Consider the following 144,179-nt stretch of genomic DNA (forward strand, 5'->3'; position numbering starts at 1 on the left):
TGCGAATTAAGGAGCGGATTTCAGTTATCCATTTACACCCTTAAATAGGAGCCCTATCGCAGGATCTCTTCATCTTCTCTCTTCATTCTTCTTCTCTATTCATAACTGATCAAATCACAAGTATCGATTTCTAACCCTAACAATTGTGCGGCTGGTGGCAGTTGCATGATCGCGAAGAATCTCTCTTTCTCACTCATAAATTAATAGGGTGTACAGAAGATATGTAATGAGAAGATTTTGAACAACTTTATTTTGTTAACAGTTCGCACAGAGTGTTTTCTTATACTAGCAACACCAGTCAGTTTTAATACATTTATCCAGCTCTTAGTTGTTTATTCAAGATATGGTGGGGAAAGATGCTGCCATGGCAAGTCCACAGACACCTTCTGGAGTAACATCTCTTTGTAGTTTCATGTACCCATCCTCACCCCAATCAGTTCCCCAAGAATTCTTTGCCAACCAGTACTTGGTTCCATCTGCATTCTCACCATAACCAACCAGAGTAAGTGCGTGATCCAGATGGGTTCCACAGCTATCCGCAGTGAATAACCCACCCTTGTAGAACCGAAAAGCATATCCACTTCCTTCCACGGCAATAGAGACAGGTTGATTTGCCACTGCCTTGAGTAGTTCCTTCTCATTGTTAGCAGGGACATCCTGGTATCCTGTGATTTGTACTGCATGGTTAGGAAGCTTCGTCTGTTGGCAAGTACCATCGATTTCCTCATATGGATAATCAGATTCAGTGCTGATGCCTTGGTTCTCTACAACGAATTTGAAGGCAGAAACCATGAAACCACCGTGGCAGCCAAAGTTGTTGTCTTTTCTGTCTCAATCTACTAGTTCTTGCTCGGATAAAGAGATTAGATTGTCAGTCTTTAGTTTGTTGATCCCTTCCATGGCTGCAACTGCTGAGAATGCCCAACAACAACCTAGTTTTGATAGATAACATGAAATTTATATTATTAGAGAGAAACCAAAACAGTAATACATTATACGCAAGGCCAGCCCAAATAAATATAAAAATGAGTTGTAAATTGACGAATTTAATACTCACTGCAGTCGCCTTGGTTTTTGATAGGGGTCACAACTCCTTGGCTTCTCCAATCCATACTAGTAGGTACAGCTTCCAGATCACGATACTTAAAACCTGTCGTTGAAGATGAATTTTCTCCAGTAGATTTCATCATGAAACCAGTCCTACCTGCCTTGAACTCTTCATCGGTTAAATCTGCAAAAAGATTGACACTTAGATTGAATGGCTTGTTCCCAGCTTCGTTGAAAGATTGTATACGTTTCAAGTTGTTCTTGAAAACCAAGAACCGTTTCTCCTTCTCATTGGCATACTTATAAACACGCCCGTGTTCAGCCATCCATTGGTCATGCAGTTGCACCATGGCCATTTCATCAAGAGCCCTAGCTTCTACTTGAGAAACCCAAACGCCTAAAGCAAGGCATATGGCTACACAGAAGCAGCTAAAGCAGCCCTGAAGTTTCAAAGCCATTGTTGATTTCTCAAAGAATTTTTTTCTAAGATCCAAAAAATTTTGGGCAAAAAGAAAAAATTAAGGACTTAAAGTCTTAATTCATTTGAGTGATTTTGTCTACTTTATATAGAACTTGCTTCCTCAACAGAAAAACTGAGAAGTAACGAGGTTCTCTTTTTTTGGAATCTTACGGTTTAGAAAGTTGCTCTTATCATTTTTTTTTCTCATTTAGATCTTTTCCGTCTCAGCATTGACTTTCATATTGACCATTGGATAAGTGATGTTTGGAATGCTTTAATTGCAGTCATTGGATGCAAAAGAATCATGCCTTTTGTAAACTGATTGATTCCATTTCAGCCATTCCATCTGATAGTTGTAATTAAATCAGTTCACATGTCGCCCATCTAACATTCGGAATAACAAAAAGAAGGCAGTGTGAGATGGAAAGGATACAAATTTATTTTTCTTTTGAGACATTGTGTTGTAGCTAGTAAATATAGTCAAATTGTTGCCTCAAGAATGAACAAAGGCATTTCTACCGTGATCCTCGTTAGCTGCTGCCTCTCTTCCCTATTGCACATTTTCTGGTAAAATCTGTTTACTCCTAGCCCCAATATTCTACCCAATTTAATGTGCCTAAATCCTCTACCCTTATAAAGGAAATTTTCAATTCACATAATTGGATATTAAGATTGAATACTTAACACAATATCTAATAAACACAAAATCTTCTTTTGTAAGAAAGGAGAGAGAAATTTGAATTTCTGCAATCTATATTTATCACCTGAAAGTTTTAAACCAATTTTGTAATTGGTTTTCAATGGGTGGATCAAAAGTTGAGTAAAAGGAGGTAAAAGCCACTTCATTTGGATGGGCTACTTAAGATTGGTGGGAAACCCACTTAAGGTGCTAAGAAAATGGTCAGAAATGCCCAATGGGCTTATGGACCAAAGGAGTCGATTAGCCCGGCCCACCTTGGTGTTTTCAGTCCTCACTTCTTGGCGAATGAGGAGCTAATGGATCCATCTTTGAGAGGTCGATTTTTCCTCCACTAGCGAAATTAATTTCACCAGAAAAAAGAAAGAAAGAGATAGTGAATTTAGTTTCCAATTAAATAGGTTTAAATATGTTTTACTGATGTTTTACTAATTCAAGAATTGTAATTTTCATTCATAAATGTAGTTGTACGGTTATATATATTTAAATCCTACCAATAAATTAATTTATTGAATTAAATCTAAATCCCTTATGATGGATGATCTAGATTTAGTCTACCAAATTGAATGTAAAGATTTGTGTTTAGTCAAGCAACTTACATGGCGGTTGACCCACCAATTTCCTAAAAATAATCATTATTAATGAATAACATTAATTGAATGTAATAATTAATTTTCATCTGGACCCCTGAGGTTTAGTGTATGTCATTTTTAGTCTAAAAAAACTGAAACTTTGCATCTGCCTCCCCGTTGGTATGGAAAAAGTCAATTTAAGGACAAATTATCGCTTCTTGGACGAATTTGCCCTTTTTTTTTTTCTTTCTTTCTTAATTTAATTTTTTTATTTTTACATTTTACGGGATTAAAAGTTATTAATTTACAAAATCAGATCTTTCTCTATTACCCGATTCCCAAATCTCTGTTATCAGAAATGGTTAAAGGTTCAGTCGTTACAGAGGTCAATCGGCGATTGCATCTGAAACAGGCCGATGGAGATTTGCCGTTTTCATCATCAATAAATTTTGATTAATTTCATTTCCTTTCTCTTTCTTTCTCTTTCTTTGTTTCGTTTCGCTCTTGAGAAATGATTAATAAGGTTTTTTTCTCGTCTGTGAAACAAAGCTAAATCAGTTCATCAGTAATGGATCATTCTTCTCTGTTATCAGAAATGGTTAAAGGTTCAGTCTATTACAGAGGTCAACCGGCGATTAGATCTAAAACAGGCCGATGGAGATCTTTCGTTTTCATCATTGGTAAATGTTGATTAATTTCATTTCCTTTCATTTCTTTTCTCTTTCTTTCTCTTTCTTTGTTTTGCTTCGATCAATTGAGAAATGATTAGGAATCTTCAATTAATGAGAATTTCTTTTCTGGATTTCTTAGGATTTGAGATCGCATAGAGGTTATCTTGTAATGGAATTAGTTCCAACCTGATTACTTACCTCACGGGACCACTTTAGCAGTCGAGGTGATGGCAGCGGTGAACGTTAATACCTGGACAGGTTTGTCTCACTTCCTCTGTTTGGAGCTTTTGTTGCAGATGCTTTTCTCGGTCGATTTCAAACTATCCTTTTGGTTACACTCTTCTATGTTCTGGCTACTCTCTCTCGCTCTCGACTCGACTAGTTGGAGATTACGTTCCACCCATTAATTTTCATTTCCTAATCTTCAACTAGGGTTTGAAAAATAAAGATTTAGAATCGGTAGAACCAGGGATTTTGGAATTTGGGAATTAGGTAATGAAGGAGGGTTTGATTTTGTAAATTAATAAACTTTAAATCCTTAAAATGTAATAAAAAAATAAAAAATAAAAAGGGCAAATTCGTCCAAGAAGCGATAATTTGTCCTTAAATTGACTTTTTCCATACTATAGGGGAGGCAGATGCAAAGTTTCAGTTTTTTTGGACTAAAAATGACATACACTAAACCTCAGGGGGTCCAGATGAAAATTACCCTAATTATTATTAAGTGATCATATTACCTAAAATCCCTAATTATCATCATTAGTTAAAATGCAATAATTACCACTAACTGATCATATTATTTTATTAAGAAGGTATTGTTCCTTCAACAACTCCTATGCACTAATATCTAAGGCATGTCCATTTATGGAAGGAGGTTCAACAGTAACTAGGTCTAGAGGGAAGTTGTGAGCGTTATGTTCATGCATAACTTTCATACCAAGGTTAGCATGGTTGATGATATCAGCCCAATTGTTAATTACATGACCTTGGCTGTTTACTATGGATTGGTTGAAATTGAAACCATTTAAGTTGAAAGCCATGGAGATGTAAGAAAAATTACCAACTTGACCCTTAGCCCCAGTGTTATTTACTAAAATCTCCCTTTGGGGGAGAAGGATGGATTGTTAGTGTGGATGACTTAGAAGATATAATAGGAGGACAAGTATGGTTCGATCCCATTTTTATACTTGGTGGCATTTGGCATATCCAAATCAAATCCTTTGCGTGGGCTCGCAAAAGGGTTACTTGTCTTATAGTTTAGTTGCTTTATTTGTCTTTGATTTCATTGCTTGTTGCTTTGTCTGGTTTAATAATACCGCTTATCTTGGTGACTTTTACGACCCACCGGGCCAGAAGCTTCTCAAGCTCAAGCATTTACTTTTCTAGTTAAAAACCAACGTCTTGGGGCTAATGTGGCATTTGCTCAAGGACCTACCGGTTTAGGTAAATATCTAATGCGTTCCTTGACCGAAAAGGTCATTTTTGGAGGAGAAACTATGCACTTTTGGGATCTCTGTGCTCCCTAGAGAGTAGACGGGATTTTCGTCTGGCCAGATGGAAATCCATTTGAAGCACAGAGTGCACAGTTAGTGCAAATAGGGACTTGATTGGGTTTTGGTATTTCTAGCCGAACCTAAGCCTCATCATTCTCCTAATATGTTCTAGGTCAGTCTAGTGACATGATATGTGTATAATTTAATGTGATTACATATGAGTGCATGTGGAGGTGTTCTAAGTCCCGAATTTATAAAAGCCTTGATCTTGACTTGATTTTTGCATCTTCTGGTGCTTTGAACTTGATGTACATCTTGACTTTGGTTCATTGTCCAAGTTTGCTTGATTTTGACTTGGGCTTGAGCATCCAATGAGTTGGATTTGATCCACTTGGTTTCGTAATGACCTAGACAATCACAACTTAATATGAGCATTAGTAACTCGTGTTTATTATCATCAAAATTAATGGAGGCTGATGTGGCAATGTTGACATGGCATTTCCAACATATACCATATCATAGTGTAAATGAAGAGTAAATTGTATGATTACCCAATATGAGAAAAAAAAAAAAAATAATATATATATATATATATATATATATATATATATATATATATATATATATATATATATATATATATATATATATATATATGAAGTTTGAGTCAATAGATAACCTTTTAGTAAGTTTGAACTATTATTCTTTGGATCTGAAGGAGCTAGGATGCAGTTGAAATTTATGATCCATCCAAAAGAATTGATTATGTTGCTAAGATGTTGTTTGGCCATGCTACCATTGCTAAATTTAACGAACCTATTTAGCTCTCAATTCAATTCTTCATGCGGGTTGGAGCTTGAATCCATGGATAAGAGACTGGATGGATGATGATTCTCCATGGATAGTGTCGTGAGAAGCGCGTCCCCCATTTCCCTTCATCTTCTTAAGGGTTAGGGGTTTGGGAAGGAGTTTGGCAAATGGCTTCTTTTTGTAAATTTAGAAACTTAAAATCCTTAAATATAAAAAAATAAAAATTATATTTACCAACACCCCTTTATACTTCTTATTTAAACCGTCAGATGCAAGTTAATACACGTGTTACGATCACAAGTTAACATCCATTATGGGCAAAATGATCATTTCAATTTCAAATTAACAGAAAAGTTAACAGTGGGTAACTTGTAATCTTTGAAAAAGCTTAATGTGGGCAAATCTATAATATTTTCCACTTATGTGGTAGTCAAGAATTTTAGCCCAGGATAAGTGAGTGTCATGAAAAAAACTCAAAGATTTTTTTTTTTGGTAATAATATATTGGACAACTTGGTGCAATGAAAGATCGAAAACAAGCTAATTGCATAGTTTTATTTCCATCTGGCTAGATAGAAATTTGTCTGGGTACAGCAAGCTAGATGGATGTCCGTTGTGTTGACTTAAGCCCAACGGCTATTTTTTATATGGCTATTTTTTAGACGGATCTCCGTCTGATCCAGATGGATGTCTGTCTGGAGTAAATGTGAAAATTTTATCCGTTGGGAGATTGGGCTAAGCAATTCTAATACCATTTTTATAAGCCCAACCACTCCCATTTGAGAGGCTCTATCTTGCATATTGAGCATTTACTATCTCACAACTCTCAAAGCTCTCAAATTGGTAAACAATCATTGATCATTTGCCTTTCAACTTCACTCAACTTTGAAGGACATTCAAAGTTGTCAAGCAAATTCATTAGAGTAAAACTTGGAGTGATTGAAGGTTATTGGTACTCCATTAGTGGTGTATCTCTTCCATTGAGCATTCATTCATTATTGCATCACAATCACACAAAGAGAAAAGTGTCACACCCCTGTTGGGAAATATATTCCAATCCTTTAAATTGTATTGTTGTTCAATTCTAGTCTAGGTTGATTAGAATTGGTAGATGGTGCTCTTGCCTTACTTAGAACAAAGATTGTAACGGGTGCACTTGCCCTACTTAGAATAAAAATTGTAAAGGGTGTTCTTGCCCTATTGAATATAGATTGTAAAGGGTTCTCTACCCATTATATTAATTGAAAGAGAATCACTAGTGGAATACTCTCCTTTTCAGTCCCACTTTGGAATTACTCTATTTCGTTTCTTTGAAGAGATCCTTCACTAGCATGTGTGCCTCACCTTCCCTTATTCTTGTATAACTGTTGATTCGCGATGTGGAGAAGATCTCAAGAGCACTAAGGCAATGAAGGTTTTTGAAACAGAACTTGCCCTCTTAGGTACTTCATCCAAGCATAAATGAGGCACACAAGAGCCACTATCACATCGATGCCAGCCTGGGAAGTGATCCGCCAAGTCAGGTTTTTCCAGTGGCCTAAGGAGTAAGCAAACCCCTTCCTGTCAAGTTTGCCAGGACTTTAACCGGAATAAGTACCTCTGACCTACCATGGCTATACTAACGACATGGCTCTGTTTTGATTGTAGAATGCTCATAGCTGAGATGCTTCCCTATGATATGATGCTGCTGCTGTTGACTAAAATGTGATTGAAGCTTCTACAAATGACTCATTGGAGTGTTAAAAGAACCATACTCACCTCAAGTACGTCGTCCTTGCATTAAGAGCTCTATGTCAGCCTCGAGCGAAGAGTATCTTTTCATCGTGCGAAGATATCTTTTCAACCTGACTAGCTATCTCTTCAGCTTGTGTAGATGTTGTGATTGCCTCTAATTTGTGTATCTTAGCCTGCAATTGTGCATTCTCTTTAGCATATGACTTATTGAGCTCTTTCATTGTCCCATTGTGTTGGTGTTGTTCCAACTCCACACAATCATAGTCGACCATGGACATCCTCACTTACACAATCTCTAAAAACTTCGTCTTGCACGATAGGGTCCCCTCGCATTTCTTCAGGCAGTTCGTTGAGTTTTTTTTTTTTTTTTTCCCCTCCTTCTTCAATGTTGGCATACATTTGAAATAGAAAAATTAGTTAAAAGATATATTAATTGAGGCTATAAAATGGTAGTACCTCATTTATGATTTTATAACTTACAATGATCACATTAGTATTCTCATCTATAGGGTCACATGTAATCTTGAACATTTCCATACGAGTGTGAGGTTCTTTATTTGGGTGCTCCTGACGCTAAACAATTAAGAAACAATAAAATATTAGAATATGTGAACTTCCATAAACAACATTTATATTTTCAAATAACATCATATATCTTCTCCTCTTGAATTACAGCAAAAGAAGTATTCCTGTGTTATGTAATGATTTTATTTTTTTTTTCCTATTATCAATACTGCATGCCAACATAGCCTAAAATATTTTCAAACACATATAGTTATATTAGAAATATTATTGCTAACGTAATTTAATGTTTTGTGACAAAATAAGCTAAATTCTAGACATCATACTTGACTAGCCTCTTGGCTCCATGTCTTAAGGAGTACATTCCATTGTTCTAATGGAACACACTTATCTAAATGGGCTAACATCTTCTTTTGTGTTCCGTACTTGTTGAACATATTTACTTTTAGCTCATGCTTAAAATCCTTCCATCACTCATTCAGTTTAATTTACACCCATCTCCCACAATCTTCAGGGAGACTAAAATTTTCCTACAAACATAATATGATAACAATTAGTCTAACTCTAGGCAATATATGAATACAACAATTTTATATGTAAGAAATATGATATAATAAATATATATTATATATATTTTTTATTCACTACGTCATCTTTCAGAGGTTGTGGGATTTTCCTCCAATCAGAATAAGAAACAAGAAGTAGATACAAAGACTTCGGTAATGCGTTTGGCTCAAGAAATGCCTCTTTCGACAAGTCAAGCAACATTGACAATGCTTTGTCGGTCAACTTATAGAAGCATTTAATATGATAAAGCTGAAAGAATGAAAGATATTTTGTGAACTTTTTATTTCCCAGATACAATGATATACTTGCATCTTTCATCAGTCGTTTATATTTATCTATTTCTATACTTGACCTATCTGCATTCAATTTTCTATTGTCGTCCTCAATATCTTCGTCTACATTTGCTCCCAACATTTCATTTACCATTATGTGTATCAGAGATATTGGTTACCTCAAATTCCATTGGAATTTCAGGTAGGGGTGTGTGTGAAGATAATGCTTCTCCATATTGTTGCCAAATTTTATAATTCCTTAAAAATCCATCACAGACCAGATGTTTAGTCACTTTAGTCCTACTCCACAAAGTTGATTTATGCACTTTATACATGGGCATATGATTTGATCCCCACAAGCTGCATTAGAAAATGCATTATCTAAAAATTTCTCAACTTCTTGCCTGTGTAATGCAAACAATTGAAAGAATGGATCCTTTGGTCTTTGAATCCAACTCCTATGCATAGTTTTCACACGTATCTGGTCAAATAAAAGAGTGTTAATAAACTTGAGGAAAAAAAAATGTTAAAACTATCTCATCATCTTTAAGCAATTAATCTATGCATGTATCATTTTTAAATGCAGTTTTAACTCTGAAATTCACCAAGGAATCTTTCTGTAGTATTAGTTTATTCAACCTCCAATTTTCAGTTCAAAACTGGTATCAAAAAAGGGTTTCTTTGATGGACACCAAAAAAATAAGCAAGATTACTGACAACTTTTAAGTTGGCCTGCAGGTTTTCCCAATCATCCAGCTTCCTTGGTCAAATGAAATGAAAATTGATCATATCCCAATTGTAGCTAATATTTTTCATTTGATGGTCTCAGAATCATTTACAGCAGGACTAAATGATGAATACATGTCTAAACAACTTCACATTAAATTAGAAAGTGTAAAGACTTCAAAAAATTATTGGATGACTATTCAGGGTTTCACTATTAATTAGTGTTCAATATCGAACAAATTTCTCCTACTATTCCAGTAGGGTTTTGACATCTAGTTATTGATTGATGTTAATTTGCTTATCCATGAGAGATGCATGAGACAGCCCTTAGGCTTTTCTGGTTCTAATGTTTGCCGAGCTGAAACCCTTCAATTATTGATAAACTGAAAATGAAATCAATAAAAATCATCAAAACGTAAATAAATAAAACTGATATATGATGAATCTACAATTGATAAACACCAATAGTAAAGAGAGAAGTGTAGAAATAAGCATTCCTTGAACATAAATTAACTAATTAACCTTCAATCTGGTCATCAACGAAGAGTGAATTACAAGAAACATGAAAATAAACTCAATTGAAAAAGTACGTTAACATCTATTATCCCTGTTAAAATGAGGTCGATGACACAATGTTTGAAATCCTTATGCCACATAGAGATACTATTTATAATTAACCATGAAAGGAAAGTGAAGTATAATTTTACATAATTTGGACTTGGTAAAGTATTTTTTTAGCGAATATGAATAAGGGAAAACCTTATTATAACTTATATGAAACTAACCATCATTCAAGGTGATGCGTCCAAAATCTGTTCAACCCTTAGATCACTGATGAATGATCTTCAAAACAATCGTTAGATATGGCCCGACCGTGGAGGTCGGGAGGCCACCTCCGAAGGCTAACTCAGTTAATGAACTGATCACAAAGGCTTTGGCTAACTGCAAACCAAAAGTATGAATACGATTGCTGGGAATACGATTTGGTTACCTTCTTTGTATGTAGATTATGACTTATATAGTGTTTATCTTCTAATCATGTCCGTTGCACTCGTTCGAGCCTTTTTTGGTAACCGTCGGATCTTTACGGTTAGACCTAATCGTGGGGTGATGGACAACTTCCCTTAATCACACAATCCTTTGTTGCGGGTGAGGGAGTTACTCCAGTTTGCTCGATCGTCTGCTACCGTGAGCGCTAATAACCGCCTCTTGGTGGGTTATCCATCTTGAAATTCATGGGCATGTGCTCTCCTACTAAACGTGCAAGGTTTCTTCCTTAGCACGCTACCTTCAAACCCGGTTCATTCGAACCTGAAACGGTTAGATCGTTCCCGACCGGGATCAATGGTTGAACGGAGAGTAAACCCGGTTTCTTCATATTTTTCCCGTATCACAAGGTGACGAAGATGACAGTTCAGAGAAAAATCAAAAGAAACAAAGTCGAGGTCTAAATCAAGAATGGACGACTAGACTAGTTTGGTTGTGTGAATCCCAAGATTCGTGAAATTTAGAGATTCACATTTTTACACTAAAAATGTGAATCTATAGATTTATGGGTATGAAGTGAAATCCAAAGATTTCATCTTTACTATAAAAGCATTAAACATTTGAACCATGACTCCATAAATGTTTTTCTAGAATGAATCTACAAATTTCATTACAAAGATTTAGGCTAACCAAACAGTTAATTTTATGAACCATGACTCCATAGATTTGAAATCTCTAGATTTTGGAAATCTTCAAACTCAAGTAACCAAACGGGCCCTTAATTAGCTGCATGTCTCAGTACTCCACCGTTCTACTTAGGATTTGAGTCACGGACTACTAGTCAATAGACTCAATACTTGGATTGCATGAGCTGAGCAAGTAATGAGATGCAATAACAGGAAATTGAAAGAGAGAATATCTTAATGCATCGTGATTTTATTTGAACCGTAAACTTATCACCAACACTTGCCCATTATTAATCCTCATCTTCAGATGACAATGAAGATCCGGGATTGATCATTCCACTAGTGTAGTATAAGACAAATACACAGCACACATGCATCACAAACCTTCTCAACAATCACCTTCTCAGCAATCAAGCATATAGCTTATAGAAGGAAGGGAGATTGAGAAATGAACAGAGGATCAACTTGTAAACTCTGTCAATTTCACAAAAGAATATATTCACATAGAAGAGGAAAAGAATGAAACATCAAAATCAATCAAGTTATGGATTTCGAGAATCAATGTAGAATGTCATTCAACGAGGAAGAGAATTTGATCGACTTCAGCATATCTTCTCTTTCATCAACAAAGTTTTGCCAGTAACAGACTTGGTAGAATTTCTTTGCTTCATTGCATGATGTCGGTTCTGGCATTTAGTTCCCGTTGTTATCAAGAAAATGAGCAATCAACTCCTCCTTGAACCTGAATTCTTATGGTTGATGCTTTTATTCTCTGGTTCTTCATTGTCATCTCCAATGGAAGGCAAAAGAGAAAAAATCAAATTAGAATTGCAAGAAGTTGATTGAGCCATATGAGAAGGTGGATTTAGGTTCACTTGAAGGGATCGTCATGGCTGCTTGTCTCCAACCAATTCATGTTATAAAATGATATTGGATAGAATCTAGGGATGCAATGTTCATAAGAGATAAGCTTCCTAAAGATCAAGGCCTGACCTTTAGAGGACTCAAGAAATGGTTATAGAGTCAATTGTGGAATCTTAACCAGTCATTTATGATACTAATCCCAATATGATTTTGGAATCAAAACTTAGGCAAACTTCCAAAAGAGATAGGGTACCCAAGAACTTCGGTGAGGACTATGTGATCTACCATTTAGAAAATGATTCATCTACCTATAAGAAAATGATAAGATCTAGAGGCTCTTGCCAATTGATAGAGGCAACTACTGTTGAAATGTACTCTCTTACTACAAAAGTAATACACGGATCCAATCACTTTACCTAAAGGGGCTTAGAGTACATGTTATAAATAAGTTTAATTTGAAGACAAAACTAAATCTTGATGGATTTGTAGCCCAGTATAAAGCATAATTTAATAGCAAAGAACTATACTCAAGTTAGTGGGGTTAAATATTTTGACATCTATTCACCGGTCCATTATAATTTTTCTTGCTTTGGCATCTATTGAGCATCATGTTGTGCACCAAAGGATGTAAAATGGCTTTTCCTTAATGAAGATTTAACTAATGAAATTTACATGAACAGATATGAAGAGTTTATCATGAAAGGTTATGAACATAAATACTATAAATTAAGCTAGTCTTCTATGATCTTAAACAAGCACCTAAATATGGCAGCAAAATTTGACAAAAATAGTAAAGAGTTTTGACTTTTCTAACCAATAACTTAGATAAGTGCTTTTACATAAATATGTACTGAATAAGGTTGTAGTTATCAATTTGTATATAAATGATATGTTGATTCTTGGTTTTGATCATCCATTAGTGAGTGATGTTAAAGAAAAAATCATAAAAGAATTTGACATGAAGGATCTTGGTATTGTAAACACAATTCCTGGTATGAAAGTAAGTTTCATTAGGTAAAGGATTACCTTAACTAATCTAGTTATAATGAGAAACTACTTTCTAAATAAGGATACAGTGAATATATATTGGTTGAGACACCATATGATTATAGAAATGCTCATACCAAAAATATTTGAAGCTTTGACTCAATTTGATCATTCTAAACTAATTGGAAATCTCTTATATGTAATAAGTTGTATTAAGCCAGACATAGCCTATACAATAGGTATACTGAGTTGATTAACTGGTAATCCTGATAATGAGCATTGGGCTAGCTTCACAAGGTTAATGAGATAACTTAAGGGTACTTCAAACTATACTCTTCTCTAAATTGAACAACCTTCAATTCTAGAAGGATAATTGTGATGCATCTTGTTGCTCAGATATGGGAACAACAAAGCCTATTAGTGATTATATTTTACGCTACATTAAGTGGTTGTTGAATGGAAATCTAAGAGATAGTCTTGTATTGCTTTGAGCTCTATCCTCAATGGAATCAGAATTATACGCTCTAGCTTCAGTAGGAGATAAGGCAAAGAATGGATAAAAATCTGATCCTAAATATTTCTTTCTTTCTTTTTTTATTTATTTATTTTGGTAAATAAATATTTCTTTTTTTAATAATCTTTTTAAGTTTGTTCAGTGATAATCAAGCAACAACAATTATGGTCAATAACTCATTCTTTAATAATAAAAGGAAACAAATTATGCTAAGACAAGTTATGTTAAATTATCTTATAGAATAAGGAATAATCACTTTGATCATTATGACATTAAAGGAGAACATCGCAGGTGCCCTTGCAAAGGGATTGAATGTAGAGCGAACATTCAAAATTGTGAGAGAGATGACGTTAGAGACAGCATAGATTGGTCTTAATCCAGTTCTATGTTAAACTAAATTGTTCGACTTTCTTCTAGTTAAATGTTGATTACTTTATTATTCAAAACAAGGAATAAAATTATTGATATGTTTCAATGATATTACTCTAATCATTTCACATCAACTCTATGTCTCTATGTCTTCCACGGAAGGGTGTATCGTCCCAAATTTGATAATACAATCAATAATTGTGTTAGACATGATAACCATAACATCCAAACGGAAACATTGAATGATTCTTTACAAAAGAAACCATTTAGATCTTATTCAATATAAAAATGCAAATGACTTTCAATCATCATGTGGATTGTACTAAGTTTTTTTGGTTAAATTAAATATTTGTGCAAATTATTGAATTCATATGTTGTGAAACTCATATTTAGTGAATTTGCAATGGAGGGTGAAAATGGAAGAGGGAATCCAAACCTAAAGCTTGGTGGATCTCGATGATGATTTACTTGATGAGTAAAATCGTTTAAGGCTGCATGAGATTGTCGTGTTTGTTCTTTATGATAATAAGTAATTCACTTCCAAAAAAAACTAATTAGATTGGGTTTAGATTTGTTATGAAACTCATGTTTTGGTTAGAAGTATTTATTTGGACTTAATTGGATATTATTCTCTTTGGAAAATTATCAATGATTCTACCAAGTTTAAACATTACATTTCCAAGACGAGTGTTGAAGCCATATGTAGAACATAAGAGGATGGATGCTGACTGCAACCACAGCAATTCTCAAAACTCTTGCTAAAGAACAAGAAGGGAAAGAAGAAAAGAAAAAACATCTGAAAACTCCACTACAATGAGGATTGGTAGGGTTAGCTGTACAAAGAAACAAGGACGCCCAGCCCAACTCTGCTAAGAACAAGAAGGGAAAGAAGAAAAGAAAAAACATCTGAAAACTCCACTACAATGAGGATTGGTAGGGTTAGCTGTACAAAAGTAAAACAACGATAACATTGACAACGTATCTGCAATACTCTCAATTCTCACACAGCAAAACAAAGTCCAGGTCTGTTGAAGAAGAATCAAAGAAAGAAAAACAAAATCTGTAATTACAAATTACAAACAAAAAAATAAAATTACAAGACTTAATTACCATACCAACCCGACATTACGTCAACAAAGGATTCAATGCGCCAACGTTCATTGCGGTTGCGGAACGCGACTGATAAGAGTCTCACCACCAGTCGCCTGAAACTCCGTCCCAGATTGAATCCCTCCGGCAGCAGCAGCAGGAGAATAAGAATGGATCATCCCGTGATTCCTCGTTGCGTAGTATGCCTGCGGCTGATGCAACATTTCAGGTGGAACTATTCCAGTTGGTGAATATTGATCAACTCCACCGGCGAACACCTGCCCCATACCATGAACTGGTTGTGCAAATCCCATCGGGATTCTCTGGACGTAAGTTGCCGGCATCGGAACTCCTGCAGCGTGGACTTTACCTGGTGGAACCGGACCCGGACCCGGCACGTAATAGACCTGCATCGGCTGGACTGCCGGACCAGGAAAGTGACCTGCCGGCAAGTACTGCCATGTAGTGTTATCTATGTAACCAGTTTGTCGCGGAACCGGTTGATCGCCTGTACCTGTACCTATTTGGCTTTCCTTGGGTTCCTTCATATAGTTAGGTTCTTCTAACTTGGTTTTGACGGGTGGAAGATCTGGGATTGAATGAAGGTAGGGCTGCGATGAGGTTGATCCATAGAGAGACGCAGCCGCCGGGGCCGGCGAACCGGGGTCGGATAAAGATACGTTATCTGTCAAAGTGGGTCTGGTTTTGGGTTTGGTCTCATCTGAGTTATCGAAGCCGAATAGATAATCGGGGACTTCGGAGACGATGGAGGAAACTTCGGAGCGACCACGCTCTAAGGAAGGCGTGGCGGAGACAGCTTCGCCGCCGTTGAGGGCGTCGAAGAACCACTGCTCTCGTACGCGCTTAGATTGACCGTCGATGATGGAACTGATGCTGCTGGAGCTGGAGCAACTGAGGGGAAAGAGGAATAGCCGAAGACGAGCGGTCTTAGAGTTAGATCCCTGGGTGAGGCGATCGAACTCTTCCATCATGTTCTCTACATCTTCGTCGGTGGAGACGGTGATCAAGGCATCAAGTTCTTCGTTGGGGAGTTGATATTTGATGGTGAAATCAGCGGAGCCGGAGAGCTTCGAAAGTTTCGCGAGTAAGGCTGAGAATTTGGTGTTACGCTGAACTGCGACGATACGTGTGTCGCCTCCGACGTATCGGAGCTGGTTATCATGGGGGCGAGGTAGTATCCGACCGCCGAAACTACACATGAATCTGACACGTGGGTGTAGATCGTTGGAAGGCGGCAGCTGGTCGGACCGCGGAGACGAATTCACAGAATCTGCCGTGCCGGAATCAAGCTCGGCTGCTTGGTGGTGTGAAGACATTTCAGGCTGCCGCCGCCGCCGGTACCTGCCACGCACAGGCGAACGATGGTTAGCGCGAACAAAGGAGAGAAGGACGTGGAAAGATCAACAGATCAGTGGGTAACTCCCAAACTCCTTTTTGGTTGGTTAATGATAATGATGTGGTGATCCATGGAACAGACTTTGGCGGTCCATTCTTATTCACGACTACAATTTTTTTGGGTAAAATTCATGACTCTAAATTTTGACCGCTCGCGGCATTAGCCGTGAGTAATGGTCGAACGGGATAATTGTCTCCCTTCTCACCTATTCTGCCTGGGAAAACTCAGAAGTTTTTGGTGCTTAGATGCCGAGAAAAGAAAACATTTATGAGCCCATATGTAAGGGTGTAAATGGATAATCGAAATCTGCTTCGGCATCCGTTTAAAGGTATCTGGATTATTAATAGGATGCGGATATGGTATACTCATTTTTACCAAATATTATCCATCCGATAAAATTATCAGATTAAGTTACTTATTTAAATTTATTATTCTTATTTTTATAAATTTTATCTATGATATGTGACTATTTCTTTAAATTTTCTATTAAAATAACTACCAAAGTCGTTAAATTCTTAAATTTCAAACCTAGCCCTCACAAATAAAAATGTAAAGATGTAAATAGGCAGTCAAAAACATGTATTCAATCTATATTCATGTCCGTTTAGAATAATCTACTTAAGAAAATAACTATCCGATTATCATCGGACATAATCCATTTGAAAACCGATAGGATATTATCCGAATCCATCCGATCTTTTGTAATCTAAGGCTGGGTAGCTACTTTACTCAATTTAGTATTTGTATTAAAGAAAATTTTATTTAAGTTTTTACAATAAAAAAATATTTGAATTTAAATATTTAGATACATATAGTTTTTTCCGTTATAACTTTATTTGAATTGAGATCTAATCCATAATTAGACACTACAGATTTATTAAAAAAGAAAATTCTTTGTCAAGCATCTATACAAGCAATTTAGTAAGCGTAAGTAGTATTATCTTAACAAATTTTGCTCAAAAAATTAAAAAAATAAAAATTTAATATCAACCATCACTTTTCAACTGTTCCATTAACTCTCCGTTAGAATAAAAATTTCCTCCCATCATAGATCATTTCCCTTGTACTGGGTAAAACTACCGTGCAAAAGCAAACGTTGACCAAAGATTTTTTATACACACGGAGGAGGGAAATGATTTTACATTCAAACTTTGACAGCATCTATGCAACTGTCCTCTTAACTGTCAATGGTTTTCTTGTTCCCTACTTTGGTCTAAACAAATTCGGGATGTCCAGTTGTGTGCAACAGACAGCTTAAAAGTGCTACTCGCTCAAGAGCCAGAAGAGGCAAATTAGAATCTTCTTAGTTTATGAAGAGATTGCAGAGGCCAGGCTGTGAAAATCTGAAGACTAAAGTTTGCAGATACACTCAATAATTTCTATATTAAATTAAATTACTTAAACGTGACTAATCATTTTAGAGCTCCAGCCGGAGGAGTTGTATACAGACAGAGTAGCCCTGAAACCTGAGTCTAGAGATGAAACAAACAGGCGGAGCATATTAAAAAGGAAGAATTCGGATATTTCTCAAGGAAAAAGGATATACCTTTTGTTTGAAAATGAAAGGCTAAGGTCACACTCCAAGTATTGGAATTTTCAGCTTTTGCTCTACTTCTCAACCAGAGAAGAGAAGAGAAGAGCAGAAACAAATGAAAAACCAGTAATCAAAGCGTATTCAAATCCGAAATCTATTTTGAAAATCAAAGATGGAAGAAACTTAGGTTTTAATGGAGAATCAAAGAAGAAAAACAGAGAAAAAAGCAATTCAGTAAAATTTCCAGCATCGATCAGAACATCAGTTCTTATTAAAAAAAAAATCACAAGATCGGTAAAGATTGAGACTTACGATTTGCTGTAATCGCCTAATCCGCTCCTGCTTAATGCGAAGATTTGCTTTCGATCCTTTCTTCTTTTGTTTCTTGCTGAGGAAGAAGAGAAGAGCGGGTAGGAGAAAATTGATTTTGCAGAGAGACTCCGAAACGTTCTTATATCTTGGGGGTAAAGGATTGGGTAGTTGAAGAAATTGCGGAATGGCCGGCTGGGCTAGCGTGGGGCCCTACCGCCCTTGTCCCGTGGGCCCGGGGTAGTGGGGCCCAGTGATGATGATGCGGTGATGTCACTGCTCTGGATTGGGGTCAGGTTGATGGTCCCCACTCTGTCTTTTCGTCGTATACGGGGGCGAAATAGTCTTGCCAGTTGTATGTTGGACCCACATGTGCTTTTCGCCGGTATACTTTCCTTCACTGTGGTTTCCTTGTCATTCGGATCGTTACGGCGTTACTCGATTGCCGTGATTTCTGCAGTTCAGAATATTAGATATGGTGAGAGATTGAACCCTAGGAATTCGTTTGGTTGGAGGGAAATATCAAATATTTTCTTTTTGGTAGGAAAATATTAAATATTTTGACTAAAATAAAAATAAAAAATAGGTATTTAATTATTAGCATATTATTTTTTTCAGGTAAAATAATTTTTACATTCTAAACGAGGATGTAATTTTTATTTACTAGCTCTCTGAATTCTTTTTCTTCAGTAGATCAATTTATATTAAACATAAATTTTATATCCAACCAAATAACTTAGTAAAATTAGGTTTATTTTACTCTATTTACAAATTACAACCAAACGTCATTTAAAGGGAAAAAAATCCTTTTACATTGCTTGTCTTGAGAATACATGGTCAGAATAAGAGGGACAATGACAATTGTATAGTGGAAATTTCAGAGACCATCCGAAGGACGGTTTGGACTTACCACAGCATCAACATTTTAAAATGAACATTAGAGATTTGGAGCTGATGACTGAAATCTTGAGGAGTTTATAAAGATGGTCGGCTGCAAATGGCACAAATAAATAAGTTGATGAAGCTACTTTCATTTATTAAATTAACAAAATTATGATTTATATATATGATTGACTCAGTACAGATTAGAGCAGAACCATAGAAGGTGGATGGTAGTTAGTGAAGAAGAACTTTCATAAAGCTTTGTGTAATTAAAATAGTTTTTGTGATGATCAATGGATTAAAATGGCTGTTTGAAAATTAGAACTTGGATACATTATCATCAACATTCATATGAGTTATTGTAATATGTGACTCAAATTCTTCTACTTGACTTTGGAGATTGACATATTTTGGGGTTGAACTTCAGTGTTGCGCATTTAATACGCAGCACTATGATACCGACGGTCAAGATCAAATTTTGATCGAGATTTCGATCTCGACCGTCGGTAGCACATGTTGTGCATTAAATGCACAGCATTCAAGTTTGACATCATATTTTGATGAACAATCCAAATGATCAATTTTGTAATAAATATGATCGAAGGAGAGAGCTTGGGCCGCTCGGAACTCATCACTTATCTCTTTCTCGATGCCTTGATGGTGCAGTATGATCCAAGCCGATGTTGACCCATTTACCCAATTGAAACTTTAGATTCTCCTATAAGGTCATTATGAGATTTTGGGGATTTTCTCCTTAAAGTTTATGGATAAGAGTGTTGTAGTGTCATTCTAGCTATTGGCTGAGATATCTCTTTTCTAATGTTCTTCTTACATAGTGAAAGTTCTTCATATAGACATAGCACATCTATTTAGTATCTAAACCATATTAAATTTCTATGTTTTTTGGATTTGTTTACACTTCTATTCATGATTTATTGGTATTGATTTCAAGGTAAAATAATAGTAATTATCCACAGATAATTATCTAACCTTGGTTTAGCACACAAGTTGCCTTTGTTTTTTCCTTCTAAAAACAAACAAGCAAGTTGGAATTAGAAAACATTTTTGTGCTTCAATTATTTACACTAGAATATGTACAAAACCAGTGTTGGGCATGGACCAATATATTATGTGCCAAGTTCACAACTTTTGCATCTCTAGATGTGATTAAAGTGATAATGACACTTCAATCTATTAAATGGAAAAGCCATGTCTTTCCATGCAAATGGATATGTGGGTACAAATATTCGCTATCAATCTTGATTCTTGATGGTTCAAATCTGAATCGAAAAGGGCTTCTAGGGTTTCGATTGATTCTTATTTAAAAAGTTGGCTTGCAACCAATTGTGTTAAAAGGTTAATCTAGAGAAATAGACTAGTGTTTGTAGATAACTTGGTTCAAAGGAGTGATGCTATGGTGACTCAAAAGTAATTTCATGAAATTAAATTGATTCATGTGATTAATTACACTAACATGGAATAAGGATATTAATTAATATAGCATTATGGTTGTTGGGTCATTGGAATCTGCTGACTCTGAGAAAAATCCAAAAGCTTTGTAACCTGTTAGGTTTTCTAGAGCAGATTCTTGTGGAAATAATAGTAGAAAAACAAAAAGAAGAGAAACCAATTATGATTATGAGATTTGACAAATGCCTATGTCCCCGGAGCTCAAGTGAGAGATCGAGACCTTTGAAAATCATGACTGACACTCGAACATAGTCATGAAACCGCCAGAAGCCATTACCATGGAGAAAGAGAAGTGAGAAATGAAGACAAAGAAGAACCTTTCTCACAATCTTTTTCCTTCTCCAAAATTTTGACCCCTAACAACCTAAATTATGAACCAACCCAATACATATATAAACCCTTGGTCCAATCAATAACTATGGCTACCACAATTCAACGGATTGAACTAGGAACAAATAAATACGACCACAGTTCAATATTAAAAGGACCAATTATCGTACACTCTCTCAATTCTCTCCCTTAATTTCTAATTGAATCTTTACAAACCATAGTGCATCCAAGCTTTGCTACATCATCCCTCATGTACCTACAAAATGAAAAACAAAACAACAATGGCAAGAAACAAACAAACAAACCAACCGTGCATCTAAACATGTAATCCACAGTTCAATATTTTCTATCCTTGTTTGATATAGGTTTGTGCATTGTCCAAGTATACTCATTTCAAAAAGTAAATGTCAAATAAAGATATGCAATCAACATGTAATCCACATAAACCTAGTAGACACAAAAAAAAAATATAGAATAAGAAAAAATAAGATAGAGACAAATGTCAAACTCATACATGCAAGACACAATGCTAATACACATAAGTAAAGACCTATATTCCAAGGCCTAGGGAGTAAGTAAGAGACCAAAGGGATTTTACAATAAACAAGACATATCTCCCACCTTACTACTAAAATGCCTAAATGGATGCTAAAAAACCTTTCTTCCAAATTATTGTGAAAAAATGAAGACAAGAAACATCTAGTTGCCCAAGAAAATATTGGAGGGAGTAACCCAAGATAGCAACACCCTTATAAAATAATCAATTCCTTCTCTCAAAGCAAAACCCTAAGGCACTCACTTCTAACTCTATCACTGGATTACTAACCACTACTCAAATTGGGACCTCACCATCAGACCTGTAAACGGATCGGATTCGGCTTGGATACACCAATATCCGAATCCAAATCCGGAAAAAATTTAGAGTAGGCATCCGAATTCGAATCCGAAACTTTATCAGATATCCGATAAACTATCCGATTATTGATTGATAATTGTCACTTTTTAGTATTTTTTATTATAAATTTCTAATTTCCGATTACCGAATACTGGTTTCTGAATCTGATTATCATACATTTTTAAAGAAAAAATGTTAAATACTTTACTCTATCTAGATAAATTTTTATCCGAATATTATCCGATCCGATAAGCAATTATCTGAATCCGAATCCGGTTGCTTACCGGACGGATACGGATATTTCCCGATAAGAAAAATTTCGGATACGAATACCCTTAAAAGAATACTAATGCGAATTCGGAGGTAGATTTCGGCTATCCATTTACAGGTCTACTCACCATCCACATATCACAAGGAAGGTGCAAGTCAACCACTAGACATATCCAAATCATGCTAGAATAGACATTAGCCAGGGATAAAGAAAAGAGTAAACTCCATAAGACTCAACAACCACTGTTCCTCACTAAACCACGCTAATGAGACACTAGAAGGGTGGGACCCAACACCATATTCTACCTATGTTGTTTGCTTAGGATATAATGCACACACACTCTAAACCTTAACACTAACATGACCTAACCTAACATAATAACATTAGTGCAAGACTAACCCCCAGACAAACAACATGACTCAAAGATATCCTCTCATTATACACTCCCCTCTAAAACAAATAAACCTAACTAAACCATACCACTGAGAAACACATGTGACTCCTTACAGACAGTGAGCACACAATTGACAATCCTAGTGGCACACCCAGCACTATCTAGGCTACTAATGAATATCAAACTTCTCTTATGACTAGGGATATACCTAACATCATGCAGAGCAAAAATGGGACCATCATGTGTACGCAGTCTAATAATATCAATGTTAACAATATCACACATGTTATCACTATCCATCAATACTCTAGCTCCACCAATCTCAATTAGGAAAGTAAACAAATGCAAATGGGGGCACATATAAAAAGCACAGCTAGAGTCAATAATCCAATCAACATGCCAAATACTCTCATAAACAGTCAAAACTTCACTAAATTCTTCATAACCGTTGGCTTGACCATACAAGTAGAAGGCATGTCACTAGGTGATGTCTCTTTATTAGCAATTTTCTCTTGTATGCATAACAATTCCTCTTCAAGTGACCTTCATGTTTACAAAAATAACATCTCCTAGGGGTGTGATCAGACTTATTATTTTGTTGATTATCTTTGTCGTATTAATGTTACCCTTATTCTTGGATTTTTCTTATTTGTTAACACCTTTATCTTTTACAAACAAGTTTTCCCCATTCCCCTTGGTCTTCCCATAAGCCAATAATTCAGACTCTTTATTCCTTAGGGCCTCAATCAGCTGATTAAGGGCTATGTTTTGACAGACATATTTAATAGAACATTTAACAACAAAGTAATCATGATACAAGAAATTTAATAAAACGATGGTCATGTCCTAATCATCCAATTTTCCCCTCTATAGTGCTAGCCAAATTTTGAACCAAACTTTTAATTGAATAAAGATTGAGGTCTAGGCTAACAGAAAGACTCATCTTAAAACCATATAACTTTTCAAACCCATCTTAAAACCATATAACTTTTCTTTGAGTTTTTTGGTGGGTACCCACGTAAATGAGCTAAATTACACGGTGCCCACTTTGCACTGTTTGGAAAATTGCAAGTTACCCAAAGTTAACTTTTCTATTAGTTTGAAACTAAAATGACCATTGTTCCCATAATATGTTGGTAAATATAATTTTTGTCTTTTATGTTTAAGGATTTTAAGTTTTCAAAATTTACAAAAAGAAGCCCCTAACTCCTACTCGATTTCAAAGGTTGGAATTTCTCCCCCTTGTCGTTGCAGGAAATTGTTACCCTCGTTGTTGAAAATTGTTATGCCCACAACGTTTACAATGCAAGAGTGACCTATTCACTCTCCTCAATTAAATACCTCATAGAATTTCTCTATAACAAGCAAACCATAATCAATTGATGTAATGGATCCTTTCGAGGATGAGGTCAGCAAAATCTGAAACTGGAAGTTTGTTTTGTAACCTTTTATTCAACTCTAGTTTATTCAACTAACCATAAGTCAAAATATTTTTCACATTATCTTCTAGAAATCCCGATTTTCAATTTCCTCTTCCTTCATGTTTTTTCTCAATGGGCTTAAGTTCTATTTGTTCTGCAGGTGTCTGAGAGACTTGAGACAACTGAGATAGGTTGGGAAACTGAAAAATCTATTTCAGACTATGGTACTGTAACTGATACTAGTGTGTTGTCCGTTGAAGGCATGAAAGTTAAAAGGGTACCCAAAGGAAGATGAAAAAGACGAAGGAAAACCCAAAGAAGAGGTAAAAGCGTAAACAGAACTTATGGCTTGACATTTGAATTTATTTTGCACAGCTTTGTATTGTTTATTAATTGTTAATCTAGACCTCATCTATTCAACAGTTCACTATCTCTGCAGCAAAAAAATTAGAGAATATTGAAGCTATAGAAAAACATGTCAATGCTTTAAGAGTTACTTAAATCTTAATAAAAGAAATTCAGTGGAAAAAAACACAGTGAGCAGCTTGCAATGTATGAAGAACACAACAAAGAGGACATTGAAAAAACAGGCAAAAAAAATGGAGAGCTTGAAACTGAATACCCCATAACCTTGCAAGAATCCAAGCAAGATTGAAGACGACAGAAATCAAGAAATTGAGTAGGAGTCAGAGGCTTTTTTTTTTTTGTAAATTTAGAAACTTAAAATCCTTAAATATAAAAGACGAAAATTATATTTACCAATACATTATGGGCAAAATGATCATTTTAGTTTCCAACTAATAGAAAAGTTAACCGTGAGTAACTTCCAATTTAATTTACAAACAGTGCAAAATGGGCACCGTGCAATTTAATCCACTTAAGTCTAGGAATTATAAGCCCATTTAAGTGGGCACCTTACAAAAAACTCTTTTTCTTTTAGATAGATTTTATTGCCCAAATTCTTTTTTCTAGCAGATCTGCTTAAGTTTGATCTACACTTTCAAGGCTTTGTCATCATCTTCACTTAGACATTTAATCACCGTATGTAATATTCCAGATCATGCAACCAATAGCATTCTTTATAACTTCAATCCTTAAAGCAAGGTCTATGTTCTCAAAGAAAGCATCAAGTTCATCAATAACTCTCAACAATCTTTGTTGAGCCATAAGGGTTTTCACTTTTCTCTTTCAAATGGTGCAATCATCAGTCCCATCAAATTTATCAATCTCTACCTTAAAGCTCCCCATTGGAGCCCTCAAATTAGGATACTTAGGATCCATACCCTTTCCTACAGCCACACTAGAGCTAGGGGTAGTCACACTTGGAGAATATTCTCCTAACTCCTCAACTCCCTCTATAGTCTCCACTTTGATATTACTAAAAAATTTCAAAACACAAAATAATCACATATAAAATAAAATGAATTTAAAATACACAAAGTATAGTAACAATGGCTCATACAAGTATCAAAAATGTTTTCAAAAAACACCCCAAAAAAATAATTCCAAATATTATATCAATCATAATAGGCTATATTCTTGGCAAAAAGACAACAAACAATGACCCTTCTAGCTCCCCAACATTGGCTAAACCAGTGTCCACCAAAGCCTAAGCAGATTTACAATTTTAACAACATATATTAATAGATTAATTAAAAAAGATGTAAATATTTACCAATCTAACCAAACTATATTATACCACAGATATTCAAATAATTAACAGCAAGAGCAAGAATTGATATAGACAAATAAATCTATCGATTAAATGATAGAAGTATCAAACTAATTAACAGAAGAAAGAGAGACAATTTGTAATATCAAATCAAAAAATGAATTGAACAATGTGAAGAAGATAAGTGAAATACTATTAGAAGATGAATCTAAATGCCTCAATCAGTTATAAGAAAGGGGGCAATTAAATTTAGTAGAACCATATTCAACAACCAAATCAGACTCTTGAAGAAATTTGAACACTGTACCACAAGAAGTAATCTCAGAATTAATGATTTATTGCCAATGAATAATATGCCTACTTGCACTTGAATCACACTTGCAGTACCTTAAAATTGGACACAACCACCAAATGATATCATACCAGAATCAAACCTCATTAACAGCAAGAGCAAGAGTTGCTATAGATAAATAAATCTATCAATTAAATGCCAGAAGCCAAACTAATTAGCGGAAATAATAGAGAAAAACAATTGGGCAGAACCAGATCCACGAGGTGATATATCAGATCGAAAAAGCATACATCCTGAACAATGTGAGAAGCTTAGATTCACTATCAGGAGATGAATCTAAATGCCTCAATCAGTTAATAAGAAAGGGGACAATTAATCTAGTAGAACCATATTCAACAACCAAATCAGACTCTTTGAAGAAATTTGAACACTACCAAAGAAATCACAGAAAAGACCTACTACTTGCCTTGAATCACACTTGTAGTACCTTAAAATTGGAAAACCCCAAACTATACCATGAATAGAATTCTATGACACCAAACACGTGGGGCCCACATGTTGGTTTTCCAAAACCAATTCTTTTGAACAAATAAAAAAAAAAAAAAAAAACTTCAAATTGCCTACATCCCTAGAGCTCAAGTGAGAGTTTAGATTCACTATGATAGGTAAAAAGACGATTACATAGCTTGTTCAAGGTTCAATCACACCTCGACCTCAGTGCAAGAACTTCAACAACCATGACTGACACTAGAGCATTGCTGTGGAACCGCTGGAAGCCATCACCACCAAGAGAGAGAAGTGAGAACCTTTCTCACGATCTTTTTTTTCTTTTCCAAAATTTGACCCCTAAACAATGAAGTAACTCAATACATATATAAAACTCTGGTCCAATCAATAACTACGGACACCGGTTCAATGGACCATACAAGGAACAAATAAATACAACCACGATTCAATATTAAAAAGACCAATTATCAAATTACACTCACAAACTAACCAAATATAGTGACGAGGAGATGGAGATGGAGTGGGCCAAATTGCTATAGACGATGAAATATTTCTTTGGCTTGGCTGATAAATACAAAATTGATTAATTAATAGAAAACATCCCATCTTTATTTAATTACCACCATGAACCCACTTGTTGGAAGTGGACAATCCCCCTCTATCTTCCTATCATTCTGGAGAAGAAAACAATAAATTTTTACATGTACCTCCTTGAAAATCATATTAAATACGAGGAACCCCTTCAACAAAATCGATTCTTGTGAGGCCATCCAGGACTGAAAATCAACTGGTCATGAGAAACATGGGCTTAAAAGAATTGCATCGGCCCAGATGCTGGGCTTTACTTGAAATCTTAAATGAAAAATCAAGAATAACTTCGAGTCTTTGATTTGGTTTTTGAATAATGATTTCTTAATGCAAACTACGATTCATGAATGAATAGGCTACAGGGCTAGGGTTTTGGTGACTGGACCTGACCATAAGATCTAAAAGTACCCCAACGAGTCCAACTCTTGGCTCGCCAAGATGGGCTTTTAACAGCCCACGCCTGATTTATTTATATCAAAGAAAGTAAAGATGATTTACAAGTTACCTGCAATTGGATTCCACCACAAGAAACCAAATTCCCTATTTGTGAGCTTGAAGAAGCCTAGAATAACATCAGTAAATACATCTTTTTGTGAATCAGCCCTCTATGCTTCATCAGAGTTCAGCTTAAGAAAACATCTTTCTGGTGGATACCAAGGGGTCATGAATCATGATAGCAATTGTTTGAGAACTCGAGAATCCAAAGGGGTAACAACTCTTCCTTGTAACAAAAGATTATGCTCAAATTTCTTCAAAGGGTTCAGTAGCCATTTTAATCACATCATCAGGAGTCCAAAAAATATTTTTGAATATTTATTCGTTCTTGGCCCTCCAAATACATCAAATCAAGAAAGATGCAAATGAGAGAACCTTTTCCAAGCCAACTTATTATCTTCCTTGAATTGAAAGAAAAAAAACAAGAAAGAAAAGAAAGATCCATTTTTTTCATCTAATTAAAAATAGAAAAGCTGCCTTGCCTTTGTACCCGGAAAAAAAAAGAAGAAAAACTATCTTCTTGAGGCAAAGAGAAATCAAGAGAACAACCAAATCAAATGAGTCTCAAAAAAGGCAAAAAGAAGATGTTCCACAATTTTTGTATTACAAGTTACAACCACATCTTTTGCATGACTTGTTGATGCGGGGAAAATATCGCTGAACTGGGTCCGTCCTGGTTCAGCCCTCAACCCCGGTCGGAGACAAACTGACCGAGTTAGGTTCGGGCGAACCGGGTTCGAAGATGGCGTGTTCAGGAAAAAACCAAATACGCTCAACAAGCAAGCACAAGTCCGAGATTCTCGGGATGAATAACCCGTCAAAGAGACGATTACCAACACTTGTGGGAGTAAACGATCGTGCCAACTCAGATGACCGCCACGCCCTAACATCAAGATCGTGCAACCAAGGGAGGCTATCCATTACCCCACTAATAGGACTAACCGTCAAGATCTGACAGTCGCTAGAAGAAGGCGCGTACTAGTTCAACGAACGGGATTAAGAGGTAAACTCTATATAAGTCAAAGAATGTATCTGAATCGTATTCCCAATTATCATATTTTTACTTTAGCTCTGCAGCAAGTCGAGCTTTTGTGATCCAGTTCATTAACTGACTTTGCCATTGGAGGTGGACTCTCGACCCCCACGGTCGGGCCACATCTGACGATTGTTTTGTTGGTCTTATCAAGTGATCTAAGGGCTAAACAGATTTTGGACGCATCACTTGTCAATATGGATTTTCTTAATTGTAAGTTCTCCAACTGTAATGCTTATAGAAATTATCTTGATTTTAGGCGAAGATTTAGTATTTGTCACGGCTTGTGTTTGACGGGACTGAGTTCTACAGAATTGGGTGGGGAATTGAGAAGAGAAGAGAGGGAGATAAGCCACTTTTCCAATTCGTTGCAGGACAGGGTATGGTCCAAAATAACCCTTGGACAATTTTTGATTCATGCGTCAAGCTACTGTAGATTGGCAACAAGGATGCAATTTAACAAAAACCCTGTCTCCCAGCTAGATCTCTTTATTTTTATGTTTTCGGTCTGCTTGAGTCTTGATTCTGTCATGTGCTCACCAAAGATTGTCCTTGAGGTTTCAGAGCAACCAGTCTCTTGTTTGTAATTCCTCATCAACAGCTGCATTGGGTGAGGCACTTGGTATATAACAAATTAGAGTCGAATAAGGCTTGGAAAGGTGTGTTGTTGAGAGATGAATGGTAGGTGGTGTTGTAAAAATGCTCTACCCAGACGAGGAATTACTCCATTGTTGTGGTTCTTCACTGATGAAACACCTTAGGTAAGTCTCCAAACAACGGTTCAATCCCTCAGTTTGGCCATTACTCTGTAGATGGTAAGTAGAACTCATCGAAAGTGTCATCCCCTGTAAACGGAAGAGTTCTTGCAAGAAGGTGCTGAGGAAGAGGTGCTCACGATCACTAACAATTATACGAGGTATGCCATGGAGTTTCACCACATCATTCATGAAGATTTTATCAACTTTATGGCTGGTGAAGTGAGAGGGCATAGCAAAGAAGCAGGTATACTTAGAGAACCAATAGATAATGACCATGATGGTTGATTTTCTTGTCGTCGGCGGGAGATTGGTGATAAAGTCCATAGAAATTTCCTCCCATACATGCTCTAGTATAGTTAATGGTTGGAGAAGCCCTGTAGGGAAGCTTGGAGGTCTTTACCTATTTAAAAATTTGACAATGTGTTGGTGTGAAGAAATAGGGTCTTAGCTCTCGATCCGCTTCCTGATCCAAACCATGCTCCTGCGATCAAAAAAGAGATGAGAGTGGGCCGCCTCTGAGGACGAGAAGCCACCTCCAATGATTAAGTTAGTCATTGAGAAGAAACTGTGAATCACTCCTAAAAGAATAAATGTTCAAGGAGGATGTAGGAGATTAATGGAGGGAATGTTCTAGGGAGAGTTAAGAAGGAGACTAATGGCTGGTGAACCTTCCCTTTACCTGCGTAATCAACCACTATTTATAACGAACCTTTGGCCTTTGGGTTGCCTCAAGCCATGAGTTGGCCTCTTGAGGAAAAGGTGAACGGTGGAGATGGCTTCCGGAAATGATGTGCCGATGATGCGGCCAACAAGGCTGCTCTTAGCTGTTAGAACGTCCTGTCAACAAAAGATAATCCTGTCATACGCTTTTGCTGATGTGACCGAAGTCCATAAAGAGGGGCCAATCAAGCTGGCGTCTCAGGGCTCAAGAGAGGCTTTGAGTGTACGAAGCTCTTGCCATCCACAGGGGATTACGGAGATCCCGGATGCATTTAATGCAAATCCGCCACATGGAGCTTCTCCACCAAATCCCATGTTAAGGGGAAGTTTTATCCTTTTGTACCTTCTCGGTAAGTGAGACTTCATTTGAGCCTTAAGATTGAGAAGCATCCAAACTAGACGTGCCAATTGAGGCTGGTTCAAGAACCACTTCTTTGGCCCATGAATGGCTGACAAATATGTCGATAACACAATGTGCAACAAAGTCTCGAGTATCTTTCCTTATCCCTTTCAAGTACATATTTTCCACGAGTCATTTTTATTGCTAACAGAGATCTTGGACACTCAAGGAGTTTTTCTGCTATGCAATTTTCATTAAGATAATTATTTTGTTCACAAAAGAAGAAAAAGAGAGCTATCAATTTATCTATTATTTTTTCATCGGACAAATTTGAAGTTACATTTAAAGTAGATGTGAATGCAACCACCTCTTGTCGAGAAAAAGGGAAAAAAGGAAGAACATTTTTAATTAATATATAAATATAAAAGCAAGGAAATATCCATGTTTAATTCTCATGTCTAGTTTGGATTGATTAAAAAACTCGAAAGTAGAGAGCTATATTTTCTTTTTATCATTAGAAGACAAGAGACACAAAAGCAAAGTGCAGCGGGGAATCCAAAGCATCATGCAAGGTAATCATTTTCATATTATAATTCTATTTTTCATTAACCTATTTCCAATTCAGTTCGAATATGAATGTTGGTAATTTTTCATTCCATTCAGGCCTTTTTGGTATTAATAATTCTTATATAAATAAATATAAAAATCTAATTTTGATAAAAATAAAAATAGTTTGATAACTTTTGTCTAGAATAAATTATAGAATAAAAAATAAGTTTGATCTGTTAAAAAAATGATAATAAAAATGCTTTTATTTTATACAGAAATGTGGTCATGGACTCAAAATAGAACAGAAAGTAAAACTAAGTCGTGCGTGCATTATATTTGCTTGAAGGACCTCTTTCAAATCATAAGCGAGTTCTGAAAAAATACTAAAGATGACCTCGAAGAAAATTGCATATTTAACATCCAATTAGTAGTTTTATTAGTTTCACAACCAACATAGTCAAAACGAAAACAACCCACACCCTTTTCCATTGCTTGAATTCATTCACCACCCTTCACCACGACCCCTGAACACGCTAACCTAGATCAAGCAAGCTAATGGCTTTGGACGAATCAAACTCCATGTTGGAATATCAAAGTGGAGAAACAATAGGGTTTTCATAAAAAGAATGTTATGTCTACTCATGGAAAAACATTTCGCCGAAATCCACCCGAAATTGGCGAATTTCAGCTGGTTCGCATACTACTGAAATAAAATCTCAACCAAATAGATATTGACAAAAATCCCTAATTCCGAAAAGTTTGTAGTTTAACGTGAGATCTTTTGGCAATCTCTCTCTCTCTCTCTCTCTCTCTCTCTCTCTCTCTCTCTCTCTCTCTCTCTCTCTCTCTCTCTCTCTCTCTCTCTCTCTCTCTCTCTCTCTAGATTTTAGGGTTATTAGATGGTCTTCAGCTCTTGTTGGCGTTTATTGGAGGTGGATTTGCAAACTGGTGCAACTGTTGCTTCATCGCCATCCATCATTGTCGTGTTCGTCTTCTCTATCATTCTCCACCTCCTCCTCCACCACCTAAGAGGTTGTTATTCCAGCAACAACAGGTCTTCATTCTTCCTCTAGAAATCACGCGACGATCACCGATCACTCACAGCTCTCTCATTGTGTCTCTAGTAGATGTGTTTCTCTTGATTCCCGGTCCTTGGTTGAGTGACTCCCTCTCTTCTCCTTCCACTCAGTCATCAGACTCAAAAACTCATCTCTGCAAACCTGGGACCTTAAAGTTTCACTTCACCTACGGCGATATTACCGGATAAAGATTAGCCAAAATCTGGACCAAGTTCATTGTTTTTCAAGTTTCGCCAAAGGGTGAAAAAGCGAACTTCACCCAAAAGTTGCACCCTGTGTCTACTATTATACCGTCACTTTGCATTTTGTATTTTAAATGGCTTCCACAAATATGAATAAAATGAGTTTCTGACCTAAAATTCATAATAGACAAAAAATCAATTATGAATTTTGGGGGTTTTGGGGGCTTTTCTATTCTTTTTAAGCAAAAATAAAATTTAAAATGGATGTCAAACACATAAAAAAAAATTAAAAAAAAAGTGAAGAATGTTAAAAAAAAAAAATTAGATTGGGAATTGATGCAAAAAATGTCTTAAAATTGACAATTTTTCATTCTACACTTGAAGAGGTGTTTTTATGATCATTTTATTCCTGGGAAAGATAAAGTTTTGTCAACTTCGATCTAACCAAATTTTCTTCATATGACAATATTGTTTTTGTCATCAAAGAACTGGCTCAATTGGCAATGATCAATATTTTTTAGTGAATAAGTCATGATTTGACTCTCGTTATTAGTAATATATAATATTCAGTCCCGCACAACATATATAATAAGATAAATGCCCAATAAAATAAAATAAGATAAAAGTTTGTAACGTTGTGTCTCCAATTAAGCTTGACAATCACAAGAGAAATATTGTAGAATGAAGTAGTTCAACTAACATAGAAATCCTGTGAACCCTAACTAATTGCACAAGAAATTATGTTTTTTTTTTTTTTTTTTTTTTTTTTAACAAATTCTGTTTTTTAAATACACAATAAATCAGAAAAATCATTAGAAGTTATTGAATAGATTTCCACTTTGTTGATTTGGGAACATTTTCTTGATTTACTTATGAGCATAATAAAGATCAACATCTCATATATTAGATTGAAAGTCTAAATTTTTTTTTTTTTTTTTTTTTTTTTGGTTTGCCAACCCCAGTTTATAAACCGATGGTTTGACCCGCGTCGCACATCTGGTTGTGGTGGGTGAGCCTCCCAGCGGGAATTTTTTGCATCCACAAGAATTCGATACCGGAACCTTGCTTAAGCGAATCAAGCTGCTTACCACTTGGACCAACCCCGTTGGTCCAAATTTTTTTGAAGTCAACAATAAAGCTCTGCCATTCTTTTTTCTTTTCTTTTCTTTTTTTTTATAGTTATCCAGCATTTTACGTAAAGCTATCCATTTCATAAATAAAATATAATAAAAGGATTTCATCCATTGCTTGTGAATGACTCAAGCATTTTGTCATATTAATTGACGTGCAATTGAAATATTTGACATCATGCTGGTGGTTTTTCTTTTCAATTACGGTAGATTCGTTTTAATTTAAAAAAAAATTTGTTTGACTTCACAAAAGTCACTTTCATAGTTTCATTGAATCATTGTCGATTTTCTATATTTAAGATATTTGAATCCTTTTAAATAATTAAAAATAGTATTTACTTAAGTTGGGCTAAAACTCTTGACTACTCACTTAATTGCAAAATATTACAATTGGTCGTTATGGTTTTTTAAAAAATAAAAAAATCCCCACCGGTTTTCTTTTGTTTTTATTAAAAAAAAAACAACTTTTTCCCCAAAAAAAAAAAAAAAAAAAAATTTTTTATATTTTATATTTTTTTTTTATATAAAAAAAAAAAAAATATATTAGATACAAAGAAGAAAGACAAGATGAGTTCAATCAGAACTAATTCATTCAGTTGAGTGCATTACATATTTATAGTAGAAGGAGCATCTACTCTGATATGGAAATACAATATATGATTCTTGCACACAATAAGATATTCTTGATATGGAAACATAGATTGTCGCCCAAGATAGAAGGTGCATAGAATGGAAATATTGACTGCCAATATTGTGTAATGAGATGGTTGTGATCTTCACCAATATTGCATCCTGAGGTAATTGAGATCTTCAATTGGAAGTACAATCTCTTTGGGGTAATGGACATCCATAATAAATATTATTTATAACACTCCCCCTTGGATGTCCATCAATAGATAATGTACCTCGTTAAAACCTTACTAAGAAAAACCCTGTGGGAAAAAAATCTTAGTGAAGGAAAAAGAGTATACATATCTAAATAATACGTATTGGTAGCTGCCTCATTAAAAACCTTACCGGGGAAAACCCGGTGGGACAAAACCTTGGTTAAGGGAAAAAGAGTGCGGCACGTATTTTACTCCCCACGATGATAACATCATTGAGTATCTTTGAATACGTACATTCCATTATCATATACCAACTTCTCAACATTTGAAGTAGGCAACGCCTCAATAAATAAACTGTCAAGTTATCACTTGAGCGAATTCAATGAACATATATTTCACCATTTCATGGAAGATCAAGAGTGAAGAAGAATTTCGGTGAAATATGCTTCGTTCTATCTTCTTTGATGTATCATCCCTTCAATTGAGCTTTGCATGCGGCATAATCTTCATATAATATTGTTGAAATTCCTTCTTCTAGTAGAAGACTGCATGCTTCATGAATGTGTTGTATCATTGATCTTAACCAAATATAAAATAGCTAACATTCACTTGAAAATAAATAGCATGTTTGAGATCTAGTTTTATGTAGATCAGATAAATATCCTGCATCTGCAAAACTAGTAAGTTGATATCCACATTCATAAAATAATATCATGTCAATAATTTCTCAATATCTTGAAATATATGTTTTATAACATTTCGAGTGTCTTCGTATTGGAGAATAAATAAATCTTGTTAATACACTTATAGAAAATGCTACATCCGATTGTGTATTATCGGCAAGATACATTAATGCCCCAATTGCACTAAGATATGGTACTTCGGGACCAAGAAATTCTCCTTTGTTTTCTTGGGGTTGAAATGAATCTTTCTTTATATTGAACAATCTCACAACCATTGGGGTACTCAATGGATGTATTTTATCTAGATAAAATCTCTTCAAAATATTCTCTATATAAGTTGATTGATGAACAAATATTTCATTCGTCAAATGCTCAATTTACAAATCAAGACAAATCATTGTCTTTTCAAGATTTTCATTTCAACTTTCTTAAAATAATCTCTGCTTTTGGAAACTCTTCGGGAGTTTCGATGATATTTAAATCATCATCATATATACTTACTAAAATTAGATCCATATCCTTTAATAAAGGCACAATAATAAATTGGATCATTTTTATGCTTTTCATTTAGTAAATATCCACTAAGGAGATTACCATATATGCCTTGATAATCTTTGAAGCCTTATTGAGCAAACTTCCTAGGAATTTTTATATGCTTGAGTCATTTTGAATCCTTCAAGGATTTTCAATATATATTTTACACTCGAGTGAGCCATATAAATAGGCTTTAATAATATCCATTAGCGCATGTCAAAATTTTCATATCTTGCCAGATTAATAAGATATCTGAAGGTGATTGCATCCACCACAAGAGAACATGTTTCCATGTAATCAATGCCAGGCATCTGCGAAAATTCTTGTGCCATAATTCATGATTTATATATCACGATTTCATTCTTTTTCTCATTTCATTTTGAGAAAACTCAATTGTACCCTGGCTTTATACCTTGAGATGTTGGACTACAGGTCCAAAAACTTTATTTGCAAGCAATTCAGTCGCTGAATTGCGTCTTTACATTTTGGCCAATCATTTCTTGATTTATATTCATCAACAAATTTATATTCAAGATCCTCGTCTTGATGTATTATTTCAACAATAACATAATATGCAAAAATGTTGTCGACAACTTTATCTTTTCGGTTCCATCTTTTTCTGCAATGACATAACTAATCGAGATCTCTTCATTATTTTCAGGTACTGAACCTCTTCGGGGTTTTATAGAAAGTTATGTCTTGGGATCTTCATAATCAATTGTCTCCATATTATGACCATCTTGATCATTTGCTCCTTTTCTTTTCTAGGATTTTATCCTTGGAACCGATTGATCTTCCACGTTTTAAATGTGGTTTAATTTCATTTGCTTTGATAGATTGTCCTCTGGGACATCAATTCTAATTGGAGCATTTCGCTGGAATATGAGATTTAGTAACTCTTAGCGGTCGACAAATCGGCAGTTGATTTATAATATTTATTGCATTATCCTTTGAACTTCAAGTTCACGGTGCTCGTGAGGATCTAATGAGATAATGATAATGCATACAATCAATCTCTTTTTCCAACTGTTATTCTCTCCCTCTCATGTTGGAAAAACTAATTCATCAAAATAATACTAAGCAAGTATTGCATTAAATAAATCTCCTATCCTTAGCAATATATTGAATTATATAAGGAGATTTATATCCAACATATATTCCCAACTTTATTTTGGGACTCATCTTTGTTTTGTGGTGGAGCAATTGGAGCGTAAGCCATACATCCAAAAATTTTAAGATGAGAAATATTTGGCTTGACCATAAGCCAATTGTAATAGGGAGAATTTATGACAACATTTTGGCCTGATGCGTACAAATGATGCTTTGTTCTCATAAACAATGGTTTAGCAATTAATTGGAGACAATTAATAAATAATTTTACAAACCATTTTGGATATAAACATGAGTAACAGGCTATTCAACGTGATCTCGGTTGTTATACAATAATCATAAAGCCTGAGATGTAAATTCACCAGCATTATCAAGATAAGCTGTCTTTATCTTATAATTCATAAATTATGCTCTTAATCTCATTATTTGAGCAAACAATCTGCAAACATCAAATTGCGAGTTCATAATGAACATACATGTGACCACTTTATAGATGCATCTATTAAAATCATATATTATTTGAATGGTCCACATGATGGGTGAATGGGCCCATACATTTCACCCTCATACGTTTAAAAGCGTAGAATGTTCAATCTCAACTTTAGCTGGTGAATATTTAATAATAAATATTTCTTGAGAACAAACAATACAAGAAAATTCACTTAATTGAAGAATCTTGGTTCTTCAATGGATGACAATTGAATTTTCAAGAATTTTTAGCATCATACTTGATCCGGTATGGTCCAACCGGTCATGCCAAATAATAAAATTATTGGAATCAATGTTCATTTGATTTACCCAAGCATGTGTTTCAACCATGCGATATTAGCGTAGTACAAATTGGGAGAAATATCTAATAACTTTGTATAGATATTTACTTATACCATTATTTGTAGTCTCAATCTGATAATAATTTTGGCAAATAGCTTTGAAACTTAATAAGTTTCTTTGAGACTTACTACAAAATAATGAATTATTTATAACCAATTTTATCTCCCAGAGATAATAATAGATTAGCTCTTCGGAGCTTCAATCAATGTTGTACTACCGATTTTATATGAACATTGGCTTCCGTATCATCAAATAAGAGAAATATGTATATTTTTCTCTCGGTATAATATGCGTCATGACATATAAGAGAATATTCACATTCTTCATCAAAATGAAACAAAATATATTAAAAGATATATAGAAAGTCAATAAAAAAAATTATAGAAGAAAAAGATTAAATTTAAGATAAACTAACATATGAGATGAGATTTGAAGAGAAAAGAATTACATAATCAAATCTTCAACTATTATCTTCAAAGAAGTTTGAAGCATCTAGATATGTAGTACAGTGAGGCCATTAAAATCATTCCTTTTATAGGCAAAAATTGCTCAAGTATCATGATTTTGGAAAATCTAATTTATCTCCACATTATTTTTATTTCTTTAATTAAGGCTTGACAAAGCTTAATTAAATATTGTGGAGTATGACAGATACATGTCTAATAGCTTTCATACCACATCGGTAAAAAATATTATCTTCACTTCTTGAATTGTTATATTGAGAATCCTTATTATTCTCTTATTTACTTCCATAATAATGACGGTAATTATTAGTCTTTTGCCTCATCCTCTTCACAGTCATGACCATAATTTTAATTTTGCCTTCTTTCGGGCATATCATGAATTGTTGCATTCACTTGAGGGAATGGAGTAAAACTAATAAGATGAGCTTCATGACTTTTCATTAATAGTCCATTATTTTACTCAGCCACAAATAGGCATGATATCATTCAGAGTATTTCTTAAAACTCCTTTTACAATATTACTATTGTAACAACAAATCTGAAACTTGAAAATTTCTTTGGGATATTTTCATGAATAATATTTTCTCCTTATAATTTCAAAAGAGAATTAATTTCAAAAACTACAACTGTATTTATTTACAAATCCCAACCCAGCACCACCACTGTGAACCGTATTTATTCTGATTTCAAATCTTGCAACTTCATGTGCATCTGCAGAACTGTATTCATTTACAGTTTCAAATCTTGCAACTTCATGTGCATCTGCAGAACTGTATTCATTTACAGTTTCAAATCTTGCAACTTCATGTGCATCTGTAAAACTGTATTCATTTACAATTTCAAATCTTGCAACTTCAGGTGCATTTAACAATATTTGTGGTGCAAAGCTAGCACCCACTATATACAATAAATAAAACCACAATCGTTAAAGCAACATAATATCTTATTATTTGATTGATTCTTAGATTCAATAAAACACATACCTTTTTATCATGATGCACTTACATTTCAAGATGGACAAGGTAAACTCCATTGTTTACAAAAACGTGCGAGGAGGTTGATCATTCTTTTCACTTTGGAATAGAAAACATAATGATACATAGTCTCTTTGTCTTTCTTCTCAAAACGCAATACTTCGAGCGGATTCGTTCTTGAGCGGAATCGTCTGATAACGTGTTATAAAATAAAGAGAAAATATATTAGATACAAAGAAGAAAGACAAGATGAGTTCAATCAGAACTAATTCATTCAGTTGAGTGCATTACATATTTATAGTAGAAGGAGCATCTACTCTGATATGGAAATACAATATATGATTCTTGCACACAATAAGATATTCTTGATATGGAAACATAGATTGTCGCCCAAGATAGAAGGTGCATAGAATGGAAATATTAGCCAATATTGTGTAATGAGATGGTTGTGATCTTCACCAATATTGCATCTGAGGTAATTGAGATCTTCAATTGGAAGTACAATCTCTTTGGGGTAATGGACATCCATAATAAAAGGTTCATGAATCTGGAGATTTTGCAATCAAATGGATATAAATCTTGCATTCATGAATCCAAAGATTTCAATGAAATCTTTGGATTCATAAATGGAAGATTTATACCCGTTTGATTGTGTGAATCATTGGATTTATGGGTATGAGGTGAAATCCAGAGATTAAGCGCTAAACATTTGAACTATGACTCTATAGATGTTTTTTAAGGATGATCACCGATTTCATTCCAAAGATTCAGGCTAACAAAAACAGTTAATTTTATGAATCATGACTCGTAGTTTTGACATCTCTAGATTTTTGAAATCTCCAAGCTCAAGTAACCAAACAATCCTTATGCATCTTCCCTAGTTAGAGCCTTCTTGGTAGAGGAAGTCATGGCGTTGTTTACAGAGTCGTATTCGATGGTCTCTCAATTTCCTGATCCAATAAAAGATCTAAGAGTTCGCAGTTGTGAAAAAGTATGAACTACTGCAGATTCTCAGTTGCTGGAAAACATGTTCTTTATTGAATAGATTAGGTGGTCTATTTTAGATCTATAACTTTTGCCATTTATAACCTAAAGCAGCAACATCTGCACAAGATGAACCACTGCAAATTCCATCTCTGATTGGAAACATGTGATTCCTCAGCAACTTGATGGCTTAACCACCTAGTTGTTTCCCCTTTTTGCTTTTTCTTCTCTTCCCCTTGGGGAAAACGTTTCAAATCTAACTGAAATCTTACCTTTTTCAATCAAGGCTGTTGAAGAGAAATATAAAATTTCAGAGCAAGATAGTGAAAATTCTTAGAAGAAGATGTGAAGATAATGGGAAAAAAAAAAAAAAATCCTCTGTTATGTACATTTATTTGTTGTACACAGTAATGTATTTTTGTACCAAATGATTGGCTGAGATTAAAATTTTAATTTTAAATTTTACAAATCCTCAATAGTCTGGTATTTACTTTGTTTTTTCAGCAAATCATTTGGTATATATATGTGCATATATAGCAGAGGATGTTTTCCCGAAAATAATAGACTACCCTTTCAATATCAAAGCCCTAAGTAGACGGCCGGCAGTTATTACATGAGTGTGAGAGACGGAGAAACCCTCGCCATTGTTGGGTTCCCAAGTGTTTGATGATGTTGAGAGTTCTAGACATGCTAGTCGAAATTCTTCAGTGAAGAGCAAAAGAGCTTCTAGCGTTCAACCTATTATGAATTCTAGTTTGAATTATGGTATGAAAAGTCGGTGATACATTGCCATGTCAATAGAACTCGACACAAAATATGGAAACGACATGAGAAATGCCACGAAATCGGTAATATATTGTCATTAGTCGATTTTTCGCCGATAGGGACGGTGATGGGTATTTTTTCAGCCAAAGAATTTTTTTCTGTAAATTTTAAAAAGTTAAGTGAAGTTTGGTAAAATAAAATAAAATTTCAAATGTTCCTTCATCTCATGGGCAAAATAGTCATTTTAATTTCAAATTACCAGAAAAATAAATGTCAATTACTTGTAATTTTTAACAAAAACTATTATAGACAATTGTAATATTTTCCACTTTAAATAAATAGAGAGTCAAGAATTTTGACCAAACTTAATTAGATGCCATGAAAAATTTTCAAATATTTATTGAGACATTAGAATTTTCCACAATCTCACCTCCTTTTCCTTTTTGAATATATGAACGCACAAAGGTGATAGTCTCATATCTAAAAACAAGTTTGAAAAGTTATAAATTCAAAGTTTTGTTCCACCAGTCTTTCCATGCTTTACGTTTATAGACTTCCTCACACACTATTCATTATGTATGTCCTTATTTTGCTGTTCATTTCTTTTAAGGTAGTGTGCGTTCAAATAGCCTGAGTGGAAAACCAAGAAAGAAAGAAAAGCTTGACATGCTGTGTCGGCCAAATTCCTATAATATGGTCAAGGGAGATTTGATAATTAGAAAAAGATTTTATTGTTTTCTTCAATTGTGTCGGACGAAGCAAATCATACTAATAATTTTTTGTATGTTTGGATGTGAGGTTTATTTAGATAAGTTTATCATATTTGTAACCTCTAAGTAACTTTTATACATAATTTAAATATAATACGAGGCTTTACTCCTAAGCCTAAAGAAATTCAAATTCATAGTCTCGTAATAAAAAACATTCTTCTTTTGATAGAAATAATTATTTTAATCTTTAAAATAATTAGGTCAATATAAAAATACTCCAATAACAATCATAATTAATTACATGTTGGTAAACTAACCTATATTTCTTATTCTCCTTAATCTATGAGATTAATTATATAATCCCACGTGATTTATTTTGAAACGCGCAAGTGGGTGAGGTATTAAGTTGACCTTAGTTCTTGTTCCTTGAACTCCTCATACCTTCATATACGTAATTACATTCACACCTAATTAATGCCTCTTTAGCAGCTTTTAATTATTTATTAAAATAATTTAAAAACAACAATATCTAATGCCGATTCGGTGGGGCTGAAAAAATTGTTCCTTTTTGATTTGTCACCGCCTGAATCCACCGATTTGGTTCGATCAGAGTTGGGTTTTATTCCTAGTTGATACCAACGAGTCAACTGACTTAAACCGAACTCAAATGTTGAATGTTTGAACATGCTACTTGTTTCAGTTGTTGGTGTTTGTTTTGTGAATCAAGAGTTCAGGATCTTTACAAGTTTATCTCAGAATGAATCATCCTAAAAATAGAATGTTTAGGGTTTTTTTTTTTAAGCTAATAAAGGATTTTTTTTTCCTTAGAATTACAAATTCCAGTGGATTACAGCAATGTGGCAGGAAAGAGATGCCAATCGAACAGGTGAGAAGCTCTAAAATCTTGACGAGTTTTGGGTTTTGTTTTTTACTTATTTTGTTTTAATCATTTTATGAATAGTCAACGATCAAAGGTTTCTGTAATGGGTCTTATTCATTTTCAACTTTCTCTTTTTGTGTTAACCTTCTTCTGTTCTAGTTCAGATTCCAGCTATCGTATGGGAATCTTTTTTTGCTTTATTTTCGGACTTGTTTATTAAAAGCCCGTGTGGAACTGGAATTCCTGAAAGTGAGAAAACATCAATGGGAGAAGGGAGAGCAAGACTATAAATTCAACGAGGTTAATTCATTCAAATTCAGGCTTGGAGTCTTTTGTGATTCAGATTCAGATTCCAGAAAGCCCAAATTATCGTAAGTTCATCTTTTTTCTTCATTTTTTTCTCAGGATAAGGTGTTGTCAACACTACCTTTTATCTCTGTTGATAACGTAAGAGTATGATTATAGCTTTTGATATAATGCGTTGATCTGAAATTTCCTGAAAGGAATTTGGTTTTGAGTTGTTTCTGTAGTTTTGATTTTATCAAGTGGCCTTAGAAAAAGTTCCCTTTTGCAGTATAAGTACAGGAGGTTCCTAGTTTAGATTAACCATGCCGTTGTTCGTGGGTAATGGGTTTATTTACTGAAACTCTAAGAGCTCTTATTTTATGAATTGGGTTCCCTGACAAAAGACCATAGTTGACGGAGAACCTTGCTTTTCTATCTGTATAGTTTTTCCATATATTGCTTTTGCTTGTATTTCATAGATTCTTGACAGAGTATTGAGGTTTTGTGTTTTGAACATGCTGTGAGTTTATTCTTTTTTCTGTATTATATTGATTGAAGCAACTCTCTCCCTTCTTTAATGATTGGATTCCTTGTGGTTGATTGTGTATATTTAAATTATTTCTTCTCTCTTCACCCCTCCCCCTTAAAGAAAAAAAAACCCCTGCATAATTCAGTTGTTTCTGTAAAGAATTTGCTTGAAAATTCTTTCTCCAGGTTTCATTTTATCAAATATTCTCTCTTGGAATTTTTTTTTTTCTTAGGCAGTATTAGTATAGTATTAGTGATCAAAGGTGGTGTATTGTCGTGGTTCCATGGCTTTACTTGTGGATAATGGGGTTCTTTACTTGAACTCTTAATTTTATGAATTAGGGCCTCGTTTGGACATTCCATTTTAGTGTGTAGTTTACCTAGAAGCCTCACCACCATGACAGTAAAGATTATTCCTGTATACTGTTTACTCTGTTTTGTAAGCATATTCTCATCTTTTTTCTTTGGTAGGTTAGCTTCTTTACAGGAGTTGCTTATAGTGTTAAGTGGGCTAATGTAGTTAGATTTGACCCTTTTTCATAGGAGCTATAAAGGACAACAACTATGTCTATAACTGGTGAAAATGATGCTCCAGACAAGCTTAAGGTATATGAGTTTATGTTTTAAAAGTCATTATCTTGTTGTTGTTCACTCATGTTTAGTACTAATTTACTCTGATGATTTCAGGGGACAAATGCTGCAATCATACTGTGTTTTGTTCTTGGAAATGGGAGTCTTCTCTCATGGAATAGTATGTTGACAATAGGAGATTATTACTTGGTGCTGTTTCCGGTACATACTTATCCCCCTAACTGTAATCTTTTCATAATATACCTGACCTTATAGTCATCTCTTTATCATTCTATTTCATCACATGACATATAATGGATAATTTCTTGAGCTGATCTTTCAATTGATGTTCAAGTACAAGGAAAGGAAGAGAAAATTTTGCTTGATTTAGTTTAATCGACACATACTAAAATCCTGTCATTGTATGTTTGTCAGTTGTGGTTTATCTAACAGACTTTTGGCCTTCTGCTTTCTTTCGATGCTCAGACATATCATCCTTCAAGGGTACTCACACTGGTGTACCAACCTTTTGCATTTGTAACAATTGCAATACTTGCATACCACGAAGCAAAGATCAATACAAGAAAACGCAACTTATTTGGATTTATCCTTTTCTCCATTAGTTCTTTTATGGTTCTTGTTGTAAGTACTACCTTTGGGTTTTATTTCATCCCTAAACATATTGTTGAATTGTAAAATATCTCTCTGTTTCGTCCTTCCAGTTCCCCTGATTCATCCTCTTTCTGAATTTGTTAGGTGAATCTAGCTACATCTGGGAAGGGTGGAGTTGGACCTTATGTTGGTATATGTGCAATTAGTGCTTGTTTTGGAGTTGCTGATGCTTTTGTTCAGGGTGGAATGGTTGGAGATCTCGCTTTAATGCCTCCTGAGATGATGCAAGTAGGTGGCTGCTATTTCTAACTTTTGTACTACTTTTTTCCCCTATTTAAACTTTTTTGGAATATACTGAATCATGCTGGTAGAATTTTAATCTTCTATCTTTTTGAATTATGCAGTCTTTCTTTGCAGGTGTGGCTGCTTCAGGGGCTCTAACTTCTGCTTTGAGGCTAATTACAAAAGCTGCCTTTGTGGATTCTAATGACGGTCTTCGTAAAGGAGCTAGTATGTACCTTATGTCTAACTCTTAGAGATGAAATACTTTGTTTGGAATAAAAACTTATATATTAATGTTAGCAAGTAATTTCAAGTAAAATTGATCTATGGAGCACAGACATGGAGTAGAAACAAAGAACATAACAGTCACAGTATGCTGAAACAAGTGACACAAGTTCCTGACATTTTCATAGTGAGACTGCTGTCTGCGTTTTTGTTATGTATTGCTTAAGCTGAGTTGCATCATCTACCCTGTATTAAGTACCATTGAACAATTTAGTGTCTGATATTACATTGTTTCATAGCATTATTTATACTTCTTCTGCAAGGCTTCATTTAATGCTGAAGCTATATGTATCTTTGATCAGGAATGATAAACAGTGAATGTTTACTGATTATCAGTGACTAGTGATTAGGTTTACCTAATATAATAGTCTGGTTTCATTCTCTGTCACATCTGAAGTAAATCCCTTCTCCTTTGTCTGAAATAATTGGAAGATGATTAATGAATGTTACTATGTTACCATTCCCTGCAGTTATTTTCTTTGCTGTCACATCATTTGCCGAGCTACTATGCGTTCTTGTTTATGCGTATGTCTTTCCCAAACTGTCAATTGTGAAGTATTATCGTTCAAAAGCAGCTGCTGAGGGATCAAAAACTGTTACAGCTGACCTTGCTGCTGCTGGCATTCAAACGATACAAAGCAAAGTATATCTCCTTCATTTATGTGTATTGGATACAATAATTTCATGAGGCTAATATGATTTTGGAATTATAACAGGATGAAGAAGATCCCAGATTACTCGACCGTCTGACGACTAAACAGTTACTTGTTCGGAACATTGATTATGGCGCTGACCTCTATCTGATATATGTATTGACACTCTCAATTTTTCCCGGATTCTTGTCTGAAGATAGTGGCTCCCACGGCTTGGGTTCATGGTAACTGCTTATACATGCTTGACTCCCAACTCTAGCATTGTTAAACTATGGAACTAGATCAGCATTAGTCCCTCTTAATTTTACTTGTAAAATGTTGAAGCATAAAATAAAAACTCTCAACCACTGATAATAAAAAGTCACTTCAAAATTTTGACATGTACCTGGTTAATCAAAGAGAAACAACTTCTCCTTTATTATGTATGGCTTTTTTTCTTCATTGTCCAAGCAACCCAGTGATTACTTTGGTCTTCTTCAGGTATGTCGTTGTTCTGATTGCGATGTATAATGTGTGGGATCTGATTGGAAGATATGTCCCCCTCATAAAAGGGCTGATGTTGGAGTCACGAAAGGGCTTGATGATTGCAATTCTTACTCGATTCTTATTCATTCCAGCATTCTACTTTACAACCAAATATGCAGGTCAAGGCTGGATGCTTATGTTGACATCCCTGTTGGGTTTGTCCAATGGTTACCTTACTGTTTGTGTAATGACTGCAGCACCCAAAGGTTACAAGGTTAGTAACTCTACATATTTAACCTGAACGAATTTGGCATTGAAAAACAATTTGTCTGCTAAGAAAGGAGGGGAAGAAAAGGGAGCTTCAATGGATAGAAACTTATGAGATTTTGGTTTTGTAGGGACCGGAGCAAAATGCATTGGGGAATTTGCTTGTGCTATTTCTTCTAGGAGGCATATTTTCAGGGGTAGTACTTGATTGGTTGTGGCTCATTGGCAAAAGTTGGTGAGATGATAGGCATTTCAAAACTTCAAATTGGAGTAGCTTCTCTTAAAGAAGAAAGTTGTCCAAAAACAGGGGTGGTTCATTTTCATATCACAATGAAATTGGAACCTCGGAAGATGTCATTGTTTGCTGCAACTCCTTAGGAACATAGTTGATCGAACTAGATGTTGCAGACACGGTTCCTGTACATGAATAACGTGAAGAAAATGACATTTTCATTGTAATTGGTTATGGTTGATTGAATGCCAATGTTATCTTGTAATGAGATCTACTATTCACATGGTTGAGGTAGGAGTGTAGGACTACTCAACTAAAGAAAGAATGATAGTTCTCAGTCTCAGTAATCATATCAAACCCAAACAACGAGATCAAGCAATCCAGTACATTAGAGAAACAATTTTCATTTGAGAGTAAAACACATATTTGGGAAGAATCCAGGAACTCTTGCTCTTCAAAATGATACATACTTCTTTCCAAAAAAGTCAATCTTATCTATGTAATCTAGAGAAGCCAAGCTCTTAGGATAAATTGGGAAGCAAAGTTGTTGATAACATTGATGTAACTCTCAATAAGATAATTCACAAAGCTAGGTCAAGGGTTTCGCTTCCTCTGGTGGGCTTCTTCTCCGATTTATAGCTCCTTTAGGTCGTTGCTGTTGCTACTAAGCCTGCTCGTCTCCGCCATCGGAAGCCTCTAGTTTCCAGAATCTCAGGCAAGCTAGGGTTCTAAGAAGAGGTTCTAAGAAGAAGAAGAAGAAGAAGTAGAAGCCAGCAACTGTTTACTAGGGTTCCGTCCAATGTTTCTGGAGGCGGAGAGATGCTGGCGGTCCTCCTCCGTGTGTCTCTCCACCTCCTTCTCCTCTCTCTTCCTTTCTTTCTCCTCTCACTCTTCTCCTAGTTTGGCGTTTCCGGAGGAGGAGAGATGCTAGCAGCACTCCGTCGTGTGTCTCTCCGCCTCCTTCTCCTTCTCCTCTCTCTTCTCTCGCTCTTATCCTCCCTCACCTCCTCTCCATGTCTCCTCTTTGTCTCTGTAGATCTTTGGTCGAGCTCTCTAATCTGAGCACCGAGCTCCTCCCTTTTGCCTGTTTTGTTGAGGTTAGGTTGAGCATGATCTCAGTTTTGAGATTAGCTCTCTTCCCTCTGATTCTTCTTTTGCCTTTGCTTCTCCTCCTCTCTCTGTTCTCTCTTGAGGTTGGATGAATACGTTCTTCCCTTTGATTCTCCTCTTTGTTTCCTCTCCTTTTGTTCTTTGGCGGAGTGGTCGAGCAAGATTGAGATCCAAACTCCCTCTCTCCACTTCCCTTCTTCTCTATTCTCCTCTTCCTCTCACGGCCTCTGTCCTCTGTCCCCAAAAAATAAATAAATAAAATAAAATTATTTGAGAGTGATTGGGTCCTTTCTAGGTTCATTTGTGTTTGTTGAGGGTTCCAGTCTCGATGGCTCCTTTGGCACCTGGGGAAGTCTTGAGGGGTATCGTTGTTGTTCTCTCCAAATCGGGTTCAAACTCAAATATGAACTCATATCCACTCTCTATTTCTCCTCCTATCTCCCCTTCCGTGTTTGAGCTCGGCTTCACATCGTTGAGGGTTCTTTCCTCTTTGGCCTCTCCAATGTTGGGGGGAAAAGCTTGAGAGCCACAATTGTTGATCTCTTCGTATCAAATTCGACCTCACATTTAGATTCTTCTTCTCCCTTTGTTTCTCTTCCCTTCCCTTCTTGTTTCTGTGGTTCGCTTCAATCTATTGAGGGTTCTAGCCATTGATGGCTTCTCTAGCTTTGGGGGAAGCCATGAAGGCTATCATTTTTGAACTCTCCAATTTGTTTGGAGTCTAAATCGTTCTCTTCGTTCTTTTTCTCAAACTTGTGATGCTACATTCCCTTGTGTTTGTAGCGCTACTACGTAGGTCCATGTGCTTTGTTATTAGGAAGGCTTCCCATAGCTCTAATAGATCGGGTGACTACATCGGTTTAGTTGGGGCCCCTTTGGTCCACTTCCATGTTTGTTTCCTGGTCTAATTGTATGGCTATGGGCCACTTGTGTTGTGTAACTAGTTTGCTATTATTGTTGCCCTTAAATAGTTGCTTGGCTCAATGTCTCTTAGTTTGCTTCTTAGTGTAGCTTTGGGCCATTTTTGCTTGTGTAACTAGTTTGCTTTAATTGTTGCTCTTAAATAGTTGCTAAACTCAATGCCTCTTAGGTTGCTTGTTAGTTGAGCCTTTTTTCTCTCTTTACTTGGGCTTGTCGCTTGTGCTCTTGTATTTTCTTTTATACTCTTTGGTAATGAATTATTTAATCATCCAAAAAAAAAAAAAAACACATATTTAAGGTGTATTTAAATAGTAATGCCTTAACCAAACCTATCCCTCCTTTTGTTTGTTTCACTAGCATCGAGGCATCGGTATTGAGCTTAGTCACCCCCATAGGTGGCAAACTCCATGAAACTGCTAGGGAAGAAGTTTGAACAGAGATCATTTCTTCGTTTATGGTAGCTTCAGAGAAATCATGAAAATTTCTAATTGTAGTAGCAACCACCTCCTCAAGTCGCCAATCCCTTTTGCTTAAAGACCTTGTCATTTCTTGCCAGCCATACAAATCATGCCAAAAAAGAAGCCAGAGCTTCGATTTCTTTAGTTACTGCTTTATCTCCATGACCTCCAGGTCACCATTGAAGGATTCATTCATGTAGATTTAACAGAGAAAGCACCATTTCTTTCACCAGCCTAGAACTGCTCATCCTCTCCCTCATAAATACTCAAAGGAATCCTTAAAATAGCATTCACTGAATCTTGATCAAAGTTGTTCTTAACTAGGTCCAAGGTTTAAAGTATCAGTATTGAGTATCATATCAGGCAGGTGATTTTAAGAGACGTATCGTCTTGTATCGAGTATTGTATCGCTTTGGCTAATGAATTTTAGTGTAATTCAATGGAGAGATGTATCGTATCAATTGGGTCAAATATGGATACATATCGGCTAGTATCGTATGGTATTGTGGGATACAAACCTTGACAAGTCTTCCCTCCAAGTTCTATTAAAAAATGGGTCTACTAAATCAGCTATCCACACCAAAGGACAAATAGGCGGAGGCTGAGACCAGTTTTTATAACCTCCTAAGCCCATGATCTAGTTATCCTCCCAAATTTTCACTTTGAGCCCATTCCCAATGTGCCAACATAACCCATCCAATAGAACTTGCTTGCCCACTTGGATACTACGCCAAGCCCACGAGGGGTTATGGCCCAATTTGCTTTCTGAAAAAGAGCAACATGGGCAATATGTAGACCTCATCACCTTTTCCTAGTGAGATTTTATTTGGGTCCACAACTTCCAAGCAACCTTCTCGGTTTTGAAGAGTTGTATCTCTAAAGCCCAAACCACCACGACCTTTAGCCACAATCAACGTATACCAACTGATCAAAAATCCAATGAATCATGGATTTCTGCTCTGAATTACCACAATAAAAGTTCTTTCCTGTTCATATTCTTATGAACTTTAGTTTGGAATTTTTTAGTGTGAACCAATATAATTAGGCATGGCAAAAGAAACAGATTTAAGTAACACCTCCCAGCCGGCGTGAGAAAGAAGGTGGTGTTTCCATCCCTTGATTTTGTTCCCAAACCTTCTCCTCAGTTTCTTGAAAGCCCTTTACTTTTGATAACCCAAACTCCATTGGAAATCCTAAATATTTTGTTGGCCCATTTCCATAAGAAATATGAAGCACTCTAGAAAACCACCTCTTAAACTTTGAGAAAGTGTTTGCATTCAATGTAAGCCGAGACTTAGAGATATTAATTGCTTAGCCACTCGCTCTACAATACAAATCAAAGCACGCCTTTAAATTGCACACCTCCTCCAAGTTTAACTCTGAGAATAGAAGACAGTTTTTTTTTTGGTAGTAGAGAATAGAAGACAGTTATCAGCAAACATGAGGTGAGTGAGCTAATTACCACAATTATGAACTTGAACCCCTTTAACCAAACCACCTGCCATAGCATGATTAATAATACAAGAGAGAGCCTGAGCACGAAGAATGAAGATGGAAGGTGACAATCAATATTTCTAAAGAAGTCACTTAGTCTCAATAGAAATAATTGTAACACGGTTTACCCACCAAAAAAAAAGAAGAGTTTTTGTAGGGCGCCACTTAAGTGGCCCTTTAATTCCTGACTACGCCACTTAAGTGGGTTGCACTTTTTGTAAAATTGCAAGTTACCCACGTTTAACTTTTGTGTTAGTTTGAAACTAAAACGACTCATATACCCTTTTAGGTGTAAAATGACCAAAATACCCTCCGATAGTTTTCCGCCCATTTTGCTCCTTAGGTGGGTCCATCTTCTTCCTATATCTTGCTTGAAACCCCACCACCACCAAAGACCACCACTCCTTCCCCTACCGAAAACACTCATCACCGCCTCAAAACCCATTATCGAGTGTAAGTTTAAATCTCTTCTCTGCTCAACAACAAGCTTAATTCTTTTCCTTTTTTAAAAACAGAGTCTTTCTGGTCAATTAATCAGTCTTGTTGACACTTTGCTTTTACCTTTCATCTTCCCAAATCACGTTCACTTGCAAGAACGGAACAACCAAAGCAGCTCCAAGAATACAAGCAATAACAATTTCGTCGATAATTTGGCTTCTCTGCGCAGTTCATCCCACCAGAAACCACAACCATCATGTGCTTTGTTCGATCCTTGACAATCCCTTCGTTATGAGGTGAATACCTGTCACACCCCACCTAGCCGGATCTAATCATACCCAAATACCTGTGGGAATGATATACTACATGAACACAGTTCAATGACAAATCCATACAATTATATTATATAGTGTAATCAAATGACAAGAATTAAACAAAATCCATAATTAAAGTTAGGGATAATTATTGTTGCCCCTGTATTTTGATTTTATTACTATTTTATCTCTTGTACTTTTTAAAATTGTTAATCCAACTTTTAACTTTGTCTTAAATTACTAATGCCCCCTATTATTAAGCTTCGTTAGTTTATTGATGATGTGGCATCTATATTTTTTTTCAAAATTCCAAAAATAACCCTATAATTATCTATTTACTTATTTACTCTTTTGTTAAGTTATAATACTACCCTTAATTAAATATGGGAAAAATTAACTTTTCTTTTCTAAAAATAAACCACCAAATAAAGGAAAGATTTGATTTTACATTCCCCAAATAAAGGAAATATGTGATTAAATAATGCTTAAAATAGAAATTAAAATATTAGGAGATATCAAATGTAATTCAAAGCTGGAAATTAAAAATCACCTAATATATGCTAACCATTATATATGTTACGAAATTTCCTATCAATTAGCATCTTATATGCTAATTTATTTGTAAAACTTCCATCATTGTGATTGTGAAAAATTTAAGTAGAATATGAGAGTTTCAACAACCATAAGTGTATGGTCCCACCAAAGCCAAAATTAATTCTAAAATATAAGATTTTAAGGATATAATTGACATTCAATATAGTTTCTATAAATGAGAGTAATGTTATATTTTTAATTTCTTAATTTTAATGAAGGGCAAAATAGACATTACATATTTGATGTTAACAGCCAACACCGTTAGAAGTGAGGGGGGCAACAGTAATTTCATAAATAAAGAGCTTTGATTGGTAATAAAACCAAAGTACAAGGGGGCAATAGTAATTATCCCTTAAGTTATAAATTTAATTATCAAAATGTTACGGTTATCTCCTGACTAGGATTAAAACATAATCCTAAAGAAAACAAACTGGACATTGGAGTCTAAAAGAAAGGATTGTTTGTTTGCCACGGAATTAAACTAAATTAATTCTCTACTGAAACCCAATTCCATAGAAATAGTCTTCGCACGGGCACGAAGCTCCATGCGAGTCCACTCCTCTCCAGTTGTTCCTTCATAATAGTCTATAGCGATGGATCCTCCATTTGAATGGATTCCTCATAACTGCAGTGTAATCTAAAAGAAACATATATATGAATGAATGATTTCAACAAAACTCAGTGAAGTCAATAGCATATCATGCATTCATCCACAACTTTTTCACATCACACATATAAAGTTAAAAATAATAATTTGTATAATGATGATAATATGACTAATAAATATATATGATGTTATGCTCTTAACTCTATCATGAAGTCTCTCTGGTAGATATGCATTAAGTTATACTTCAGTCTCCTATGGACAGTCTCAGTTACTCTTCCCTCAACAAGAGATGTCTATTGGGTTCTCTGTTGTTATTGGGTCAATTCGTATCAATCCATTGTTGGAGATATAGGTCTCCACTTTCTCACATCACCATTTGGCATAAGAACTGGGGTGTGTCAAGGACAACTCTGAGCCCAAGTCATACAACATATGATCAGGATATCATTCCTCAACGGGATGCATTTGTTAGTCCGCTATCCTTATCCAACTAGAAATGGGATCCTTAATAGAAGGCATCTGTTGGACTCCATTTCTCAACCCTATGGTCATCCACATTTATATAGGCGGATGCTCTCGTGGCTTTCCCACAAAAATTGCACATCGCACTAAAAATGACATAAGCCAAAACACTATACATATGCAACATTATCATCTCATGATGGTAGTAGGACTGCTTGATACTCATAGGACCCAACCACCGACATCACGGGTTAACCGACTTCAATACCCCTATCGGAAGGTTGGTATTACTCATGGGGTTACATAACCAAATACTTCTAGACACCTCGCATTCATGAGCTTAGGTTTAAGTGTGTATATATATATATATATATAAGGTCACTAGGGTGATGGGAGAGTCCCACAACCCTAGTTGGTATCTAAGTATAAGAGGATATAGTCTTCAGTCAAGCCCACACGTTCACACCATTCTTATATATAACAATTCATGAAATTTTAAATAGAACAAATATAAACTAATCATTACCTTCCATTCGCACAAAGTCACACACAATAATCATAAGATATGAGATATCAAATTATTGAAAATTTAAATAACATATCATTCATACATGACATGGTTGAGTATATTCATCACCTTTCAAACTTATATAACCCTCCAAGTCCCAAAAGATTATCCACCAATAAGAGAGTACAATTGACCAAACATAATTAGTAGAAATAAATTGAGCAATAATCGAGAATCATTTGGAATCAAAGGGGATAAAACATACACCCAAACAGAGGGTAGGGGGTTGGGCCACACAAGGTCGGACGACGGGTCCTAGTCGACGACCCAGAGTAGGGCTCCGTCCAAAAACCCTAATTTCCTCTCCGATTTGATCTCAACTTGAAAAAAACTTTGTGGTCTTCAATTTAACAATTTTAAGGTTCTCAAACTACTTTTTGAACACCCCAATTGGTTCTCAAATGAAGACCCCCAAAATCGACTTACGCGGATGCCCGCGAGTGTCTTTGAGAGGTTCAAATTGGTTTTGAATGCAAAGGATTGCATGAACCAATTTTCACAAGGATTGGGAAGCATTAATGGGACAATAGAAAGTATTCAATGTAACCCATCAATGAAAACCAATACAACAATGCAAAAGATTCAATCTCAATTGCATTTAGAAGAGAAGTTGTGAAGGGTTATCAATATCCTTACCTTATCACACGATTTCCTTTCATTCTCACACTTCGGCAACACCCAATGAGTGAAGAAGCTTCAAAACCAGTGTTTTGCTGCCGGTCCCAAGCCCGGGTAAAGGAGGAGGGTTGGTGCGTCAGGTCGGCAGCCGGCACCGGAAAAAATCTAGCCAAACCTTTTTTCATGGATTCGACCTTATATGATAAAAGCTATGCTAGGGCGTTCCCCGACAAAAGAAGCGACGCTCTACACTATGGCCCAGGTGTAGTGATAAGTGGGCAAGGGTTAGCTAGGGCGTCCCCTGTAAGCGACGCGTCGCATCGGCCCCCGGATGCGGTGATAAGTAGGCAAGGGTTCCCGCGCCGTGGACGAGTGCGGGTAAAGAAGCTAGTCCATAAGCGTAGGATTAGATTGGCATCTTGGAACATAGGATCTTTAACTGGTAAGAGCTTAGAATTGATTGATGTTTTGAGGAGAAGAAGGATTAATGTAGCTTGCATCCAAGAGACTAGATGGAGGGGTAAAAAAGCCAAAGAGTTGGATGACTTTAAACTTTGGTATACTGGGGATAAAACAAATAAAAATGGAGTGGGTATAATAGTGGATAAAGATTTAAAAAATGATGTGGTGGATGTTAAAAGAGTGGGTGATAGGATTATTGCTATCAAGCTGGTAATGGAGAAAGAATGCATAAATATAATTTGTGCATATGCACCTCAAGTAGGATTAGATGAAAGTCTAAAGCTAGAATTTTGGGAAAGTATGGATGGATTAATGCAAGGAATTCGTCAAGGAGAAAAGATTATCATAGGAGGTGATTTAAATTGACATATTGGAAAAGATCAAAGAGGATATGAGAGTGTTCATGGAGGATATGGTTTTGGAGAAAGGAATGAGGAGGGGATTTCAATTTTAGATTTTGCTACTGCTTTTGATCTATCTATATTAAATACTTACTTCAAAAAGAGAGATGAATATTTAATTACTTTCAAAAGTGGACAGCATAGAAGCCAAATAGATTTCTTCTTAACTAGAAGGACTGATAGATTGTTGTGCAAGGATTGCAAGATGATACCGGGGGAAAGCTTAACTGCACAACATAGACTTGTGGTCTTGGATATGTGCTTAGTCCCAAGAACACATAAAAGGTCCAAGGTAAACTATCCTAGAATAAGATGGTGGAATTTGAAAGGAGAGTACTCTAAATCCTTCATTAATGAAGTAGTCAAAAAGAAAAATGGGATTTTAAAGGGGATACCAATGCAATGTGGAATGAGATGGACCAATGCAATGTGGAATGAGATGGCTATGTGTATTAAGAAGGTGGCTAAAGATGTTCTAGGTGAATCAAAAGGAAAGACTCATTCTTATAGAGAGACGTGGTGGTGGGATAGTGAGGTTCAAGTTGCCATTAGGAATAAAAAAGCTAGTTTTAAGGCATGGCAAAGAACTAAAGATGTTGAGGATCTTCATAGGTATAGGTTGGATAGAAATGAAGCTAAGAAAATTGCAGGAAAAGCAAGGGAAAGGAAATATGAAGAGTTGTATAATAAATTGGGCACAAAGGAAGGGGAAAAATCTATTTATAAGATAGCTAAGATGAGGGATAAGGAAGAGTAGAGATCTTGACCATGTTAGATGTATTAAAAATGGAGATGGTAAAGTATTAGTTTGTGAGGAGGATATTAAGAAAAGATGGGAAACCTATTTCTCTAGTTTACTAAATGAGCATTCTTTAAGCACTTATGTTTCGGACGATTACACTTTTCACCAAGGCACCAAGGTCCGAACTTATATACGTAGAATTTCGATGTCCGAAGTAAAAGAAGCTTTAAGGAGGATGAAACTCGGCAAGACACAAGGTCCTGATGAAATCCCAATTGAAGTATGGAAGAGCTTAGGAACCCATGGACTAGTTTGGTTGACTAAGTTGTTTAATAAGATTATGAGCACAGGGGAAAATGCCAGGATGATTGGAGGAGAAGTGTTGTGGTTCCAATTTACAAAAATAAAGGAGATATTCAAAGTTGTAATAACTATAGGGGCATTAAATTGATGAGCCATACGATGAAATTATGGGAGAGAATAATTGAAACCCGTTTGAGACACTTAACTACAGTTACGGAGAACCAATTTGGGTTTATGCCAGGAAGATCTACAACGGAGGCTATTTACTTAATTAGGAGACTTATGGAAAGGTATAGAGAATGTAGGAAAGATCTTCATATGGTATTTATTGACCTAGAAAAAGCTTATGATAGAGTCCCTAGAGCGTTAATTTGGCAAGTACTAGAGAAAAGAAGTGTTGCAAGTAAATATATAGATATAGTTAAGGATATGTATGATGGTTCGATGACTAGTGTTAGAACAAGTGGGGGACAAAGTAATGAATTCCCGATAACAGCTTGGGCTACATCAAGGGTCAACTTTAAGCCCATATCTATTTGCACTGGTAATGGATGAATTAACCAAAGACATTCAAGATGAGGTCCCCTGGTGTATGCTTTTTGCGGATGATATTGTGTTGATTGATGAGACCCAAGTGGGGATTAATACCAAATTAGAATCATGGAGATTAGCTTTGGAATCAAAAGGCTTTAAACTTAGTAGATCGAAGACAGAATATTTAGTTTGTAACTTTAGTCATGATCGGCCAGATGATGAGGTGGTGATACTTGACGATAAAGAGATTTCTCAGAGTGATTGTTTTAGGTACCTAGGTTCAATCATAAGTAAAAGAGGTGATTTGGAAGATGAGGTTTCCCAAAGAATTAAAATAGGGTGGATGAAGTGGAGAGGTGCGTCCGGGGTCTTATGTGATCGGCGTATTCCACTAAAGCTTAAAGGAAAATTTTATAGGACCGTTGTTCAACTGCACTATGATGTACGGTGCAGAGTGGTGGGTTCTGTTAAAAAGAATCATATAGATAAACTCGGCGTCAGCAGAAATGAGGATGCTAAGATGGATGAGTGGCAAAACTAGGATGGATAAGATAAGAAACGATCATATTAGAGTTGGGTTGGGAGTTGCTCCCATAAGTGATAAGCTTAGAGAAAGTCGGGTTTGAAGTGGCACGGCCACGTTCAACGGAGACCTATAAATGCTCCTCCCTGCACGGAGAAGTGATATAATCCATATTGAAGGAACTAGAAGAGCTAGGGGTAGACCTAAGATAACCTTAGGAGAAGTGGTGAGAAAGGATATGTATAGCTTAGGCCTTGTATCTAGCATGGCCTCGAAATATGACCGATTGGATGGGCAAGAATCCATGTAGCCGCACCCCATTTAGTTGGGACAAGGCTTATTGTTGTTGTTGTTGTTGTTGTTGTTGTATAAAATAGGGTTTAAAATCCAAAATCCTGAATTTGCCCCGAACTGGGCGGTTTAGTCAATACCTTCGGCCAACCAACCCTATAACTCTTTACGCATCGCCAGGAAGACAACAATAATTTGAACACCCACATGGTTTCTAATGGTTGAATCACCCACAGCTTTGAGTTGGGCCTTCTAGGTTTCATTTCATAAATATTTCTTTGAAGGTCCAGCTGCTGGATAGTTCTTTTTCAAACATGTGTTTCTATCAGTTTTTGAGATTTTAATTTGTGGCAAATGCTGATTCGAGCAACCGGCAATCCAAATGTTGCCATGTATGCAAAATACGATCAAACGGTATATATTAAAGATTTAATTGTAAATATATTTTTCTTGTTTTATATTGAAGGGTCTTATATTTTAAAAATTTACAAATTCAAACCCCTGATTTTATCAAAGCTAATCATTCATCACAAAGAATTGGAGCGAGCTATAACCCTAATGGGAGTGCATCGAAGTAGGTAAGCATGCTGACGGTCTCTCCCAAATTCTTCCTTTGGCCACCTCCAAACCCTTCTCTCTATGAAGGCTCCCTCCCACGTATCATTGCCTATGTAACAAAGAATATGAAGTGTGCCCTAACCCTAATCCGCTAGTGTAAGCAATATAGCTGAATTTTCAAGGTTTGTTCCATTGAAGATGGATTAAATGGACATATAACTGAATTTTCAAGGTTTGTTCCATTGAAAGATGGATTAAAACACATAATGGAGTAAAACCCTTTATATCTTTTAAAGAATTTCTTCCAAACAAAAGCAAACCACAAAGGTAAAATCTAGGGTTTTCTAGCAAACGGATCATATTGATGGCCTTCCACTTCAATCCACACAACCACAATTGCCATACTCTTGGTGTCATGGTAAACCAGTTCAGTTCCTTTCCCTTTGTCCTCGATACGCAATATAAGATTTAATTGCCCTTGATTTTGCAGAACCAAGATCAAAATCACCCCAAATCGTTTGATTGATTGAACTATCATATTTGATTACCTACCAAAGAGCTTCAGGTTTCCATCTTCAAAGGCTGGACTTGACCAAATGGCTGCAACAAGACAGGGGATTTTGGAAACAGAGCTTTTAAGTAAAATAGAAAAAGAATTGAAAATGGGTTTACGTTGTTGGAGATAAAGGGTTCTTTTTTTTTTTTTTTGTTATTTTTTCCCCATGTTATTAGTTTCTTTATTCAATTCTTTCAGAGGTTATTTATTTTACAAACCTTCATTTTATAGGATTTTTGAGGTGAAGAATTGAATTCGATCTAGGGTTTGCGATGAATGATTAACTTTTGATAAATCAGGAGTTTGGTTCTATAAATTTTTAATAAGATCCTTCAATATAAAACAAAAAAAAAATTATTTACAATCAAACCCCGCATTTTTAATACACACCATCCAATCATATTTTTCATATGTGGCAACATTTGTACATCACACTTGTTATCATATTTTTCATACGTTGCAACATTTGGACCGCCATGCTGGAAACACCAGCTGCCGCTAATAAAAATCCCAGCTATTGAGAGTAGAAAACACTAAAAACACTTCTATAAGAGGAACCCTTGACCACTTGCTTTTTTGACGTTTTTCGCTTCTTTTAGCCTTTGCTAGCTGCTACTCGAAGGACTTCCAAGAGTGTTTTGGACTACACGCAAATGTTAAAGGATTATACGAAATATTGGTAAGAATATTCAAAAGTCATTTGGATCATCTGATCTCTGCATCAGTTCTCCCAACTCAGGGTAACTCCACTGAACAAAATCTTTTAGAGATGTTCAAGAATGCACATTGGTTAGGTTAGGAGTAGAGAATACCAAAATGATATACTCCGTCGATCAAATTTCCAATAAAATGATGAAAGGAGATTTGATAATTTTAAGATGGAGGTTTTATTGCTTTCTTATATTTTGTTGGAAGAGAAAGTTACCACATTTTCTACGCAAGAAATCTTTGTCTTTTATGGCGACGTGAATCATACTGATGATCTTTATACGTTTGGATATGAGGTTTATTTGGATGAGTTTATCATATCTATAAAACTATAACTTAGAACAACTTTTATACATAATTCAAATATAATACGAGACTTTACTTCTAAGTCTAAAGAAACTTGAATTCATGATCTCGTAGTAAAAAACGTTCTTCTTGCATTAAATTTTTTGTGTGGTAGAAATAATTATATTAAGCTTTAAAACAATTAGATCAATATAAAACACCAATAACCATCATAATCACGTATTAGTAAACTAACCTATATTTTTTTATTCTCCTCAATCTATGTGATTAATTATATAATCTCATTTGATTTATTTTGAAATGCACAAGTGGGTGAGGTATAAGCTTACAAAATTCATCCCAACCCCTTGATTTTCCATTGTTGACTAAAAAAGCTTCTTGATGCATGAAGCGCGTTATTGTATTATAGTGTTTTGACATATGTAATTGCTTTCACACCTAATTATTTTTCAAAATAATGTAAAGACGACCTGACACCACTGCATGATACAGTGGATACCAACCGACTGAAACCGAACTCAAATGTTAAAAGTTGTTGTTTGTTTTGTGAATCAAGAGTTCAGGATCTTTACAAGTTTATCCCAGAACGAATCATCCTAAAAATAGAATATTTAGGAGTTTTTTAAGCTAATAAAGGATTCTTTTTTTCTTTCTCAGAATTACAAATCGAATGGGTGAGAAGCTCAAAAATCTTGATGAGTTTTCGGTTTTTTTTACTTGTTTTGTTTTAATCATTTTATAAATAGTCAACGATCAAAGATACCGTTTTTTTTCTCCCAGCTATGATTTCTTTAATGGGTCTTATTCAACTTTCTCTTTGTGTTACTCTTCTTCTGTTCTGGTTCAGATTCCAGCTATCCTATCATAAGAGAATCTTTTTTGCTTAATTTTCGGACTTGTTTATTTTAAGCACGAGTGGACCTGGGATTCCTGAAACAGCTGAAAGTCAGCAAATATCAATGGGAAAGGGGAGATATTGATACAAACTCAGTGTTGGAGTCTTTTGTGATTCGAATACAGAGATTCAGATTCCAGCAAGCCCAAATTATCGTGAGTTCATATTTTTTCTTCCTTTTTTCTATTACTTTTCTCAGGATTAGATGTTATCAACAACCATCTTTTATCTCTGTTGATAACTTAGAAGTATGATTATAGCATTTGATATAATGCGTTTATCTGAAATTTCCTGAAAGGAATTTGTCTGTGAGTTGTCTGTGTAGTTCTGATTTTATCAAGTGGCCTTAGAAAAAATTCCCAGGAGGTTCCTTGTTTTGATTAACCATGCCGTTGTTCGTGGTAATGGGTTTGTTTACTGTAACTCTAAGAACTCTTATTTTATGGATTGGGTTCCTTGACAAAAGACCATAGTTGACGGAGAACCTTGCTTCTCTCTGCGTAGTTTTAACATATATTGCTTTTGCTTGTATTTCATCTAGACAAAGTCTCCTTTTAAACTCTTTCAGTGAAAGGGGGTGGGGGGGGGGGGGAGGGGAATGGTTTAGATTCTTGATTGAACATGCTGTGAGTTTATTCTTTTTTCTGTATTATATTGATTGAAGCAACTCTCCTCCTTCTTCAATGATTGGATTCTTGTGGTAGATTGTGTATATTTAAATTATTTCTTCTCTCTTCACCCCCCCCCCCCCCCCCAAAAAAACAAACTGCATAATTCAGTTGTTTCTGTAAAGAATTTGCTTGAAAATTCTTTCTCCAGGTTTCATTATATCAAATATTCTCTGCTGGAATTTTTTTTTTTCTTAGGCAGTATTTGTATAGTATTAGTGATCAAAGGTGTATGTCGTGGTTCCATGGCCTTACTTGTGGATAATGGGGTTCTTTACTGAAACTCTTAATTTTATGAATTAGGTCCTCGTTTGGACATTCCATTTTAGTGTGATGATAGTGTGTAGCTACCTAGAAGCCTCATCACCATGACAGAAAAGATTGTTCTTGTATACTGTTTACTCTGTTTTGTAAGCATATTCTTATCTTCTTTCGTTGGTAGGTTAGCTTCTTTACAGGAGTTGCTTATAGTGTTAAGTGGGCTAATGAAGATTTGACCCTTTTTCATAGGAGCTATAAAGGGCAACAACTATGTCTATGACTGGTGAAAATGATGCTCCAGACAAGCTTAAGGTATATGAGATTATGTTTTAAAAGTCATTATCTTCTTGTTGTTCACTCATGTTTAGTACTAATTTACTCTGATGACTTCAGGGGAAATATGCTGCAATCATACTGTGTTTTGTTCTTGGAAATGGGAGTCTTTTCTCATGGAATAGTATGTTGACAATAGGAGATTATTATATGGTGCTGTTTCCGGTACATACTCATTCCCCTTACTGTAATCTCTTCATAATATACCTGACCTTGTAGTCATCTCTTTTTCATTCTATTTCATCACATGACATATAATGGATAATTTGTTGAGGGGATCATTCAAATGATGTTCAAGTACAAGGAAAGGAAGAGAAAATTTTATCCACATATACTGAAATCCTGGCATTGTATGTTTGTCAGTTGTGGTTTATCTAACAGACATTTAGCCTTCTGCTTTCTTTCGATGTGCAGACATATCATCCTTCAAGGGTACTCACACTGGTGTACCAACCTTTTGCATTTGTAACAATTGCAATACTTGCATACCACGAAGCAAAGATCAATACAAGAAAACGGAACTTGTTTGGATTTATCCTTTTCTTCATTAGTTCTCTTATGGTTCTTGTTGTAAGTACTACCTTCGGGTTTTATTACATCCCTAAACATTTCGTTGAATTGTAAAATATCTCTCCTTTTCATTCTTCCAGTTCCCCTGATTCATCCTCTTTCTGAATTTGTTAGGTGAATCTAGCTACATCTGGGAAGGGTGGAGTTGGACCTTATGTTGGTATATGTGCAATTAGTGCTTGTTTTGGAGTTGCTGATGCTTTTGTTCAGGGTGGAATGGTTGGAGATCTTGCTTTAATGCCTCCTGAGATGATGCAAGTAAGTGGTTGCTATTTCTAACTTTTGTACTACTGTTTTTCCCCTAATTAAACTTTTTTGGAATATACTGAATCATGCTGGTAGAATTTTAATCTTCTATGTTTTTTGAATTATGCAGTCTTTCTTTGCTGGTCTGGCTGCTTCAGGGGCTCTAACTTCTGCTTTGAGGCTAGTTACAAAAGCCGCCTTTGTGGATTCTAGTGACGGTCTTCGTACAGGAGCTAGTATGTACCTTATGTCTTACTCTTAGAGATGAAATACTTTGTTCAGAATAAAAACTTATATATTAATGTTAGCAAGTAATTTCAAGTAAAATCGATCTATGGAGCACAGACAAGGGAGTAGAAACAAAGAACATAACAGTCACAGTATGCTGAAACTAGTGACACAAGTTCAACTGACATTTTCATAGTGAGACTGCTGTCTGGATTTTTGTTATATATTGCTTAAGCTGGGTTGCATCATCTACCCTGTATTAAGTACCATTGAACAATTTAGTGTCTGATATTATATTGTTTCATAGCATTATTTATACTTCTTCTGCAAGGCTTCATTTAATGCTGAAGCTCTGTATCTTTGATCAGGAATGATAAACAGTGAATGGTTACTGATTATCAGTGACTCTAGTGATTAAGTTTACCTAGTATAATAGTCTGGTTTCATTCTCTGTCACATCTGAAGTGAATCCCTTCTCCTTTGTCTGAAATAATTGGAAGATGATTAATGAACGTTACTATGTTACCATTCCCTGCAGTTATTTTCTTTGCTGTCACATCATTTGCCGAGCTACTATGCGTTCTTGTTTATGCGTATGTCTTTCCCAAACTGTCAATTGTGAAGTATTATCGTTCAAAAGCAGCTGCTGAGGGATCAAAAACTGTTACAGCTGACCTTGCTGCTGCTGGCATTCAAACGATACAAAGCAAAGTATATCTCCTTCATTTATGTGTATTGGATACAATAATTTCATGAGGCTAATATGATTTTGGAATTATAACAGGATGAAGAAGATCCCAAATTACTCGATCGTCTGACAAATAAACAGTTACTTGTTCAGAACATTGATTATGGCGCTGACCTCTATCTGATATATGTATTGACACTCTCAATTTTTCCTGGATTCTTGTCTGAAGATAGTGGCACCCACAGCTTGGGTTCATGGTAACTGCTTATACATGCTTGACTCCCAACTCTAGCATTGTTAAACTATGGAACTAGATCAGCATTAGTCCCACTTGATTTTACTTGTAAAATGTTGAAGCATAAAATAAAAACTCTCAACCACTGATAACAAGTAACAGTAAGTAAAAAGTCACTTCAAAATTTTAACATGTACCTGGTTTATCAAAGAGAAACAACTTCTCCTTTATTATGTGTGGCTTTTTTTCTTCATTGTCCAAGCAACCCAGTGATTACTTTGGTCTTCTTCAGGTATGTTGTTGTTCTGATTGCGATGTATAATGTGTGGGATCTGATTGGAAGATATGTCCCCCTCATAAAAGAGCTGAGGTTGGAGTCACGAAAGGGCTTGATGATTGCAATTCTTGCTCGATTCTTATTCATTCCAGCATTCTACTTTACAACCAAATATGCAGGTCAAGGCTGGATGCTTATGTTGACATCCCTGTTGGGTTTGTCCAATGGTTACCTTACTGTTTGTGTAATGACTGCAGCACCCAAAGGTTACAAGGTTAGTAACTCTACATATTTAACCTGAACGAATTTGGCACTGAAAAACAATGTTTGCTAAGAAAAGAGGGGAAGAAAAGGGAGCTTCAATGGCTCTTTAACTTGTATAGAAACTTATGAGATTTTGGTTTTGTAGGGACCGGAGCAAAATGCCTTGGGGAATTTGCTTGTGCTGTTTCTTCTAGGAGGCATATTTTCAGGGGTAGTACTCGATTGGTTGTGGCTCATTGGCAAAAGTTGGTGAGATGATAAGCATTTCAAAACTTCAAATTGGAGTAACTTCTCTCAAAGAAGGAAGTCTCTCTTGTCCAAAAACAGGGGTGGTTCATTTTCATGTCACAATGAAATTGGAAGCTCAGAAGATGTAATTGTTTGCTGCAACTCCTTAGGAACATACTTGATCGAACTAGATGTTGCAGACACGGTTCTTGTACTTGAATAATTTGAAGAAAATGACATTTTCACTGTAATTGGTTATGGTTGATTCAATGCCAATGATATCTTGTAATGAGATCTACCATTAACATGGTTGAGGTAGAAGTGTAGGACTACTCAACTAAAGAAAGAATGATAGTTCTCAGTCTCAATAATCATATCAAACCCAAACAACAAGATCAAGTAATCCAGCACATGATAGAAACAATTTTCACTTGAGAGTAAAACTGATATTTAAGGTGTATTTAAATAGTAATCACCTTTCCCCAGTGAGATACAAGTTGGGTCCACAACTTCCAAGCAACCTTTGCGAGCAGGGCACGGTTCTGAAGAGCTGTATCAGTAAAGCCCAAACCACCTCTTAAACTTTGAGGGAGTGTTTGCATTAAATGTAAGCTGAGACTTAGAGAGATTAATTGCTTGGCCACTCGCCCTACAATACAAATCCAAGCACGTCTTCAAATTGCACACCTCTTCCAATTTTAACTTTGAGAACATAAGACAGTCATCATAAACATGAGGTGAGTGAGCTCATTACCATGATTATGAACTCAAACCCCTTCAACCAAACCACCTTGCCATAGCATGATTGATAACACAAGAGAGAGCCAGAACACAAAGAATGAAGATGGAAGGTGACAATCAATATTGCTAAAGAAGTCATCAAGTCTTAATAAAAATAACTATAACGCGGTTTACTGAGAAAGGAAAAGAAAAAAAGTTTTTTGCAAGGCACCCACTTAAGTGGGCCTATAATTCTTGATTACCCACTAAGGGAGTTAAATTGTAGAGCACCCACTTTTGCACTTTTTGTAAAATTACAAGTTAGCCACTGTTAACTTTTTTGTTAGTCCAAAATTAAAGTGAATAGTTAGAAATTATAGATCCATTTAAGTGGGCACCTTCCCAAAAACAAACAAAAAAACAAAAAAAGAACTTATAACGCAAGGGGAACTTTTACATCTCCTCTCGTGTTGTTTTTAGTTCCTAGGGTTCTCCCACTCTCACCAAAGCCACAAATCTACCACCTCAACACAGCCATTGGCCCATTGCCCGTGCCTCCGCCTTCCCAATCCTTCCCTTGCCCCCACATCACATTTTTTTTATTATTTTGAAATTGAAAACTTCAGCAATCTAACCATGTGAATTGACAATTTTTCTCTCATGCAAATAGATGATTCTAACTTGCTAGAATAAAAGCAAAAGGGAGAAATGTATTATTTTTCAAGTTGGCCTCATCATATCTTCTCTTTTCATGACAACCCTACTTAATGTTTCCACTTCCCAAACATGGCCAATAGAGACAAAAAGGGACAAAAGATAATCCTGTCTTCGTGGGGTGTTAGTTCCAAATGTTACGTTTCTCATTTGTGTTGGACTTTCTTTCTTTCTTCTTCTATTTTTTTTTTTATTATTTTTTTCGGTGACCAAGTATTTCATTCAAGCGGCTAAGTCGAGGAAATAGAGCTATTAAGGGTCTGTAACCAAGAAGTCAAACCCGCAATCGATTTAGCCCTCCTTGCTAGGTGATCCAGCACAAAGTTGATCCTTACTATAAATATGAGAGAATGAACAATGTTAAAAATACATTCTAAGATCAATCTGATATAAATTCTTTCACATTCTGATGCACTGATCATAGGCTCTGAGATGGCTACTATACAACATCTATTCTGGCGAATCCACTCCTTTAATCAAAGTCCTAACTTTGGACCTAGTAAGCATCCTTCTCCCGAACTTCTAAAGCAGCAGCCTCTTTCTGGATTTTTTGGCATTGCCTTTAAACAGACCTTCATCTTCATCTCTTGACATTTCTACTCCGTAAACATTTGTAGCACAGCCTCCACAATGGGCCTAATATCAAATGGGGGAGGATGGTGTCTCAAAATGTAACCCATTAGTTTCGAATTTCGAACTGGGCTTTATCAATACCTTCGGCCAAGGTTTAAAGTATCGGTATCGAGTATCATATCGGTCAGGTGATTTTAAAAGACATATTGTCCTGTATCGAGTATTGTATCGCTTTAACTAATGTATTTTAATGTAATTCAATGGAAAGACGTATCAAGATATATTGTATCAATTGGGTCAAATATGGATACGTATCGTATAGTATCATAGGATACTTTAGACCTTGCCTTCGGCTAAGGCATATAACATAGCTGAAGTGCATCGCCAGTTTTTTTTTTTTTTTTTTTTTTTGATAAACTGCATCGCCAGGTTTCGAGACAGCAATAATTGGATCACCCACATGGTTTCTAATGATTGAATCACCCACAAATTTGCGTTGGGCTTTCTAGATTTTTTGGACTATACCCAGATGTTAAAGGATTATCCTACGCAATAAACTAAGAATATTCAAAGTCTGCATCAGTTCTCCCAACTCAAGGTATCTCCACTGAACAAAATCTTCTAGAGACGTTCAAAATCCACATTGACTAGGTTAAGAGTAGAGAATACCAACTCGGTTAGGTTTATCCTTTTAAGTAAACTGTACTTGTCAATATTCTATACTAATTAATAAGAGACTGTAATGTGTTTAAATGTGCAGGCGAACAGAGTATCCGTTTTGCTGGATTTCTTGACTTTCTTCTACAGTAATAAGCACGTCAAACGTTACAGATGTGGAAGAACGCATTTCATTTCTATCACGGAGACTGTATTTTGCAACATTAGCAAGTGCTGGCCAGCTTCTACGTATTTGATACTTAAGGGTAACTTGAAAGAAAAAGCAGAGAGCAAAACTGTAGACTTCGTTGACTTCCTTCGTAGGATTCTGGGCATTTCTCTATTCGCAATTTAATCAAGTCTAGAGTGAGAAAGAGGTTCGAAGACCTGATCCGAACATCACAGAGGTAAATTTCTGCCTTCTTTGATCTCCGATGGTTTGCCTTTTCTCTCCCAAGTTTCCCCTTTCTGAAAGATAATAGCCATTCTGTTTTGGAACACAGATTTTCTTCCTTTCTTCTCCTCTTCTATTCTCTCTTACTTCATCCTGTATAACTAAGAATGTAAATATTCCGTATGTTAACTAAGAATTGTTTCTTTTAAAGGATGGTGAAGTCATTCGGAGAAGTAACTTCTTCTCTTAATCTAAATTTGGGTTTTCCCCCTCCCCAAGTGAGGATGGTTTTCGAGGCTTGCTTTATAGAATGCTTTTATGGAGTCCAAACAACTGTTGTACTCCAACTCTAATGACTCTTTGTACGGTAGATTGACAATGAATATCTAATCATATGAAATTTTGTTTTATATTCCAATGCAATTTTGGAATGTCCTCTTTCCCTTTCTTAACTTAGGAAGCTGGCTCAGAAGAATTTCCAACAGCTTCTTGTACTGTCCATCTAACTGTGACCTGTGCATTGCTTAGGGGTGTGGTTGAAGGTAAACAGCAAAAATGGTGTCTTGTGGAGATGAGACTCCAGTAAAATTTGAGGTTTGTGATTATTAGTTTTTATTTTTTTGCTGTAGATGAATTTTTTGAACATGAAATGCTGAATGGTGATGAATTCTTCAAATCAGTTTTTTATAATCATTTTCTTTACTGGTTAGGGCAAGCATTCTGCAGTGTTAGTGTGCTGGATACTTGGAAATGGATGCCTTTTCGCATACAACAGTATGATGACAATAGTGGATTACTATACCAAGCTATTCCCAGTATGTGTTCATTTTCGGTTCCAGATACTTTGTTATTGATTTATGCAAATGGAGTTGTCTACTTGATTATATAGTTGTGCCAATTTGTACTAGATGTAAACAAATTGTATGAGTAGTTTTCACGAATCCTTGCTGTTCTAATATCAAGACTGAACTAATTACAGCAGCTGGGGTAAGTTGTAATTGTGGTTTATTAGACTAAAAATGGAAATGGTGCACATAGGATTAGATCAGATGTGGTGAGGCTGGGAATCACCAATCTGAATATAAATTGGTTTTTAAGCCAAATCTTAACAGTAGATAAGTCCACATGTTAGTCTTGAGACATAATCCTTCTACTGATTGGCTTTCTGGATCAAAATCTCGAAGTCTGAAGCTAGTCTGATCCAGTGCATCTATTTTGTACCTTCATGATATGGTCATAATGAAAGTTCAATGGTTCAGTCAACTTAAGCCATGCTCGATTCTCTCATTTAATTCATGTGTTCCATAGATAGAAATCCCTCCTACGAGAAAATATCGATGTCGTACCCTCCAATTCATTCTATCCTATCTTGCAGTTAAGTGGACCTAAAAAATGTATGTTTTCAGTTTGTTTAAGTGTAATTTACTTGGTTTATATTTCCAAGGAGCCATAGAAACTGGAAATAGAAAAGAAATAACATTTTTCAAACTGAATGGATTGTATTTCCAACCCTGCAATAGTCTAAAATGTTTATGCATCAAAGTGATTAGGACCTCCCACTTCACTCGACTCCACCTCCAAAAGTAGTAATAATAATAATAATAATAAATAAAAAGAAGAAGAAGAAGCAGAAGAACAGAAAAGTATGGGAAACAAAAACAGATGAGAACTGGTGAGTTGTGAGGTGATGGTCATGCTGTCTTGTTTTGTCTATTATTCCCACCCAAATTCACCTGTTTTTTAAATGAAGCTTTTGGCATCTTCGTTATAAGCTAGTGTTTTAGACTTTTAGTCATCATAGGGGATAACCTTAAGAGAAGTTAATGAGAAACGATATGCATAGCATAGGCCTTGTATCTAGCATGGCCTCAAAAAGAACTGATTGGAGGGCAAGAATCCATGTAGGCGACCCCATTTAGTTGGGAAAAGGCTTATTGTTGTTGTTGTAGGGGACAGATAAGATTTCTCTTGGTGAGAGCATTTAACAGGAAGGTATCCTTCCAGACCTCTCTCTGTAAATAACATATTAAGATGTCCTCAAAATGTCTCTAGTTTGTGTTAAGTAGAACCCATGTACTGAATAATCCAATATCTAAGAAATTCCTGGGTAACAGTTGTAGAAACTCTTTGACATAGATACATAATGATCACACTTTATTATATGAGCTGAACATATAGAAGACCCATATCTGAAAAGCAAAAACCCTTTTTTTTCCTTTCTCTGCTCTACTACTAAATGGTTTTTCAGTTTTATGATACAGAAAGTTGGTGAGTAAATTATCTTCATAAATCATCCGCTAGCTACTTAAATTGAGTAGAAATGGTAAATATCAATTAAGGGCACAACTACCATTTGCAATATTTTCTAAAAAGATGCATTGTCTCTCCCCAGCTCATTACCACCTTGTGTTTCTTGCTTTGCCGTGCAGCACTATCACCCTGCGAGGGTACTGATCCTTGTGTATCAACCTTTTGCCCTTGTAACACTCACAGCATTAGCATACAATGATGCAAAGATCAATACTCGAAGAAGGAACTTAACTGGATATATCCTTTTCTTTATAAGTTCTCTATTGGTTCTAGTTGTGAGTATGCATACCCATGTTGTTTTATTTTATCATACAAGATATTCAAGAATTCTACCTGTTAGATTTGGTAATTCACATGTAACACATTTCATTGTTTCTTTAAGCACATGACATATTTTCCATTCTGTGGTAGTTGGATTTAGCTACATCAGGAAAAGGAGGACTATGGACTTACATCGGTATCTGTGCCATCGTGGGTGCCTTTGGGGTTGCTGATGCTCATGTCCAGGGTGGAATGGTTGGGGACCTCTCCTTCATGCATCCTGAACTGATCCAAGTAGGGAGGTTATTTAATGTTCTCTGACAAGTCTTACCCACGTTTATCACAGCATATCATCAAATTGCATCTTCTTGTAAATCCTGCAGTCTTTCCTTGCTGGTTTGGCTGCATCAGGGGCTTTAACCTCTGCTTTGAGGCTAATCACAAAAGCAGCATTTGAGAGTTCTACTAATGGTCTCCGCAAGGGTGCTTGTATGTGACTCATTTCTTAATTGGACTTCTTTTTCCTTGAGCTGTTTCTTAACCTTATATTAGTTGAATAAAGTAGTTTTCTTTTTCTTTTTTTTCGCTTTTTTTGGGCGGTGGAGGTTGGGGATGATTCCTGTTGACATTGTTTTAGTTCAAGCCATGAAAATTAAACTTCCAGTGGCATTAATGGGGGATGTAGAGCGAAAGTCATAAAATTATATTTTGAGGTACTTGATAGTAAGCACATTAAGCTCCATCATAGTCCTTGAAAGCAATGTTTCATAATTTAAGCTATCCTTTGTGAAGAATTCGCAACAGACTAGATTTGTTACTTTCTCAGTACAGTTCATTTATGAGATTGACAATTGTAATGTTATTTATTATTTTTCATGACCTATATGTTGCTACATTAACATCTGTCAATGTGGATATCAACCTTGCCTGGGTAGCTATTTCACATTGCATTTTTCACAGATTATCCTGCTCGCTATGTTCTATAGTGTTTCTTGTTGGTCACCTTCTGCCAGCTTGGGATATCTTTCCAGGTGCAAGCCCTTCTCAAAAACACTGTCAATTCATTAGACTATTCACCTTCAGAAGCCCCTGCTAGTTTCTCAAAATCTGTTAGAAGTGACAGCCTATAGTTTTAGCTGACCTCCTTTGGTAGGACTGGGGTGCAAGCAAGGAACAATGCTTTATTAGAATTTGAAGCTAAATGATGATGCAGTTGGATTGATTTGTAACTGGTGAACAGTGATGTTGCTGAGCTAATTCGTGAAGTAGATTACAGTAGAAAGTATGAATTGCTAGAGAAGTTCGTTTCCATGTTTCAGAATTCTTAGTTCCATTGTATAATGTTCATTGTGATGGTTCTTGCTATTCATATGAAGCTGCTTAGCTTTATTTTGTGGACCCTATGTTACTCTGTTCACTCTTTAGTGCATTGATTTGAAGACAACTAGCATCTCTCATGGATGTATTTGGTTGAATGCTTACCCTTTATCTTCATTCTTACTGATGAGTATAGTTTTACTCCTGCTGCAGTGCTATTCTTTGCTATTTCATCACTTTTTGAGCTGCTATGTGTTATTCTCTACGCATTTGTCTTTCCCAAACTGCCAATAGTGAAGTACTATCATTCAAAGGCAGCCTCTGAAGGGTGCAAAACAGTTTCAGCTGACCTTGCTGCTGGCGGCATCCAAACAGAAACAAGTGAAGGTTTATATTCCAGCTCTCTGTCAACTGATATACAAGATATGCAGCTTTTGGAATCATTGCATCCTGCAGAAGGGTCCAAAGTATTGGATCGTCTGAGCAACAAACAATTGCTTGTTCAGAACATTGACTATGCAATTGACATCTCTCTGATATATGTGCTAACATTGTCAATCTTCCCTGGGTTTTTATCTGAAGATACTGGATCTCATAGCCTCGGTTCATGGTGAGTCCTCCAATACTTAGAGACAACCAAACAAACTAGGTCAGACACCTTTTATGCTTGAGATCAGTGAGTGTTAATTTATCCCAATGATTTTTCCATGAGTCAATACTGGGGATCATGCTTGTCAAGACTCCCAAAACTTGAACCGAATTCAAATGGTAACCATGTGAGTCACTCTGGTGTTTCTTTTTAAGGGTATTCTCTTTATCTTGATTTCAAAGCATCTATTTGATGCCATCCAATGAAACAATTTTGTCAATTTATTAGATGACATGCACATAAAAAGCAGCTAAAAATTATGATATATGTCGCAAGCAATTGTTGTAAAATGAACTTGATCTCCTTTGAGCACAGCCGTAATACTTCATTTGGGAGGACTGATGTTCTGCTTCCATCATTTTTAGACTTCTGATTCACTCAGTCAGTTGACAGCTTAAGAAAGCTATTTCTTCACAAATGGGGTTTCCTTTACAAAATATCTTGACTGAAATGGTCTCCCCAATCCCAGCTTTCGATTTGCAACTTATGTTTGGTATCTGATTTTTTTCAGGTATCCACTTGTCCTGATAGCAATGTATAATGTCTGGGATTTGGTAGGAAGATACATTCCCCTTATAAGATTTCTAAAATTGGAGTCAAGACGAGGCCTAATGGCTGCAACTCTTTCTCGTTTCTTACTCATCCCTGCTTTCTACTTTGCTGCCAAATATGGAGATGAAGGATGGATGATGATGCTGACATCCGTCTTGGGATTAACCAATGGTTACCTGACTGTCTGTGTCCTCACTGCAGCACCCAGTGGCTATAAGGTTGGTTAGATTTCCTGTATTGTCGTCATAAGTTCTGAAAGTTCTCCCACCGAATGGTGTTTTCCTTTCATGTTTTATCTTATTGAGACATCTAGTATTTACCCTTTTGCAGGGCCCAGAGCAAAACGCTTTGGGAAATTTGCTTGTATTGTGCCTTCTTGGTGGTATATTTATAGGTTTACTGCTTGATTGGTTGTGGCTCATAGGCAAAGGCTGGTAAGATTGAAGTCGCTGTTCCTGTATTGTGCTAGAAATACAAATATTTCTGCTTGGCTTCTGGGAGAGAGAATTGAGCAACAGCCACTTTGATTGAATGAGGGGTATCTCTGATTCTCTGATATGATTAATGATGAGATTTTGCCTCACTATGTGAAACTGTGAATGGCACGGTGCTTGAGAACACAACTGATGATCCACTATTCAGATTTTGGGAAATGGCCCTTAATCAAAGATGCAAACAATATGTTTACCTCTCCTCTCTCAGATGTGGAACTAAAGATCCCACAATAAGAGGGTAACGTGGAAATAAAATGAATATAAAGTTTAAAACATTGTAAGTTTGCAACAAGTAATACATATATATACACATGGGCCGAAGAGATTATCAATGCTTTATTGCTTTTTAGAGGTGAGCATCTCAATGGGTCACACTCCTAATATGTGGTAGAGGTGTAACGGGAGCACAAACTTTTATTCGATCAAGGTAGAAGATTTGGACTCATCTAGGAGAGGGATTCACCTCTGGGGTGGCTCAATTAGTAAAAGATCAACTCTTCCACCTAGGAGGCCAGAGTTTGAAGCCCTTCAGAGCCTAGGGTGAAAAGCCCCTTCCCCCAAGTCATTTTCAAATAGGTAAAAATCCTTGATTTCACGTCCTTTCAAGCCATTTTGTTAACACCCTTGAATCAATATATGTTTGAGAAAAAAAGGAAGCCAATCAAGTAGAGGAAGAGCTAAAGAAGAAGAAGCCGCATGTCAAGCAAGCACTTGGTCCCTTGGTTAGACCGTCTGGGAACTCAGCGCCCCCTTCCCCCTCCTCCTGAAAAAAAGAAAAAAGAAAATTCATAAATACTTAGAAGTGGGTTCTTCTTAAACAGCTGGTAATGAATTGTGAAGTAAGCACAATCCTCTACCTTCGTCAAGATAGAAGATTTGGACTTGTTAAAGCTATCTGGCAACCAATTAGGGTGAAATGAAGAATTATTGTTTAATATATAATTAAAAAAAAAAAAAAAAAGTTAAACCTTTCCATATAACGTGGCTGATTGAATAAGCATATGGCCAAATACCTTATGCATTATTCCATTGTGTTTGGCAGATGTGAATATTATATTCACACGTTTTTTTTTTTTGTAATCTATTCACACGTTTACCAAAACAAAACGTATAGGTATAGCATGGTACTAGTAGTGCTCTAATGGTTTGAATTCGTAGACTATTAACCGCAAGGTCAGGGATTCAAACCTCATCAGTAGTTTATTCGCCAATGCAAGGTTGGTTGAGTGGTAAAGATTCGTACTTCTCAGTGGAGAGGTATAGGGAGTCTTTGATTTTCTCCATTTATACGTGGAATGATCTTTGCAATGAACGCTCTTTAAATCCTATTATCCTAACGTCTTCTATTTACCTGAATAATTAATTTAAAATTTTTAGTTTTTGAGTAGATAGATAAAATATGCAAATTCAGACAATAAAGATTGTAAAAAGAAATTTTTTTGGCTGCTGCTAGTCTCTTACGTAAAACAAGTAAAATCAAGAGGTGTTAGATTTAAATGTATTTTTACATTTTTTTTTTTCTTTCTCCTCCATTAAAAGTTCGGATCATACCTATAAAGCAACCCTATGCTGTTGGTGTATGATGTGTTTTTTTTCTTTCTCCTCCATTAAAAGTTCGGATCATACCTATAAAGCAACCCTATGCTGTTGGTGTATGATGTTTTTTTTTTCAAATGGAGCTGATCGAAATCCGAAGGATCAACAGATCAGATCCTTCTTTAGGTAGGATGATGATCGCAGGGATATATTTTTTTTCTTTTTCCTTTTAGGTTATTGAGAGAAAACCTCAATCTGAAAATCTCTCAGTTACGTGTAGAGGGTGACAGAAGCTTTGCAAATCGTCAGCTTCTTTCCTCTTCTTCTCTGTTCTCCCACACAACTCTAAATTCACACCCTTCTCTGTAAATTTTATGTTGTTGGTTACTTCTGCATAACATTTTCCAAACACTCAAAAGAGGTTCCCGGTCTGCTTTCTTTGCTTCTTTTATTTTTATTCCTTGCCGTGTCACTGCTAACTATTTATTCTACCTTGCTTCCACTCAACTCCATCTTTCCAATACTAACATGGGTTTGGTTATATATAAGAGAAAGAAATGTTCTCTCGAACCAAGCTTTCCCAGAAACCTTGCTGCAGGTTTTGCCTACCTTGAAGGTTTCCCATTGTCAGCAAAAAATGATTATCAACTTTTCAAATATTTGTAGGAGCCAAAGGCTGTTAAATCAAAGCCCAATTGTTCTTTTGTCAAGGAAGGTGCACAAAGAAGCTAACATTCAAGTCAAATGGAGAAAACCAGATTTTGGTTGGACAAAACTGAACTTTGATGGTTCTTCCAAAAGCAAATCAGGAATGGCAAGCATTGGAGGAGTCTTCAGAAACCATAAAGCTGAGTTTCTGCTTGGCTATGCAGGATCAATTGGTAAAACAACAAGTATGGAAGCAGAAATCGCGGCGCTACGACGTGGGCTTGAATTGGTGCTGGAGAATGGTTGGTACGATGTGTGGGTTGAAGGCGATGCCAAAGGATTAGTGGAGATCATCACAAAGAAGAGAAAGTTCAAGTCAGAAGAAGCGCAGAAGCATGTAAGAGACATAAACTTGATTATACCTGAGTTGAACAATTGCATCATGACCCATATTTACAGAGAAGGCAATAGAGCTGCTGATAAGCTTGCAAAGATGGGCCATGAATTGGATGAACCCTGCATTTGGAGAAACAATCCTCCAGAGGAAGTTCTAAACATTATGCATGAAGATGCACAGGGCAAGAGCTTCTTACGTCGAAGATAATTAACCCAGCTAATTAATTGTAAATTACTGTAAATGTATTTTTGGGGGCTGGCGTTGGTGTATGAACGTATGGAATGCATGTAATGGACGCAAACTTGATCCAGGTTGGTTACTTGAATGTATATATGCTAGGGATATTCTTTCCTTTTTAACACCAAATTGTTTGTATTTTACGTTTTTAAACTGTTTTTTTCCCAAGTATTCGAATTCTTGGATGAAAGTATTTGGCTCCATTAATCAATATTGATTGTTCTTCAATTACTCTTTGTTGATGTCTATGTACAAGGAGTCAAGGACCAAGAAAACATGTGTTGTATATATTTTTAACATTGATACTACTATGTATGAGTCAAATTTTTATACCCAAGATGGATGGATCTGCATTGACATATTTTGATGGATGACTCGGAAGATTCGATTTGTGAGATCACTTGACCGATTTGATGGGTCAACCTGCTTACCCGATTAGAGTCTATAAATATAAAGTCTATGTTCTCTTATTAGGTATTATTTTGAAATTTGGAATTTTCAACTTAAGGTTTTGGGTGAAAGTTTTGTGTCGTTTGGGGATTGGTTGAAAGTCTTCATTAATCTCTCCTATATATTTTTAGTTTTCCATTGTGAAGAGTCACATTGATGTGGACACGTAAATCTCTGTGTTCTTTCGATTTGTTTTGGTCTCTATTAGTGATTTCGGGTATCCATTTTAACAAATATAATGATACATTATCTTAAAACTTTTCTCTCCTAAGAATCTTTTGGGAATAAGATTAAGGCATAATAAAGTTTCAAACTTCCAAGTAATCTTGTGAAACGTTTTCATCTTCAATATTAAAGCAATCTTGTTAGAAAACGTTTTCATTTACAACACTTCCAAGCAACCTTGTGAGGATTATAAGCAAATCTTATCTACTAAACAAACTGCATGTGCTGCAAAATAATTATTACATCTATTATTATATTATTAATCATTTAATAATGTACATGTAAGGAAACCCAGCCTCGTCCAGATGACCCAGGCCTGAAAGTCTGGGCCCCGGCCCAGACCACAGGCAAAAGGTGGGCGGGCTTGGGCTTGGGCTGGGCACCGTACCTGCAGTCATGGGCCTTCTGATTTTTAAAAGTCACCATAAGGATGCCGAAGCTGAGACAAACAAATTAATGATAACGTGCATGGCACATTAGAATAATCTGTAGACTGGTTAATAGTACATTAGTACTTGATTACTATTTGAAAGAACTGTACGACCATGAGAGAGAGAGAGAGAGGGGGAGAGAGAGAGAATAGGCATAACGTACTAAAAATGGTGGTTGTGGAAATTGGGCAGTACACCATCGAAATTGCTTCTATCATATGCAATTATTCTCAAGCGGAATTTCAGGCCGTCGAATTCAAAATTACGATCGAGACTTCAATTCGACAGTTTGAGTTGTTTTGTTTTGCATGACAACCCTGTGAATTAACTGAAGTAAAATTAGTACAACATCAAGGGTTTACTATACTAGAAAGAGAGAGCAAAGTTGAGAATTTTGAGTCCATCAAAGTTCAACAGGTTGAAGTGGACCATTTCTTTTTGGATTTATTTATTTATTTATTAAGTGAAATGTCAATTAAGTAAACAATAATTTTTTTAGAGATAATTACTGTTGCCTCTTGTACTATAGTTTAATTACTAAAAAGACCCTACTTTGTATGAGATTACGATTGCCCCCTCAGTTCTAACATTGTTAAGAGACCGTTACATTTAAAAGTTTAATGTTTATTTTGTCATTCTAAAATTAAAGTCAAAATACAATAATATCCACATTTAAAAAAAAATCATATCAAATACCAATTTTAGAATTGTATTCTTATTATTTTGAATTTCAAAAAAAAGGTTACTTAAACTATTTTTCTTAGAATATTTTTTCTAAGAAAAAGAACTTCTTAAAATTAATAACGTCAAATTAAATAGTAAATAAATGAAAATCTAATGGAAATGAAAACTTCTTAAAATTGATAATATCAAATTAGAAAGTAAATAAGAAAAACTAAAATCAAACACCAAATTGCTATCTAATTAGGATTAATTTTTTTCCTAATTATTAAGATAATAATATAATTTAATATAAAATATAAATAAATAGAATAAAATCTTAAGATTATTTTGAAATTTTGAATAATAAAAATTGTCTTATTATCAATTAACTAACGGAGTTTTAAACATAGAAAACAAAGGTAAAGTTTAATGTTAGGTTAATAATTTAAAAAAATATAAAAGATAAAATAGTAATTAAACTATATGGAGCGAAACAATAATTATCATTTTATTATTATTATTTTTTTTTTGAGTGAAACGCCAGCAAACAATAATTTTTTATTATAATAGATTCTGTAGTACAAGTGAAATACAATTGGAGCAAACGTACCAAAAGAAAGTTGTACGTAATGCTGCTGCTGCCTCGTTATAAACTCATAATTAGAGCTTTAAATTAGAGCTCATCCGGTTCCAGTGTTCCAGGTAGCTCGAGTCTTCAACTCTTCAGGTGATCATCACAAAAGCATCGTTGAGTGCAGCGTTGATGACAACTCCAATCCCTTTCCATCGTTAGGTGGCTGATTTCACACTTCACCAGCGCTGCACTCAATCATGTTTTTGGGTTCTCTATGAAGTTGGTTAGTTGCAGATCACTGACAATTCAGAAGAAAGGATCCACATCCAACAGGTTGCTTTTTCCATTTTAGCCTTCCTAGCTGATGAATCCATTAATTGCTTACAAATTATTTTTCATTTCATTCTTTTCAGGATTCGAACCATAAAATCACAAACTAATCTTCTGTGCCAAATTAAGAATGATTCTGGGGTCGACCATGATGATTAAGAGCATTTGAAACCATGCTGTCAAAATTTGTTTTCTCAGGAAATACAGTTAATTGTTGGGTTTCATCCAGGGGGTACCCAGGACCTCGAACGGATCAATTTGGAGCGAAGTTTTAAGGCATTGTATTGATTCTTCGTCATCTGGGTTTTATTAACAATAGATATATATGCACTTCCAACCAGCAGTTTCGTTTTATTCCACTCTTCAAGTTCCACTAGTATAATTAAAGATACTGAATATCATCAAATGATGAATAGAAGAAGCGAACGGCCAATCTATCAGAGCCTATAATTTCTTTTGAAAACACATTCCTCAGCATTATAGTGAAACTGATGAACCCAACTGAAGCTTCTCTATTCAAATTCTACTGTAACACTAATTTTTTTTCTTTCTTGGGAAGTAAGGAAGTCTCAGCACAAGTCCCACTAAGTGGGTAGATAGATAATAATAAGAATCTTGTGTTCTGAGCTGTCTTAAATATGGGCAACAACTTCCAAAAGGCAACTCAAATCTTCCCAAAACCTGTATTCATTAATTATATATCATAGAATATTTATTCTATGTTGAAATAGTATGCAACAATGCTAATTCCCAGTTCCAACTCGCAATTGATCATAAAATTTGGTTTCATCTCTTCATGGATACCTTAGAAATGAACAGATCATAATAAGAAGAAGCTATTGGGCATTGCCATGCAGCAGTGATCCAGAATGGTTCCATCAAACAGCTGAAGGTCAGAGGAACAAAACCAACAATGTCTACGTGCTGTCCTACTGGTGTAACGTTATCACTACATCAAAGATGGTAATTTGCAGCAGAGAGGAATTTGACTCAGCTTAGGAGAGTGCTACGTGAAGGGTATTTTGGGGAACAACTTAAAGGCATCGAAGAAAGATTCCGCAATCTGCAATGGACGATTGGGTATTGGAAATCTAATGGGATACGTTGTAGAAAAAAAAACCCGGAATCCTTAGAAATCTAGGGAAAAAAGAGATTTCCTTCTTTCAATCTCTCACTGAATATTGATGATGACGATGATGATGCAAACCCTCCTTTCTTTCTCCATTGAATCTCGACTTGCTCGCCTTAATCAATATAAATAGCAACAGTAGTGTTTTAATGAAGGAAATTATCATAAACCCTTCTCGCTCTTCTCGCCTTTCTCTGGCTGTTCATCTGCTAGTCTAACCAAAAAGGTCCTTATTCTTGTGGGTTTGTTCCTCATTTTCGTTTCGAGGGTAGGAAAACATCGACATTCTAATGGTGGATGCCGGTGGAGTTCTGCCGGAACATCTCCGTTGCCGGAGGAACGACGGTAGAGGATGGAGGTGTTTGATGCCAGCCATGGAGAACAAGAGCTTCTGCGAGTTTCACTTCCATCAGGCCCGCCTGCGTCAGGCCAAGCAGAAGGTCCCTCCGTCAATGAAGATGAAGAGGAATACCCTCCGTGAGAAAGCCGCCGAAGCTTCGCTTGCTGTTTCTGGAAGACAAAATTTTGATTTTCGGAATCTTGGAATTGCGGCGAAAGGTAAGGTGAAATTGGAGACAGGGTTGAAAAGGAAGCGAGCAGTTCGGGTTTCAAACTCCATGGTAAAGATTCTGAAGAAGATGAAGTCGAAAAAAGGTGACTTGCGGTTGGAATTGATAAGGATGTTTCTGCAGAGGCAAATGGAGAGGAAGAAGAAGCGAAGTTCCGAAGAGAGTAACAATGGGGAAGAGTTAATGAGAGACCTGCCTAATGGGCTAATGGCTATTTCCCCTGCTCCCGTCTGGGATTTTGGCAATGCGGTTTTCTCTTTCGATGGAAAGCTAGGGCTTGATTCTTATTCTTCTATTAACCGACGCTGCTTTCGTTCGAAGAACATTGAACCTCTTCTAGTTGGCCCAATTCAGGTGTCTTCGCTTAGCTATGTTTGTTGAAGTTTGATTTTGCAAAATGCAGTTAGTTTCTCCTTTCTTTTCTTGAACGTTTGGGTTCTGTTTCTTTAGATTCTTCCTTTCGGGAAAAGCACATCCAATTCAAGGAGGGGCGAGAAGAAGAATTGCCATCGGTGCCAAACAAGTAATTCTGAGAAACTTGTTCATTGTTTGAGTTGCCGAAGAGAGTCTTTCTGCAGAGATTGCATTACTAAATGGTAAGCTTCCTTTATCAACTCTGAAATCTCGCCCCTGTTCAGACCCTAAGAATATATGTTCCAATTCGTTTTGATATTCAACCTTTCAATGCTTTTCTATTTCCAATTGTCTCTTAGCCGACGTTTTGATTCTGTTTCCCCAAGGAGGACAATTTGGATTTTGAACTATTGGTGTCAAACTGCTGCTTTTCTCCATGATCAGATTGAGGAATTATGACTCCATTAAATAAACTGAACAACCACTGGATTGAGCTGGAGAAGATACATAATGTGATCATGATGAAACGAAGCTGCTTAAAAAATGCAGGAGTGCTGAACCAAAATCAAAATTTACTTAGCCCATTGTGGGTAAAGAAAGGGGTTATCATGCAAATGCATATCCAAGTCATTCTTTAATGGATCAAAATCGATTCTCTGATTAAACTAACCAGTAAAACTACAAAAAGCATAAATTCTGACTGAAAAAACATCATAATTACAAAATCATTGATTTGGGACTCGTGATTAGTTCATCTTCTTAAGATTAACAGAGTTAAGTGGACGGTGAATGTAACTGGCAAAAAGTTGAGTTTGGATCCGTTACCCACATGGAGAGGAAGTTCTCCAACCCAGATGGTTGAGATTGACACGTGTCCGATCTTCTTTCTAGGAACTGGTGATGGACTTGGCAAATTGACCTTAGCACCTGGGGATGATAATTGTTCCATAATTCAGATGGATAATAAAGTTCTCAGAAGGCATATTAACTCATATTAAGAAGGATATGTGGTTCTTGTAATTTCTTTAAGCTATCTCACAGTTCCTGAAGAACAATAATTATTACTGTTAGTATCATAATGCTGTTTGTTCCTGTTCAGAGTTAGGAGAGCTTGTGCAAGGATTCTGATCATTTCCGACTACCTTGGCCTCCATCTTCTCTCCAACCACCCAACAGCTCAGAGGAGTTGGACACACATCTCCACACCTGCCGATGCCGGGGGTGCGTGTGTCCAAGCCCTCTGCATGTTTTTTATGGAGGCTGAGAGGTGTTGAAGAGGATCTTTTTCCAAATGTGCAGTATTAATAGTTTTACCATCCTACCCTTTATCCCTCTTTTCCTGCCTCTACATCATTTCCCTCCCCCATTTTTGCATTTGAAAATTTACACCTGCTCCATCCACACCCCTGCCATCTCCATTCAACTGCAAACCACATGGTTCCCGGTGCCCCTCTCACAGCAAACACCCCAACCACCCCCCAGCCCCCCTGGGGGGGGGGGGTAGTATGTCTCTCTCCCCTCACCATCTCTATGCCTAGAAATGTGAAATTGCTTTGCTATCATGAAAGCTCAAGCAAAATAGATTCAAGTTTTGTGAGTTTTACTAATGTTATTTTTCCAAATAGAGGGTATGTAACTATTTTTTCATTATATGGGGCGACATGTTCAAATTACTAAATCACAAAATCTTTAGATACTATTCAGTTTTTTGCTTGTTTTACAAGATCTCTTTTGACCCAGATATCCATGACCATGCATAATTCAGTTGGGGTACATATTGGAATCTCAAGCTGTCCTATCAGTTTGAGATTCTTAAATTCCTAAGGCATCACTCTGCTTATTGTCTTGGGAGTATACTTGTTAAAATCAATGATATGTGCTGTGTATACTGAAGTATGGAAGACTATTGAAGTATTTCACGGTCTAGTCTTGAAGTCCCCCCCTCTTTTCTCTAGTCTATGTGAGTTTGTAAAGTTTGAGTGGTTGACACCTGATTAATATCTTTATTGTGTGGTTGATGGTGTGGTTGACGTTAGTCTTGTACTGTATAATGCCATGGTTAGTGTGATATTATACAACTATTATGGATTGCTGTCATACGTAATGTCCCTTTTGTTGTAATCTGTCCGTTTATTGGTCACTGCTTACACTCATCCGGACTTAGGTATTCTGAGCTGCCACTCGAAGAAGTTAAGATGAGTTGCCCAGTTTGTCGTTCCTCCTGCAGCTGTGGACTGTGCTTGAATAATCAGCCAAAAGGGATTGCGTTGAAGGTATTGGTTGTGATATGATTAGTTTGAGTTCATTTTTTCTGTGTGACATGAATATTTACATATGGCCTAAATCCTGCTCCTGGTGGACCTCTTTTTCAGGGTTTTGTGGAAGATGAAGATAAGGTTACCAAAATCCTACATTTCCATTATTTGATCTGTTTGCTCCTTCCAGTTCTGAAACAAATCAATGAGGAACAAAGGATAGAGTTGGAGATAGAGGCAAAACTGAAAGGTCATATGTGATATTCTGCCTAGTTGCTATTCATATTTAAGCCTTTACTGATATTTTTCTGTGCTAACAGGGAAAACATCAGCTGACGTCAAGATTCCGCAGGCAAATTGTGGTAACGATGAGCAGCTTTGCTGGTATGTTTGATAATTCATGGGATTTTGATACAATTAACAATAATTGGCTTTTTTAATAGTTGGTTTTTGATTTATTGTTAAACTTTTGGATCAGTGATAACTGTAAAGCTTCCATTATGGATTTCCATAGAAGCTGCTCAAATTGTTCCTATGACCTCTGCCTTAGTTGTTGTCGAGAGATCCGTCAAGGCACCTTACCTGGAGGGTTTGGAGAAGTCCAACTTGAATACACTAATGAAGGGAAAGTTTCTGTATCTACTAATGAGCTTTTTCCAGCAATGAGCCAGATAGGTTCTGTCCAGAAAAGCTCTGGTAGTGCATCATCAACTTCTTCTGCAACACTTCCAGACTGGAGATGTGGTGGTGATGGCAGCATTTATTGCCCATCCAAGGAGCTTGGTGGTTGTGATGAAGGCCTTCTGGACCTGAGAAGAGTTTTCCCTGTAAATTGGATCGAGGAGTTGGAAATAAATGCTGAAGAAATAGCCTGCAGTTATGACTTTCCAGAAACTATAGATTTTTCACAGCACTGCTCCTTATGTAGTCTCATGCATGATAAAGCTGGGGGACCAGATGAGAAGTTGCAAGAAGCAGCTGGCAGAGTAGATTCTGATGATAATTTCTTATACTGTCCAACTATGGATGATATTCAGCATGAAAACCTGGAACACTTCCAAAAGCATTTAAGTAAAGGTCAGCCTGTAATAGTTCGTAATGTGCTCCAAAATACATCAAACTTGAGCTGGGATCCTATGGTCATGTTCCACACTTTTCTTGAGAGGAACAATGCTAAGCCTGTGAAAGCCACTGATTGCTTGGATTGGTGTGAGGTCAGTATTGTTGTATTAAATTGGCTGCTAACTGTCAATATTGGTTCCCTTAAAAGCAGTTGAAGGTTCCTTTTCTATTATTATTCTATTTATCAGTCTTTCCTGTTCTTTATTTTTGAGAGTACTTTGAGTTATTGGTTTTGATGAGTATATTGTTCAGACCATAGTGGTGAGGCTGAAAGAGGATCAAGTAATTGATTAGAACAATAGACTGTCACGCAGTGAATGAAAGGATTGTTCTATTGCAGAAGTCTGATGCTAAGGTGTACATGTTTTTTTCTGATTTTTCTCTGGCAGGAAACTTATGAAGAGTACAGTTTGTCACTAGCTTTAAGATGAATTTCATTTAGTTGGCTATTGAATTTTGTTTTTGTAACAGTTCCTGCAACTGAGGAGTTCAGAACAGCAGGAATGAGGAGAAGAGGAGAAGGAAGAGAAGAAAGAGACGAAGGAAAAAGGGAAAAGAGGGAGAGAGCATGCAAGTTTTTGGCTCTTCCCTGTTAGATTCAATCCCAGTTTAGGGGAACTTTCCTAAATCAGGTTACAACGAAAATAGAAATACATATTGCATAGAATCTCCCAAATCTACGGGAAAAAAGAAAAGGAAACTATCCTAGCGATATTTTTTGTTAATTAAGTAAATAGAAAGTAATAGAAAATCACCAAAATGGGAAATGCCCACACATTATATTGACCACATGAAATCTTGGCCAAAACTGAGGTAGTTTTGTCAACACTCCCCCTCAAGTTGGGAGCATATAAATCTCCCATGCCCAGCTTGCAACATCTATTCTTGAACACAGACCCAAAGAGCAACTGGGTAAAATTGTATCCCAGTTGTTTAGCAATAGAAACAAAGGGAGTAAATCTTCTTTTCAAAACAGCATCTCATACAAAGTAGCAATTAACTTCGATGTGCTTAGTCCTCTTATGGGAGATTGGATTACTGGCAATATAGATTGCAGCTTGATTATCACAAAACATCCTGATAAGGTCACTAGCAACCCCAATTCAGGTAAAAAGGATTGGACCCACAACAACTCAGTAGTGGTTTGAGCTATGGCTCTATATTCAGCTTCGGCATTCGATCGTGCAATGGTAGTTTGCTTTTGGCTTCACCAAGTGACTACCTTTGTTCATGTCATGGGAAAATCCTGAAGGATTGGGAGGTATTTTTTGGACATGAGAAGAGATAAGAGAGAATATCACCCAGTCAATAGCAAGAAGGTGATAAATAGCTGGATTTCCATGGTGGTCTCAGCCTAACAAGTAAATGGATGCTTGCTTGTCTCATCAGATTGGCGAAATCCATGAGGCTTAGAACTTCCACTTCTATAGGCATGTCATGAACTGAGACTAGTGACTACATATTCTTCAGAGCACATTTTTAGTTGCAGCATTTAGCTGACAGTTCTCTGATAGAATATTGTTGTCCTCAACTTAAATACCATTCATACAGAAGAAACTTTGAAGATTGGCATTACATACTCATAAAAAAGCTTGGGACTTGGGGAGTTAGGCTTTTCAGAGTATCATTCCTATCAGCCCAACTCTCCTGGGAAAATGGTTATGGATGTATAGAATTGAGCTTCATTATTAGCATTTGGAAGCAGTTATCAGGAGTGTGGCTACAAACAAGAAGAATTTCCATGCATTTGAGTATAGAAGTTTGTCATGATAGTGCATGGAAGATGCTGGGAAATCAATCTCTAGAAGAATTAGATGGTTGTGGTCCTTCATATTTAAGTGTGGTGGAGGTGCAAACTCACTATTGAATGATCAACTGATTATTGGTTGCTGGGGATGAATCCCATTATGAAGCTACCAGAAAGTTTTCAGGGGGAGAAATCATTGTAGTTTCTGGCAGAGAGAGATCTTGAGACATGACAGGATATTTATAATGTCTCTTGAGCAGTCAGTTTGTAGCCTCTTATTTATTGTATATCCTGCTCAGTCATTAATGGAGTTATTTATATCTGTTTGATACTTTTTGTATCATATTATTAACAAATCAAGGACAAGAAGGAGAAAAGACTCGTCAATGAGTATCTTTGGAAGTAGTTAAGTCAGGTTGTTTAGCTAAAGAAACCTGTGGGCTTAAATTAGGCTGTCTAGCTAACAAAACAGTGAGAACAGTACATTGATATAATTTATATAATATAAATTGGTGGTCGTATCAACTGCTTCAACCTTCACCTCTCTAACTGCTACTCATTCCGGGTTTTCCACTTTTTTCCTTTTGTGCGACATTGAACTCCTAAAAACATGAGAGGAGAAAAGAAGATTAGTTGATATGTTCTTCCCTTTTTTATTTGCTTCCTCCGTCAGCCTCTTTACTAATACTTGGTGTTCTGTTCTAATTTTACTTTTCAGGTAGAAATTGGGATCCAGAAATTTTTTGATGGTTATATGGAGGGGAGGACACATGCCAATCTTTGGCCTGAGATGCTGAAATTGAGGGAGTGGCCTCCGCCTGACCTGTTTCAGGAACAGTTACCTGCTCATAATGCTGAATTTATCCGTGCTTTACCATTTCAAGAATATACGAATCCTGACTCTGGCATTCTAAATCTTGCTGTCAAGTTGCCCAAGGAATCCCCAAAACCTGACCTGGGTCCACGTGTACATATTTCATACGGGATAGCTGAGGAGCTCGGGCGGGGTGATTCTGTAACTAAACTCTATGTTGAGTCATCTGATATGGTAAGCATTTAAATTAGCTTTTGATTCTGGGTTGCACCTTCAATTTTTACTTGTACTGAAATGGCAATGAGACATGCTAATTTATGAAATTTTGAGTGTTGGGTAATGAAATCTTGTTTGAGATTCCTGGTATGAGTAAAATTCTAATGACAAACCGCTTGAAATTTCTGATTTGAAATTCTTAATTCTTTTCGTTTTGGATTATATTGTTTTCTGTCATTTCATTGCTTTCTCATTGTCAAGTTGAACTTGTCTTAAATTAAAACAAAATATGACACTCTTACCTTCTCATATGTTGCAAAGGAATTAAAACAATTGTTAAATTCTTCATTGTCTCTCTCTTGCTTTGAAGTTTTTGTCTGACCGAATTGGCTTGTCTCCTCAGTATCTTCAATTTTGCTGATGCTGGTTGGAAGTCCTTTTTATTTAGATATTTTTGTCAGAAGCTTTTTTTAATACCTTTATGATTTTTATAATAAATAGATTGTGCAATTTGTGCTTTCAATTATGATTGCCTTAGTTCTTAAGAATTAACTGTACCTGCAAATGAACTGTATTACCAGTGTCATTCCATCTGCATAATAAATGCTACTTTATTATCAAAACTCTCTCAATTTTCCTGACAGAGATTTGCTGGGACTTTTATTTTACGTCTGCAAGGAAAAGAGAATGAAGTTTCAGAGTTTTTTTTTTTTTTTTTTTGGTGGCAAAATTGACCTAGTACTTTTTTGTATTTGTTGCCCCTCTTTAGGTTAATTATCCAAAATAAATGTGGGCATATGATATTGATGGCAGCTATTTTCTTGAGAACTCTTTGCTGCTGTGCTTATTATATGTTCAACAGTAGAATCTGTATCTGATTGACATCTTTGCCATGCTTTTACATGATGCGCCCAAGATTCTTTCAAACTTTTGATTGCCAGGTAGCAAGCTAAAATTTTTTAGTATATGATATCATGGATGGATTTGGCAATTAAACCCCCGTCTCTCTTTGCGTGCATGTGTGTGTGTAATATATGATCTATTTCATTATATATAAGAGTTTCATGCTTTCTTAGTCCTGCTGGAGGGCTGGAAAGTACCAGATAGAATTTTTTTTTTTTTTATTTTTTTATTTATTGTGATGTTAGTTTACTGATCCAGTAATTGGATACAAGTGGGAGAAATTTGATTTGTTTAAAGCTGGGGTCTCACCTTGAGCACAAGACTAAGACTCCTTGAGACTATCTAATTTTATCCACCTAAAAGAAGAAGCTAAGAGCATAATTTTCTGGATTCATTGGTTCATTGTAATATGTTTGTGACACTTATTAGAACTCTAAGGTGATGCGGTTTCCAAAATGTTTGAAATGATTCATGCCATTGCACTGGCAAATACTGGTTCTCAGTCTAATTGTGGTTATTGCATGTTCTGAGTTTTTAATCACAAAAAAGGTTACCACCAAGCCAAAAAGTGAGTTGTTTTGGCCAAGATCTCCCCCCTCCCCTTTCAAATTTTAGCCCTTGGTCTTGAGGGCCATATGAAATCTGCACAACAGCCTATTTTAGGCCCCTAGAAAACATAATGGAACCCTTCGTGTATGAATTTATTTATTTTTTAAACCAAACCCAATGGTGTTTTAGGACCCTAGGTATACACACACTGAGTGATATGATATGGCTATTCCACACAATTGTGATTGCTGAAGCATATAATTCAAATAGAATACTTAGACAAGCAGTAGGAGATCTGGGGCAAATGTCCTCCAAATGTTGTTGGGTTTCAACTTGTCTGGAATTAATTTGGAGCAAGTAGTTTGTTCTTTTTTTGTTATGGAGGTTGGGTTTGGGGGTTCTTAAAAACAGATTAACCAGTTGAATTGACCAAGAGTTGCTTGAAACTTGGTCAAGACAAGTCAAGTTTGGCAACTAGATAAGGTGGACTGTAACATTTCTAGGGGATACCAGAATATTAGTTGAGACCATCAGACCATTCTCTTTTCTTCGTTTCATGGCTGGTTTCAACTTGGTATCTTGAAATAATACATTTACCTAGATCTTAATGGGCTTCTGTAAACTTTAGTTGCAGTATTTACCGTTCAGATTAAAAGGTTGCCAAGAGTTTTCAGGATCAGTTAGGTGTCTCCACTATTCATTTGCCTTCACTTTCTTGATACAGGTGAATGTTCTGGTGCACACAACAGATGTAACACTTCCTCCATTACAGGTAAGTAAGATACAGAAATTAAAGAAAAAGTACAAGACTCAAGAATCTCAAGATAAGAGTAAGTCTCTTGGGAGTTTTCTGGACCAAAATACAGTAAATGATATGAAATGGAGGCCATCTTTGTCTTGTGGAAGCACAGAAGAAGCAGAATGTAGTGATATGCTGGACATTGAGGGGGATCCTTATTCACCCAAGGGGGAAGCTGGAGATTCATACGTACCTTCTGTCACAAGTACATCTGAAGAATGCAAGTTTAGTGTCAAAGATGAGAATACATCAGGTGCCGATGTGTCTGACTTGGACTCTGGTGTCCCAATTGATTGTTATAGAATTACTCAGATCCCTGAACAATCAGAAGATGTAGCAATGTCTTGTGTGGAAGAAAATATACATACACCGAAACTAGCGTCTGGTTCCTGTGGTGCACAATGGGATGTTTTCCGTAGAGAAGATGTTCCAAAGCTACAAGAATACCTGAGAAGGCACTTCAGTGAGTTCACGCACACATATTGCTTTCCGGTTGAACAGGTAAGAAATTTCGCAACAGTAGGCATGATCTATTTGTAGCTGACCTTAAAGTTGATGTGTGAGTGTTTCTGTTTCAGGTTGACCATCCAATCCTTGATCAGAAGTTCTTTCTTGATTCAACCCATAAAAGAAGACTTAAGGAGGAGTTCGGTGAGAACTAGATAGTTTTAAGTTTCTTCCTGTTAAATAATTGGGAATCTTTCGAGCTGAAATGTTACCCCTTCTGCTGTTTATAGAAGTCGAACCTTGGACATTTGATCAGCATCTTGGAGAAGCCATCATCATTCCTGCGGGATGCCCATATCAAATTAGGAGTATTAAGGTAATGCAAGTGAGACTATTCAATACTTTGTACTCAGAATCTGCCATTAGTAGTTGACCTCTAAGTATTTATTACTGTGGTAAGGTGAAAATTGGAGAGGTGCCTTCAACTGGCGTATACATGCTAAATGTCTTCTCCAGAGAGGTACAGAAGAGAGAGAGAGAGAGAGAGAGAGAGAGAGAGAGAGAGAGGAAGTATTTGTGTGCTCAATCCCAAGCAACTTGGTATGAGGCTTAGACAAGTTGAGTTGTCTGCCTTAACAAAGACTGCCACTACAATTACTCTTCTTCTAATCTTCTTCCAATAATTTGCATCATTTATTGGATCTAAATAAATCTATATGACTGGTATACCCAGTCCACGAGGCTCCCTCCACTGTGTGACCTGAGATTAGTCATAATGTATGCTGCTGCCTAACCCCTGGTTCGTGAAGAGGCTGTTTCCCAACTTGAACTTGTGACCACTTGGCTGCAATGGAGCAGCTATACTGTTTTCCCAACGCCCACCATCTAATTAATCAAAGACAATGTGGATCTGAAATCTTGTCGATGAATAAACACATTCTAGTCATCTTTTCTGAATGATGTGCCATTACTATCATTGAAGGCCCATGAATTTAAATGAAGAAAACTAGGGTTTTTTCGTTGGCTGATAATTTGTTTTTCTTGTGCATTCAGTCTTATAATTTATCCATTATGATCTGCAGTCTTGCATAAATGTGGCTTTGGACTTTGTGTCACCTGAGAATGTCCGACAGTGTATTCATTTGATTGATGAACTCCGTGTACTCCCAAAGAACCACAAAGCTAAAGACGACAAACTAGAGGCAAATCCTATAATGAGCTCTACTTCCAATTTATGATTTGACCGTTTCTTGCTATTCCCTGTATTTGTTTTGTTGTTGATGGGGTCTTGATGCATGACAGGTGAAGAAAATGAGTGTCTATGGTATTAGTGCTGCAGTTAAAGAAATCCGTGAGCTGACGTCAGTGCACTCTAAGTAGTTCTGAAGGTATGACAAATTGGTGAAAGAAGTTAAATTCTAATTGAGGGCTTGAAAAAATTGCCTTGATCTTCTAGCATATTTCCTTGGACGTAATTTGAATGTACTTACTGGAAGTTTTCTTACATTACATAGGATTATTCAAATGTAATATAATCCCCAAGGGTGGAATGGGTTGGATTAATCCAGTCCAGTGCCCCCAGAACTATGGCTGTTTGATTCTTGTTTACCCCTGATGAGATTATGAGTCAGTTCAGTTTCTGGAGAAGATCCTAGACAAGCTCCACAGGCTCAAGCACTGGTATCTTTATTGAAATCAGTTAGATGTCTGAGACTATGTTTTACAGTCAAATTGGGATATGGTTTCTATGTCTTAGTCTACAATTAGTATTGGGAGGGGATGCTCTCCACAGCAAACCTGTAGGGTTTCTCCCTAGGACTCTATACAGTTCTGTACATCCTTTTTCAGTTGACCTCCTTAGACATGTAAGCTCCTTTCCATAATCTCTTTAATGCCAGAGGTTCCAACTTTCAGTGGTATTGGTCTAAGATAGGTGTGGTTTTGGATCTATGCTGTAGATACAACTCCCTATCTTTTTATTGCTAAAAATGAGCATGGTCAGTTAGAAAATTGAATTTTGGAAGACCTGATAGTAATATTGGTTTCTTAAATTTCTAATGGTAGCATAAAAAAGTGGCCAAAAATCTGTGCCAACAATTGTTCCTAGCTGATGCCACTAGGTTACTGTTGGAAAGTTATGCCTTGTTATCAATTTTTTCTCATCGTCTTCTATCATGAACACTTTGTAATCGAGTATGAGTTTTTGGCATCCTTTTACTTTAGAGATTGGCCCTTGGCCATCAATATTTGTTTATACTACCATTGATTTGTCCCCAGTCTGCATTGTCTACATTAGATCATAAGCAGATTAAATCTTCTCCTCAGGGGTCGAGTGATGGGTGGATAAATGATATTTTATTTACTTGAAAACAGTTTTATCATCTCATGTTTTGGATGATAAGTCTAGGGGCAACTTTCATTTTTTCCCTCTTAAGTCTTACTAAATGACAGGTATTTAATCAGAATAGCTGCATCTGAATTTCCTTTCTCTTTTGCTGACTATGTCTGTAGTTGGAAGTCCTGGACATGATGTGATACAATCCACATGGTTTCCTTCACTCAGATTTTTTTGTTTTATGAATTAGAGGAGAGTTTCTGGCTTGACAGATTTTGCTCCACTGAGCAAAGTAGCAAATATAAATGGAATTTTAGTTTTAATGAGAGCTCTGAAAACTATGTAGAACATTTTGATTTAGTTCGTAAATGCATTTGAATGTGGACCTAGGCGAGCAATTACTTAATAGTTATGGATTTATCGCTGGGCATATGTAAAAGATGGGGATTTACTGTATCAAGGGGTTGTCATTATTTGATTTCTAGATATTTAGGGTTTATTTATGGGTTTTCATTATGTTATCTTAGTTCTACTACCATTTTTACAGTCTAGAAGAAGTTTTATAATTAATTCTTGCAAGTGAGATAACTAATATACTTGAAATTCTTGTTGGAAACTTGTAAGGAATTGCACACATAGTATAATTCTAAAAGGCAATAGGGTTCTGCGCTTCGATGGTTTCTCCGTCGCTGCAGTGCGTCTGTTGCTTCTCTTCCAAGTCGATCGATCTCTTCATTTTATTTCTTCTCCTCTCTCCCTCTCTGCTTCTCCTCCTCTCCCCTTCTCCTCACTCTATTTATTTGGAGTTTTGGTCAAGCATGATCTCAGATCTGAGATCTGAACTCCTCCCTCTGGTTCTCTTCTCCTTGCTTCTCCTCCTCTCCCCTTCTCCTCTTCTCCTCTCTCTGTTTCCACAGAGGTTAGGTTGAGCAAGATCTCAGGTCTGAGATCTGATCTCTTCCCTCTGGTTCTCCTCTCCTCTTGGCTTCTTCTCATTCTATCACAGAGGAGGGTAGGTCAAGCAAGATCTCAGATCTGAGATCCGAACTACTCCCTCTGGTTCGCCTCTTCACTCTGCTTGTCATATTCCTCCTCCCTCTATCTGGGAAAGAAAAAGAAGAAAAAAAAAGAGGCTGTTTCAGGTTCGTCTCAGCTTGTCAAGGGTTCCAATGCTCAATGGCCTCTCTGGTGTCGGGGGGAAGCCATGAGGGGTATCATTGCTGATCTCTCCGAATCAGGTTCAAACTCAAATCCAGATTCATCTCCTCCCTCCCCCCCCCCCCCCATTTTCTGTGTCAGGGTTCAGCTTCAAATCTTCAAGGGTTCTAGTCCTCGATGACCTCCCTAGCATTGGGGGTTAAAGCCATGAGGGCCATTGTTGTTGATCTCTCCAAATCAAGTTCGAACTCGGATCTGGATTCTTCTTCTCCCTCTGTTTCTCCTCCTCTCTACCTCTCCCCTTTGTATCATTCTTCGTCTCAATCCTGTGATGCTTCCAACCCTAGCATCTTTGGTGTTGTGTTGGTCCCTGTTGCATGTCCTATGCTTTGTTACAATGAAGGCTCCTGTCGTGGATCTAGTGGGAAACTATGTTGGTCTAGACGGGTCTACTATGCTTTTGGTCCATTTTGGCTCAGTGTTGTGTTAATGTTGTTTTTCTGGTTTTATTGTAAGGCTATGTCCCTCTTGTGCTGGTTTTCTCACTCGTTTTATCGAGCTTGTCTATGGCTTTGTATTATTTCCCTTCCCTTTTTCTCCAATTTCTTTAATGAATTTATTTATTCATCCCAAAGAAAAAAGAAAACTGATATACTTGAGTTTCTCTTTATAACATAATAGGACCTTTAAGTTGGGGTTTAATTTGGTCTTAATTAATATGAACTTCATGATGTACTTGACATGTTTCTGGAATACAGGATATAATAGGCTATGCTTTGGAAGCTTGGAGCTCCAAGTGATGCAAAATGTAAAACCATACCCTTCTACAATCTTAGTCTCCTTTATTCTTGAGAGGTTATGTTCTCACTTCCATAGCATGCCAGATTTCTTTTTCCGATTCCCCTTTTAAGTCCTTCAAATGATTTCAAATCCTAATAGGAACATGAGGAGTTAAACAGTCATGCCAAAACCAGCATTTCCAGCATAGTGCTATTTCTGTTTTGAGAAGATCTCCTAATGTAGAATGAAGGGCCGGACAGAAGAATACCACTGAACCAGAACCAATGGACCAAGCCAGCCCATTAAGTCCAGCTGGCCTTCTAGAAGGGCCAATAGAGGCCAAACACTGTTCACATCACTGTTCATGTGAACAGTGCACATCCTCATATTTGACTTAAGTGGAAATACTCTCAGAAGATTTGTGGAGCCCAAGATCAGATTACATGTAGATTTCGTTCTTAGGAGATTTAGGTTGTGTTTGGTTCTGCAATTCCATGGAGTCAACATTAGAATCATGTTTCTAGGGAATCATGATTCAGTGGAATTAGGTTCTGTACGATCACATCTGCGATAAAATGACCATTTGGTTACCCTGATTCTTGCAAGTGAATCTGTTTGAAAAACTGTTTGGTTACCTTGATTTTGTGATTGGATTCTACCTGAATCACTTGAAAAACTATTTGGTTAGACTGATTTAGACATTAAATATGTCAAAGCATTCTTAGGGATGTGTTTGAAGGTTAGCTAAATCGATTGTAAATGGGGGCTAGATGAAATAGCAATCATCTACAATGGCAACTCCAATGAATTTCCTAGCAAAAATTGTCTTGAAAAAGTAAGCTTGCAGAAGCAAAATGGAGGAACTCAAATGTAAAATTCGACCAGAGTCATCTGTTTATTACCATGGAAAGACCTTAATTCACAGCATACTTTTTGCTGATTGGGGTTTCTCACTTGCAATTAACAGCCAATGAGTGCAAGGAAGCTAACGTTACAGGAAGGGTTTATGCTTAGTAAAACCCTATCACGTGAAGATTAAGAAAGCTACTGGCAAAAGACAGAACCTTACTCAACTTTACCGTGGAACAATCTTAACAGATAGTTATTGTTTTTCCTTTTCACTGCTCACTAGCTTCTGGAATAAGTGCTTACTAAGAATCTTTCTAATAAATTACTCCTGGGTACAGAGCCGATTAACCAGAGTAAACCCTTGAAGGTGCACAACAAGCTCGAATTTGTCCACCATCAGCCCATTTTTGTAGAGGGAGGGAGTCAACAAACTCTATAGCGCTTAGGAAATGGAGAGGAACTTGGAAGAGAACCTTCAATGGCCAAGCTACCTAGGATTAGAAAAAAATCGAATTAATTGGCCAAGAAAAGGGAAACTCAAGGTAGACAAGAATATCTGTCCTAGAAAAAAATCATTTTAACTGTACCCTAAAATTTTTCTGAGAATTATCAAGATAAAACTATGGAGATACCTCGACTCTTTCTCCAGATAAACGAATAACTGCAGGATTGTGGGGGTGAATTTGGTTGGAGGAAAAAAAAACATCCACCAATTGCTACTGTAAATTACTTATAATTATCCGGTGATGGAAAAACCAAAACCAAGGGTAAAAAAACCCAGATGAAACCGATACCAAAATCAAGAGGGAAAGAAGGCGAGGAGAAAGACGAAGAAGGTTTCAGTTTTTACTGAAGACGAAGAAGGGTTCCGTTTTCTCTTTCCACGATGGGGTGATTCCATGGAATCAACCCGTTAAATACTCTTGCTCTATTTTGGTGATTCTAAATGGAAACTATCTATTGAGGTGTTTTCCATGGAATCACCAATTTACACTAAATTGTAGACTCACCAGATTCTATGGAGTTACATGGATTCTGACTAATTTTTTAATCAAACCATTTTTTTAAGTTAGAATCAGGATTCCTTGAAAGCTGATTCCAGGGAATTGCGGAACCAAACACAGCATTAGGAGCTTAGTTTGGTTCCTATTTTGGTAGTTTCTATTTTAGTTTTTTATGCATGTGGATGACATATAAAGCCTAGTAGTTTCTAATTTTAATTATTTTTTGTTTTCCATAAGATTCTGTTATCACTAGTTACTAGGTTATCAATACATATATATAGGTATTTTGGTCATTTTTCAAGCCCCTTCTATGGCTCAATATGGGTCTTTGATAGAATCCCCTCGATGTAAGGGTCATGGATCTACTTTTGGTTTTTTTGTTTCAATAGTTTGAGAATTATAGTCCTTTTAAGTTGTATTGAGTTAAGTAGTTGTGGATAAGATTCCTTATTCAAATGGGATCTTATCATTTAGAGTTTGTTTCTATTTGGAAGTTAGTCTCTTATCTGTTAAGAGTTTTTTTTCCCCTGTCTGAAATTAGTTGAGTCCTTATTTAGTAAGCAATTGTTAACTTTAGGGGTAGTCGGATTCCTATTAGATAGGGAGTCTCATGTTGAGTCAAAGTGTCTTCTAAGTTGGCTATAAATAACCTTTTTAATCATGAATAAAGCAGGTTGGATTAATTGAGTAAATCCGAGGCTTGGGCTGTGGGAAAGGAAACTCTTGTGGCCTAGGCTGGAGAGTAATTCTCAAACTTCAGAAATTTCCAGCAATCATTCAATTTCTACAGTAGTGAACACACAAATCACAGCAGCCCAAGTAAGTGAAGATGACTCCACTCCATCGCATCTTCCCTGTCGCACTTCCCCTTCAGTTCCAGCTATCCCCCCAGCCCTTCCCTCACCCTATCCACCCACAAGGCATCCTTGCCCCCTCCCCTGTCTGCGCATTGTGGAAACAGCACCCCACACACCCGCAGGCCCTTGAACCCCACCCCTTCTCTCATTCGGCTTCCTGTTTAGGCAGAAAATAGACCATCAGAAATTTTCAGAAAAATTCTGCAACTATAAAGGCCCTTCTGAGATCTGAACCCTAACTCTATTGCTGTTCTGAACCCTCCATTGATCAGATCCATTAGGAATTAGGTCTGCAACTTCAAAGCCAGCAAGCTCAGTCCCTTTTCTACCATGGCCGGAACTACCTAGAAACCCCAGTTTTGTGCTGGTTCTTATCTAAGAAGATCCTGAAGATCTAACCCCCAGACCCTGGGTTACATTAATATTTCTTGTAAAGCTTCAACCAAGCTATAAATAAGCCCCTTCATTGTAATAATAAAGAAGACTTTTGGAGAACTTGATTTGTGGCCTGGTAGCCTTAAACACGGAGTAAATTCATGTTCAACAGCTGAGATAGCTGTGGGTGAGAGACCCAGTGCTGAGATAGCCCATCCTGCTACACCCCCCCCCCCCCTTTTTTTTCCTTGTCCCTTATGTTCCTTTTTACGTGAAAATAAAAGTTCTAATTACTATATTTTGTCTTTAGTGTTGTATTGAAAATGACTGTAATCGATCTCCTGCAGGTGTATCCAGTTTGAGGTTGATTTTTGCTTTATAAACCCATAAAGCTTAAATGATCCTACTAAGATGTTTTCCCACATTTTCTTTTCTTTCATCTTTCTCCATACTTACTCTTCTCTGAATATGAATCCTGAAATTCATTATTTTGGTCATATACAAGGTGCAGTAGGAGTTGTGAGCTGCTGCCTAGACTTCCTAGGCCATCACGTGAAACCAGTGTCTGACCTGCCTCATCAATGCATAGCAACAATAGCTCTGTGAGGTTTTCCACAACTAGGACAAGTATGGATAAGCTAATCAGAAGGAGCAGGATTCATTTAGCAAGTTGGGAAAGAGAATTTTGAGATGGGATAGTTTCAAAAGACCTATTCTCAAGGCCTGCTGGTTGATGATCAGATGTGATCACTGGTCAAGCATCTCTGAGACAATTGTGTAAATAGTGTGAAAAATAGCAATTGATCTAATGGAAAAAATAGACATTAATAGATTCGCCTGGAAAAATGGTAACCATGTATCTGAGCTCAAGTTATAGGGATAAGGGCTTTACTGCTTTAGTTGATCTGGTTACTTTGATATTAGTCAATCCGAAACACGGTATCTGCATGTCTCTTTACTATTTATTGATGTGAAACTTTTACGTTGATTTTGAAGTACTGGACTTGCAGTATATTTACCAGTAAGCATAACTAAAACCTTTTCTCAAAGGAAATTCACAATATGTTCTGTATTTTCAGGGTTAGTTCCAAACGAAAAAGATGATGAGTTACAGAGAAAAGATGTTCACAGAAAATCTTGCCTCCATTCCCTCCTTCAATATACTGAAGTTCTGTGAACCCATTACTCATATGATGGATACATCTATAATGTCATCTCAATACCAAGTGGAGGTTGGCAAAGTCACCTGGAAGGCTAGTTTCAGCATATACTCGTTTCAGTTCTGCTACGATGCACAAATTTTGATCTGCTTGTGAATCCTGCATTTCTACCCCTTATGGTTCTCTCTCTTTTCTCCTCCCTATCTTATTTCTTTTTTCATCTCTTATAATTTATTCTGTTTTTTCTTCTTTTTCTTTTAGGTAAGTCAATAATTTTGTGCTGTATAGATCTGAAAGATATTGCTGTTTGATGTCCTTTTTTTCCCCTTAAAAATGTATATATGAATGGTCTGTAAGTATGCAGTTTTACTCGTTGCTTGAGTAATTGATTGGAAGTAGTATCAGTAATATCTTTAATTTTGTTAGTTTTCGTGTGTATCAATCAAGTGGAAAACATCAAGCTGCTTTGAAATGGAACCTCACTGTTTCCATTTCTTACTAGCTATGGCCTGGCTACCTCCCCAACCTCCCTTACAACCGTGCTTTGAAAAATCTCTAGCTCTCTGTTAGGATAGAAATCCAGATTATGAACTCAAAATTCCTCGACTGCTTTTTTTTTTTTTTTTTGGGGGGTTTTGGGGTTGGTGAAAAAAATATCCCTGGAGAAGTATGAAACTTGTAGGAAACGGTAATAAACAAGAACGCCATAGAAGATATGAATGATCTACAGTGGTCTCTGGAAAGAGAGTGCTGAATTTAGACTCAATTAAACCTATGGACTGATCTGAAATTTGGATCAAGCCTCAATCTGAGAAGATCAAAGCAAAACCATAATAATCAAGGATGACCCAAAAGATGGATTAAAAGAAATTTTGAACACCCAGATTCCAAAATAGAAAAAAAAAATGGAAAAGAATAATGATAAGGCAGAAGAACCATGCACAATGGTCCTGTACCATGGGCTGCAATGGGGTTTCCCAAATGCTTCGAATGAAATAGATCCAGAGTTCTGATTTCATGGACGAAACCATAAATGCTGAAAACTAACCACGTAAGAAAAAGAAATGAATTATCAGTGATGAAAAAGAAAGCAATTCATCTTGCAAAGATTTATCAAAGAAACGGAGCAGTTGACAGCCTCTCTCCTCCTTAATGAGCACTCCAACATAACCAACCATTTTCATACGTATAATTTAAATATAAAACGACCCAAAAAAAAAAAAAAATTCAAAGGTGTTGGTCTTACCAAGTGAACAACCCCTCAGAGGTTACCAACCATTTTTATACAACATCACATAACACGCTTATCCTTTTCAGGGCAAGACATTCTTCAAAATCATGAGAAAAAAATTATCAGGATAAAGTTGGTTTTCCAATCTCCAGAACGCAGATGTGTCAAAGAATGTAGGTTGTTTTTATAAGGATGTACACGATGGACACTGGAAGAATGTATATGAATGGAGAGAAATTTTCAGATTCAGTAACAGATTTATAAAAATTGGTTTTTTTATTTTGGTAAAAAAGACATTTATTGAAGATAGGAACTAGTACAAGCATTGACTTCTTCATTGCACATCTGGAGAAGTCAATGATTGATGTTATGCCAAACAATAGGTAGCTCGATCGAGAGGGCCACCTTAGCCAAGGAATCTACAATCAAGTTGCAAGACCTTGGAATGAAAACAAAAACACAAGATATAAAGTTTGTTTGAAGCTAATGTATACCAAGATAGATCTGAAGGATTTCATGATCTGGAGAAGAAGCATTAATTTGCTTTATCACATCCAAACAATCAGATTCAATTATAATCTCTTCAACTCCACATCTAATGGCTTGGAGAAAACCCGCTCAAACAACAACTGCTTCTACAACCAATATAGACTCATAGTTGATTCCTTCTGAGAAGGCTGTGATAAATTTACCTCTAGAATCACAAATGATACACCCCACTGCTCCTTTCTTTGAGTCTTTGGACCATGCACCATCACAATTAATCTTAAAAACATGATGAGGTGGAGACCATTCACCAACATTTGAATCAGCCATTGATGCTTACTGCCATTCAAAACAAAAAGAGTTACCTTTAATCCTAGTTGTTGCAATGAATTCAGAGAAAAGCTCTATTGGCAGCATTCAACACATCCAAGGGGGAGCTATCATTCCCATTAAAAAATACCTCATTTCGAGCCTTCCATATAAACCAAAATAAGAAAGTGGCCATAGGGAATCTCTCCTCAACAAATCTTTTATTTTCCTTAAACAATGAATCCCAAACACTTAACCATTCTTTCAAGAAAATACTAATCACTTGCATTGATGAAGGACAAATAGAACAAGCAAACCAGATCGCCTTTGCAAATGGACAATTCAAGAAAATATGCTCGGATGTTTCAATATCTACATCACATCTCGGGCAGCAAGGATTAATCTAAAAATTCCTCTTTTGAAATCTATCACCAAAAGCAATGCCCTTAGCACATATTTTCCAAATAAATACTTTAATCCTTGGCAAGGTTTTTGAATTTCAAATTCCCTTCCAATGTTCTTTAGGCTACGTTTGTTTGCTGGAATAAAAGTGAGGTGGGAAAATTCTTGAAAAAATTGTAGATTTCTTACTTTTCCCTTAAATCCCAAAATTGTAGATTGTTTGGTTGCTTAGGGTGGGAAAATGAGAGAAACAAACTTCTTTGAATCAAAGAAAATTGTCTGGTGGTGTGGCAGCCCAACTTTCAAACCCCAAGCCATTTTAAAACCTCACAAATTTGATGGGATTTTGTGGAAAATTTTGGAAAAGTAAAAAGTGGGACCCACTACTATTATTTTTCCACAAAACTCTTTCATTTCCTTTCCTTCTCTCTCATCCCACTACACAAGGGGGCCCACATGTTTTTTTTTCTCACCCCCACCTTTGCAAACAAACGCAGCCTTAGGAAAAGAGGCATCTTCTCCATTAGAGTTATTCACAGTAAAATCTTCTTTCAAATTATTTAGAAAGTGATAAGCTGATTTAGGTGTGAATTTTTCAGATCTTGTCCCACTCCAAAAAAGTTTATATTCCTGAGGAAATAAGCTAAGCTAAATTTTTGAAATTTCCCGAGCCTCATTTAGTAATAAAATCTCTTCCAATAAATCAATCCTCCAAGTTCTTGTGTTGTGGTCAATCAATTCTGCAACTTTAGAAAGATTGCATCCCTCCAGTTTACAAGATCTTATTGTAAACCCATAAATAGTAGGAATCCAATAATCTTGCCAAATATCAATTTTTTCTCCATCTCCCCCAAACCATGCCTTTTTTATGAAGATCGCGCCCATCCAAAAACTTCTCCAAACCCATGATGGACGAAGTCCAAGTTTGGCCTGCAAAAAATCAAAATTAGGGAAATATGTATTTTTTTAACATTCTAACCCAAGGGGCATTTGAATTTGACCATAACCTCCAAGCACTCTTCAAAAGAGAGCTTGATTTTGTAGAAAATGATCCTTTAAACCCAACCCTCCTTTTTGCTTGGGTTCACATAATTTCTGCCAAGAGACCCAATGTATTTTGTGTTTATCTATATCATTATCCCAATAAAAATTTGCCATACCCCTTCTAATATTAGTAAATAAGGATTTGGGTAATTTGAAGTGGATACCAATATAATTCAAAGAAGGCAAAGTTGAGGCTTTCAATAATGTTTCTTTCCCAGCCGGAGAAAGCAAAGCACTTTTCCACCTTTGCAATTTCCTCCCATTTCTTTCTTTTACATTGTAGAAAGGAAGTTTTTTGATGTCCCAAAGTCTGTGGGAAGCCTCAAATACTTTGTTGGTCCTTCACCAATGGGGATTTTTTACACCCTAGAAAGCCATCTCTTAATTTTCAGGTGGGTGTTGGGACTAAAGGTAATGCATGACTTTTTCAAATTAATTTCCTATCCCGAAGCTCTACAATATAAATCCAAACATGATTTTCAATTCAAAACCTCATCAATGTGTGCTCTTCCAAATAATAAACAATCATCTACAAACAACAAATGAGTAAATCGATCTCCTCTATTTTTTATTTTTATTTACCGATTATTATTCTTCAAAGTGGCTTCTTTGATGATTAGAAGATAGAGCTTGGGCACAAATGATAAAAATGGCCAAAGATAACGGGTCTCCTTGACGGATCCCTCTATTGGGCTTAACTTCCCCTTGTTCGGATCCATTGACAAGAATGCCATATGAAACTGATTTAATGCAATCATAACAAGATTGGTCTAAGTTATAGAAAAGCCCACCTTCAAATGGAGTTTCTTGAAAAAGGTCCAATTAATTCAATCATAAGCTTTTTTCATGTCGAGTTCAATTGCCATAAATCTACTTTTGTTATTTTTCCCCTCTTCTTAATATAATGAAAGATTTCATGTGTAATTAAAATATTGTTAGAAATGACTTATCAGGGATGAAAACCAGTCTATCATTGGTCTATGATGGTATCGAGCACTCCCTTTAATCTTTTTGCCATGATCTTGGTTAGTATCTTGATCAGGACCATGCAAAGGTTGATAGGTTTAAAGTGCTCTGGGGAATCTACTTCTTCAACTTTAGGGATTAGGCACAAAAGATTCTTATTTAGGAAAGCTGAGAGGTTCCCCTTTTTGAAGAAATCTACCACAAACTCCTCAATATCCTACTTACAGGTCACCCATAATTTTTGGAAAATTTTTGCCAAAAAGCCATCAATCATTGGCAATTTAAGAGGACCAATATAGAAAAGTGCCAATTTAATCTCCTCTCTGCTTGGAATCCTGCATAATTCTAAGTTCATGTCTTCATTAACAATTGACTGCACACGTCATGATCAAGAGCTTGAGTTACACCACCTCATCCACTGGATCCTCCTTAAAGTGCAAGCAGATCAGGTTATATACTTCAATTTCTGATTGAATCCACACAAAGCACCACGCAACTATGGTTCTAATGAATCTAAATACACGTTTGATTGTTACTATGAATATATCCTTCTTCAATACCAACAAAGCCTAAAAAGATACATATACCTTACCTCGTGTTTCTTCATTGCCACCCTTACTAATTATTTATGATCACTAGAGTTAACTATCACAATGTAATGCCTCTCACTAATCAATATCGTAGAATTTTAGATGTAGGAGATACAAGTACCAAGTATATATATGTATAGGAAACCGAAGTTCATCCAGGCCAGCTCATGCTCACCTCAATTACATCTTTGAGAGAGAGTTAGTTAATATGCTATTCATCGAACCCACAACCTCTATACTGAAAAGTATTGATTTTACCACTCTATCAACTCTGCAATGGCTAGATCATACAACCACCCAATCTAGACAGTAATCTAAACCATTCCCATTCGGAGATTACCAGCCGAACTTCAACCCAAACTTTGAGCTAGTCCGGACCATATCCTTGTACACTTGCATCAAGAACCTAACCGAAAAAAAAAATAACAAGAGAAGAAGAACCTAAGCATATAGAATCAAGTGTGGTGTCAGTGGGTCCCATGGATAATTTTGTACTGTCGAAATTTTATAATCAAATCAGAGTGCGAATTTCAAGAGATAGGACTTAGGAGCTTATATTCTAACTTCTAAGCACCACGGTAAATAGAAAATTGAAATATTCCCTCTTTTCACGTTGCTACGACCAACATCCCTAAACACCTCCCTAAACAACCCCCTTACCTCTAATCTCTTTGCTCGGAAGCGAGGGTTTTCCGGTCGGTTAATTTCTCGAGAAATAAATTGTTTCGGAGTCCATTTTTTATTTCTCGGAGGCAGAGCTTTGAAGATAGACGATAGATCCAAAAAGCGAAAAGCCAAATCCTGAAAGCTAATCAGACAGACTTTTCCCAACACGAAATTACCCATTTACCGATACCAAAAACACAAAAGATTCACCATTCACAACTAGAGCCTAGAAGGACCTGGAGGGGGAATGAACGTGTGAAACACGACGTGACGGTGACAGTACACAAAAAGGAAAATTACTAATTAGACGTAAAAGACTAAGAGGATCAGACGAATCAGTTAATAAGACCAGGGAGCCGTAAGTAATTACAAAGTGATGATTCAACAAAAATTGCAACAAAAGCAGAACAAACCAACCAACCCGACCGGTAAAGCCTGTACCAGCTTGTCTTGTAGCTTCACGTGAAGTCGAAGGACAATATCGGTATTCGAGTGGGGTTCGTTTCTTTCTTTTGATTTCTCTGTTCAATAATTCAGAATCCACAAGAAAACCGGACGATGAAGGGCAAAGATGTAAATAAACATATGACCAGAGGAAGATGAAGAAGATCACGTGAAGGCGAAGCAGGACCGTGAGATGAATCGAATCTCTGGAACTGCAGAGAATCGACGGCCAAAGGCATGTTCTCCTGATCGGGACTACACGTGGACTGGTGGGGTGGGTGCGCACTGTACATGATTGCCCTCAGCACCGCCGATACCGTCGGAATGTACGCCGTTTTGTTCCTTGCTAATAGCCACGTCAGCCCCATGAGCTGGCAATCCCTACTGAACATCTTGCTTGACCTCCCGTCACCGCCTCTCCCATTCTTCCCATCTCCTCCCTTCACCTATTTCCAACACAAGGGCACTTTCGTCATTTTACAACCACCATCCCCATTGCAATCATTACCATTTGAAAGAGAAAACCAGTTGCAGAACGACAAAAATGGCGGAATTATTGAAAATAGGAACCTGTGACTTTTACCTTATCGAGGGCTCCAAGGCACTTAGTGCAGCCAGAGTAGGAAGAATTCCGGCAATTTCGCTCCAAATTCTTGACGGCGGCGGTCGGTGTGGCGTTACGGTGGGAAGAGAGGTTGAACGCAGCGGGGCAACTCAGGGAGGAGATCTGATGGAGTCTAATTCCACAGAAACAAAGTATTGCATCGCAGGTCGCGTTTGGTTGAGGAATGTGGATGTTGCGGCTCTCAAGCGACGTCTGCAGAGAATTCACGCACTTCTGAGAATCGTCCGGCATCATTGGATCATCCGATGAAGATGCCGGCGCATCTACCGGCAACTGCAGCGCCGACCTAGCATGAGCGGCGAAGAGCCACGCGGCCAGCACAGGACAGCACCGACTGCGATCGAGGTTCCTTCCGCATGCCTCATTCACGCCGCCGAAGAGCTCGGCTGAGAGATCTAGATGGCAGGTCTGGGTTTGTGTCTGGACTGGAAAAGCAGGAACTGTGTTTGGAGTAGACGAATTTCCAGCCCTCAATGGCTGTTGCGGACCACCATCGGACTGTGCCGGAATTCCAGCAATGGAGCAACAAGAAAACAGAGACAAAAGAACGACGAGAACCGCAGCAGATTTGAAGAGCAAGTAAAATGCATGTAATTCCATTCCTTCACACAACTGAGACTGCAAGCTTAGTCTACTCTGTTCATGCAGAAACAACTATGAGAGAGAAAAACAAACCACCAAAATCGGTTTCTTATAGAAATGTAAAAGATGAAAAGGAAAGTTCAAGCAGGGGAGATAGGGGAGATACTCGGAACTCGGATGGGAAGCAAGAACGATACGATACCTTGGAATCTACTTTACCAGATATCTTTAGGAGATTCCAGTAGCAAAACACTAGCTAGCCCCACTGTCAAACCTTTTCCACTTTCTTTACCTCAGGGTGATTCCACCTTTCTGAAGCTCCAATGGGAAGTAGCAGAAGATTCAAGAGAGATTCAAAGAGAAGATTATGATCATTAATCTCCAACCCTGTTCCTCGAGCTTCTGCAACCTAGCACAGGTTTTTGAGGAACGAAGGGAAGAGCACAGTGCAGAAAACGTTCACAGTTGAAGGTCACGAGAAACAGAAGACTGGCATTTGATTTGATCGTAAGTCTGTAACAATTGAAATATAGTTTCCAGAAACCCAAAAACAAAAAAAAAAGAAGAGAGAGGTTGTGAAGTAGAAAAGATATGGAGGGAGCAGGTAGGGCAGAGTGGACACTGCAGGAAGATTCGCCAGAGAAAGTGAGGAAGTGAGGAAGAGAGATAGAAAGTGAGGAAGTGGGGGGAGAGAGAGAGAGAGAGAGTGATGAATCAGAGAAGAAAAGAAAGAAAAAAAGAATGGTATATATAGAAGAATAGAGATGAAGAGAGACATGAATGGACACGCGATAGAAGGAAAGAAAATGGTGTGTGTGAGGGTTTTGTCTGGTAGTATCGTGGCGTCCTTTTCTTTATCATTCTCTGTGGAGACTGGTCTGATGTGGGCCTGAAAAAGTAATCTGTTTTGCAGGAGTGAGTGAGAGGCTCTGCAGCTATTGAGCCAGCCACTTCATCGTCTCCACTCTGGTGCACTCGCTCACGCTACTCAGACCTGCAGTTCCCCTGATTCTGACCGATTTTCAATCCTTTTGACACCGGCGAACTCAGCTTTCTAAAACAATGGATACAGACCATAACTTTTTTTCCCCTTTCTTACCCTTGGTAAAGGATACAATGTTGCTGATCTTTGGCTGTTCAAACTTCAAACAGCCGACTCATAAGACTCTTTTTTTCTCTTTCTCTTGTTTCTTCTTAAATGTATCTGTTACTCACTGTTATTTGATGATGTAGGATTGCTCATATTTAAGTAAATGGATAGTCAAAATTTGCTTTCGTATTCGTTTAAGAGTGTTTCTATTCGAAATTTTTCTTACCGAAAAATATCCGTATTTAAACCACCTTTTGGGAAGGGGCCTACAACCTCTTCACTAAGAGGTATTGGTTTCACCACTAGAACAGCTCTGTCGTAAGCGCATTTGACACATAAAAGGTCTTGAAATTAATGAAATAATCTAAATTAATCTCATTTAACACGTATATACCAAATTAGACTCTATTAGACCTTGTTTGTGCTAAGAGATGGAGCGCTTTGACACAGCCCAATTTATCATAGGCCCAATGGTATAATATTCATGGGCCACAGGGCAGCCAACTGAAATACACAATGGGCACACTGCCCACATCTAGAAGGGAGGGAGATTCAGAGGAATCTACACTATAAAGTACCTGTCTCGAAATATCCCAGAAATATCTAGACCCACTAGAATATTCCTAACCATTAGATTCTAGACACCTGTACAAATCACAACCATTCATTGTATCCTACCTCACCTATAAATAGGGGAGGGATTCATTTGTATAAAGCATCAAACAAGTGAGCAATACAAGTTCTCTCAAGGTTCTCTTTGAGCTCTAAGCTTTCTTCTACTCTCTCTAGCTGGGTTTTAGGCTGACTTAGTGCAAGAAAGTGCTAAGTGCCGGCACGGTTGGCTTAGTCAATAACTAAGGCCGTGACATTTGTGGTATCAGAGCTTCGGTTGGGTGTGTCAAGCGTGTGGGAAAACACGATGACGAGCGAGTCCGAGACGTTCAATGGTGCACAAGAGGAGCTAAACCGTGGGAGGGAGACCCACACCACCAAGGATAGGCGCAAGGGCAAGGAGAAGTCTGTTGAAGTTAGTGCAACTATGGAGCCACGTCTAACGCGGGTGGAATTGGCGATGGCCGAGGCAAGGGAACGCCTTGACGTTGGGGAGCAAAGGACCGATGAGCTCGATGGCCGGATGGACGAGCTCAAGGAGTTCCTATTGTGTGCTCTCAACACCATGGAGCACAAACAACAACAACAGCTTGATGCTCTTCAAACCCAAGTGGTGGAAAGGATCGCCGCGGTGGAAGCTCGTGTGCATGAGTTGAGTAGAGAGGTAGCAACGTGCAGGAGAACCACGATTGGTGGGAGTGTGTGGCGTGAAGCACCAAGGGTGGAGGTGCCAAAGCCTAAGGCATTCGAGGGAACAAGAGATGCTCGGGAGGTTGACAACTTCCTATGGCACATGGAGCGGTATTTCGAGGCTACGTCGATGGAGGATGAGTCTACCAAGATCAAGACCGTGCAACTCTACCTCACCGAGACCGCAGCTCTATGGTGGAGACGAAGGTACAACGACATGCAAAGAGGTACGTGCACCATAGACACATGGGAAGACTTCAAGAAAGAGCTTAAGAAACAATTTTATCCGGAGAATGCTGCATTCTTGGCCCGAAAGAACATCAAGAGGCTAAAACACACGGGGTCTATTCGAGACTACGTGAAGGAGTTCTCAACACTCATGTTGGAGGTCCAGTATGACCGAAGAGGAACTTCTCTTCGACTCATGGATGGGCTCCAAAATTGGGCCTCGCAAGAGCTACAACGCGAGGTGTACAAGATCTGCTACGGCTATAGCGCGGCGGAGTCCTAATAGAGTTTCGAAGGGACGAGTCTAAGGCCAAGAAGAGCAATAATGGCAAAGGTGGGGGAGAGAAGGGTGAAGACCACCACACAAGGGAAGGCACAAACAAGTTCTCTTCAAACAAGGAGGGTGGCAAGCAAGAAAAGAAGAAGAAATCCAGCCCAAAGACAAGTGCTCCTTTGTGATGGACCACATTGGGCTAGGGATTGCCCAAAACGGAAGGCCCAAGTGCACTACTCGAAGATAATGGTGAAGAGGAGGCGCACGTGGATCGGCGCAGCTTGGTGCCATTAAGGCCAAGCAGACAAAGCTCCTACATCAACAAAGGGGTTGATGTACGAGAGGTGCGATCAACGGCAAAATGGCAAGGGCCATGGTTGATACGGGGGCAACACACAACTTTGTCTCAACGGAGGAGGCAAAGCGTTGGGGCCAAAACGAGCAAGGAAAGAGGGAGCCAAAGCAGCCAACCGAAGGCACGCCCTATCGAGGGAGTTGCCAAGGGAGTCGAGATGACAATTGGGGCGGAAAGGCACCGTGGACTTGTCGGTCGTGACAATGGACGACTCGACTTGGTGCTTGGCATGGAATTCTTGACACGGGTCAAGGTCGTACCCATGCCATTCTTAAACAAGGTGTGCATTATGGAGGAAGGAGCACCTTGTATGGTCCCAACGATACAAGGGACTAAGGAGGGGCCGAAGCTTCTTTCGGCCATGCAACCGAAGAAGGGAGCCAAAGAGGGGCAAGTCACACATTTGGCAGCACTCTTGGAAGACAAGGAGGATGTCCCCAAGGCACAGGACCGAAGGAGGTCAAGAGAACTCTAGAGGAGTTCAAGGACGTGATGCCCCCTGAGTTGCCCAAAATCCTACAACCAAGGCGAAAAAGGTTGGACGTGGCTAAGTCATACTTAGACAAAGCCACAAAGAAGATGAAGAAGTGGGCCGACAAGGATAGACGACCCACAAACTTCGAAACGGGGATATGGTCATGGTGAAGTTACTACCCCAACAATTCAAGTCCTGCGAAAGGTGCACAAAGGACGGTCGCGGATGAAGGCCCGTTCAAAATCGTGAAGAAAGTGGGTAAGGTTTCCACCAACTAGACCTCCCACCAAAGCTCAAGATCCACCTGTCTTCCATGCAAGTATGTTGAAGCCTTACCAAGGAGATGCGGAGGATCCTAGTCGTGGGACTCTACAAGGGCACCTACAAGCATAACAACATCCATGACAAGGAGGCGGAACATATAATGGCGGATCGAGTAATGCGCAAACGTGGGGTGCCTCCTAGTCGAGAGTATTTGGTGAAGTGGAAGGGATTGCCCGAGAGCGAAGCAAGTTGGGAACCAGAAAAAGCATTGTGGCGGCTCCAAGAATATATAAGGAGGTTCCACGATGAAAACACGACGAGGACGCGACGGAATAGGTGGGGGAGAATGACAAAGCCCAATTTATCATAGGCCCAATGGTATAATATTCATGGGCCACACATGGGCTAGCCCAACTAGAAATAACACTAATGGGCTACACTTAGCCCACATTCTAGAAGGGAGGGAGATTCAGAGGAATCTACATCTATAAAGTACCTGCTCTAGAAATATCCCTAGAAATATCTAGACCCACTAGAATATTCCTAACCATTAGATTCTAGACACCTGTACAAATCACAACCATTCATTGTATCCTACCTCACCTATAAATAGGGGAGGGATTCATTTGTATAAAGCATCAAACAAGTGAGCAATACAAGTTCTCTCAAGGTTCTCTTTGAGCTCTAAGCTTTCTTCTACTCTCTCTAGCTGGGTTTTAGGCTGACTTAGTGCAAGAAAGTGCTAAGTGCCGGCACGGTTGGCTTAGTCAATAACTAAGGCCGTGACAGCTTGCTTCAATTGAGAACAACAAAGTTGAGTATCATATTTTGAATCAGAGAGGGAGCTTAGCCCTTGGGAGAGGAAGTAGGATCGTTTGGCTTTGTTTATGAAAAGAAGGGCATATTTGGCATTTAAGTTGACTCTTGCAACAAAATTATAGAACCTCGAATCTGAACCATTAGCAGCAAAGGTCAAAAGTCTATGTGGGTTTGGTACGTACAGGATACTGACAGAAACCCTTTCCTGGGTCACAGCAAAAGCAGCAACTTTGGGATAAAAATGGAGCCAAAAGAACACAAGAAAAGAAAGGCCAAAAAATTACAGGCAAAGGTAGCTGAGCTGTTTGGTCACACGGATTTAACTTTCATAATCTCATCTATCTTTATATGTATGAGAATTTGTGTTGGGGAATAAATCAGGAAAAACATCATCTGCTATATGCCAAATAATTAGCTGAGAGAGCAAAAAAATTATAAAATTATTTTAAACTTTTTAAAATTAAAATCAAGCTTTAAATCTCATCTGCTATTTGATAAAAAAAAATGCATTATTGTGAATTTTTTCAATCAATAAATCAACGTGTCAACATACAAAAAGTAAAATGATCATTTTATCCTATAATCTTGACGTGTAATGTACTTTATATAATGGGTTATCGACAAACACTTTATCATAGGTTTCTATTACATCAATCCATCCATACTTGATTTTTGTTGAAACATACACTTTGATGGTAGATGCAAAGATGCCAAAGGATATATTCTTCTTGTTTGTACATCTACTGCATATCTCATGTCCTCAGCCCAATAATGAACAATGATTAAACAATGATCTCTGATTAATTATTTACTGTTCCTTCTTAACTTGGTATACTTTCCTCTTTCAAAATGGAGGATTGCTGGGTAGTGATCAGTGGTGGCCACACTGAGAAAAGGTAAAGAGGTTAGGGAGAAAACAACAAGAGGGAAAGGAGAAAGCATGAGAGAACACAGACAGGAAATCAAAAAGAAGATGAACTTAGCTAACATGATAAGACTTAAAAGACAAATACATGGACAATCATTCCTTCAAAAAGATCACAAATCCCATAGTTTTTTAAGGTTATTGGATAGCTTTAGCTATCTTTCTAACTGGGTTTTCACACAGACCAACATGTAGATTTATTTTATTATTTAATTTGAATTAATGAGAGAGAATTAGTGGTGCTTTTTAAGAGGACTTTATCTTTGCTTTTGGGACCACTTTCAGTTTTTGTGTGTTCTCTTTCTTTTGAATTGTATTAGGGATAATATGATAATTAGAAAGGGTAGTAGATATAGAGGCTATTTTTTTGGGTAATTGAGCTTTGAAAAGGATGAGCAAAAGGTGGTAATCATATAGTTGTAGGCAACCATTTTTGAAGAAAGCCTCCCTGCAATCAAATCTTGGTATCATTAGCCAGGGCATATGCTTTCCAGCCACCTTAAGTTCTACTTCTGGCTATGAGTTTGGACACAATTAGAAGGGAGAACTGAACTGAGATATTACTGTTTAAAATTGAACAATAATGATATCCTCCTTTTGGTGGTTGTGGGCTGTGAGAAAGTTCTTCTTTTTGTAATTGAAGGCACAATTGTAGCTATATTTTTTATATTTCACATATTGAAGGTTCAATCTTATGTATATGTACATAGTTGAGTAAAAGTTCATCATAAATCATTAAAGTTTTGTTGGGTTGGTATTGACGACGAGGTCATAGACTCGACACTTTCAATGGTATATGTAAAAAATGATGAAGAGGTCATAGTCTCGACACTTTTCAATGGTATATGTAATAACCCACATTCCCTAAATATCTCACTTGCTATCAACCTTTGGGTGTTCTCTCGTTTGCACAGAGGCAAAAACCCTAACTGTCGCCGAGTACACTCTTCACGCACAGCAACACTAGAAGCTGAGAAATCCTGACGATTCCACGCCTTTGTCTCTTCGTCTCTCTCTCTCTTCTTCTCTCTCATTTCTCCTCTTTCCTTCATCTTCTTAAGTCTCTCTCTCTCTCTCTCTCTCTCTCTCTCTCTCTCTCTCTGCATGTTGTTCCTCTTCTTCTCCGCTCTTTTCTCTCTCTCTGTGTGCTTTTTTTTTCTTCCTCCCCCCCCCACCTTTTTTTTTTTCCCTTTCTTTCATGATGCAAGATGTGGACTTTTCTCCGTTGGATTTGGAGTTTCTAGTGTGCAGGAAAATTCGACTATTGCACGTTACTAGCCTCCATATGCTGTTGATCGCCACCGTCCCACACCGCCGAAGTCGGGCAGAAATCCCCACTGAGTCCAACACGGCGCTCCTCGCTTCCTCCTCCAACTCGTTCCAGTGGATGCTCACGATGTAGCTTTTCCACCTTTGTGGCATGCTTCATCTCCGCCTTTGTGGCCTGTCACGCCCGCCCTTGTGGCGTGTTTCACCCATTTAGGTGCTTGTAATGCAAGATGCATTTTACGTATCTTCTAGGCTTACTATTTGCTGTTATGTTTATACTGTTTGTTCTAAAGTTTTCTTGGATTTGATGGGCCATACCTTAGCCTGGATGACCCTTTCTAATGCATGTATGACAAATTGGTCAAATTCCTCTCCCTGGTTTTGGATGTTTATATTCAAACCTTGTGTTTCCATGCATCTATCTTTTTTGTATTTTTTTTTTTTTAATTGTGTTTCTATATCTTTACTTTCCAATGATTGAAATATTGCTTCTTACCTAAAAAAAAAAAAGCACCCGCACCCCCTAACATAAAGCTATGAACTCCTTTAAAAAAAACAAGCAGAAGAAGAAATTCATTAGGAAAAAAATTTAAACTTTGGGTAAGCTGTCCCTAATTTAAGGGAAGTGGATCATATGATGATCGTCATTAGGAGGTGGATTGCATAACTATATGATTTTAACTATCGATATTATATTATACAAAATACACAGGAAAGGACAGGACTCAGTATGGAGGGCTTCCCCACAAATAGTGACTAAAATTGTGTGTAGGTCCAGTACCGACTAATACCGTTTGGACCGTTAGTGAAATTTAAATTTTTACAATTGAAGGATGAAAATACATTATTATGTTGTGTCACGGATTCCTGTGCCTATTTTGAAAGATGGACTTGTACCGACATATTTTGGTGGACAACCTGAATGAACCATTTGTAGAGATTTGTGGTGAAAGTGGAGGCTCCACCACTGATCTCGGTCTATAAACATCCCCGCAATATGGAACAACCCGACCTGATGGATTGACCTGTTTATTTGATTGAGCTATATATATAAATATATTCACTTACTACATTATTGAGAGATTTGAGAATTTTTTTTGTTAGGATTTTGGGTGAGAGTTCTTATAACGTCGTTCTTGACGATTGGATGTGAGATGTCTTTATGTCCTTCTTCTATATAGTGAAAAACTATTCATCTTCACCTGTGGACTAGCATTGGTGTGTAAACCATGTTAAATATCTGTGTTTTCGTTTTACTTGTATTTTGATTCGCTATTTCTTAGTGTTCATTTTATACCCCGCCCACCACCCCCACACCCATGATAATGATTTTCAATTTGTTTTCATTTTTCATCATTTCACTCAAAGTTGTAAGGCATGGATGAAAACCTTCCATTATTACCGTCGGTTTCAGGCTTCCACCACTAGGCTTTGTTTTAGTCCTACGTAATTAATCCGTAGGACCGTCATGCAAAGCAATTCAAGCCATCGGATCAAAATCTTGACCTGAATTTTGGATCTGACGATCCGAAATTCCACTTGACAGTCATACACATGAACATGATTGAAGCAATTTCGTCAACCACCACCCCCTTTGCCACCGACTTCAGGGGAAAATTTTGAAAAGTAAGCAACCAAAAAAAATGCTGATCTCATATTGAGCGGCTTTTAAAACGAAAATTTATGGTTCCAAAAGCAAAAGTAGAAGCTCTTATTGATTATACTTCAGCAGAATCTTTATACACATTCAAAAACTTTAAAACACAAAATTGGGGAAAAGCAAAAAAAATCTATTTATTTTGGTATTACCTTGGAAATTTACAGCCTAAGGATCTACAAAGACCAAAATAAAAATAAAAATAAAAATAAGAAGTGGTTTGGGGGTGGAATGAAGATAAAGAAAACTATCATTAGACAAGGCTGCCGCTGCATGCTTTGGCAATCTTATCTGCAGTGAAATTGGCTTCTCTGAAAATATGGTTGAATCGTACTTGAGTGAAAGCCCGTGTAAGAGTCCTTATATCTTGAAGAATATGAAACAGCTTTCCAGGGAATGCAGATGAAGAATTGAGAAGAGTAGTAATAACTGCTTGATTATCCAATTCCAAAATGAAGTGTGATAGGTTCCAGTCCTTACTCCACTAACTAATTAAAGTGCTTCCACCGCCATGGAGTCTTGACCGACAGAATTTCCAGCAATGCCTCCATCCATTATCCATAGCCCGATTGTTCGCTGTTTGAAATGTATGAAGTTGATGATCTTGCACTACACCTCTCCACCAACACCCACACTTTCACCATAAACTCCTTCCCCAATACTATGTTGGGTTGGGGTGTTATTCAGTGTATGGGTATTGGTTGGGTACAGGTGGGGAAGGTATTTCGTCTTTCAACAAAACATTCATGGATCCATGAAATTCAAGGATTTCACTTTTTTGCCTAAAAGGGACCTAATGTAGAATTTATCTAAATTCAATAGTAATTCTATTCAAAACTGCCGATTGAGTTATCAAACTCGTTTTATTGGATACTAAAGCTTCCATGCTCAAATTATATTGGGAAGATGGTGGCTGAACAGCCGTATAAATTGCTTGGCTGAACTGTTCAAGAAATCCTACCATAATCTGAGTCGTCCATCATAAACGGTTCAAATTTAATTCAATACATTTAATGATAAGATTTATTAATTCAATTCATTTCATGGAAAGATTTATTTACACAGCCGTTCAGCTACATTTATGCCAATTAGATTTCATAAATTACTAATGGTCGCCTGGTAAGTAGAAACTAGAGATATAAATTATGGTTGTAACAGATGCAACACAAAATAAGGAAGAAAAAGTTCTCTAAGGCTAAGGCATACCCGGTGACTTAGCATTATGAAGTATTGAATTATGGTATTTCTATTAGCAGAAAGCAATTGATGAACTGAAAAATATTGTAAGAGAATGCAAATAAAAGTTCATCCTCCTAGAACTTGAAGCTTCGGCAATGAAAAAATATTCCTATTCTGTCCGTATTTCATTCCCAGTAGCTCTGGTTGAATAAACAGACAAGAAGAGGATCACAGATTAGACACATTGCTCAAATCCATTCAGTGAATTTTTGTTGGGAAAGCAAATTACATCTTACAACTCTGTAACGATGCCCCATCTAGATTCCTACAAAACAAGGACATGCAACGATGTATTAAATCTTACATCTGTAACGATGTCCCTTTTATTTCTTTTTTCTTTTTTCTTTTTTCTTGAAAAACCTTCAGCCCATTCTACGTTCTGTCCACGTTTAATTCATACATCAAGTGTCACATTGTATTTGTCACTTGACATGCTTTCAATTATTTAAAAGTAATCTTTCAAATCAATGTCAGCTTCAAGTTTTAATGATGTGACCTAAATCAATACAAAAAATTGACTCCAAGAACCTAAAACAAAGATGAAACTGTTGCTAACCTAGCCCCTACCCCTCCTGCATGACTTCGTGAGAGACAGCAAAACTAGGTGAAGAATGGAGCAATCTTGACAAGAACCCCAACGAGAAAATGTGGCTATACTGGTAGCTATCACATGTTTGATTACAACACTCAATGCATACTAGTTCTCGCATATGATTCTTTGATTTTGATTCCAAGAGTGAAACAAACCCCCCCCCCCCCCCCCCTACCCATATCATCCATTGATTGTGAACCCAACAGAAGAAATAATATCACCACATAGCCCAAGACCAAAATTGATATTTGGTCATGATTTACAAAAAAAATGCAACAAATATAGGCCTTGGAAGTATAGTAATGAATCAAAAGAAAACTGATGATATACAGAATCATAAGAAACAAAAAGCATCACTTCATTTATTACTTCTGCTGTCCCTTATTCACTATTATGGTTGTGACAGGGGATCAACCCATGGTATATAACTCATCAAAAATGATAAATTATATGAAAATATACAAGAACATAAGGCATAGCTTCTCTACAGATGCAGACTATGTTATTTTGGAAGAGCAAGAAATTCATCATTTGTTTTTAACTTCCATTGTAAATAATGATCAAAATCGGATAGACTGAGCACCTTGCTTCTATGGGGCCATGAGTCCTTCAATTGTGTAAAAGAGTGATTCTGCCAAGTCAGATTTCAATAGCAGAGTCTGTAATGTTTCCAAAACATTGTATTCTGGATCAAGCTTCTTCCGCCATCCCTACCAAGAAAGGAAAAAAGTCAAAAGTCTAAAAAAACCTGAGAATATATAATGTTCTAATGTCTATTCAATCATTGAATATATATGTTTATATGATCGAGGTTCCCACGTACCTTCTTCTTGGTCAAATTTTAGCTTTAAAAAAACACCAAAAAAAAATAAAAAAAAAAAAAAAAAAAACAAGAACAGGAGTGGAACAAAAAAACAGGGTGTAGTAGCTGGAGGTAGCAACATGACTGATGGGTTGGGGCAAAATAATGTCTACATTCAATCATTGAAACCGGGATAAATTTATTTAGAGTAAATACAGATGCAGAACTTAACCTCTAAGTCGTATGATTGCACATTTTTAAATTTACAAGTTGCACGTTCAATCATTGACCATAGACACAAAGCAAGGGGGAAAAAATTCTAAGACAGTGAGTGATTTATCGCATGCAAAGCTAGCAATGCACCTTTCTGATCAGATTTTTATTGATAATTTTAAATAACATGTATCTTCAGAGTAGTATCTGATTGCCTCAACAATAGAAATCTAAATCTTCTCCCTTAGAGGCCAAAGTATACAGGTACCTTCAAAGCCCATGGAACAAATATCTTCCCAACAGTATAAAAACTAAATTACAAACCCATAATCTTTTAATGGGAAGACCTTTTTTCCTCCAAAACCTGCATATATAGCTTCCTTCTGAATGCCATGGATTTCTGCTATACGGACAACTGTTTTGGCCACCTAAGCATTGAAGGGTAGCCAAGTGCAGATTTCATATCTCAACCAATGGCCCACCATGTTGTGAATCAAATTTCAACACACATCATAGTCTTTACATTTTTTTTAAAGCTTTATTTTCCCTTGAGCTAAAACTTGCCAAATGACATAGAGCTGATTGGACATAAGGTCCACAGAGTAGGTTCCACTTTCCAGTTGGAAACTTGGGATGCCATATGACCAAAAAACATGGCCATGGAGAGAGATCTCTTCCTCCTAACCTTGCAAATTATATAGAGCAAGTTGTGCCAACCACTGAAAAAAGATCGCCCAAAAAATGCAACACCAACCACCAAAACTAAAAGGGACTTCAGGTTCCTAGAAATACAATGGCCAAATAATTCCATTCAAACAAATGATTCATACAATCCATGGACCCAAAATGCATCTGGTTTCCTGAAAGTTGAGAAAAATCATTTAGACTAAGTTATATCATACAACAACAACAACAACAACAACAACAATAAGTCTTGTCCCAACTAAATAGAGTCGGCTACATGGATTCTTGCCTTCCAATCAGTTCTGTTTGAGGCCATGCTAGATACAAGGTCTAAGCATGCATATCATTTCTCACCACTTCTCTTAAGGTTACCTTAGGTCCACCCTTAGCTCTTCTAGTTCCTTCAATCTGGATTATATCACTTCTTCGTACAAGGGCATTTATAGGTCACCGTGGAACATAGTCGTACCATCTCAAACAACTTTCCCGAAGCTAATCACTTATGGATATAACTCACAAACCAACTCTAATATGATTATTCCTTATCATTCCTAGTTTTGCCACTCATCCATCTTAGCATCTTCATTTCTGCTACACTGAGTTTATCTATATGATTCTTTTCAACAGCCCAACACTTTGCACCGTACATCATAGCTGGTCAAACGACAATCCTATAGAATTTTCCTTTAAGCTTTAATGGAATACGTCAATCACACAAGACCCCAAACGCACCTCTCCACTTCATCCAACCTATTTTAATTCTTCGGGAAACATCATCCTCTATATCACCTCTTTTATTTATGATTGAACCTAGGTACCTAAAAGAATCACTCTGAAGAATCTCCTTATCGTCAAGTTTCACCACCTCATCGTCTGCCCGAGCTTATTAAAGTTACAAACAAGACATTTTATCTCCGTTCTACTTCATTTAAAGCCTCTTGATTCCAAAGCTTCTCTCCATGATTCTAACTTGGTATTAATCCCCACTTATGTCTCATCTATCAACACAATATCATCAGCAAAAAGCATACACCAAGGGACATCATCTTGAATGTCTTTGATTAATTCATCCATTACAAGAACACAATATCATCAGCAAAAAGCATAAACAAAGGGACATCTTCTTGAATGTCTTTGATTAATTCATCCATTACAAGTGCAAATAAATATGAACTTAAAGTTGATCCTTGATGTAGTCCAACTGTAATTGGGAATTCATTACTTTGTCCCCCCACTGTTCTTACACTTTTCACTGAACCATCATACATATCCTTAACTATATCTACATATTCACTTGCAACACTTCTTTTCTCTAGTACTTGCCAAATTAATGCTTTAGGAACTTTATCATAAGCTTTTTCTAGGTCTATAAATACCATATGAAGGTCTTCCCTACACTCTCTATACATTTCCATAAGTCTCCTAATTAGGTAAATAGCCTCCGTTATAGATCTTTTTGGCATAAACCCAAGCTGGTTCTCCATAATTGTGATTAAGTGTCTCAAAAGGGTTTCAATTACTTTCTCCCATAATTTCATAGTATGGCTCATTAGTTTAATGCCCTTATAGTTATTATAGCTTTGAATATCTCCTTAATTTTTGTAAATTGAAACCACGATGCTTCTCTTCCATTCATCTGGCATTTTCCCTGTGCTCATAATCTTATTAAACAACTTAGTCAACCAAACTAGTCCGTTGGTTCCTAAGCTCTTCCATACTTCTATTGGGATTTCATCAAGACCTCATGTCTTGCATAGTTTCATCTTCCTTAGTGCTTCTTTTACTTCGGGCATCGAAATTCTCAGCATATATGTTTGAAAATTGGTGGCTTGGTGAATGGTGTAATAGTCTGAATCAAAGGTGCTTGAAGCATGCTTGTTTAGTAGACTAAAGAAATAGATTTCCCATCTTTTCTTAATGTCCTCATCACATACTAGTACTTTACCATCTCCATTTTTAATACATCTAACATGGTTAAGATCTCTACTCTTCCTATCCCTTATTGTAGCTATCTTATAAATAAATTTTTCCCCTACATTCGGGCCCAACTTACTATATAACTCTTCATACTTCTTCTCCCTTGTTTTTCCCGCAATTTTCTTAGCTTCATTTCTAGCCAACCTATACCTTTGAAGATCCTCAACATCTTTAATTTCTTTGCCATGTCTTAAAACTAGTTTTCTTATTCCTAATGGCAGCTTGAACCTCACTACCCCACCATCAAGTCTCTCTATAAAAATGGAGTTTTTCTTTTGATTTACCTAGGACGTCTTTAGCCACCTTTTTGATACACAACCATCTCATTCCTCATCGCATTAGTGTCCCCTCAAAATGCCACTTTCCTTGTTTGACTAAGTTATATCATAAAGTTCAGATAATATTTATATGAACTTAGTTTTTTGTTTTGGTAAGTATTTACATGAACTTCTTACCCTATTGCTTCAGTGTGATAGATACAAAAAGTGTAATGCAACATGGTTAAACTTAAGGGGGGGGGGGGAACGAAGGAAAAGTACTTCATCTATTTCCAAGACATGCAACTGAATTAAATTTGGCACAGCCTGACCCAACAGAAGGATGAAAGCTACTGCTGATGGTAGCTGGATTTTTATTTATTTTATTTATTTATTATTATTAGTTATTTTGTTTTTTATTATTATTTTCTGGGTGGGGGTGTTTGGGTTGATTTTTTCAACACATTACAGGCTTGAATTGCATGAAATGAAATGAAGAAACGAACAAATTAGGGGATTTTTACCTCAAGAACCAAAGTAGTAACCATCACAGTACAAATAGTGCCATCAATATTGACTTTATGATGCCGAACTTGCTCAAGCAATTGTTGGATGCAATCAGAAGCATTGAAACCACACCCTTCCGGGGTAGTCCAGAAATTGAATGACTTATCCACCGCCTGTCGAAAAACCAGAAATGTTAGTATCATAAATTAGCCAAGAAGGATTAGAGATTATGCTTGCACTGGTTACCCAGGTAACACCACAAAAGCAAACATCATTGAAGAGCAACAAGGTTGTTAATTCCCTATTTAGCTTCCTCACAACCTCAGCTCCCCATGATCAGAGTCTTAATTTTGGGGCTCACTTCAACCATAGTAGCCAATACCAAATGATAACTTGTTTTCTACAGTTTACTCCCAATATTGGGTATTGGAAAGAGCATGAATGAAATCTACTTTTTTAAGTTGTAGTGACCTGAATCTGTTTTTGGAAAGCCTAGTTTCTTCTTTTCAGTAAGTCTTACGTTGGGAATCTGCTAATAGAACCTAGTTTATTATCCTTCCTCTAATTTCTTCATTTTCTTAAGATTAATCACTTCTAAACTTTTTCTTACAACCTATACCTGTATTACAGCCCTAAAAACCCAAAAGCTAGGCTGGTTTAAATAAAGAACTTTCCTAGAGTTTACAAGGTAACCTTTGATATTTCGGTCCAGTAATCACAAGGATAAGATCTTAAAAACATCCTAGTCTTTCGAAGGATTACTATAGAGAACTGGTAAACAATTTCACACTAGAAACAAATGACAATTTCGTAAAAGCTTTAATTGAAAAAACATTACAAAGGGCAATGTGTTTATTAGAATTCAGTCTACTAACAATGAGATGTAACCACATTTATTTACCTTGACAAAAGCCTCAGGATTTGGGCAGCTCTGCTGTTTTGATAATTTCAGTGTGCATTCCGCAGCAATGCACCCATCTCGAAGGGCTACAGCCTTAAAGAACTCCAGTAAATTCTCTCGATCACTCTTCGAAAGCTCAGCAGTCATGCCTACATCAAGGAAAATGATGTGTGGTTTCGGCTTCTGCGAAGATTTGCTATGGGCCTCCCGGACAAGGATATTTCCTGGATGCATGTCTGCATGGAGAAAATTGTCCACCTGAAAAGAAATTCTAAGATATCTCAAATATTTCAATTCCAACCTGTTATCTGAACAACTCATTTAACTGTCTAGTGGAAAAACAATAACCATCGCCCAAACTTGCTAAGATAATTGTGGCAAAATGAAATTCAAAATTCATAAATAAACCTATTAACGTTGGTAAACACCTATTAGATCGCATACAGAGCTACCCACGGATGAAAGAATGCAAGACACAGATAAGGGATATAAGAACAACCTAGACTGAAGGTCGCATGTTGTTATACAAAACTAACTTCAAATTAAAACCATAATTTTCTACATCATTGTCAAGTTCATATGCACTATATCAGAGACCTAATGACTAGGTAACCATCTAGATGATGCAGAAGCACTTTATTTATTCGAAAGGAGCAAGAATATTTCTTCAATCTCGTGAAGCTCTTCAGATGCAGATCATATAATTCAAGGTTTTTTCTTATTCCAAGATGAATAGTATCCACAGTTTTGGCCCAGCAGACAGGATGGATATTGAACCTCTGATTAATACCAACTAGGCCACGGGATTTGATATGGCTAGGAGGATTAACTGCAAAGATTTTGAGGAAGTGGATTATTGGTCCACTAGTGGCTAATAGAGTGTTGATTGATTTTGGGGCCTTCACATAATTTCCTAGAAAGACGTAAGAAAAGTTATGACGCAGATCCTAGTCATACGAAGAACAAAGGTCAAACCAATCTAGCAGGACTTATAGAATCTTCAAGTTCCCCTGCAGACCCCCACCCAATTCCCTTCAGTTGCAGCCATTCCCCTGCCCAAACCCTAACCACAGTAGTTCCTTTCCCCCTCTTTTTCTTCCCCACGTTTTCAGTCCTAACCCGACTAGGATTCCCTCAACCCCAGCCCGAAAACCACCCATTATACCCTCATTAGGATTGCCTAGGCCTTAGGAACCCATCCCTACCATTAGTTTCTTCTAAACAGTCCATTGAACCTTAGTTTCCTGCACTTCATCTTCTTCACTGAAGTAACAGAAACTTCCAAATTTGCAGAATTTTCTCAAGCCACCCTACTTCAGTCATACACCTCTAAGCTGTTTCTGAACTACAAAATAACCATTGCAGAACCAACAGCATGTTACCCAATACCCTAACCAAACCGAAACCCTAAACCAGTCCTACTTGATCTATTATTTGATTTATCAAGTCTGAATTCTAATTCTCATATAAATTCAGATCTGGACTTCAATTCTAGCATACCTGAGCAGAGCTAAAGCCACATAAAACCTATACAAACCCTAACCTAAACACCTAGAAACCCTAATCAGAGTTGGTTCTTATTCAAGAGGGTCCTGGTTAACAAACCCTAAACCTGGGTTTACATCACCTCCTTTGCTCTTGTTTCTTATCTAGAAAAAATCCTCTTTCCTTCCTCTTCAAAGACCTACTCCCCCCCCCCCCCCCAAAGAATCTCACCTGGGAATTTTTTCTGTTCTCTCAAGGATCTCACAACTGGTAAAATTCCTTCTCTTCTTCTTAATGCTCTTTGCTTCTGAAAAATCTGTTTTTATCACCTCCTCAGAATCCTACCGTTTTTCCTTTCAAAGAGCTTTGCTTTCTTAGTGTGGGAATTTTTCTCTCCTTTTCCAAACCCCATGACTTCACCGTCTTCTGCAGTCCTATTTTTAATTCTCTGTTTCCCCTAATTTTCTGTCTCTCTTTATTTTCTACTTATTGCAGTTCTGTTTCTAGCATCACACTTATATTTTGTGCTGCTTTATTTGCTTGCTCCATACTTTTTGCTGGTTACATATTTCAGATTTATTGTTTGGTCTCATTGGTGCTTTGGGTTAGATTTGGTTTGGGATTAGAAGTGTGAACTTTCATTGTCTCTCTACATTGGATGTAACTTGCACTTATATGAATAAAAGTAGATCATATTATTGCCTGCGGGAATGTCTCTTTCTTTCGTTGAATGTAATGCCCAACCCCTAGTCTAATTTGTGGATTGAATCAGTAAGTCTAGTTTGTTCTTCTCTAAACCTTAAGTTTGATTTGAATGTTAGTTATATTTTTCTTTGCTGGAATTTTAATCTCATATAGTTCTCTAAGAGTGGAATCAAATGGGTGCTGTGCAAACCCCTCCCCTCATCCCTTATAGTGTCCTTAGTTGGTTTAGGATCTTCTTTCTTGTAGAATACCCTAATTTCTAGGGTTGTCCTACATCACAATGGGATCAGCAAACGTACTGACTGAGAATTAAGTGGTGAGACCTTCTTCTTCCATCTCCATCACACAAACCATGTCGGCTTTACAAGCCTTCCATTGCATATCATCCATTCATTTGATCCATATTCCATCCCCTTGAATTCCTCTGCTAGGAACCCGCAAATCGAATGCTTGAAATATTAAATTGAATTTCTAGAACAATAAGCAAAGATAACAACGCTAAACTGGTTATAATGGTGCTAGTCATCTCCACAGCATACGCTGTTCCTCAGCCACAGGCTGCCCAATACCATTCAGAATATTCAATAACTGTTTCCTCACACCTTTCCCCGTTACATAACCCATCAACCAGTAGTTGGTCATGGTAACTCCTTCTCTCTCCTCCATGTGTCATGATCCCTAGGGCCCTAACAGTATCCAACTCCTATTTTTAGGAAAAAGTAAGGACTAAAGATACAAATTTCATATATACCACTAATTAATTTGATCACGCCCAACAATGTTGATGTCTTGCAGTATCCACAAAAAATTTGAATACATGAAAATCCAACTAATCATTAGCTTAAACAAAGGAAAGAAAGAAACTAAAGTTACAACAAAATAAAATTAATAAGAGATTACCAGGAGCATCTTCAGAAGTGCATGAACGCCAATGCGAGCAAGCGCACCTTTAATTCTGTCATTTCCTTCAAGCTTGTCAACATAGTAGGAAATACTTTTTCCTTGCTCATAAGTTTCCACCAAGACAGCAGGATGCACAAGTGGATACAAAGGCTTAGGAAAGGATACATCTTTACTTTGCCGGAAATTGTAAATAAACCGACTCAAATGAGCAGCTTCCCTTGCAAGGTCAACTTGAGACATCATGAAAACGGCAAACTGCTGGACACTTTCATCCAACCTCATCCACTTCAAGGTAGGAATGAAGTTTGATATTTTGGCAATCACATCAATAATTGCAAAATCCCTCCTAATAGTTTCCCCAACACCTGGATGTCTAACTTTCACGGCAACTACAATGGGCTCGACCTGTTGACCAGGGTACTGAAATCTCAAAGAAGCTCGATGCACTTGGGCAATACTTCCAGATGCTACAGGTTCTTCTTCAAAATTTTCAAAAATCTCAGGAAGCCTGCGACCAAATGCTCTCTCAATAGTCCTCTTTGTGTGGGCAAAGCTATGTGGTGGTGCTCTTGAGTGAAGCTTTGTGAGTTCAGAACATAGATCCTTAGGGAAGAGATCTGGTCTGGTGGCTGCCCACTGACCCCACTTTATGAAAGCAGGGCCTGCTATTTCTAGTGTACGATGGACAAGATGGAGCCATAATTTCCTAAAATAACCATTAAAACAACCTACAAATGGAGCCATGGTCATTGCAGGCGAAAACAAAATTGCCAAATAGATGAACCTCAAAAACATAATAACACCCTCCAAGACTGAGTAAACAAGAGACGTCAGATAGACATGTCCATCTCGTGCATGCATGTATAGATTGTTCCCTTTTGTTAAGCATCCAGCATCTGCCCAAGTTCTCTGTGTCCATGCAACCTCTCCCATAATAAAGGCAAAAATGCCAGGAGCTACCAGTTGTGATCTGGCTAATGCCAAGCTTACAGCACAAGCAATCCTACTTATTGGAGAGAACACAGAGACTCCATATGAACAAATATAAAAAAGCCTTTTCCAAACAACTTGGGCACCATGAGTTATGTTATCACCTGCTGAGACAGATTTGAGGCTCCTGGAATATCCAGCCTTGTATAAATTCTCTTTCACTTTTAATAATCTAAAGAAAGCATGTCCTCGACTAGAAAAACTATAGGATGAATATGACCTGATCATGGAGGAAGTTAGAGGATGGGAAAAAAGTATCACATTCTTTCTGACTTCTGTAAAGCTGTTTCTCTGGTTTATGAGAAGGAAATGTGCAATTGTTCGGATGTTTCCAAATGAAAGAAACCTACACTTCCAACAAGAAGAAAGAAAAAATTACTCTTTCATCAAGCAAAATGCCACAAAGTTTGGAAGTAAAAACGTAATTGTTGTTGAGCTATATGAACTGCAAGTGGAGCAATAAGAATACTTCATTTTTTTTCCAATCAACAGCAACAACAATAGCCTTATCGCAACTACATGGGGTCACACACGGATCAAACTAGATAAAGTAAGGATAAGTTAAGTCTTTAAACTCTAAACAAAGAACGTGGGGCCAAAAAGAGATGGGGAATGAGAAGAGAGATAAGTAAAAGGAACAAGGCACAGCCCTAAGTCAAGAGAATCTCAACTGAATGGGGTTGGTACAAGGATCCTTGCCGGAGGTCAGACTCGGTACAAGACTTAGACCATGCGTGTCCTTCCTAACTACACCTATTTGTGCTCATTTTAAGCCTGCTCCCTAGCCCTTTTAACACTTTCAACCTAGATCATATCACTCCATACTACGGCTTCCCAAGACCTCTGTTGAACCTGACCAAGACACCTTCAAGAACTCAAGAATCTTATCTGTTGCAAACATGTCGATTATATCATAGATGTAGGAATCCCGATCAAACATGCCCATTACCCCATACATTTGTGAGCAAACATCAGCGCTACTTTTGCGAAAAATAACATTCGCGCACAGTGTAGACATCACTCTATAAGCAAGGAAATCACAAGACACCAAACAACCCCACAACGACATAAAACCTAGTTCCTGCTTAAAAACCATTTCACTAGAAACTTTAATTCAGGTAAGTTCACGAACTACAGAACAAAATCCCCGTCAACACAGCACAAACAAACCCTATCACAGCACAAAAATGCTACCCAGCAAACCCTAACTAAAAAGTAGCCATAAACGATCATCGAAATACTAAACAGCGATCAAGCCGAAAGAGTATAAATCACACATTGAAAGAAAGAGCGATCGAACTGGAGTCAGGGGAGTAGAAACCTAAACCCTATCACGCAAAGGAAAAAAAGAAACAAATGTAAAGAAAAATAAGAAACATGAATGAATTTCTTGCAGCTTTCACAACCAAATACCAACCTTGACATGGTTAACGATATCAGTGCAAGCTGATTTAGTTATACTGAGATTCTGTATTCCTGGCGGCATTGTCACACATTAGCACACAAAACCATCTTTTACTTCTCAGCCATTGCCACCATCACTGTGGGTCGTCATCAGGCTTCGATATGGCTAGTGGCTCCCAGAATCGAATGGTTTTAGTGCTTACTTCTTGATTGACCTTGACATTTCTATTGAGAAACAACGACCAGCTCTGCTTTTGACCCCTTTTTCTTGCAAGAAAACAATCTATGATGCTATTTCGTTATTGGCCGATGTTGCAAAACGCCGGTGCCGGTGCCTTGGAGAACGGAGGAGGGAGGGAGATACTACGGATCTTTTTGGGAATCATTCCAAGATTTGTTTGACGTTAGAATTAAGTTCCAGGGGGATTTGGATTCCGGATCGACGACTGTCCATAGACTGCTCATCGCTCAGGCATTCTTGTCTTGGTAGCTGCCACGTCCTAATTTTCTTCGGATGGCGATTTCTATATCACCGCGGAGATGGATTTTTTTTTTTTTTTTGGTCAATGGAAATTTGGTGGGATAGATGAAAATCTCACTTCCCAGTGGAGAGATCGTGGAATTAACCATTGCCGCAACCCGAAAAACAAAAAAAAAAAAGGCCCAAAAAAAAAAAGGCCCCCAAAATAAAGAGAAAATTTTGAAGACAGGAAAAGATACACGGGGGGGCCCATGGACCTGCAAAAAGTGTTTGACCTTGTGTGGTGGGGGGGGGGCAGGGCGGAACAAAGAAAAAAACCCAACCAAACAAAAAAAAAAAGAAAAAAAAATCACACCTATGAATAATTACTCTAAAGCGTGCTTAAAGCTTTAGATACCCCCGAAAAAATAAAGATGAAAAATTTTGAAGATCAAGTGCGATGACAGGATGGGGACTTCATTAACACAAGGGAAAAAAAACCGGGGACCGGTCAAAGTGGCTGAACACCGAACCCTAGACCTTATTGGATCTCGCAAAATATGAATTAACTTGTGGGTTGTGTTGAAAAAAAAACCCAAACGTTAACAAGCTGATATCACCACCCAAAGTGAGAGAATTTGAATCATTCACCCACATAGAGAGGAAAAATTTAAATACACATGATAGATGAACGTGTTCAATCAAAATACAAAATCTTCTTTCTCAAGAAAATTCTAAAAATGTATAAATGAGAATCTTCATACTTATTTTCGAGAAGAACAAAGAATTTTGTATTTAGATTGAACGAGTATGAAACATCCAAGAAGTGGACTAAAATTTTCACTCTCCATGCAAACAAAATAGAGGATCCACACTATTGGCTCCCGTTTGAGTTTGGTTTTGGTTTAAGCCCATTAAGAGCCGGAAATCAGTTCGGTCCAATCAAATCAGTTTGGGCTTATTTTGGTGAATGCCTTTTCTTTTGGAGGTTGGAGGTTTTCAATGTGAAATGGCTAAATCCATTAACTCTTTCAAGAGCCCAGCTCAGATATGTTAAATTATTGGGCTTGGTCTTGGGCCAAGACATGTCTTATGCCATTCGATTACTGAACCTGCTTGATGAGAAAAGTTGATAAAAAAAAAAAAAAGATATCTTGGCCTATTGGAGGACAACCCTCGATGATATGAAGCATCTATCATAAATTTTTATTTATAGAATATATAATTGATTCATCAACCCAAAAAGTAAAATACATGTTCCACCAAATTAAAAAAATAAATAAATAATGTAAGTTGCATTAATACAAAACAAAGTAAGACTGTAACAATGGTTTAATGTTCACAAATTATATCGGTTAGGAAAAGCATTGGGGATTCGAAATCCCAAAGATCTTCACATATTCATAGTTAACATTTTTGCATTAATTAGTAGATTTAGTTTAAATTTAGTTTTGTTGAATTCAATTTTAGTGACTTAGCCTTTTAGTTCCCCATAATTCGACCCCGTACTTTCTACTTGCTAGATTAGTAGAGGATTTTATTTTTGATTGGCAATTGGTTGTGAAATCTCCTTCTGTTCTTCTTCCACACAGTGGAAAACTCTTCTTCTTCGCCCGTGGACATAGCATATTATATCTGTGTGTGAACCACATTCAATCTCTGTGTGTTTTTGTTTCTATTTCTTTTTCAACTCGTTATTTCATGGTGTTTGTTATAACAGTCTCACCATGCTCTTGAGGAGTGCCTGCATGTTAAGGAACTGAACCTGCATTTGATTCATCTACTGCTGGGTTTGATTCATCTGCTCTTTTGTAGTTGGAATGATTGGTCAGTCATTCCGCTCCTTGATCTCTTGGAGAAGTGGATCTTCACCTCGAAGGGTGGATGAGCCAGATTTCGATTATGCACCTGCGCATTTTGGTTTTCTGAATTGATAATCTTGTATCCATCATGACTTTTTGAATTGTTTTTCACATATAGCACCAAAATGAAGCGTCTAAAATCAACCACCACAATCCTACAAAACAAAAGTCAGATGCGGGCCCACTCGTCGGTCAGAAATTTGCCTTTGATGACTAAGTCAATAAATGCACCACTAAAGAACTCTATGCAATTGCAGAGCTTAATTGAAAACGGAAAATGATTCAGTTGCCTCCTCATTATGTTGAACATTAGCTTGTATAAGATTTATCTTCAATTCTCGACTATAGGATCAATCGGTAAGTCATATTTATGACGGTTCAATCATAAGGTTTAATTCCCCAAATCTAGGTCATTACACATTCCTTTCTAGGCATGATTGTCTGTCTCGAATTTGGTGAGACGATTCCTTGTTAAATTCCTTAGTGCTCAAGAAATGTTTGAGTTAACTTTTCCTATGGTTCGGCCCGGTCGGCTTGTCAACATTATTTTTAATTATTAGTAACTCTCCCCAAATTCAACACCTTTGTCAAAAGAAGTGCATCCTTGCAAGCTCTAGTGAAGAAATTGAGAAAAATAAACAATATCAACAAACTAACCTCCCATTTCCCTAAACCAGTCCTGAAGTCATGGCTATGTTTACCCAAAAGGAAAAAGAGAAGAAAAAAAGAAAAGAAAAAGAAAGAAAGAATTCATGGCTATGAAACGCACTTTTAAGAGTGTAAATCATCTCCTCTAACCGGTGAACACACCGACAACTTTATGACTACAAGTATATAGCACCCACAACTAAAAAATAAAAATTAAATTAAATAAATAACTCCATCACCAATATCTGTGGACCCCTGTAATTTGTGGTCGATAGTCATTACGGAAGCACTCTCCGTGCTCTCCTATGGGAGAGGATTCGAACTCCACTTTTGAATCTCAAAACTGAAGGTTGCAATGTCACATTGTCACCGCTCCGTGGGGACACCGGAAGAAAGCATGCCCCAAGGTTCTGCTTCTCTCTTAAAGGCATAAACGACAGCAATAATGAGAGTGCCATAGTGCCATGTGCCTTTGGTTCAAATTTGCCTGCACTGTTATGGCATTGCTTGAGCACTTCCACATAATAAAGTGCTCAATACTTTGGGGCAATGGGTAAATAATGATGTTTCTTGAAGTTTCTTAAAATAACTAGATGGGGGAGTTTAAATCGTCCCCATGGGGACATATGGGGTCAAATCTGAACCCTTTCGAAAGTATTAGCCCATGCATCCGATCATGCCATTTATTAATTTTTTTAATTTTAAATTATTAAAACAATAAATTGCACTAACGGGTTGGTCCAAGTGGTAAGCAACTTAGTCCGGTTAAGCAAAGTTTCAGATATCGAAACCTTGTGGATGCAAAAAATCCTCACTAGGAGACTCACCTACCACAGCCAGGTGAGCGACTCGGATCGAACACCGGATTAGTCAGGGCAAAGCCTTGAAAACCGGGATTAACCACAAAAAAGATAAAATAAAATAAATTGCACCGACATCTCAAAATAGAAACTTTAAAACACAACACCCTCCCCCAAAAAAAACTCTACTTTGAGGTAAGCTACAACTTTGACGCGGAAGCAGTTCCATCAATGGATCTGCACTAGAAATTTGATGCGGAAGCGGCTCTCATCAATGCATCTGCACTTGCGTGATCGAGGTGAAGCTCATCTATTTTCACCATAGAGGGTGGGTGAGTGAGTGATGGAAACGAAAGCTTCTGCGTTTTCAGTCAGTTTGGAAACTGGGAATCCAATTTGTTTCCTTGTCTGAAGCTCATCTATTTTCACCATAGTGGGTGGGTGAGTGAGTGATGGAAACGAAAGCTTCTGCGTTTTCACTCAGTTTGGAAACTGGGAATCTAATTTGTTTCCTTGTCTGTCCCAGTACTGCAACACATCTCATGAGAAGTGAGAACCCATTCAATGATTCCCATTTTCAGGTGTGCTTGCAGGGTCAAAGTACGAGAAGGATAAGGTGTTCTTATTCGTATTTTCAGATTTCGTAAGAAAGATTAAAGAAGAAACCCGACTTGGAGCTGCTGCAGTATGTACTTAATTGTCGCTTACAACGTAAATACACATAAAATTAAGTAATTAACATACAACAGAGTGTTTAATTATGTGATTAAGTAGTAGGGCAAGTCACCGGTCACCGGTCACGGATCAGCGTCTCCTGGCGGCGGGTTCCTTCTGGGCGTTGAAATACACGGCGGCGACAGGGAGGCCCAGCCCGCTCTGGGCGGCGAAATTGCGGGTACTGAAATTACAACGGGCATCTGGCGGTCGAACCTCCTTCGCCATAGTCCCTCTTTGCTTAAACAACGCGAACACATACCGGTGGATGCCGGTCGGTGGCTTTGGTCCCATGTACGGCACTACCTCTTTCCCTGCAACTCCCGGTTAATTAATTTCCACCAACCAAAACACTTTCGTGTTGTGAGTTTTGTGACCTTTCATAATTATCCAAAAATTGAAGAGAATTTTGAAAACACATGTATCACATGAAACAGAAATCAATTAACCTTTCGAAGCATCGAGTCCTTCCGGAATATCCACCACGATCCAGTGAAGCCATTCTCTCATGCTTGGCTCACTAGGGCTTGGAGCATCAGGATCTGTCATAACCTATAATTCAACAACAGCAAACAACATACAACATATTAGAACAATTTCTAGCGAATGGTCTGCTCTGCATTATGGAAAGAAGAAGAAGATTCGAAGAGAAAATTAAGGGGGGGGGTGAGGAGGCTTACAAGAGTATATAAATTGTTGGAGAGACGAGAACCAGAAAGCTGAATTCTGGGTTTGTTAGCTGCAGCAGAAGGTTTGATTTCACAGCCGTTAGAGACTTGTTTGGATCCGTAATGAACGGTGAATTCAATGGAAGGGGAGAACATGTCAAGAACGTCTCCGATTACTCTTCCGACGGCGAGTGGTTCTACGGAACGAGAAGTAGTAGCAGCAGCAGCCATTAGAGTGAAATACGAAGGAAAACACTGCGACGCCAAGGGGGCAAGAGCGAGAGAGAGAGAAGAAGAAGAAGAGTGTTTTTTTTTTTTCTCTTTCGCAAATCGAGACTGGCGAAGCGGCGGAGATGTAGAAAACTAGAAATGAAGAATGATTGGCGATTTCTCGCGAGAAGGAAGGGGACTATAAGACGGAGGAAATGACGAGCGAGTGACACGTTGCAAAAGTTCCTGGACGAGTGTCGCATTGCTTGTTATTGACGAAGCGTATCTGAGTTCAGAACACGTGTCCCATATTTGACACTTTGCTATTTTGTCGATTCTATTATTCTCGTGAGCCCACAGCGCACCACCTACGCCTGCATCTCTTTTTCTTTTTCATATCCTTCGCACGGTAAAAGTGAAAAACCATCTGTGCATTCTCCCCCACCTGGTAAAAACCAGCAACACCTTTACTCCTCTTCATCAGTTTTTACATCCCAATTTGAAATCGTTTGTCTGACTTAAATTCTATTTTTTGGTAAATGTCCCAATTTCTAATTCATTGCACAGATACTTAAGAAGTAGAATATTTTTGAAAATTCAACTTATATATATATAAAACATTTCAGAAATCAAAATGATTTCATAGTTTTATTTTTTCTTATAATACATTACTAAATTTCTCTTTGTACTGGATGGCAATAACCAAGAAGAATAATTATATCGATGATGGTTGAGTGAAAGTAATGATATTGGAATCGTGACGTGGTGCTAACTCCTAAGTGATAGTGGTGACAAGGAAGTAGTGGATGTTAAACTTAGTAATAGCGTTGCTAGCCTTATATGGTAACAATATCAACAATGGTGATGAAAATGCTCGGAAGACTGTAGAAAATAAGATTGTTGTGGTGAGATTCTTTTTCCTTTTCTCCTTTTTTTTCTTTTCTAGTAGAAGTTGTGGTGAGACTATTAAGATAAGAAGGGTTGCATTATATTTTGAAGATGAAGCAGAATTCTATTCATCCCTATCCCTTTGAAGTACATTTGTAAGTTGTAACATCCAAGATATTCTGCATTTGTTTACTTATTTTTTTCTTTTATTTGTTTCTTCTATACTCTAAAGTACGTAACAATGTAATTGTCGATTGACTCACTCTTTAAGAATGTCTATTCTTATAGATTGCTCGATTAATAATTACCAACATCACTTAGTGAAGAAATTATGAATTCAACTCTTTTTTTTGTTAAGACAAAGGTAGCTTGTATTAATAGAAAGACAAAAAGTTATAGGCAAAAGTAAACCTTCCCATTGGCATCTTCTACTCTTCTAGACACAATTTTAGAGAGAGTCTTAGGGAGGTTAGAAAGAATAAAAGACACTTCACAAATGAATAAAGTAGCCCTTGCAACGTAGTAAACCTTGGCATTGAATTCTTTCAAATGGTGGTATATGTAATATCTCATTCCTATATATAAAAAAATGTCTTTCTTCTTAAAAACAATAAAAGAACAAAAGAGAAATTTTAGGTTGACAATTAATTATGAAAACCCCTCCATATAACAAACAAAAGAAAATTATTCATCAATGGAATAGACGATGTTTTGTAATCTCTTTATTTATTTATTTATTTATTTATTTATTTATTTATGTCTATAAGCATACGTGTATTCTTCCCTTATCATTGTTATCATAAATGAAAAAGAAATATACCTAAAAAAAAGTCAATGAAAAAGATAATAGATTCCAACTTTTCTAGAATCACCTCATATTTTTTGTCTCTCTCCCTCTCTATTGTTAAGTTGTGCACATAACTTTCAATACATGAAAAGAAAGAAAAAAAAATCAATAAATGAACAAATGAGAATCTCACTGTGATTAGAATGATGTCAAAATGAATAGCAAAACATACAGATATACTCTCTTAATAAATTCCATTAAGTCATGATTAAATAATCTTATAATTCTTAAACTGCCTTTAATGTCTTGTGACTTTACAAATTATCTTAATCCCTTGTTGATAAAAATTTACTTGATTTGTTGTGTTTAAAAAAGATTTACTTCATAAGGTTGTTTAAAAATGTTTTACCTTAATGGGTTTTTATTTGAAAAATATTTACTCACTATATATTTTAATGCTTTCGATCGGTTCTTTCCTAATAAAAAGTTTGCCCTTGATTACCCAATATATCATTTTAAAGTTTTTTTTAAAACAATTTACTCTTAAAATTTAGTAACCACTATTCATATTTTTTTAAAAGAATTTTAAAATAATTTACTTGTACAATTTTAATCATCATGCTTTATTTAAAAGATTTTTTTTAAATAATTTACTCTTATAATTTTGTTACCCATGCATCCTCATACTTTTTATTTTATTAATGATTTATTTATTAAATAATGGATAACAAAAATCCTTGCCAAAATTCAAATTAATTTTTACAAAATTATTACAAATTTTAGAATTTTTCTTAATAATTTTCTCCTTAAAAGAAAATATTATTTGAAATTACAAACAATTGATTTAAAAATATATTGTAAACTTTTAATTATTTATTTGGACAAGTTTTTTCACTGCGTCAACTCCAGAAACAATGAGTGATGAAGTTTAAAACCAGGAGAATATTTGGAGTTTACTAAACCTACAATAAATTTGAGAAGAACCATTTTGTATAATTTAGAATACACTTGAGACATTAAGGACAATTTAAGAAATATGAGATTATTAACCATGACATAATAAATTTCTAAGGGCCTGTTTGGTTACATGAGTCTGAAGATTTCAAATATTAGAGATTTCAAATCTATAGATTTCAAATCTTTGGAGTTATAATTTATAAAATTAGATGTTTGGTTGTGGAATGAAATCTGTGGATTCATCCTAAAAAACTATTTGATTGACCTGATTTTTGTGAATGTGCAAATGTATAGCTTTTTTGAAATCTCTGGATTTCACCCCTTACCCATAAATCTACAGATTCATGTTTTTAGTGTGAAAATGTGAATTTCTAGATTTCATGAATCTAAAGATTTTTACAACCAAACGGGTATAATTCTCAAATTCATGAATCCATAAATTTCAAATCTCTGGATTCATGTAACCAAACAGGCCCTAACAGAGTGTACCATTATGCGAATAATGGACCATGCATTTTCCTTTAAATGAATGACACGTGTCCATTAGTCACATCAAAATGTTGATGTAAGATTTAGAAAATAGGAATTTTTGCATTTTTATTTAATCTAAATTTTTGGATGTGACTAATAGACACATGTCCTTCATCCAGAAAAAAAAATGAATGGTTCATTTCTTTGTCAGAACTAGACCTGATAAACTTTCGGGTCTCGAGATCAAGTTCTCCAATCCACTCCTGGAAAACATATCTCAGTTTGATTCTTTATATCTTTGACAAATTGGATGAGATGCCACCCTCCTTCCACCTCTAGGAATGGTTTTCTTCAAATTCTGATGGCTCCATGACCTGATGATGCTACCCCCATGCAAGGTTTAAAGTATCCCACAATACCATAATACTAACCAATAAGTATCCATATTTGATCCAATCGATACGATACATCTCGATACGTCGCTCTATTGAATTACACTAAAATACATTAGTTTGAGCGATACAATACTCGATATAAGATGATACGTCTCTTAAATTCAGCTTACCGATACAATACTCGTACCGATACTATAACCCTTGCCCCATGTAAGTCTCCACCATGGGTTGAAGTCGAATTAGAAGGAATCATAAGATGGATGTGATTTTTGATTTCCGAAGATTTTGGTATACTTGGATTCTGCCTAACCCTATCCAATACATTTTGAAAACTCAAAATAGAACAAATAAATGAGTACCATAAATGGATGACCAATTAGAATCTGACATATCAATAGAGAGCACCAATTAGAGTGTGACAACTCAATACAAGTCACCTCCATTATTCTCCATCATGGTGAAAGGGAAATTTCATCGTAAGAAAACGGGGCCAGTTCTGATTGGACTGACTGGTTTGTGGAATCCAACCATTATCTGTTTGTGCATCATCATGATCACCACATCATTGATGGATAAACAAGAATAAATTAATAAATTGAAATTCCTACCCCACTATGGTGGATTAATAGATATAGTGTCTTAATCAAACTAGCTAGTGATGAAACATAAGCATTGATAGATTAATTAAAGTGATTAGAAGAATATTAATAGATTAATTAGATTAAGTTAGAACAGGATAAGGTCGGTCTCCATGGATTAGACCCAAGTGTTAAGGAGCAGAAGTGATTTGATATGGAAGAATTTAATAAACTCCATTGCTAAGATCTGCTTAACTATCGACAAATGAAGAGATTAATTAAACATATCAAAAGATTTCTTTAGCAAAAGCTTCACTGCCACCTGTTTGGGAGATCTGGAAAAGGGTGCTTAATGAAAGTACGAAGAACTTTATGGAGGATTCTTACAGATTAAAAAGTCAAAAAAGGGCCATGATGAACAGAACCTTTTGTTTTATGGATTCTTAAAGGTTAAAAAGTGAAAAAAGGGCCATATGGAAAATAACCTTTTTTTGTTTGAAGAATATGGTGTGGGAAAGTAAAATTTTCACAAAATTTCAAAATATGGATGGTTTGATTCAATTGTGCAGGAATAAATTAAGAAAATTTGTTTGTTAATGTGCAATTATGGACCGAGTTGGACCCACCATGCTTCCACTGCTCTACTCTGATCTTCACCATGCTCAGTAATCACAAATCTGATCACATCAAACGATGTTGATATTTCTTTTCCCTTAGTTTGATTTTCATATCGTGAGTTACAACATTGTACCCAAGAGAGGGCACCATGATGAGATCTCTTTCATGGAGGCCTTCGCCACCTTCGCTCTATATGTGGGTTATCCCATTAGTCTATCTTATATCCTTTAGAGAGCGATGATTTACCGAGTCAAGAATCCTGGGATAGTGAACTTCGCTTTCGGGCGTCTCTAACCCGAATCTTTCTTCATCAATACATGCCTCCCTCATCACCACCTTAGGACTTTTGATGCTTTTGTCTCATTTGATGCTAGTCTAGTCCGGGATTCCTTATTACAGCTTGTATTAGGTTATGAACTTATTTTATGTACTTATTATGCGTAATTATTCACGCACTTGCACTTTTTATTTTGAGTTGTAATATTTTTATGACTTGTGCACTTTTATTGTTTCATAAATATTATCATGTCTTATGCTTGTTTGGTTAATATCATTTAATGACCTTTAACTTTCACAATGTTACAATGTATTATTCAGTTAGCTTTATTATATTTCAATTATCACATTAATGGTTTCAAGTCAGAAGCTTGTACCTATTAGTCATTTCTATTTTAGTTGAGTCATTTATGGATCGGTGATACAAGATGCTCCGCTATATAGTATTATAGTTAGGATTGTAGGCGAACCAATGCTCTGATACCAAACTATCACACCCCACCAAGCTAGTTTCGGGTACGCTCAAATTTCAGTGGATGTGATGCTCACTACATGATCTAGATTCACAGCCAATCCATAACTACACTACAATATAACATAATCCAAAGAGCAAAGAAATAAAAATGTAACATTCAACAAAGTTATTACGGTCATCCGAAAAAAGAAACAAAGGTAAAGTCATAGTTAAGGTAGAAATGAATATCAAATAGCGAAAATCTTAAAATTAACCAAAAAGGCTTAAGAGAAATTAGTTTAAATCTTCGATTCCCCAAAGAGAGTTACGCAATTTCGATTAAATTCTATTGTGCCTCAAAAAATCAAAAGGTAATCACAAGGGCTTAACACCGTATGAGCAGTCCAAGCATAGGATGTCATGTGGCTCGATCGGCAGCGCATACTCCGAAATGGTGGAATCTTCATAACTTGTAAAAAAGTTATAAAAAAAAAAAATTTACATCTTTGAAGAATGAATTCCATAGAACTCAATGAGGTCAACAAGATTATATATCATGCATCCAATACATATACGAAGTAAGAATGTAAATGAAATAGAGTGATATATTATGCGAGTGTACCCCCAATACTCTAACAAGTGTTAGTCTCTATGACAGACAACACATTAAGTTGTAACACCAACCTCCTCTAGGAAGTTTCATCACTCTGATCCCTCACGGACTAGCTACCTTTGTTGGGGTCGATCCCTGGCTACTTCTATTGGGATCATGTAGTATAGGGGTCTAGTCATATTACACCATGGTTGGGGATTATGTCACCACTCTCTTACCACACTATTGGTATGAGTACTGGCGCGTGTCAGGGATAATTCTAACCCAATTTAAGGTCGATTATGTTTCATACTACATGTGGTCCGGATACCTTTTCTCATGCCTAGTGCTCTGTTGATCCGGTATCGTTCTCCACCTAGAAATGTTACTCCTCAAGACTAGCTACCTCTATTGGATTAACATTTTATAACCTATGGTTGTACATATATGCTTTTGGCGGACAATCTAGTGTCTTTTCATGAAGTGGTTACCTCTGTTGGACGATCACGAGCCCAAACCCTCCATATATGCAACCTTATCATTGCATGATAACAGTGGACATGTGTCTCCTCAATGATATAATACATCTATTGGACACCCATAGGGCCTAGCCATTACCATCACGGGTTATTCGGCATCAATACCCATGTCGAATGGGTAGTAGCATGTAAAAAGGTAATCTAGTCATGCATTTAGACACCTACATATAATGCACATAAATGACTAGATAAATGTAAATGCAATAGGGGCAACGGGTGAACTACAACCTTGGGTTAATATATGTGCAATGCATTATCATCCAAATTCCCCAACACATCACATTTACAACCATAAATATTTTTTTTGTCAACACAATCATAATTGAAAATGAGTTGAATAATGGATAAACACAAAATGTCACCTTAACCATTTATCCGTGCAAAGTCTCAGGCAGTTCATAAAAAGATATTCAACATTTATAAAAACAAGTAATATAATCAAATTAATCACACGATATATGAAAATCATTTACTTGCTAATAAAAAATTTAATCACCAATACTTAAGAATTCCACAATTAAAATGTGCAAACAACATAAAAATAACCAGAAAATAAAAGGGTTAAATTAAATTTAAGTTTGGGAACAAGACTAAGCTTCATAAGAATCAAATTCACCTCACTTGAAAATAGACCAATTGGTCGGAGCCGGTTGGATACAAACAACTTGCACCAATCGACCGCCCATGACTCTGAACTAAAAAAGCTAGATTATGATATCGTTTCTAAAACGAATCAAATGGGGCTTTTTGGTGCTTCAATAGGACTGCATTAATGTCCTAAAAATACCTTCAAACATCCCCATTAGTTTCCAACACAAAAACCTCAATTTAGTTCTTAGAGAGTCACCCAAGGCATCTCGGAGAGGGTCGATAGGTCTCAAATGGGTGAAATAAAACTAATCAACACTCAAAAAGGTTGGGAAACACAATAGAGAACTTAAACAAACATTCAAATCCAACCAACTACCTCAACCACCATCATCATTGCTTACAATTATACCTCAATGGTTGCAAATAGGATTTTTAGAGTATTCTTACCTCAACAAATGATTATCCTTGTGATTTGCACTTCAGCATTGACAAATGAAAAAGAACCACTCCAAAATCCTTCATCTTCTCCTCTCCCGCAAGCTCAGCCTCCAAACACACACAAAATCCCATCACTCCCACGAGCTCTGCCTCCAAACATACAAAAAATTCCATTTATGAGGTTATAGGGCAAAGATGTAGGGTTTTAATGGCTGAAATACAATTTTGCCCTTCTCTGGGTATGGGCAGGGGGGTCGACTGGGACCAACCACCCTTATCAACCAGCTTTGTATCTTCCTCATACGAATGCCAATTGAAATGGGCTTTGAAGGGTAGGAACCTCAAATATTTCCCAATCAATGGCGTATTTTATTTTGATATTGAAGTCCTCTAACATAGGTTCTCGTGTGTGCCAAAATCTCCTTTTTTATGCCTTTTCGAAATGATTTTCTCTCTCCTCTTAAAGTCCATAAGGGTGGCTGGGTCTCTTCTTTTTGTTCATCCAATACCATAAGTTTGATTTTCGAACCCGCGGACTCAACTTGAATGGTTAAGAGTTGTCTTCTACTCAAACTTCGGGTTTGTGGGTCCGAGATGTAAGTTTATCGATCTAGAATTCTTAGGGATTTCACATAAACAATTGCGTGTACATCTCCTCGAATTTTTTTTAGAGGTTTTTTCACGGTGCCCCTTAAGTTGCTAAATTATTGATTGTTCACTTAAGTGAAAAAAAATATTAAAATTGCCCACAATTGACTTTTTCCAAAATTTCAAGTTATCCATAGCTACTTTTCTTTTAACTTCGAAATTAACAGCAAAAACTGTGAGAAAATTAGAATATCATTTATGGTTTCAGAAACCCTTTCTTTGAAGATTTTTTTTTTGGTAATACTTTCTTCTAAAGATTGATGAAAGAAAAAAGCAAGTATACAATCACTATCTACATTTGCAAGTTAGCAGTTCCTATACAATAAACTGGGGGAAATTGATCGACTTCCCCACAAATTCATTGATGGATGGAATTCCACTTAAAATACACACCCTCACACAAAAAAGTTTCTTGATCATCTTTAAAAAGATAATAGATAATAAATAAAATATAAAATAAAATAAAATTGGAGATCCTTCTCGTCATCCTACTCTCTCTCTCTTCTCGCTTCCAAGCTAGAGTCAGAGCATGTTTGTGTAATTGAAGGATTATCTTTGACTGCAATTATCTTTCTGTTCCTGAGATGCATCCAGCATCTTCACATAGAAGTTCAAGAATAGCAAGAGAATGGCACCATTGAGTATAGAATTGAAGACCCAAGCCCCAATTCCATTACACTCACCGTTCAGAAAAATGTAACAGATCGAAGAACCCCTGCATGGCACACCAAGTTGCAGCCCAACAACACTCCCTGGCAAATCACCACAAATGGGAAGCAAGCATTGCAAAGCCCGATCGCTGTCCATAATCGATACCCATGCATAAACCAGTGAATACATTACAGTGGTCGACAGTATAGCTAAAACAGGAAACGATTGCGAGAATTCAAGCCAAAGACAGGACATGAAAATAAGAATTGACTGGTTAAATGGCTAGAAAAATGTCAGTCTCCGACGCCTTAAGTATTGTGAAGAAGGTGCGAAACTAGTGAAGGAAGCGAGAGAGAGAAGATATAAGACCAGAAAAAGATACGCCCACTTGGGCGGGTTCCCAGAGGAGGAGCCCCGGAAAAGGGTCTTTGAGCGCTGCCAGAACCACGGAGTGTCGCTTAATCCGGCCGTGGCTGAGAAGAGGATTCCTATGAAGATGACAACAGAAAGCAGCGCCATGGATAGGCTGTGCACAGCCTGAATGGGTCCTAACACTGGAGGGCTGTGGCTGACAAGCAGAAATGGACGGCTGAAATCGAAATCTCGATCGATATTTGATCAACCATGGACAATATAAGTTAATACGCAACACTGAAGTTCAACCCACCATAAGTGGATGCCATGATAAATTGTCTTTTTTTATCATTCTATTGCGATTGTCTCCTTTATGTTTTGAATATCTGACAAACTATCCTATTGTTTACTGTATTTTAAAAGATTACTTTTGCCCTTTTTAATAGAAATTATTCAATTTTCAAGAGAATAAAGAGTGAAAATGAGAAGAATTGATTTAATTTAGGGTTTTGGACAGGGTTAGGCAAGCTGCCTTTGATCAGCCTCCAGAGGAGAAATGAAGTTCTTATTCTGGAATTATCAGGGGATTGGCCCTCCCCTGACTCAACATTACCTACAAAAACTTTGCAGGAAAAGAAGGCCAAGCTTGGTAATGCTAATGGAAACAAAACATAGAGATGGTGAAATGTTTAGAGTTGCTAGAAAAATAAACTACAATGGCTCTTTCTTTGTTAATCCCGTAGGTTTATCATGTGGTATTGACATATTTTGGAATGGTAACATCTCTGTCACTGTGTTATTTTCTTCTTCTCATATAGTTGATTTGTTGATTCTAGCTCCCTCTCTTAATGCAGAGTTCAGAGTGAATTTGTTTTATGGGCATCCTCAAGCAAAGAATCGAGATACAATATGGTATGATCTTTCAAATTTGGGTGAATCGATAAGTACCCCTTGGCTGGTCCTTGGTGATTTTAATAAAATTCTTTCTAATGAAGACAAAGATTGGGGGAATCCCAAGACCACATGAGCAAATGGATAGATTTAAAACAATCATTGAGGATTGTAATCTTATGGAAATCAAATGTACTGGCCCTAAATTTTTCTATTCTAATAAAAGACAAGGGAGGGATCTTGTTAAAGAGTTTTTAGATAGGGCTTTTATTAATCTTGAATTTCTTGACCTATTTAGTAGCGTTCAAGGTCATAGACATGCTATGGTAGGTTCTGATCATACTCCAATGGAGGTTTCTTTGTTTCCTGCAAACAAAAGACTTATGAGATTTCACTATGAGACTAAATGGGAGGATCACCCAGACCTGTTGACTCAAGTTGAAAGTCATTTTGGTTCTTTTATATTTGAAATTTGAATATACTTAACAGCAGTTAACGGTACTAGTCTGGTTGGGACCCACATGTAATATATTGTATTAAGGGGACCCAACATTAGTTTGTGATCCACTAAAGGGACCCACACGTAAAAGATTAAAAAATAAAAGACATATGAAGGGGCGGGTGGGGGGCCAAAATTTTATGAGGTCCATTTCTAAAAAAGAGATGGATCATCAATTTCTGGACATGTGTCCATCAACCACATCCAAAGGTTGAGATAAGATTTAGAAGATATATATATTTTTGGGTAAATGTCACTTACCTCCCCTCTTAGTTAACTAAATGACACTTGGACTCTCTCTTATTTGAATAATATCTCTTACCTCCCATCATAGTTGACAAAGTTATCAAACACCTCATTTCTGTTAACTTTTTTTGTTAAATTCTATTTTTACCGTTAAATAATTTTTTAAAATCCCAAATTACCCTCAATTGAAAATATGTTTTAATTTAATTCTAAATTACTGCAGTAGTTCAAATCTTAAATTACTTCCAGATAATATTATTGTTAAAACTTAAAATACCCTCAATTATTTTAATAGTATACTCCTATGTTCTATATCTATGTCTCTTAAAAAAATAAAAAAAATAAAAAATAAAAAATAAAAAAATTAATAAAAAAGAAAGAAGAAGAAGAGAGAAATCAATAAAAAAATATTTAACCGTCTTTCTTAAGTTTCTTTTTCGTTTTCCTTTTCCTCTTGAAAGAAATGCATCTAAATTAAAAGACATATGTGTATTTGTGAGTCTTGGAATAAAATTAGTTAAGGATAATTTAATGTTTTACTACTAAGGTAATTAAAGATATTTTGAGATTTTACTAATAATATTACTTGAGGGTAATTTGGAATTTAGACTAAAACATCTTTTTAATTTAGGGTAATTTGAGATTTTATAAATATATTTAATGGTAAAATTAGAACTTAACGAAAAAACCAACAGAAGGGAAACATTTGATAATTTTGTTAGGTAAGAGAGGAGGTAAGTGATATTATTCAACTAATGGGTTCAAGTGCCGTTTGGTCAATTAAAAGGGGAGGTAACTAGGAAAGAGATATTTACCCATATTTTTTTTATTTTTTATTTGAATGGTTAAGAACCCGAGGATGTGGGTTCAATTCTTGCCGGCAACATATGTAATATCCCCATCCCTAATTTTTCTATATTTAAAAGTGCATTTGTATAAAATATTTTTTATATTTTAATTTAATCTCAACCTTTTGATATAACTGATGAACACGTGTTCTCCATCCAAAGGAAAATATATGGCCCACTAGAGGGGGGGCTTGTCTTCGCAAGACAATTAGTTAAATGGGGAAGCCAGTTGGGCTTCCTCCAGCCAAGCCCAGCTCTCTGAAGTCACTGAAGCCCACTCATTTAAATAAGGTTGGGCTTGCTTGCAAAATACACTTAGGCCACTTTGATAGAAACCTGGGTCGGCCCAAAGATGGCAAGACAATGTTGTCAAAATGAATGTGTGTGATTATATTTCCAGCATATGTCCCTTTTGTTATATTATGATATGTGAAACAGTGAAAGTATATGGAATTAGCTAGTGATTCTAGCACATTAATGATAACTTTATATGTATAGATAGTAAGACCAATTAGGTTTTAGGTTTAAATTTTCATCCTTCGTTTTTTTTTCCCTCCCGCTTTTTGTCCCGTGGGCCTACGAACCCATTAGTCCTTGTGACTAATTTGATGAAGACCAAAAGAAATACAAACATTGATTAGAATTCACTTTGACAAATGTTTGAATTTAAGTGCATTTATTCAAAAGTAACAAATATATGTACACCTACTCTGGGGAATTATTTTTAACAAGTAGGTCTCAAAA

General features: G+C 36.8%; 8 protein-coding genes and 2 pseudogenes across 13 annotated transcripts; 4 read left to right on the plus strand and 6 right to left on the minus strand.

The window, feature by feature from the left end:
• Nucleotides 1–336: 336 nt before the first annotated feature.
• LOC149004456 (senescence-specific cysteine protease SAG39 pseudogene) lies at nucleotides 337–1,505 on the minus strand (annotated as a pseudogene).
• Nucleotides 1,506–14,854: 13,349 nt separating this feature from the next.
• LOC149004457 (uncharacterized) lies at nucleotides 14,855–18,456 on the minus strand. Of its 2 annotated transcripts, none has more exons than XM_089169598.1 (2): nucleotides 18,330–18,456; nucleotides 14,855–16,428 (listed from the first exon to the last, which is right to left on the minus strand). In XM_089169598.1, the coding sequence occupies exon 2, from the start codon at nucleotides 16,401–16,403 to the stop codon at nucleotides 15,135–15,137; it is 1,269 nt and encodes a 422-aa protein (XP_089025724.1). In that variant the 5' UTR covers nucleotides 16,404–16,428; nucleotides 18,330–18,456; the 3' UTR covers nucleotides 14,855–15,134. The 2 variants fall into 2 exon arrangements, with proteins under 2 accessions (XP_089025724.1, XP_089025725.1); XM_089169599.1 differs by having other exon boundaries at nucleotides 18,030–18,456.
• Nucleotides 18,457–41,918: 23,462 nt separating this feature from the next.
• LOC149004458 (equilibrative nucleotide transporter 3-like) lies at nucleotides 41,919–46,631 on the plus strand. 4 transcript variants are annotated; one of them, XM_089168281.1, is made up of 11 exons: nucleotides 41,919–42,102; nucleotides 42,261–42,467; nucleotides 43,453–43,515; nucleotides 43,597–43,701; nucleotides 43,966–44,121; nucleotides 44,236–44,379; nucleotides 44,496–44,601; nucleotides 45,129–45,301; nucleotides 45,375–45,535; nucleotides 45,792–46,050; nucleotides 46,175–46,630. In XM_089168281.1, exons 3-11 carry the CDS (start codon nucleotides 43,474–43,476, stop codon nucleotides 46,280–46,282), a joined length of 1,254 nt encoding a protein of 417 aa, XP_089024407.1. In that variant the 5' UTR covers nucleotides 41,919–42,102; nucleotides 42,261–42,467; nucleotides 43,453–43,473; the 3' UTR covers nucleotides 46,283–46,630. The 4 variants fall into 4 exon arrangements, with proteins under 4 accessions (XP_089024407.1, XP_089024408.1, XP_089024409.1 ...); XM_089168282.1 differs by lacking the exon at nucleotides 41,919–42,102 and having other exon boundaries at nucleotides 42,198–42,467; nucleotides 43,386–43,515; nucleotides 46,175–46,631; XM_089168283.1 differs by lacking the exon at nucleotides 41,919–42,102 and having other exon boundaries at nucleotides 42,198–42,467; nucleotides 43,434–43,515; nucleotides 46,175–46,631.
• A 13,474-nt stretch (nucleotides 46,632–60,105) lies between these two features.
• LOC149004459 (equilibrative nucleotide transporter 3-like) lies at nucleotides 60,106–64,552 on the plus strand. The gene is made up of 10 exons (XM_089168357.1): nucleotides 60,106–60,293; nucleotides 61,317–61,379; nucleotides 61,461–61,565; nucleotides 61,815–61,970; nucleotides 62,085–62,228; nucleotides 62,347–62,452; nucleotides 62,983–63,155; nucleotides 63,229–63,389; nucleotides 63,660–63,918; nucleotides 64,054–64,552. Exons 2-10 carry the CDS (start codon nucleotides 61,338–61,340, stop codon nucleotides 64,159–64,161), a joined length of 1,254 nt encoding a protein of 417 aa, XP_089024483.1. The 5' UTR covers nucleotides 60,106–60,293; nucleotides 61,317–61,337; the 3' UTR covers nucleotides 64,162–64,552.
• A 2,336-nt stretch (nucleotides 64,553–66,888) lies between these two features.
• LOC149004460 (equilibrative nucleotide transporter 3-like) lies at nucleotides 66,889–73,429 on the plus strand. Its single transcript, XM_089169335.1, has 9 exons — nucleotides 66,889–67,207; nucleotides 67,723–67,788; nucleotides 67,905–68,009; nucleotides 69,624–69,779; nucleotides 69,916–70,059; nucleotides 70,149–70,254; nucleotides 71,296–71,692; nucleotides 72,243–72,501; nucleotides 72,614–73,429. The coding sequence occupies exons 2-9, from the start codon at nucleotides 67,750–67,752 to the stop codon at nucleotides 72,719–72,721; spliced, it is 1,314 nt and encodes a 437-aa protein (XP_089025461.1). The 5' UTR covers nucleotides 66,889–67,207; nucleotides 67,723–67,749; the 3' UTR covers nucleotides 72,722–73,429.
• Nucleotides 73,430–78,065: 4,636 nt separating this feature from the next.
• LOC149004461 (lysine-specific demethylase JMJ27-like) lies at nucleotides 78,066–98,556 on the plus strand. Its single transcript, XM_089168228.1, has 14 exons — nucleotides 78,066–78,271; nucleotides 78,352–80,320; nucleotides 80,417–80,562; nucleotides 82,485–82,593; nucleotides 82,693–82,825; nucleotides 82,896–82,959; nucleotides 83,054–83,789; nucleotides 86,163–86,492; nucleotides 88,651–89,226; nucleotides 89,304–89,376; nucleotides 89,463–89,548; nucleotides 90,255–90,374; nucleotides 90,475–90,560; nucleotides 97,610–98,556. Exons 2-13 carry the CDS (start codon nucleotides 79,688–79,690, stop codon nucleotides 90,550–90,552), a joined length of 3,084 nt encoding a protein of 1,027 aa, XP_089024354.1. The 5' UTR covers nucleotides 78,066–78,271; nucleotides 78,352–79,687; the 3' UTR covers nucleotides 90,553–90,560; nucleotides 97,610–98,556.
• A 4,781-nt stretch (nucleotides 98,557–103,337) lies between these two features.
• LOC149004462 (putative GPI-anchored protein At4g28100) lies at nucleotides 103,338–105,712 on the minus strand. Its single transcript, XM_089135634.1, has 3 exons — nucleotides 105,238–105,712; nucleotides 104,412–105,089; nucleotides 103,338–104,274 (listed from the first exon to the last, which is right to left on the minus strand). The coding sequence occupies exons 2-3, from the start codon at nucleotides 105,051–105,053 to the stop codon at nucleotides 103,918–103,920; spliced, it is 999 nt and encodes a 332-aa protein (XP_088991760.1). The 5' UTR covers nucleotides 105,054–105,089; nucleotides 105,238–105,712; the 3' UTR covers nucleotides 103,338–103,917.
• A 10,047-nt stretch (nucleotides 105,713–115,759) lies between these two features.
• On the minus strand, nucleotides 115,760–126,819 carry LOC149004463 (uncharacterized). 2 transcript variants are annotated; one of them, XM_089168308.1, is made up of 5 exons: nucleotides 126,366–126,819; nucleotides 123,956–125,299; nucleotides 120,866–121,123; nucleotides 119,982–120,137; nucleotides 115,760–116,234 (listed from the first exon to the last, which is right to left on the minus strand). In XM_089168308.1, exons 1-5 carry the CDS (start codon nucleotides 126,432–126,434, stop codon nucleotides 116,115–116,117), a joined length of 1,947 nt encoding a protein of 648 aa, XP_089024434.1. In that variant the 5' UTR covers nucleotides 126,435–126,819; the 3' UTR covers nucleotides 115,760–116,114. The 2 variants fall into 2 exon arrangements, with proteins under 2 accessions (XP_089024434.1, XP_089024435.1); XM_089168309.1 differs by having other exon boundaries at nucleotides 115,762–116,234; nucleotides 123,956–125,294.
• Nucleotides 126,820–130,330: 3,511 nt separating this feature from the next.
• Nucleotides 130,331–131,865, minus strand: LOC149004464 (protein MOTHER of FT and TFL1-like). Its single transcript, XM_089168324.1, has 3 exons — nucleotides 131,517–131,865; nucleotides 131,286–131,388; nucleotides 130,331–131,150 (listed from the first exon to the last, which is right to left on the minus strand). The coding sequence occupies exons 1-3, from the start codon at nucleotides 131,733–131,735 to the stop codon at nucleotides 130,927–130,929; spliced, it is 546 nt and encodes a 181-aa protein (XP_089024450.1). The 5' UTR covers nucleotides 131,736–131,865; the 3' UTR covers nucleotides 130,331–130,926.
• Nucleotides 131,866–140,434: 8,569 nt separating this feature from the next.
• Nucleotides 140,435–141,280, minus strand: LOC149004465 (fatty acid elongase 3-like pseudogene; annotated as a pseudogene).
• Between the last annotated feature and the right edge of the window lie 2,899 nt (nucleotides 141,281–144,179).

The sequence above is a fragment of the Hakea prostrata genome, chromosome 9, assembly GCF_041222555.1.
Source record: "Hakea prostrata isolate BN-2017 chromosome 9, UWA_Hpros_2, whole genome shotgun sequence".
Classification (NCBI taxonomy): Eukaryota; Viridiplantae; Streptophyta; class Magnoliopsida; order Proteales; family Proteaceae; genus Hakea; species Hakea prostrata.

Bases quoted from the DNA above. Each gene is read 5' to 3' on its own strand.
- LOC149004457 (XM_089169598.1), bottom strand. From the start codon at position 16,403: ATGTCTTCACACCACCAAGCAGCCGAGCTTGATTCCGGCACGGCAGAT.
- LOC149004458 (XM_089168281.1), top strand. From the start codon at position 43,474: ATGTCTATAACTGGTGAAAATGATGCTCCAGACAAGCTTAAG. The intron at 43,702-43,965 runs GTACATACTTAT...TTCGATGCTCAG, and splicing joins ATTACTTGGTGCTGTTTCCG to ACATATCATCCTTCAAGGGT. The intron at 45,536-45,791 runs GTAACTGCTTAT...GGTCTTCTTCAG, and splicing joins TCCCACGGCTTGGGTTCATG to GTATGTCGTTGTTCTGATTG.
- LOC149004459 (XM_089168357.1), top strand. From the start codon at position 61,338: ATGTCTATGACTGGTGAAAATGATGCTCCAGACAAGCTTAAG. The intron at 63,390-63,659 runs GTAACTGCTTAT...GGTCTTCTTCAG, and splicing joins ACCCACAGCTTGGGTTCATG to GTATGTTGTTGTTCTGATTG. The intron at 63,919-64,053 runs GTTAGTAACTCT...TTGGTTTTGTAG, and splicing joins CAGCACCCAAAGGTTACAAG to GGACCGGAGCAAAATGCCTT.
- LOC149004460 (XM_089169335.1), top strand. From the start codon at position 67,750: ATGGTGTCTTGTGGAGATGAGACTCCAGTAAAATTTGAG. The intron at 70,060-70,148 runs GTAGGGAGGTTA...TAAATCCTGCAG, and splicing joins TGCATCCTGAACTGATCCAA to TCTTTCCTTGCTGGTTTGGC. The intron at 70,255-71,295 runs GTATGTGACTCA...CTCCTGCTGCAG, and splicing joins TGGTCTCCGCAAGGGTGCTT to TGCTATTCTTTGCTATTTCA.
- LOC149004461 (XM_089168228.1), top strand. From the start codon at position 79,688: ATGGTGGATGCCGGTGGAGTTCTGCCGGAACATCTCCGTTGCCGGAGG. The intron at 89,377-89,462 runs GTGAGAACTAGA...TGCTGTTTATAG, and splicing joins AAGACTTAAGGAGGAGTTCG to AAGTCGAACCTTGGACATTT. The intron at 90,375-90,474 runs GCAAATCCTATA...GATGCATGACAG, and splicing joins CTAAAGACGACAAACTAGAG to GTGAAGAAAATGAGTGTCTA.
- LOC149004462 (XM_089135634.1), bottom strand. From the start codon at position 105,053: ATGGAATTACATGCATTTTACTTGCTCTTCAAATCTGCTGCGGTTCTC. The intron at 104,275-104,411 runs GTAAAAGTCACA...TGTTGGAAATAG, and splicing joins GCCTTGGAGCCCTCGATAAG to GTGAAGGGAGGAGATGGGAA.
- LOC149004463 (XM_089168308.1), bottom strand. From the start codon at position 126,434: ATGCCGCCAGGAATACAGAATCTCAGTATAACTAAATCAGCTTGCACT. The intron at 125,300-126,365 runs GTTGGTATTTGG...TCTTGTTGGAAG, and splicing joins ATATCGTTAACCATGTCAAG to TGTAGGTTTCTTTCATTTGG. The intron at 120,138-120,865 runs GTAAATAAATGT...GTTTTTCGACAG, and splicing joins ATCCTGAGGCTTTTGTCAAG to GCGGTGGATAAGTCATTCAA.
- LOC149004464 (XM_089168324.1), bottom strand. From the start codon at position 131,735: ATGGCTGCTGCTGCTACTACTTCTCGTTCCGTAGAACCACTCGCCGTC. The intron at 131,389-131,516 runs GTAAGCCTCCTC...GTTGAATTATAG, and splicing joins CCAACAATTTATATACTCTT to GTTATGACAGATCCTGATGC. The intron at 131,151-131,285 runs GTTAATTGATTT...CGGGAGTTGCAG, and splicing joins AGGACTCGATGCTTCGAAAG to GGAAAGAGGTAGTGCCGTAC.